Source organism: Lipophrys pholis, assembly GCF_963383615.2.
Source record: "Lipophrys pholis genome assembly, chromosome: 9".
NCBI classification, from domain to species: Eukaryota; Metazoa; Chordata; class Actinopteri; order Blenniiformes; family Blenniidae; genus Lipophrys; species Lipophrys pholis.
The window spans coordinates 10,018,177-10,162,355 of NC_137639.1; the positions used below are offsets into that span (position 1 = coordinate 10,018,177).

The following is a 144,179-nucleotide window of genomic DNA, read 5'->3' on the forward strand; positions in this document are numbered from 1 at the left end:
ATGTGTGTAATGAGGGAGAAAGAGAGAGGAGAGGGGAGGGGAGGGAGGTGATGATACACATCTGGGTCCGGGGGGAATGACCAGAGCACGATGCCAGAAACTGATCGCTTCTGTCAGTCACCGTGACGCGCGGCGGAATTCAGTCCACTGCTGCTGGCGTCTGCCATAAAATTACACCTGTTCCTCAAACTGTGGGAGGGAGGGAGACGGGGCGGGTGAGGAGACATGGGTGGGCTGCACACCTGACCTCTCTGTGAATGCTCGTGACGTTTGCTGTTCCACGTGGGTGGTGACCACTCACACACGTATGTATGCATATTTCACTCACGATTTTCAAAGAAGGAGGCAGCCTTACGAAGCACCTCATCCTCCCTCCCGCACCTCGGGTGTGGTCACAGCAGAACACCAGAACTACTTTTTATAAGTTTGACCCACTGACCAATTAAAAGTTTTATAAGCACCCTGCAGTCCCGTGCAGATCGTTGGCTCCGGTGTCTAAAGCTCTTGACTTGAGCACGGTCATGCTCGTGTTCGCAGTGCCACACAGAGACTGTGGAAAAACATTGTGTATAAGTGACATCACCAGCTGCTCTCTGAAGGGACTTTTTGAAGCTTAAGCTGGGTTCCCACTCGCCACAGTCTTACTCCAATTACTGAAGCCACAGTATCCAAATTATTTAGTTAATAGGTTGGGAGGAGCAGAGGCAGGATGAGTGCATTGGTTTTAAATCCTTAGGTATCATAGTGGAGAAATGACAAGACAGACAATTTATTTATTTTTTTATTTTTTACGCCCAAAAGTAGATTTTCCTTCTCGACACGGCTGATTCTGAGATTACTTTGCAGTCTGCAGAGGCGCTGCTTCTCACAGCCATAAGCCGGGTATTTGTAGTGTATTTTACAAGTATTGTGTCTTGAGTATATTTACACTGCTCATTTTATTCTGAATCTTCGGAGCTCACCCTTAACATAAATACAGAGTCCCCACTTGGCCCCGTCCATAGACACTCTCATTAAAGTTAATTCAAACAAGACGAGCGTGTCCTTCACAATGAGACAAAGATGGAAATCAAGCATTATATTCTATGCAGATGGAAAATAGGATGAAAAAAGGAAAAACAAGGAAATGTAGACTCTTGTGGAAAATACATTATTTTAGATATATTGCTGCTCTTTTATAGGAATAAATACAATAGCCACTTTTAACATTGTCGGTATAAGTTTCTGAATCATAAGCAGCATTTGTCAAAGCGTATGGCTAATATGTCATTTGATCATTTTAAACATTCATATTTCTTTATCCAACTTAGGGATTACATCCTGAAGAGGTAACCACTGCGGGTGCCTGAGCAAGACCCCAGGCACCACATCACGGCAGCCCACCTCTCCAAGTATGGATTTAATAAAGGTTAAATATAAACAGGATGGGTTAAATGCACAGAATTTCCCCAAGGGAATCGATAAAGTCTGCTTTATTGGGCTCGCCCTGTCAGGGTGAGGGGAATGATGATCAAAATGCAGATCAGGTTAGAATTAAAGATGAAGTGAACAGAAATCAGAGTGACAGAGAGACAACAGAAATCCATGGTGGCACTCCTTCAAGAGTATCTTTACAAAATCTAACACAGAGATTAAATAGAGGGACTCTTATGTGCACAGACGTAATGTGGACTTAAGAAAGTGCAGGTGGAAAGACTCAAGGACAGTAGAAAAGAAAAGAACCAGAAGTCAAAGTGTGCTGCATGGCTAATACTTATTATGCACAGGGCATACAGAGGATTGTAGTTGTGTTCCTGTAAGACACATGATGCAACAATGAATAAATATACACAGAATCATAAAATACAATGGTATTAAACATCTGAAAAATAACTCAAATGGCATAAAGAAACACATAATAAAGATGAAGGTTGGAGCAGCAAGGCGTCTGAGATGATGATGGAGAAATGTGTAACATGAGCTGGGAACAGACATGACAACATTCGAAACAACAAGATGAGACTTAGGACCAAAGCCACAAGGGACAAAAAAACCTAAACTGGAGGCACCATGAGGGAGTCAAACATTAAGAAAACACACTTTATGAGTTAAACAGTAATTAACTCAGCTTAATGTCACGGTTTTATTGTGAGATTGTACACAGACTTTGGAGTTTTGCCCATAAAACTGCTCCAACTGAAACAGTTCCTACATCTTGAAAATGCAGCCAATTGGGAAGTCAATTGGGAGGCTGAATATTAAAACAGTCGCTAAGACAAACTAAATAAACTTAGTCATCCACACAAAATCATTCAGAATTTTATTTGTGGTGACAATTCCAGGGTTACAGTCAGTTTCCTCAGACCTGCTGTTGGGTTGGATTTAATGATACGCATCGAGTGGTATGAAGCGGAGTAAGTATGACTATGAGTTTTTCTTCTATTTATAAAGGTGAGGTTACAACAGCAAGCTGTGCACACCAAGAGATTAAATATTTGCACACTTGAAATAGTTCACGAAACCATTCTGATATGTTCGGAGCAGTTTTTGGCATCAGCTCAATAAATGTCAAACAAAGGAGACGTTGAGAAAGAAAAAAAAACTCCCTTTTAAGAGGAAGAAACATTTGCTGAACCAGAAAGAGGTGGAGACTTTCTGCTCTTGGGGTTAATTCACTCCTGATCCTCGATGGCTGCATTCCTGCACGCTTTCAATGTACCCTCACTTTAACTGAACTGTTAGATTTCCCCACAGAGGCGTATAGAGAAACAGAGAAAGGGCAGAGAGAGAGGATATTAGGTATATATTGCTATATAATTGTGAAAGATTACTGTACGGAGAGTGACAAAGGAAAGAAGCTCGGTGAAGGTCTGCCAGCCGTCTTAACCTACAGCAGCTTCACTAGAAAATTACCCAGAGTGGCCTGAACCAGTCCAAAGTATCAGAGTATCACATGAGAGGAGCCTGATAGCTGAAAGCTCTACCTCACATAAGGAAACCTAACAACCTCCAATAAGCCAGCAGGGTGTGAACAAAGTGTTAACATGGGACTAACAGTTCCTTAAGATATGATGGAGCCTGACTGTTAGGAGCTTTATAAGTTTAAAAGAAGGATTTTAGATTTCATTCTAGACTTTGGAAGCCAATGAAGAGACTATGTATATTTGTAAGCACAAAAGAAAGACGATAGTGGATTTAAATGTGTAAACCAGCATTTTAGAGCGGTCTCATTTCTGAAATCCAAGTAAATACATTAGATCAGATTATTTTTATGATCATGTGAATGGGCTCATGTTTATTTTTTTTCTGACAGATTTAAGCAATTGGATGTCTGTGTCTGAGGTTTGGCCACTGAGGTGAATAATAAAATTGCCTAAACAGGTGAAATTCTATTTGTAAAGATGTTGTACAAGCATTAAAAGGCCAAGTTCACTCTGTTGCACCAGACAGCACTGTGACAATTTGAGAATTGTTGCAGAGGCCCAAAACAATCAAAAAAATCTGATGTCTGAGTAATACTTTCATGGGAACAATCGAACTGTCTGGGATCCATTAAATTCTGTGTTTAGAGTCTCTTTCTTTAGCAAAATGGCCTGTCAACAATAAATATAGCAGGTTTTCCTCTGTTCTTGTGGGAAGTGGGTGAGATACCCAGACAGGCATAGATCAATCATCTCCAATCAAAACCTCAGTTTCAAATCCATTTTCTCATTCCCCTTCATCACCACATTGCACCTGCATTCATTGTGCTCTGTTCAGTCTCCTTATCTTTGATGTCTAGACTTACCATCTACTCATCTTTCTGATCTTAACCCGCCTGCAGCCTCGCTCAGCTCCAGATCGCTCACTGAGTCACTCATCACTTCATGAACTCATCACCAATCTTCATCCGTGCTTTGACTCTCTGCCCACCTGCATTGAGTTACTCACCACTCCTCCACCCATTTCCAACTGACATAAACAAAGAAAGCTGGGAATGGACTCACCCATGTCTTAAAGTCTCAATAAATGACTGAATGGACACTACTGGCTCAATCTCATCTTACGTGTAAATGATCTTTTATCAATAATGGACATTGGGCCTCTGTGTGACACAACTCCAAGTGGGAAGACAAAGCAATGCAGTGTTTAACGCTATTAGGTGTGTAGTTCGGCTTCTTTTAGCGGACTAAAGTTAGAAACCCGCATTCTATATTTTTAAGTAACTTTTTGACTTCCACAACAATGATGTTACTAAGCTGAATGTGATCAGGATTGTTGTGATTGGTAATTTTGACCAGATGAGAAATTACAGTCATTCATAAAATATGTGAAGAATTAATAACAGCAGAGGGGACTCTTCCACTTTCACTTTGTATATAGAGAAGTCATTGGGCTGTGCTGTTCTTCCTTCAATAAAAACAAAAGAATACAGACCTCGTTGTTATTAGGCCTCTACTCTTGGCAGTAACTCGTTCATAACTGACTAATCATCCGTCTAACTTCTACACCGGCTGACTGTGGGTGAAGGCAGGATACACCCTGGACAGGTCACTAATTGATTACTTGAATTACTTGAAAACAGAGAAATTGACCAACCCAGACTTTAACTGGCGACCAGTTGCTGTGATGCAATTCTCTAATTCGTTATACAACTGCAATTAGACTCCTCATTACTTTTGTAGTAGACACTAGTTAAAAAGCGGTTCAGCTTCTGTCTCTCTTCGTCCAGCATGTTGAGTCAACAGTTAGCTTTACCATTTTCAAAAGCTCTTGGCCCTATAACTATTTGATAAAGCTTTTTAGGCACAGCAGTTAATGTGCTTCATTATTAGTTAGTAGTTAATCTATTGTCTATTTTTTTCTTCTTTTCATTCTTAAAATCATGCTTCCACATACCAGGCTACATTTTATTTACAGTCCCTTAAAAAGTGACTCCAGTTGGTTTTGAAAAAGTAACTAGGAACTGTATAATACACACAGTTCTGGTAATATTCTTGGTTTGGTGCATAAAAGTCTTGACGTGGAAGCAATTCCACCTAAACCACGCAGTTACACCAGAGTTCGTTTTAATGAGGCCAAAGCTGGCGTGAACACACTATCAAAACTAAACCAGAGGAGGTGGTGCTTCACAAGTTTATGTTGTTTTCAGAGGGAGCTACCGCTTATATATGTGTATTTGGCATCTTTCTCCGGTCCTCTCAGACGCTGCTTAGCACTGTAACTGTGGCCGCTGTTGTCACAATCTCAACTCGCGCAGATGTAGAAAAGTATTGAATGTGCCTGTTTTCAGTTGAGTTTGAGGTCGAAGGTCAATCGGGAGCAGTGAAACAACACACACAGAGGAGGTGGGAGGCCTGTGCCCCCTGCCCCTATGGTTTTCAAATAGAAAAGCAGTGAGTGATATTTCTGCTGCGCTGTGTGTATGTGGGTGTGTATAGAGGGGCTTTTGTGCTGGGCGACACACCCTCACGGGAAGTGCTCCCTTTGCGCTCCGGTCCCGCAGACAGACGCTGATTGGTGGAAGCAGAGGTTTGAGGAATTTCATTAGATGTGTTTGGGTGCACTGGATGACACCTGAAGATCCTTCTCAGCAGTAAACCAGCGACTGGACGGGGGTCTTCAAGGACTGCGCCAAGTTGTAGTGCGACTTTGATCCTCCAGCCGACATCTGCCCTCACTCAGGGGACGTTAACAGGCTGCCACTGTGCACCTCTCCAAAGTTATTTATTGTCTGGAGGAGACCAATTTAAGATGGCACAAACCTTTATTTCCTCCTCAGCCTCCCGAGACCCTCATTGCTCTTTTCCTTGCTGCATGCAGGCGTACACATTAAAGGCTACCGGCCTCTTTTGCACAGACCGCACTAATAAACCAACTCGCTGACCTGTAGTTGAAGTCCGCAGTTTTTATTTTGACAACTGAACGGTCTTTTAGCCCTGCTGCACGCTAAAACAGACCACCATTGATCTGATAGGATTCTCTAACGCACTGACTCTCAACCAAACATTAATACAGTATATATATAGGAAATGTGTATATATATAAACAGCAGATGGATGGATAGCTGAAGAATTCGCTTAGATCCACATTGAATTTATAAGCTTCTTTAATGGTAAATATTTGAGTAAATGGTTAGCATGCCAGTTTTCACAGACTAGACTGTACAGGATGAAAGGCCGACTGAAGTCAAACGTGCTGCTTTGATTCTCAAGCGCAGATGAACAGACGGCCACAGTCCTGCTGCTGAGACGCAGTTCACAGAAATGCCACTGATTAAAGAAAACAGCTTTACCTTCGCATGTTGTTGCTGCACAAGGATTTTGCAATGACACTGCATTGTGTTTAGTTTTTTTGTGTTTTTTTTGCAATTGGGTTCTACTCTTACTGAACATTTCACTGCTTTTGCCATCTCAACACACGTTACACGATCAGGCTGGACCCCCAACACAGTCCATCACGCACTCACTTATGGTTATGGCTCTCATATCCAATAAATTTGAAGTTCGCTGCCTAGCCCAAATCAGCCAAATCCCAGATAAAAAGATAACCTGGTCTATCAGCGTAGCCTCTGCATTCAGCTGGTGATTGTCTCATGAAGATCCAGAGCAAATTGAAGGTAGATTTCCAGTCAGTTGGATTGGTTATCCAAGCCTACTTACATGAAAACCTCAAATAGTTTGGAAATGTGATTGTGGTGATTCGTCTCCAACCAATCCCCGGATTTAGACCCATTTCAGCAGCTTTCAAGCATTGCTGAAGAAAGTTACAGTGAGCTGATGGACCTCCCCAGAAGTTGTGGAGATAACAATGTTATTGCACGGAGAACAGAAATCAAAGAAGTCATCAAATAGTGAAGAATTGTTGTGTAATACTTTAAACTGCTGGAGTACTGCAGAAATTTCTTATTTCATGCCAGAAAACAAGCCTCCAGACAATACATTCAGTTGCGTATGAGAATCTTTCAAGTTATACTAATCTCGACTTTTAAAGACAAAAAGTTGTCTCTTTACTGTGTCTGTTTACCTGCATGCACCTGAAGCATCTATCAATATTATCAAAAATGGGGAAATAAAGTAAGGTGACTTGCAAGCTTACTTTTTTTCAACAAATCCAGGGAAAATATTTGGATGCTTGAGGCTTCCAGTTGTGATTTATGATCTTGTAACCCCTGCTGCCGTACAGTAATCGTTAGTTCAGCAATGCAAGAGGGCTTGAAGGCAATGGTATTCAAGCTCTGTGTATCTTGTTGAAAAGGGGGGACCCAAAATAGGAGGTGCCCTTTCTCTGACCTTTCCGTCACATTCAGATTCTCTTGGACGACTGCTGCACATGCACGGCAGAGCCTGAATGCTCCTCCAAGCACCGGTGTGAAGGCTCAGTTTCATTTCCAATGAGAGAACAGCTCCTTCCCTCCTCATCAATCCTGATTATGTCAAAACAAGAAGCACGACTGAGATGTGTGGTTTTGAAAAAGAGGAAGCAAAACAAACTCCAGCCCTATCTCTTATCACCATCACAACATTTACACACCAGGCAGAGTCATGCTTCACACAAAAAAATCTGTTTCCACCACTAAGCAATGTTAGCAGAGATGTATATTTTGCAGATTATACAGCTGCTGTACATTAGCAAGGATTACTCAGTAACACTGGAGAAAGTGGAACCGACAATTCACGCTTGTTGTCGACATGAACAGAGCCATGGTTGGATATGCACTGAGAGGCTGTTTAGACACACTGAGACAAACAAGGCAAAATATGACATTCATCCCCAACAGGCCCCTTGTTTATAGTGGAGGTTTGGACAGAGAAGGTGTTTTCATTTCACTGCACTGTGCCAGGTCCTGAGACATTTGAGAGGAAGAAGGACACGTTCATTACTTCAAACATTTTTGTTTTTGTCCAGGGAAGCCATCACATTTGCTTTTCTTTAAATGGACAGAAAAATATAAAAACATATATTTGAAAAAATGCTCACAACCTTTCTTGCAATGACAAAGAAGCAAAGCAGAAAAGAGTTGATGTGTTTGCTTGTTGAATGAGACATACCCTAGGGGGGTCAAAAAGGTTAAACAAACACACTGTGTGACTTAGGTTAACACTCTAATCTCAGTCCCCTTTCCTGGAGAAGAAAGGGCTTTTTGTTGAAGTGCGATTGTGACGCCTCTCCGGCTCATTCTGCCGAATGCCATTTAACAACTTTGACTGGAGAAGTTCTCCTGTCTCCCTGGATCGCCTTCTGCTGGCTCACATTCAAAGCCATGTTCAACTCTGTTTGGGAAATCTCGACTATACTGCCGCACTGCTTTTTGTCTCCGGCTGCAGTCGTGCCAAGTGCAGTGGCACACCGTGTTGCATGGATACAGTCATTAATAAAAAGGCCAAGAGACTCAAACAAGTTGATGAAAGTAGAAAACTATGTGCCCTGGGTACACCATCAATGCTTTGTTAAACACCTAGTCTAAACGAGTGTTTGCTATGGAAAACATTAAAAACTCTGAGATATTACTGAATGGGTATATTTGTTGGGGTTTTCTGGATACTTCAAATAAATCAGCTTCAGTAAGTATCAAAAACATGATTTAGGGTAAAACTTTACAAAAATACCAAATGTAGATGGCAAGAACTTAACAAATGGCCATGATACTGGTATGAGGGCCGTGATGTGAGCATACTTGATACATTCATAAGGCTTAAAGGCGCAGTAGTACTTTCCTCAGGATGTGTTTTGTGCTTTTTTTTGACTCAACCTAGCCTATTATGATCAAGCTCCCTCTTGCAGTACACTCGCATCAACTCAGCTTGCTGTAATAATGCAAGACAGAAAAGCTGCAGCTTAAAGTTCTCTCTTTTTCCACCTCCCCAAATATCTGTGGGCTCCAACAGTGGGTCATTATGGAGGGTGATCAGTGAAAGAGCCCATTGATTTGGTGGGCTGAGGGAGGGTCATGTATGGACTGGAGAGAGAGAGAGAGAGAGAGAGAGAGAGAGAGAGAGAGAGAGAATGTGCAAAGGAGCGGGGGCGGTCATGTATGCATGGCACCAGATTTGGAAGTGCATACGTCCCCTCAGGAACCCCTCCAAAGCATCCACCCATTTCCTCCGCTGGCGCTGAGGGTACGCAGCAGGCCCAACGCCTCAGACCGCTTTTGTGTGAACGTGTCAGTCAAACAACAACAGTTGTGGCTTATTACAGGAGGAAACGTGGTTCTTGTTCAGATTTTCCTCTGCCAATGATCAAACGTTCACGCTGCCAGCTCCGAGAGGAGAAATGCTTTTGACAACCTATGGAATAGCAAACTGAGAGAGGGTGTTCTGTGCAGGAACAAATCACACAGACGTCATTGTAGTGTGATGGTCCAAGGTAGTGAGAATTAAAGAGGGTGAAAGGTCAAAAGTACTTTGGAGGCCGAGGCAGGTGAACACACACTCATACATGTGAGCCAACATGTGGGGCTTCACCTGAAGAACAATTTGACTTTTCTTCTCTTCACCTGCTGGCCAAAGCTTGTATGACCTCATTGACAGTACACATCTTGAAGCATATTTTGTGTGACGTTCTGGAAGGTTCTATGTAGAAACATTCTCCTTCAGTAAAAGGTTGGTCATAATTCAGGAGAAGCATTAAGAGTGAAGGTGCAGCCCAATCTGAAGCATTCATCAAAACGAGGACAGAGTGATGACATTGATTTTGCACTGAAACACTGGCCCACAACTGGAGACTCTGTCCTAGAATGCATTACTCTATAGTGACACAAAGTATACTCTAACTTTTGAGAGATAAAACTCCACGTGTGCTCCCATTTTAATCACTTTCTGCGCACAACTGGATCTTTCATGACCGCTCACATGCTTGGCGATATAATGGAAGGAATCCACTGGAGAGCATTCCAGAGGACTGAGGATATAAATATAGTCCCAAAGGTATTTAGCACCTCCAAAGGTATTTTCACTTTTTATTTTGGGATTTTTACACTGATAAACAAAACCTGATCATATTTTGGAATGTTGGTGATCTCCACTTTGATTAACAAGCTGAATTGTAAAGGCTGAACTAAATCAACAATTGAAATCAAAATGCAAATTTGAGTACAATCCTATCTCACAAAGTCTTTTTGCGAAACATACATTAGTGATTATATAAGTAGGTAAAACTCCAATTTGGAAAATCTGAGAGTTGTTTAGAGACATATTATGAATGCAATGATCTTTGTGTATGTGGACTATACTGTATTTGACTATTTTAGTCGAATAATATCCCCACCTTCCTTTCTAGTGTTGTTTAGACAATATTAATCACCACACTCAAAACTTTGAATCATAGCACTAATCCTGACCTATATACATATATATTCACTTTGTGTGGACAACATTCATTATTTCAAAGTATAAATCCCCCAAACTCTTAGATTCGTGATTACATGATGATGAACAGTTCTAGTAGGTTCATGCTTGATGCTATCACAGACTTCAGGATAAAAATATCATTTGTTCTACACAGATCCATTTGTCTTTTAATTTTTCACAGAATTTTTGCAGGTCACAATTGACATAAAGATTTCTGATCTCAGATCAGCTGTTCTGACAAGCATATTTATCCATGTGTATCAGAAATGCCACATAACTTCAACAACTACTGTCTTGATAGCAACTTGTCTCCGTCTCGTTTCCTTGCCTACACATCTCAAACACTGCTGTCCCTCCTCACACTCCCCCTGCACTCCACACTTGGTATGTAGTGCATCATTTGGATGTCTTGATTTAATTAGAGAGGAGGAAGACGACCAACACCAACCAACTTTTGGCACAACGTTCACTCTCCATGGAAGTCAACACAGGCACAAGTCAAGCAGTCTTTTGTCAATCCAACATATAATTGCATGCAAATACTGCAAGTCGTGTTCTCATAACAACAACTCTTGATTATAAACTACAACAGGTTTTATGCATAATGTGATGCAATTCTTGTTGGCTGTTCAGATTAAAACGCAATAAAAAGCATTTCTTTCTGCAACTGCGCACCCTCCTGTTACACTCAGGTTAGAAATCTCTCTAGATTTACATTCAGGACTGTATTTGTCAAACAATCCTTTCCATATAATCAGCTTGTCTTATCTGTGTTCAAACCACAGTGCTGTTTTTACAGCTCATTTAATTTATGTTCACATTAAAAGGATCTACTTTATAGCCTACAAACACTGTCTTTCATCTGTCAAATGACACATTAAAAAGCGTCATCCCCACACAGCTCAGAACTTGAGTGGAACCCTGTTCCCTATAGTTTATACAGTGACATTGCAATCAGGAGCTACTGTTTTCCCACCATACAACATGTCTGTAATTACATTTAATAACTACGTGTGTGAATCCTTTACCATCAGACACGGTGCAGGAAGTGCGGGCCAGGTGTTGCTGTCAGTGCGTGGCAGAATGATTGGCGGTAAGACAGAAAACCATGTGTTTGTGGGTGATTTCATTCTCAGTAATTGTATTTGTCTTTGTCTGCTGCCTCCTCCTCTTCCTGACCAGAAAAGCCTCACGGGGATAAACAAAAGCCAAAACACACAGGAAAAAAGAGGAGGCTGTTGTTTATGATGCAGACTGGATGGAGAATTCATGGAGAATGTATATTAAAGCGGCTCCTTTACACCTGTTATTAAGATGCCATAACAGGAGAGCAGACCTATAAAACATCTGGTTCAGTAAGGTCGTAAAAGGCAGAGTCTTGTTGCAAATTAAATTTTTGTTACACCATCAAAAGTCATTCTGTTAATAATACAACTAGTTATGACCGGAAGAGTTATATTAGATGTCATTACATCACAAGTAATATCTGTGTGTTATCATGCTGCTCATCAGAGCATTTCAGGGTGGAGCCGCTCACGTTGACATTAATCTTTGACACTCTGGCCTGGACTGACTCCCACATGAAGCTTTTTTATCATTGCTGAGGCTGTGATTTAAAGGAGAAATGCAATTTATTCTCACCTGGTGTATTCACCGCTGATCCTGTGACCCTAAATTGAATGCAGCAGGTATAGAAGATTGATGGATGAAAATTGTCATCAACATGGTTTTTGTATCTATATAAGTCATTCTACATAGATTTTCAGAAAATAAGGAATCCTGACAATGAATTGTGAATACAGTTACATTTAACGGGGCTCCAGGCAGCTTTTGGACAGTCTGACCAAAAATTTAACACAGATGTCATCTGTCGGGACAACAGTTTTGCAACAACATGCACATTTTTACCAATGCACAAGTGAGATAGTGACTTCCGGTGAAGTGAGTAAATCCGGTGCCAAACGACGCCACGGACCCTTCAGAATGTTTGCAAATTAGTCCAGATTGCGGGGCCATAATAAGCGTAAGCCAAGTCCACAAGCACAGACCTAAATCAAACTGAGGGGTGAGACTTGGGAGGATGGAATCAGAGGTGGAAAGACTGCATACCTTGACAAACTGGTGGAGCTCCATGTCTTAGTGTTCTGCTGCCAGTTAGTGAGGAAAGCTTTTAGCTACAGACAGAAGATCCTGTTGATGCCAGACTTCAAAAATCAGTATGTCCATTCAGGCTGTGGAATGAATGAATGCATCAACGGCTTCAACAGGCACTGATTTTAAAAAAAAACGTTGGTTTTTTTTGGTACATTCAACTCACCAGCTCTGGTGTTTCATTCACTTTGAAGCATTTCCACCAAAATTGCACGGTTTGGCATAAAAAAGTCACAGAAATCTGCAGACTGCCTTGACTTGCATAGATCATGATTTTCAAGTTCCGTAAGGTGGAAATGATGAATGATGGTGAAGAAAAAAACTGCATTTGAAAGGACCAAAATATATTGTGTTTGATATGTTGCTCAGGAGACTCAGGATTCTGGTCCATGGAAGCATTTTACGTGTGGTTTGCTTGAAAACTCTTCTCTGGATCTCAATTCCTGAGGGATAATGAGTCAGGGCATTCCCTGCACCAGAGAAGCAATCTGCAATAAACACGATGAAGACCGGGCCTGAACAGGTTGTCGAGTGACAGAGTCTGGATAGAGTTTATACTACATGGTGTTAAAATAACAAAACAGTTTGAATTTACATACGATTTTTTTCTTGGTTCACTTCCAAACACTTTACAGCCAATTGGACGACTTCCTCGACAACATCCAGCTGTTTGAACACTGTGATCACCTCCAGTGTGTGGGCTGGTGGTGCCTCTCAAGCTCTCATGCATTCCTCATGCCCTCCGTACTGCCAACTGGCAACCCGCCTAAACCTCCCAAATGACTTCCAGCTCCTGATAAACACATGGCAGATGTTTGTCGTCCAGATTAGTTATTCAAACACAGAATCAAAGCCTGCTAAACAAGGTGATCATGAGGCATTTACTTTTGTGCGGCTCACTTTCGGCTGGACACTGATGGGTATCAAACAGCGACTGCTTTGACGGAGCTGCTGGCAGTGTCACTCCTTTCTGCATTCCCCGTGGTCGACTTGAGTAGGGGATGTTGCTGCTGTTTTATCTCTGTCTGGGTTTAGCTAAGACACATTACACGTCTGAATAACAGCTGGTGGTTTATACTTTTCTAAACGGTCTGTCAAATGCAATACATATATGGTGCATCCTTTCAGGCACAAATGTAGGAAGTTACCACCAGGAAATGTACACTTCTGACGGATGTTTGACGGCGAGAAACAATTTCAGCCCCACAAAATGTGCAGATGAATCACAAACAAACTCAACACCTTCTATCTAAAGACTTAACTATACACATGGAAATACTGTGGACCAATAAAGGCTATTTTTTAAATTTTATTGGTAATAAGGTTGATTGATTATAGTCAGATGCAATTTCTCATATGGACAAATGCCTTAGATAAGTGACTTCAAATTACTTAAAGTTCTCTCAAGTTTTCCACTTACATTCTGAGATGTTCTCAGTTTGACAGTATGAGAACTTTCCCAATTTCCAGTTTCTCATAAACACGTCAATATATTGTTTCTATCACTGCTAAGGACATATTAGGAATTCAAAATCATATTTAGTATTAAGGCTTAACTAGTCTCCGCTGTGTGTTGTGGTGTGGTGGCGACAGGTTCAAGAGGCTTTGTGGGGCTTAGGGCTGGTAAAGTCGTGTCAATAATAGGCAGAGAGTTCAAGGCCTTGGCTGGGGTGAAGGGGTGTAGATTGGAAATGAACGCAGCACTCAATGGTGGTTTGACTGGCTGGTTATAGTTGACAGTGAGGAGGCCTGGAATGTTGAGATTGGGAGTGAGATTAAGGGATTGAGGATGTTGCGCAGTGTTTTAGATGAAAGGTTTGAGAATCTGTCTTGACATGGGTGGGCTCCGGTCGAGGCCTGACAGAGGCTGTCAAATGACAGGTCGGGGTGCCTGAGGTTTTATTATAATACATAACTGTTGTATGACCATTTTAGGGGGTGAAACAGACAGACAGGATCTCGTAACATACTGAATAGTAGATTGGGATATAGAAGAAACGATACAATTAAACAACAAACAGCTTTGCTTGTTCCCACTAGTTTTTCCAGACATAATTAATGTTTATGTGCCTGTGTGATATAAGTGGGTTTATGTGGGGTTATGAGTACATTTTTAAACGAACTGTGTCTATAAATGAGGATATAGCTGAACATGTCAATTCTTTTAAGGTCTACATGTCTGAAATAAATTATCACCACCATCAAACTCAACGTGTGTGATTAATAGCATGGCTGGAAAAACTAATCCACAACTCACAGCTCACCAGATTAAAATCACATCCACACAGTCTGGACCAGGTAAGTTGCATTTTAAGTTCTAAATTCCTTTGGTATTTGGAAGGAAGAGCTTTGTTTGGTTTACTTTGCCATAAATATTTATTATTCCAGACAAATACAAGTGAGTGGGATAGCAGAGCTCTGTCAGGTCTATCCATTTGGCAGCAAAACCTTGATGTTGACTTGGGGGTTTGAGGACAAAGTATTCCAGAGCTCGCTGCCAATGGGAACCGTGGCGTACAAACACTGTGTGATGTGACCCCATATGAACTTCAGCAGCTCATTGACGCTGTATTGGTGGCCTTTTTGCTTTAATACCACCAGATGAGTTATTGCAGAAAGGGGTTAATATAATAGAAATTCTGAATCAATAGAAATAAATGTTTGAGTGATGATGCAGTCCCTTGAATCTACATGTGGCCATGTACAGATACAGTAGATGGGCAAGCTGATGTTGATGGTAGTTACATGGTTGACGCAAATTCATACGAGCCGAACCCACAGAGTGAATTCACGTCACTTTGGAAAAGGAAATACATGTCAAATTGAAAAACATTGTAAAATCAGTAGAAGATAAAGGTTAAACAGTATCAGTAATGTTGAATTAACATATGCTGCTCTGAAATTGTTTAAAATTGCACAAGTTAAAGAAAACCCAAGCATTTTGCAATGAAGAGATGGAGGAAAACATAAGATTCCTCCACTCTGCTCTGCAGAAATGCTTAACTCTATCAGCCCGGCCATCTTTTTAACCTCAGGAGCAAACATAAGATATGCAACACACAGAGTTCACAAGGTTAACTCTCCTTTTTATCTCACCATTATGCACACTGCCTGTCAGACCGAAACTATTGCATAGGGCTGAGCTGCAATAGATACACTTTAATCGTTGTCACTATTTATACAACTATAAATTCAGTAAGTTATATAGTTTTGATAAGCTCGTGTACTCCCTGTGCATAACTTACACAAATATGTCTTTTAAAAAAACTCAATCTCAATTTCTTTTTTAATTATGACCCCACATTTTTCGATAGTTAGCACTGCTGGCCAAATAGCAAAGCTTACATACACTGAAAAATGAAACTGTAATCTTCAAAGTTCAATAAAAGCAGCTGCATTGCATTGATCTAATATAATAATTTACACTTATACCCAACTAAGGGTTATGGGTGTTGGAATTAGTTATTAAATTATTAGCTATTTTCAAATGCATGTTTTTGGACTGTGGGAGGAAACTGGAGTACTCAGACAAAACCCATGCACAGAAAGATATGCACATTTCTGCAAAGAGAGACTTAATCCTAGATATAATATTAGATTAGATCAAACTTTATTGATCCGTATGGGAAATGTCCATCAAGGAAATGAAAATTCCAGCAGCGATACAGTAGCAAAAACACAGTAACAGCACACATAAATAAATATATATATGAAGATATACAAGCTGACGATAAATATACAGATTTTTAATCATATATTTTCTTTATTGCATCTGTGTTTCTCACTGAAACGACATTATTAAATAATTTCTAACCTGCCAGCAGTAAAAAAAAACTTCCAGTCACAGACTTGCTTCTCTAACCACCAGTCCTAAAAAAAAAATGGTGCTCTGAGCAACATGCCATTCTTGTGAGTCTTTGAGGACACTTTGACTCACAAACAGGCTGAGTTGAGAGATGTAACCACTAACCTTTGGATTGGAGCACAACCCGCACTACCAACTGAGCCACGGCTGTCCTGATTATACTGCATTGTAAGCAATTACCTTGTCTATAGCTATCCACAGACAGAACGAAATTGTAAATTGTATTTTAATCAATACCCATGTCTGTGTCTTCATGACAAAGCAACAACAAAAAAAACAAAAACCAAAAAGACCCTGCTATGGTAGAAACCAATGACAAAACAGAAAGTTCTAAGTACTCAGTGAACCTGTGACAGTCACCCCGTCAGCTTGAGAGTTAAATAACCATTGTGTCGCTCCCAGACTGCCGGGGGTATTCCTCGCTATCAGACTTCACTGGTGCCTAACGTTGCATAACTCTCCCACCATAAGTATGTTAAAGGCTGGCGCTTGACCTTGGCCTCAGATATCCTCTCTGCTGCCGCAGCACTCAGATTCATCACGTCGTAAAACAAGCTTCACTTTATGCCTGCAACAGTAACCAAGACTCATCCTGACAGCCGCAGGATGACTGCTGGTTATTTTCTGTTTATTATCCCCTGTAAATGGCAATCATACTAGACACTAATAATCAATGTTAATATTATTATTTTACCAGCCTCAAACTATTAAAACGTTTTTGATAGATTTTGGTAAGCGAGTATATTTCAAATGCTTACTTTATTCATTAATTACTATCGTTGTTATGCAACTAAAGTTTATAAAACAGTCATTTACGCTATGAAAAAAAAGCTAAGTGGCTCAAGACAGTATAATTGATGACCGTACATGTTGGATCAGCTTTATTCTGTTTGTGACAATTTTACACACAGATATCTCAACTGTGCATATATTGTGACAACTACAAGGACGTAGCACCTGCTGACACAGAAGCGACCAGGTTAGTATTTGTTAACCCTATAGACACTAACGTTGGCAATTATTGTCATGTGATTGGGTGAATGTTGATTCAGAGTTATTTTCATGTTTTGACTGGCTCCGGCTCCTGCAGTCAAACCAATTTGAACCGTTCCAAGTATCAAAAATGTGCAGCTTGTTAATTCCATTCTTGCTATGCTGTAATTTGACTTGCATCTTTGATCTAGTACGTGTATTCTAGAAAAAATGCAGGCTTATGTACATATTGTTTGTCTGCGATACATGCCTTGATAGGCAAAAATTCAAACAGGTAAATTGAATAAGCCGGCCACGTTATGTTGTGAAACACCTAATGGTAGGTTAAAGGTTAAATAATACTGAATTTGGGATATCTTGTATTCTTATTTAAGTAGTTTTCCATGTATAATTTAAGCATTGCACAAAAGAGTACCTGTCTTATCTAATTTGTGTGAGTGAGGCAGTGAGTTCACCTCCTGCGGTGTCAAACTATCAGGAGGATTAAACCATGTGTTACTATTTGTGTTCTGGTGTTTTGCAACTGTTGCCAGGCCACAAACAAGACGTTGGGTAGATAACAATAAAAGCAGGCTTCCTGATAAAGAGGCAGCGGGACTTCTTAGCCCTCAGCTGAGACCTGCGGCCGGATCCTGCGCATCCACTTGTTGAGTTCACCACAGTTCACCGGAGCCGCTCTATTTAAAGCGGCGGCGGCGACATGGCGGCACGCGGGCTGGTCGGACGGGAGTCGGTGGACACCGAGATGCACAGGTCCGAGGAGAAGAACAAAAACTTCGTGTACACCAAGAAGAGGGGCTACGATGTCACCCGGAATCCCCTCCTCAACAAGGTAAGGTAAAGCCGGACACGTGCGCGCGCGTGCCGGGAGTTTGCGCTTCGTTTAGGTGAGCGAAGCCGTTAAACATGCGCTGCCTTCATGGGTCGTGGGAAATAACAATACTACACTGTGAGCGTCAATTTTCAAACCTCAAATTCAGTTCAACAAATGATGTTCATTTCAAGTCACGTGAATGTAGATATTTAACTTACTTTTAGCAGTTTTAAATGTCTTGAAGTCGTTACACATCAATATTTCCACTCTTGATACCATGTTCACATCAGGCCTGCTTTGAATTGGGCTCTTTTTGTATTGTTATTCCGCACATGAGCAGCATCAACTGCTGTGTTGGATAATTAGAGTGTTTAACAATGTAATCATCCAAGTGTTTATTGCTTATTTGTTATGTTAGGTGGAGTCAGGTGGAGGGGTAAGTGAATGCAACATTAGCCAGGAGGTTTAGGTATGAGCTTTAGACAAAGTTATATTTAGATTTAAAGAGACCAAACCTCTCCCTGTCTCTCTCTCTCTCTCTCTCTCTCTCTCTCTCTCTCTCTCTCTCTCTCTCTCTCTCTCTCTCTCTCTCTCTCTCTCTCTCTCTCTCTCTCTCTGTCATGTATCACTTTACAGGGACACAAACAGTATGATAGTAACACAATCAAAGCAACTCTGAGTTCCTTTTTCTGTAGATGCACTATGTTGTCACCGTTGTAATAAACCACGTATGATCATTCTACTCTAAGACAAAACTTAGTTGGACTGTATTTTCTTGTATTGAAAAAGACATAAAAGTAAATTGCCGATAGTTGCATAATGATCATGTTCTGACTGTGAATAATACTGATCATGAGACAAGCGGATGACTGTGCATGTTGTTGCTTGAGGGAATGCATGTCCTGCTAGAGCTGAAATGCATAACTTGAGCTAAACGTTTGGTGTTACATAAGAGTGAAATTGATTCCCAAACCTCGCTTCGATGCAAAACAATGAGCCTCTGGCAGCCCTTTTGAGCCTTTCTGGCTTTTTCTCCTGGTTTGTGTTGGTGGGACGGGCCCCCAGAGGTCAGGCAGTTGTGACAGCGTCTCTGTCCGTGGTGCTGACTGACCTTCAAAACAGCTCAGGGTCATTCCTATGTCAACTGTATCCTATAAACACAGAGGGAAGTCGGATTGCTATGTAAGTGTCAGGCTCATTCTGGAACAGGCTATTTTTACCCTCTGAACAAATTGTGTATAGAATCATTTCACAGTTGAAAGTTGCCTTAAAACCTGTAGGCCTATTTGCTTCATATGAGTATTCAAAATACACAATATGAGCTGTTTCATGCTGTTAATTATTGCAGTCAGTTTGGCGCGGTCGGCCTGGTCACTGATAAGTGAGATAGCAGAGTTCACACAGGCCAGTGTGTGTTCTGGTGAGAGAGGTGGAGAGCTGGTGGCAGGCAGCACAGAGACCTTTTTGTTAGGGTGAGTAAGAACTCTGGCCCTGAGAACACTGATTAAAGGACATCACCCCTGTGTGATTGTTTTCTTTTATGTGTGTAAGTGTGTGTGAGGTGTGGCAGAGTGAGATGAAGTATTGGGTGGAAACCTTGGAATGAAAGACTCGACGATGTTAGTTTAACTCGGTTCCATAAATTTACAGTTGCTTTAACTTATTTTATCAATGATTTAGAAGTGTATTTGATTAAAGAAGCTACATTGTCAGAGATAAATAATCTACTTATCCGCTGTGTTATACAAGCCAGGGAAATAGCGAAAGTAAAGAGTGAGGGGGAAGTTTGTTCTTGCACCATTAATACAGCCACTTCCTCTTAAATTCAGTAACGTGAGTATGATACTTCTACTCATGTGCTGCTATTAAGTAGTATCCTTGAGCACTTGAACTTATTCGAATACTTCTTTTTTGGCCGTTAATGACATAAATTCTTGAGCTCTAATACAATCTAGAACTCTGCCACATTCTGGAACGTTGACCCATTCTGCAACTCTCACATGATTCAAAAATCTCTCATGATCTAGAATTGTCACGTGTTCTAGGACTCATAAATTCTCAAGCTCTACTACAATCTAGAACTGGCACGTTCTAGAACTCTCTCATATCCTGGAACTCCGACACATTCTACACCTGTAACACATCCTGGAGCTCTGACGCTTTCTAGAATTTACACAAAAGGCTGAATTTCAAAAGCTCCCATCACAGTGTGTAACACATTGATGTCCACTGTCATTTTAAAACATCCAACAGTTAAAAAAGAACTAATCCTCCATTAGCACACGTTCTACTGTCATGTCAGTACGTTTAAATAACAGTACTTATTACATGTATTGTTTGTGTGTATTTTTCTTCTATACCAACAAGTAATAAGTGAAGTCTGAAAGAGCTCATTGTGGCAAGACTCCACAGTTTGCTTTTCAATGATACCTCCTGAAAAAAACGGAGCAGCATTTTCAGCTGCCACCGCAGCATAAACCAGCGTTACATAAGATGATATCAGGGATCTTCCTTTGTGATGTCTTAATCTTCTCTGCTTTGACTCTGCACAAGCAAGCCCTGCTTCCTCGTGTACGAGCTCTTCTTCGGGGTGTTAATTTGCTTCTCTGAAGAAGTCGTTCATGCTAAAGATTCCAATTTTTCTGTCTGTGATCTGTTCTTTGTGAGGCTGAAGAAAAGATTTGTACATCCCATCAGTTTTTTTTCTGGCCAGGCACGATTCCCTCCACGGATTTTCCCCAAAGTACTGTGTCTAATTAGGCTGTTTGACTTCTCAAGCAAATGTACCTGCCAAATCGTACATTTTTCCTTGAGACAATTGAGTATTAGGTTGAACGGAATGTGTTTATATCCATTGATTAAAGGTAGTTTTAGTCTCGCATGAAAACGGCTGGAGAAAATCCCAAAGATCTTGGAAGAGCTGATTAAATTCAAAACATTTGTTAATTTATCATTTGCTTAATTATGTCAATAGACTCAGTCATCTTCATTAGATTCTTTGCTTGGTTTATTACATCCGGCCTGCTGCTCCTGACAGAAGTTTACACTTTATAAATGAGACTGAATCGTCATATAATTAGCTTTAAATGGCAGACTGGCAATTTATCGGGAGAGGCTGAGAGCATTAATAGGAAGGCGTCAATGCTTATGTCGGCAATGGCAGTTTCATTCTGATCAGGATGGGGCTTCGGGTTTGAAATGTTGCGCTAAATATTATAAAAACCTGGTTCCTTCCTTCACACACAACACTTTTATTTATAGACAGAAGGATCACTGGCCATTATGTTTTCACAATGCGGGGAGATGTTGTTTGATGTTCATTGAGCCCAAAAACCACCTGTGAAAATAAATAAATGCTCTCTTCAATTCTCATGTCCTTACTGCTTAACAAATCAACAGATAGTTTGTAAATACCTACAGACTTTAGTCATCAAAGCAACAAATATAAGCATTTTAATTGTGCTGGTGGTTATTTACAGTTTGGTTTAGAGTAGGAAAAAAAACGGGATTTTTATCAAAACAGTTATGTTTTTGTATTTTATAAGTTACTAAAGAGTAAATGATCCATCCAGCTCAACTTTCCCCATTTGCAGATCCAAGAAGGCTGCAGCCCTTCATGTTTTTCATGTCTTCCTGCTAAAATACTTCAATCTGATTTAAAAAAAAATAAAAAAAAAGTAATGAAACTCAAAGACTCATAATAAAAGTTTATGTTGAAACCATGTTGGATTGTGTCCTTCCAGAGTCTAATTGTAATTGAATTCTGGCCGTCTCTGAGCAGACATAGGTTACTGTAATCCTGGACCCCAGCTTATGAACTGATGAACATCTTATGAAGAGTACACATCCATATAAGACAACAATTTTACAGTTTTCCTCAGTGCAGATTGATACATGTACTAAACAACCCAAAACACTCATTGGAGTATCTTATCCAAGTTTCATTCAACATTTTTTTTGTATATGTGGGACTAATGAGATTCATGACGACTTTCATCGGTCATGTCATTATTATTATATCCTCAAGAATTCACACTATATAAGCATTGTATTTTGTATGATCGCCCTTTTTTTCCATACATTTTCAAATGTGAGAACAACCTGTAATGTCTCATGTAAAAATCATTAACACATCAGCAGTGATCAAAGCATGTGAACATTTCTCTCTCCTGAAGTCCATAATAAAAAAAATAGAGAATGGCTTGATTTTTCAAACGTTTTTTTATTGTTGTGGGTCACGTGATAAACACAATGCAGTAACTGTACGAGTCGCTCTCTTTGCCACCTTGTTGAAAAGCTCTGTTGGTTTTTCTTTTTATGGAAATGTGACTCCCTTCTGATAAAATCTCCCTCACTGCTCTTGATTTGAAATAGTTTCTTTTTCTCTCCAGACTAAGAGGGTGACTGTTTGTGGTGGAGGTCAGTCTGGAGGCCTCCAGCTCCGGCACGGAGCCCTGGCCCAGTAAACTGTTTGTTTGCATCTCAATTTACACCCAAGGGGCTTTGAATGGACCCCAGTGTACAACGGGGCACTTAAAGAGGGGCTAGATATGGTGACCTAAATCCTTGTGGAAGAATGAGTGGTCTGCCACTCAGGATGTAACACAGTGTTTTGTCTCTTTTAATCAAGGTAACTTAGACTGGACTTCAAACATTTAAATGTTGGTCCTTCAAAAAAGTGTTACAGAAGTGCCTGTTTATTAAAACAAAGTCTCCTTCGTGTCGTCACTTATTGCATTTGGTGTGAAGCCTGAGCGCGACAAGCGCCACATTTATTTGTTCTACATTTTACAAGGTGGCTTTTCATTACACTTAAAAGCTGACCGTCCAGAATGAGCTCAGAGTTTGTGTTGTCTCGTTGTTCGAGAGGAATATTGTGTGATTTAATGAGATTTTTTTTTACGAAAAGAGGAACAAGCATTTTAGGAGACTGTGACTGACTTCACTCAGCACAAGCCACTGAACTGTTTTTTTATTCCTCTTGAATGTGTAACTTCTGCTACGTAAGACTTGAGCCCTACGTGTGTGAGGCTTAATGAAAAACCAAGGCATAAAACAGAACAAGTTCAAATGTATTCACAGCTGCAATATCTTTCATATAGGATGACTCTTTTGTCAGGGATGTAAAGTAACTGAAGCAGCACCACACGGGTTGTTGTAGATACTCATTTGTAATGGAAAGAGTGCCCCTGCTTGCTTGCACTGGTTTCGCATGTTTTCCATCCAGCTATTGTTCATCTTCACTGCTTTATCCACCAAGGCAAGGTACAAAACTGGACGCCAGTTCATCACTAGAGCAGTGGTGGGGAACAAGATTTCCCAAAAGGCCACAAATTAGCACTACTATTGAGGAGTTTTGCTCAATAGGAATTATGTCTTGATAAAAAAGCAGTTTATTACTCATATTTCCATGAGCTACTGTTGCTCTGCCTGTCTGGAAATCATGATTAGATTTCTCAAAATGTGAAGTTCAATATATAAGTAGATATATTCTTTTTTTTCCACAATGAAACACCAATTTTGTGACCTAACAATCTCTAACTTTGCTAGCCAAGGTATTAAACACAACCAATAATGTAATAGTGTCATTAATGTGAAAAATGTCACCATTTTAGATCGAACTGACCTTATGTGTTTTTGGAAAATAGGAGGAAACCAGAAAAAGAAAAACCTGCATGCAGATGAAGAACATGCAAACACCAAGCCCAGAATTAATCATCTGATTGTGTGGTGACAGGGCTGACCATTACACCACTGTGCAGCCCCATTTCAAATGTCCTCATTTGAGACTCTTTTGGGGGATGCTGTACTTGCTTCAACCAAGATTGGGTGTTGTGATTTGACCCCAGTCCAGCTGACCCATTCCAGAAACTCCATGCTGGCAAGGGTAGAACGTGCAGCCTCCACACAGAAAAGCAGAAAGGCACAGAAAGATTGATACCAAAAAGAGAATGCCCCCATTGTTTATTGATATATGAAAATGTTCATAAAGAAAAACGTCTGAAAAAAAAGACAATTGGGAAAAGAAATGCAAGAGGATTATGTCTCCAACCTTTTATCTCTGTTGGTTGATTTTTGTTAACTTAACCTTTGGTTGTGTGAAGTTTTCAGGGAGAAAAAAAAAAAAAGGACTTTGTTTTGCAGCCAGGTGAACCATCCAGTCTCAGTCCTGTACATAAACCGAGGGCAAGGAAATTGCTAGGAGAAGGTAGGAAATGACTGCTGAAGCATGTCAGCAGCCAGATATAGGCAGACTTCTGTGGTCGAGGCAGTGGCACTTTGTTGCCCTCAGTCTGATTTGAGCGAGCCCGTGGGGACGAGGTGTGTTTACCCCCCTCAGCTGGCCCACTTCACCTCTAACAGGAGCCAGTCAGAGCACAACCTACTAATTGATGCTGAGGGACGGGGCGCTGAAAGCAGCCTGTCCTCACATCGTCAGGCTTCGATTTCCTTCTAATCTCTCCACACATGCCCGCGAGCCTGCGCGGCAGATGTATGGACACACACATGAAGCCTCACCTTACTCTTTAGTTCCCCCCCCCCCCCCCCCCCCCCCCCCACCCTCACCCCTTCCAGAGGTGGAACCGGATATTATAGGTGTGTTTTGTACGCGCTCTCCGTGCAATAAAGAGATGGAGTGGGGGTCCGCTCGTGCAGAAAGGCCTCTCTGTGGTGCTGAAGAGAGTGCTGGCCACGCTCCACAGAAGTCCCTCTGTCTCCCTGCTTGATCACACCTTAATGAGGCATCTGTGTGAATCCCAGGGCCTCAGTACGTCCCTCTGACGCTGGTTCCGCCTGCCGCTGCTTTGAAAAACAAAAACAACAACAACAACCCCCTCAAACCCGCTCAGCACCCAATCAGGGATGCTGTTTCACCTCAAACACTGAACTGAGCTGCCGGTGTGTCGACGCTCAACAGATGACCATTTACCGAACCTGCACTGTGGGCAAAGGTGACGATAACAACCAGTCAGTAGAAAAAGGTTGAGCAGAACAAGAACGACTACTCCGCTTTATTTGTTGTTGTCATTCACAGTTTTAAAACACTGGCATACTTTGTTAGCATAAAAACATCAAAGACAGCAATGATGTATCGTACAATCCCCGTAAAGTCAGGACATTATGTAGGATGGGGATGAACATGTCATTGCTAAATTTCAGAACCAACTCCTGTAGTTTAGAATTCACGGTTTTTTTTTCTGCATTAAAGTGCAAAATGACACACATTATTGATTCATGAATTTGGAATATCAGGGATGTGTTCAACATTGTGCAAAATACTGGGAGGAGTTTATACTAATAGTTTAATGTAGAATGTATGATGTGTTTAGGAGGAGGTGCAAATCTCCTCAGTCTTCTGCAGAGATGCTGCTGCATTTTCTCAACGGTTGTACTTGCTTACTTTATTATTATTAAAATGATCATTATTATTATTATTATTATTACTTTTGTGACATACCGTATATTAAAAAGATATTTTCCGTGTTGTACCTCCTCTTCGGTCTTACAGTCTTTTCTGAATCTCGTCTGCTTTTTATGCCCTACAGGTTTGACTTTGCAACTGATCATGTCCAGTATTGTGATTTTCTTTGTCTTTTTTAAAATGTTTTGATATGTTATGCAATTCCTCTACTATCACTACCACGTCCAATTCATGTTCACACTTGTGGGGGATTTAGTGCTCCATCTGATCACTCCATGGATTCCACAAGTAATGACAGAAGCAAGACCATTTCCAGTAGATTATTCCCATGTAAGCAAAGCCGAATGCATGCAAACCCTCATTGTGAAAACAGTGGTGAAAGAAAGGAAGATAAACCATGATAGCATGGAGGCTGTGACAGGAGGGAAAACTGGCATATAATCAGTCCACAGGTTCAATACACAACCACATTTGTATATTAAGCTGCGACCATTGACTATTGCTGCAGACAGTCACACTCATACGACCCTCCTCCCCCCGTAAGACAATATAATGCAGCTCATCATGATAAACAACTTGTACGACATATTTCTGCTTAACTAATTTAAATAGAAAGGCTTCAAGAAGTTAAGAGAATAAGGACTACTGGACAGAACAAATTCTCTTGTACTTCAACCGCATACAAATCTGATATAGTTGCTAAAGAGTCTGACTAAAGGCATCAAAAGAGTTTTAATGTGTCCTATATATTTCAGAGACCGTGTTTGAAACTGTTGTATTTTAGAAGTGTTTTTTCATTGGTCAGTGCAGTGAGTTTCATGAGTTTTGTATTTGATGGTCTCTATCATGCATTAACTTCTCAAATTCCTGAATCCTTTATTGATATTATTCATCAGATATTGTAAAATCCCTCAGCATTTTTTTTTTAAAGATAATTCTTAAATCTTAATCTTAACCTTTTTGACTGCATCTCAATGTTCTTCTTATTTTCAGTCCTGTTGCCGACCCATTTTCAGTTTAGAAATTTTTTTTGTGAGATGTTCCCCCAGTTTTATTTACACAACACATCACTTTTGAACTCTTGAAATCTGCCTTAACTTTTTTTGATGTGTTCTAATTTTGTCAAATCTTTCTATTTGAACCTTTCATATGCTGTTTTTATAATAGATTGAATTTGTAAATGTGTCCTGTTTTTGTTTAAACTCTACAAAACATCCCCAATTCTCTGCATTCACTTGTTAACATGTTGTACACACTGCAGTTTAAAAAAAAAAGAAAAGGGGAGCAGGAGGGGGGGTGCTGTCATTCACACATTTGAGCTCTAAATCCCTGGAAAACTCACGCTGATCCCCTTGATTAAACAGTGAGGTTTTGTTTACTGGGGTCTGAGAAATTCACAAGCTGTACGCATCATTTGAGTCTGTGAAAGGCGAATTAAACAGAGCCCAAGGCCAGACTCTGTTGTAATCAAAAGCCCTATTTGTAACCACAGGCTCCATATATGACATTGTGAGATTGCTTTTCAGATGGAGAAATGAAGAATCTCTGTTGCTTTATAGCGATGAGCCAAAACGTGTCTGATTGCTCGCTGAGGATGTGCGGCGCTGCCAAATAGCCGGAGTTCTGATAACCCACTGTGACAACTGGCACTTATTAAGCTCCCACGTTGGATTTACTCTGGTTTGGCTGCAATACCCAGCACATTTTTCACCTCCAGAAATGATCTATTTCCACCACCAATTTTAGATTTTAGCTTGAACTGACCAAATTTAGCAACAGAGAAACAAATGGCCAAAAAATCCAGCTTGATGTTTTTATTTCGAAGCAGAAATGCTTCTGTTCTTTTGTGGCCCTAATTCTTCTGCTGTGTCGCCCGTGGCTCGTTTCTCAACAGTCAATGAGTTTTCCATGTGAGACATGATGTGATCAAGGCTTGATATGTATATATTTATTTATTTATTTTTTAATTGCTGGCACTTTAACAGAACTATATCATAGCATGGGAAGCCAGTGATGAAAATTTGTGATGAGCTGGCAGTAAATTCAACCATTGTAGTCTGGATTGTTGCTGAGTCATTGTGTCAGTTTGACACGAGTGCAGGGTTTCATTTCTCTTCGGCTTGAACTCATAAAAGCTTTGTGCTGACAGCTTTCTGTGTTAGTGAAGTATTGCAGCAACGTTCTGTTTGTGCTGTGAAGCAAAGTTCCCATGGACGTACAGCTTCAGCTCTTATCACTCTCCCAAGCGCTCTGGCTTTCTTCTGTTATCCAATCCAAGGGAAAAATGATTCTCTTACTGATAGCGTAGCGGGTTTGGACTTTAGTTTGACTTCACACAAATGCAGTGAAAGAATAATACTGCCCTTTCTTCCAAGTGTTTTTTTTTCTTCTTCTCCATAATACTTGTTCTTGAACTTCGGCAAACTATGGAAACGATCATGCCAGATTTCTTGCAGAGATTGAGATAATTGACACCACACTTGTGAAGAAAGTTGTGAGGGGTCGGCTATTTAGCTTAATGTTGACACTGAAAGAAGTGACAAGAAGTTGGCAGAAAAAAATGAAAGTTCCAGGAAATAAATTAGAGAGAAAAAATATTTTCAGCACACATTTTTTTGTCAAACTATCAAATCAACTGTTTTCCTGAGAGCCTCGGCTGTATTTTGTGTTTGGATTAAAGTAGCACGTGTTGGCTTTCACCAACTGAAATAGATGAGATATTTTCAGTCTAGTTTTGCTTTATTCAGATTTTGGGGTTTACATTCTACCAAAGCCAGCGCTATACACAGCTGAATGAAACCGTCTTTCATGCCACTCATTTCAGGAAAGAAGTTCATTTCTTTAAAATGTATTTAACCTTCATCCATATTCTGACAAATATTTTTTGAAATATTAACCACAACATTTTCATTTTCCATTACAACTTGATTTTACATCCAGACAAGTAGGAACCCTGGCTTACTTTCAGAACATCAAGTACAAAAAATAGGCCAACGCTTGCAGATAATTGTATGTGTATTACCTTTAAACATTTTGGGCATAACATAGTCCTATTCAGACATCATTGAAACATCATTATGAGTGACAAATATCATAGGACGTTGTAGCATTGATATTCATGTCCATTATGGCTATACAAGTTTATCATTTTCACAATATCAAGGTGCACAATATTCTTACTGAACTGCAATTGTGTTTACATGCACTGTACGTTCATGTTCTGCAAGTTCAAAATGACATCATTGTATGAGAAATGTGCGATGAATTGCATTTAGGTTACAAAAATTGTGTGATTATCTAAATGAAAAGTTGTAATTGATTGACAGCCCTAACTATTACATACCTGGCCAGTACAGGACAGAATTCCGTGGCACAAATGCACAAAAATAATGATAATAGCCCCAACACAAAATAAAAGGCAAAATAACAACAAAGTTCAACAACTGCTCCACTTCTGAGACCTGAGTATAAAAAATTTAATAGAATTTTTTTTTTTTAATTAAAGCACAAAGATATTAACGTCTACTTAATTTTCTATTTATTGTTAATTATATTATTATTGCCATGCTCAACAATATTTCATGTTTCAACCTAAATGGTGAAGCCCAAATCTCCCAGTTATATATTATATTAGGTTTGATCATATTTTTCACAGTATCTATCTACACGACTGTGCCTGTTTTAGTAAGTTACAACTAAAGGGCCACAGGCATTTTCTTCTTAGTTTTCCTCAAATTCCATTTCATTAATGCGATAACTGATGATTGCATGGGGGTAAATCATTTAAATACACGACTCACATCTTCACTCGCACTCACAGATGAACTGATGAGATTTTTGTGGCCAAAGATCATCGTTATTCACGAATTCGATGCAAAAATGTCGAGTTTTACATAAATGTTTACAAAGACGTAGGGAGGACCCAGTTCGTCGTTGTCATTGTGAGGAAATCAGTCAGTGATGATGACAGACTTCCACATGAACGTTCAAAGGGTCTGTCCGTGACGAGTTTGGCTTTGTGTGTTATAATGAGAGCTGCCCTGTGCATTTGTTAACAATCCTCGCAGCCTATCCCACCTGACTTTGGTCAGACGTGAGTGTTGAGTGCAGCTTTGTTCTTTAGCAGATGCAAACAAACTGTCTGGCAGGAAGTCAACATCATTTTCCTTCACTTTTGTTCCGCGCGTGCTGCAAAGGCAAAGCAAAGAGGATTCTGTCATTGGTTTACATTTTCTCCGGGCGGGTGCAAAGACCACGCTGAGACCTCAGTGGGTGTGTATTACCGGCTGTTTAGAGGTGGGAGCCGGTGGTTATGTGAGGTTGAACCCGATGATGTTGGCAGTCAGATTACAAGGCTTCGTTTAACTGAGCGGTGAAAATGGGACAAGCCTTTCTCTGTTCACTTTTAATGCAGAGCAACTGCACTTGTCAGGGCGCCTCACTAGGTGGACCACAGAGCTCCTTGGATAATTGTGTGTCATGTATTTTTGTGAGTGTGTGTGTGGGGGGGGGGCAGGTGTGGCCAGGTGCTTCAGTTTGACCTCGCGCATTGCCGGTGACCAGACATTCCTCTGATCGACTGGAGTGAATCGCCCAGACGAGGAGGAATTGCACCTCCGTTCCCCTCCGGCGACCACCCTGCTAACTTGAGCTTTTCGTACACACACTCGCACAATAACGCACATGCTCACGCACACATGTGCTGTTACCCCACTGCCCCCGTAAGTGCTTTTAGCAGTGTTTTCTTCTGGGCTGGCTCAAATAAAGTGAGTGTAATACGATCAGACTGTCAATTCAACTGTCTGCACACACACACATGGACTGCCGGCGCTGTGTTTATTCAGCAGCAGCTCCGTCCAAATCACAAAACCTCTTGAGCTCACTTTTGTGTTATTTTGTGAGCTTGGCCTTCATTCATGAGGGGACAAGAGGGAAGCCATTAGGTTGTCTGAGTCAGAAAGAGTGAGACTATCTGAGCCTCATCACCTTCCTATGGAGCTCGTCTCAAGCACCCCGCCTCTCTCGGCCTGTCGTTCTCCCCTCTTCTCCTCATCAATGCCGCTTTTGTCTGTTATATTAGAGTGGTGGAGGTCTTGTCATGCCTTAACAAATATGCGACAGAGAGAATGTAAAGGTAGTATTTTGTTACAGAATTCTCCAGCATGCAGACGTATGAGCAAATGTTTTTTTCCTTTTTTTTTTTGTCCCTGGTAGGGAAGATGGCAATCGTTATGAATGATCCTGTGCAGACTGACAGCTTCTGTGAGGTTCATGAACAAGGGGAAGGTTAATCCTAATGGACTTCAGCGGGCTTTTGAGTGATGAAATTGTCCAGCTAAATATATTCATTTCATTGGAAATCGTCAATTTACTTCAAGGTTGTATGTCCACTGGGCGAGACACTTCATATTTCTGCTATTAGTCAATGTAACTAACCTGCATTAATTTGTCCAGGTGGTATAATGAAGGAGCATTAGTTATCATTTTGCGAAAGAGTTTGCATGATCTCCATGTGCTGTCGTGAGTTCTTTCATGGCGTTCCAATTTTATTGCACAGTACAAAGACCTGCGTTTGATTGATTGGTATCTTTAAATTGGCTTTAGATATTTAGAATTTGTGCATTAATAGTTTCTTTTGATTCTTATGGTTCCTCTGACATAGAGTGGAAGCACATCAGTGGCAGAAAGTACCATTTTCCCAATGCCATCCTGGGATTATTCTGCAGTTAATTAACCAAATTAGTAAACTAGGAAATGAGGACTTTTCTCGCCTTGTTGAACTATTTGATGATGGACATAGTTCAGAGAGCTACATAGCAGGAGTAAAGAACAAATTGGCTTCAAAAGCTTGGAAATCACTGGGCAACTGGTGGCAGCCTTGCTCACAAGATACCATCAACTTCTGGAAGACGTTACACAAGTAGTGCAACAGGTTTGCCCTTTGAGATGGTTCTTGAACTTTGGTGGCCTGGAAACCTGTTGAAGGTGTAACCCGCTGAAGCAGCAGAATGTGCATTTAGTTATCAATGGTACACAGTGTATCGGGTGTCTATATATGGTGGAACTTTGCTTGGTTGGGCAGCTGTTTCACCCGGAAGGCGGAAAGACTGCTTTTTGCTTTTCTGGTCTCTGCATCTTTTTTTTGTTGTTCATAGTGCGTTTGTTATTGCTGCTGTTATGATGATGGCCTTATGTTCTTGTTAAACCAACTTTCAAACCATGCACGTCCAGAAGCATACAAAATGCTTTTTTCAGGAAACAAAACGTCGCAAAACTACTTCCCGTCACATTCAGACGCCTCTCGTCAATACCACATCTAGAAAAATGCAGCAGTTAAAAAACTGGCAAACTATCTCTTTTTTTAGGTGAGGAGCTGTGACTTTTATAATGCTTTACTTAACCAGTGTGACCGTGTTATGGGCTCGTTCCTGCTTTTTTAAGAGCATTCATGTTGGCTTAGTGAAGAGACAAGTTCCTTTCCGTTTTTTTTTCCTTTTACCGTCATGGTACATTCAGGGGGCCGGGTGCTGTGTAGGTGGCCATTCTGACTGCATAAACTTCTGTCATCACAGAAACCAGCAGTGACAACAGGAAAGCACATTTCAGTGGGGCCCAGAGTGTTTGCTCCACAGTTTAACATTCATTTAGCTGTACGTGAAGTGACAGAGGTGGAAGATGCAGGTTCACTGCTTCTTGACACCGTGCAGAAAGAAGACCAGTGAGAATGCTGCTGTTGAAACGTCCTCGTTTTTGTTTCTGGGCATCGACGACAGACTGAGACGGTTATTTTGAGGCAGCCTCCGAGATTGGATTGGCTTTCTGTTGGACCACAAAGAGATTAATCTGAGATTTCCTGTTAAAGGTAGCCAGGTCAGCTGGAGTACACTTCACTGTAAAAGAGGAGACATCAGCCTTATTGACGCAGCTTTTAGTTTGCATTTATATAAGCGAAAAGTAAAAGGTACTGTATATGTGAATGGTAACTAATAGATTCATGACTCCACTGTTCAGATTTTTCAGGTTTGACAAAGTCTTAAACACCTCTAACATCCTCTAACGTGGTCAATGAATGCTGAGGCACAATTTGCCCAAAAAGTGAATGTTTGGATCCCAAACTTCATGTAGTTTCTGATTCCTTAAGGGCCTTTGGAAGTTTTCCCAGCAACACTCAGGCTCCTAAGGGACCTGAACTGTGCAGCATGAAAAGAAGTTCTGCCTCCAGGGAGCCCGATGTGTTTGAAGAGTTCTACGGGTCTTCAACCCCCACCCACTTTAAGGCTGCCCTCCCTGTGTCAACAGCGGCTTGGTTTTCCCGGTGCTTCGACCAACAAGCGTGGCCCTACATTCACCAGTTGACACCTCTTGATTTAAGTAGCCCCGCGTTCGCATATTTGCTCAGGAAAAGGAATTTAAGAGCATCCTTTTTGGTGCGTCTTGAAGCTTCGAGCTGCTGCTAGGTGGAGATCGTGACTCACAGAAGTGAGACAGGAGGTCGTCTGCCCGCTAAGTGCAGATTTGGACTAGAGATGTGCTGCTCTTGTCAATTTTGAAGGCTTCATAAGACACTCTCCTGGAACTGATGCATACAGCTTCATACAGTAATTACAGCCTCTGTGTCCTATTTTTTATTTAATTTGGTTCAATTTTATTTTATATATAGAGTGCCAATAACAACCAAGCCAAATAATGGAAAATTTTCGGAGAAAAAAAAAAAAAAATTCCTATTCATGCCAAGATTACATTTTTTTCTCCCTTGTTTTCCACAAACTCCATTCCGAATATCTATTCAGATTATCTTCATTTAATCGCTTGAAGAGGAGAGAATAGATAGCTCTTGTGGCATTCACTGCAATAAACTTTTTTTTTTTGCCGATTTCTATCAGCACTACTTAGAATAAGCAAATGTCACATGAAAGAATTTTACGGGATGTTTTGTTTTTGTCCACAAGTGGCAGATTCCCCGTTTTCCCGTACAGCACACCACTTTTGCTGTCAGGACAATTTAGAGTGACCCAAGAAGAGAAAATGTGTTTCTGTTGAATTGTTGGCTGTTTCGTAATCTTTGGAAGGACTTCAAATAGGATCTCCGATGGCTGTACAATATTAATCAAACATGATATGCAAACACTTTGAAGAATATTGTAATTGTGATATGACGTTAATGGCTTTGTACTTTGGTCAAAAGTGAGTCCAAGAAGAAAAAGAGCAGGTAAAAATCCCAAGTTTTAACTGGGCCAATAACATTTTTCATCATTTTTTTTTCTCCTTTTGATCATGTGCGTGGCTGCAGTTTCTTCCAGCCTTTCAGAAGTTTTGGAGTTATTTACATTTTTTTTGTTTGTAGTCATTTTTACTCAATTTTCTGCATCTGTTCCTCTGACTTCAGGCTTTTTGCCACAACGTTTGATGTAACGTTGAAATAATGGAGTGAAACGCGATCTGTTGTGAGAATAATCTACTGCAGTAGCCCTCCTCTCCTACTTCTCCTGATCTGTTTATATGCAGATTGTATTGTTTGGCCAATCTTTTGCTAATGTTAATATTGCAACGCCAATAAATTGGACGTCTCGGCAGCACTTAGAGCAGCAAATTCATTCATTTTCTTTCAGTCAGCTTGGCGACTGTAACAGTGTCTAACGGGATTTTCCTGAAAATGCCTATTAGACAGCTGCAGCTAATTCAGAGCGCTGATGCTGGAGTCCTCACACACACCAAGAGAATCAACCACATTCGATTTTCCAGTGTGAGCTGGCTTCCTATTGCACAGAGGCAAAATATTAGTTCTGATCTCCAAAGCCCTAAATAGTGAAGTCCCAATATATTCCAAGTCTTCTGGTATGAGCCATCCAAATATCTAAAGGTCGCCTGGATATTACATTTATTTTTAACACCATTATGTTGACCTTTAAGTCTAAAACATAGTCATAGTATTGAAAAGTTAACATGAGACAATGAAGTATCTTTATCAGTCATTTATGTAAGAGTTAGCCAACGAGCGATGTGACATTGATTATGGACATTGTTGTTGATGTCAGCCAAAAAAAATGCTAAAGGACTAACAAATGGAACAAACATGGATGTCGTACTTCATCAAATGTCTAATTTCAGTTATACACCAGATGTCATAGTGCAGCTGCAGCCACTATACTGGACAGTTAGCGTATTTTCCATTATTAAACTCTTTTTTTTAAACAGCCAACAAGTTTGATATAAATCCTTTCCAATCAATCCTGAATTCAGCAAATAGTTTTTAGATATTGTGCCAATACTGAAAAATTGTGCCTTTGTTTACTTTATTTACGACTCAATGATTTCTGTCAGCTAGTAACATGGATGAATTTTTTTTCAGACGTCAAAAATAAGTGGATATATTTTCTCTCCTACAGAAAATGTAAAACACATAAATAAAAGATGTTCTCCAAAGCACAGAACCCCATTTCTGTCCTATTTTTTTTTCAGTGTGCTGAAAATACTGCTATCGCATCCAACAACTAACAGATGAAAGAAAACAGATGACTTGACACAGCACATTTATCAGGAGATATTTGTTGGGAATAGCTTAGTCAGGCTCCACGATTCTCAGTGGCGACGGACAGGAGCTGACGTGTGCTCTTTCTCTTCCTCCTGAGAGGAAGGGATGGATTTACAGAGCTTTTATTCTGAGTTCAATCCTCTTGAACCCTGCTATGTGTGCCATTTTAGCAGGAAACAGATTAGGGGGGGGGGGGGGGGGGGGGGGGGGTTAGCTTATTTTGAGAAAATCAACAGGGTTTGAATATGATAGAGAAACTGGCAATTCTATGACTTCTGTCTGAATGCAAAACATAGCGAAAAGCAAAAGCTTATGCCCCCCTCCCCCTCCCAAAAAACCCAAAACAACAACTAAAAAACACATCAGCTCTTAGCTTCATATTCACAGTCCCAGAAATCTCTGTCACAGCATTCATTGTAGTCCTAAACATTTGCTTGTGCACATCTTATAACATGCGACTTTTAGCTGGGAAGGTTAGATAATCTGGAACTACAGTATTTTTGTTATCAGCCCAGGAAGACAAACATTGGTTGAGCCCGCCGGCACATTTATCAGTCGCTGTACAATCCTAACATTCACACTCTGTTTCCGCTTTCTACAAATTATTAACAAGCCCTTTGTGTCGCGTATGACACATACACATGGCCTATACATTCCTGCTGGTTTTGCAAATACTGAATGTAATGATTAGACACGCACAATAACCTCTTACTGACCTGTAGCGAGCTACCGTATTTACAACCACTGAAAAAATAATGCTCAAAGCATAGACTCGTGATTTACTGCAGATTGAGGTGGAATTTCTTTTTTCAGCTCCAGATTTCCCTGAACGACAAAACTCTCAGTGTAAGTGCTCAGATTTCAGCAGCGATGATCATCAGTCTCAGTGTGGATGTCTCACGTCGTGCTCTGAATGACCCGTTTGTCAGGAGCCTCATACAGGTGGCCTGCCCTTTTTCCCGCTGGCAGGTTTATTGGGCTCTGTGTGCAGTCCAGTCTGTCACTGCTCATATACACTCACACAGGGAGGAGGAAGATGGGTGACACTGAGCTGTCTTATCTTCAAACCCTCTATAGCATACAGACATACAGTAGGCTGTATGTCATTATGGGATCAAGAGGAAAAAAAATTGCTTCCTCATTCCGATGACTGTTTTTATTTTTTAAGCCTAAAATTAAGTGTTGAGGTGTCTTTCAAATAACTCGTTATTATAAAGCAAAACAGACTTCAAATCCAATTTGAGGTTTGAGTGTTTGGACAGTTTATTTTAATGCTTTAATGGCTTTAATAAGAACATTTGCTTTTTCCCTTTTTGTTTTTGTAAAAACCAGTTTCAAGTCAGCACTGTGACAATAACTAACAGAGGTTCTCCATTCAAATACTGTATGGTCTCATATTCTACCAAGGCTGTAATTCAGGTATTAAAGCTACTCTACAAGAATCTAGACAGGAAAAATTTATAATTTACGTATTCAGTTTTTTGTTGACGTATATCTCTAATACAATGTTAATGTCTTTCTGAAGGACATATGTCTTTACACTCATACAAAAATGTATTTCCAGCATTTAAATTTTGCCAAACATACCCTGGGTTGTTGACGTCTTCGCATCACGGAAACTCCAGAAGATTTAAGAGACATTGTGCGGACAAGATCCCGTTTGTACACTGGATCTCGTAAGATCTCATTTCACACAGGAAAAAAAACGATTAACGATCAGTTTCAAAACACTTAAGACTATTCTTGTGGCTTGAATACTCTTTCTTTGAGAAAGTCTGACTTTTTTTCAGGCTCAATCGGTCAAATGTTGTTTTTTTCACCTGATGTGACGCGTGCTGGTTTCCCTAGATGACAGCAGCTAGTGAAACATAAACACAGACGGATGGCTACAAATCCTAGTTTGTTTGTAAACATATCGAATTTGGATCGATTTGGGTTGGAAAGTTGTGGAAAATGAGTGGTAATGGTCTTTTTTTTCATGTACAGTATTGGATTCCGTGTTTCCTTTTATGGGAAGTATATTTTAAAGATTTTTGCTGGTAGAGTAACTTTAACATTTCAACAACAACAACAAGCCAGCAGGCAATTTAGCATTTTCCATAAACAGTGACTCACAGATGGGATCATTGTTGTTTCAACATGTTTGTTTCTCAGGGTGCCCGTACGCTAAAATATGATAACACTGGGCTTTTCAAGATTGAGGCCCCGTTTACACAACAACGTTTTCATGTGAAAATCGAAAACCTTTGTTGCGTTCTGGGTGTGTGTTTACATGACAACAGTGCTTAGAGCCAATGAAAACGCCTCCCAAGGATAGAACTTTTCAAAAACTCTCCAACTCTGTCTGTGCGCATGCTCGAGTAAATGGGACAATAACAACAATAGTGTCATGACTCTCAGTCCACATTCTCTTAGGACTTGGTAGTTTTATAGTTGAGAGTCACCATGAATAGCAATCCGACTTCGGAATTTGTCCATACGGATTTCCATGTACTCGCAATTGTTAATGTAGCGTATTTTTGTCTATACGCATGTGTGGGTGGTTTCACTACAAAAATAAGCTACAGCACTCACTAGTGGCCCTACAGAAAAAAACTATGTCACTTTCAGCATTTCTGCCGTTTCGGTGTAAATGGATATCGTTTTCAAAACATATGCCACACCTGTGAGTGCTCACTAACACAGATTTAGACAAATCTGTCAACAATATTTGAGAGAAATAGGTCTTTTGCAAACACAGAAAAAGTCTCAGCTCATGAAAAATGGGAGCAAAAACAAAAGTGTTGCGTTCATATTGTTGTCCAGTGTATGAAGCTGGTGCAAAATCTATTTCCTGTTGAAGCAAATCCAAAAGCCCTTCGGGGATGCTCTTTAAAATCACTTTGAAACACAATTAAAAGTTATTTATCTACTTCAGATCCCTTATGCTTTTCGTTAACACTTTCAATAGAAGCCACACCTTTTCTGCAAAGCATTATCATGACAGAGAAAGACACTTTTAAATCTATACCTTTATCGAGCAGCCTTCACAATAAAAAACACAATATTTTACGAAATAACCAAGTCTGGTATTTTCTTCATAGAAACCTGAATCAAGCAGAAATAATTCAACAACATCACTTCACACTTTCATGTGGTCATCTTATTGGCTGATGTTTAGGTCACTCCAGTATTTTCATGGCTGTAACCGTGTGACATCGTACTTGAGGAAAAAGCTTTGACGCCACTAAAGGCACTTTTTGAGCTTTTCATCCCCTTAACATAAAACCTTCAACACATTAATACATGTAAAAGGCACACTGCAAGTAATTTACAGCAGGCTAGTGGGTTTCTTATTCATTTATATTGCATTTTGTTATTGCTTGACCCAGAAATAGAATTTAGACCCCATAAATAACCCTTTTACTTACTCTGTGTCTAATTAGGTCCATTTAGGAAATACTTCACTCTTAGTTGTCAGCAGGAGAAAACACTTTTACTGCTCCTCAAGGTGGCTTTTATGTCCTTGCCGCCGAGTTTGTGACAGTGTCATTTGTTATTTTTTAGGTCAGGTGCTCAGTCGTCACGATGGAAAACTGAGAAGGTTGCGGAGGAACTGGTTTGTAGGCAAAGACTCCCGACACCTGTCATGTGTTGAACAGAAAACCAGCCATACTTTTAGTGGCCATAGGCCAGGTAGTGCAGAGCATCTGGCCTGTGTGCGGCTCTGAAATGAAGACGTGTGTGAGGGAGAACCGGGGTCATTTAAAGACTGCGTGTCAGTGCTTCACCTCCATGGGAAATGAGCACAGACATCTCCGCCCTCACTCTCACATTGCTGTCTCACACTTTATTTGCTCTCTTGTTGCATTTTGGTCACTCATCATACCTGTTTCGCAGAATTTTCTATGGGGCTATCCAACCAAATGGAGTTTTTACGCAACGTGTGTTCTCTATGCAGCTCTTTTCCTGTGCGTGTGATTTAGTGCTTCGGCAAAACATACAGAGGAAGTTCAATTCTGTCAGTGAGACATGACTTGACTCTTTTCATTCCCACTGGACCTCAGTATCGCTGATTTGTCCCCCTTTTGTTTACGCTGACAGATCTTGGTTTGTTCTATCTTCTACTCCATGTAACGATAAAGAAAAAGTCCATATCAACCTATCATACACTGAGGTCTGTTTAGAATCAACAGCATGGTTTTTTTTGAGGCTCATTGGAGCGGCTCTGCAGTCACCGCAGAGCGACTCAATTCCAAAGAGGTATGGCCTTCTAATATTGCTGCCATTTCCACTTGATTGCTGGTGCCTGTAGGATTGATATAGAGTTGGGGGACTGCCACATCCATTTGGAACAATGAGTGCAGTGATGCCATTAGCACTGCTTCCTCGAAATTAGGAAATGCATTCCTGTGAAGTGTGGGCCCAATATGTAGCTGGTTTAGGTTTACAATGAGTCCTGCAGAAGTTCCTTTTTTTGAAACCCAAGAACATTTGCAGGCCGCCTCTATATGGCTGCACAATTTTAATGATTGACACAGACACTGATCCAGGGATCTGACCCCCCCCACACACCCCCACACCCCCGATAGCATGAGGGATACACCAAGACCAGACCGAACACACACAAACACACACACACACACACACACACACACACACACACACACACACACACACACACACACACACACACACACACACACACACACACACACAGTTTTACTGTTGAAGTCGTTCCTAGAAATGAAAGAGCGATGGATGAAAGACCTGAGAGGATTTATGAGAGAGGAGGACAAATATTTCTGAGGAGCCTGGAGAGAGTTAAGGGGGGACGGGTCATTAGTTTGACTATGAGGGTCACTATTTGTGTTGGACTGGAACCAGTCCGGTGCTCGCCGCCTGCCAGATTCATGGCTGCCGCATGTTTTGCAATCAAACGTGGAGAGTGGGCACGAAGCCCCAATGAATGAATGCTTTCTTTTTACCGCTCGTTCCCTTTTATCACTCATCCAACACACACTTACCCGCTTACTCTAATTTGAGATGTAAGGAAACACGTGTGAACTCATCGGACGTCACCGAGCTGAGTCGTTGGGCTGAGGCTGCTGTGCCCCGGAAAGCACTAAAGAGCGGGCTACAGAGGTTTAACACCTGTTTTCAGTCACTCATTTTCCATCTCCATAGTCTACCAGTATGGAGACTAAAGGTTACACCTTAAATAAAAGCTACAACCGTCCAAATCTACCCAAGACACTTGTGTCATCTAAGAGTCAGCCAGTTTCACTCGTGGTTTTTAACTGTTGATGTCTGTGGCTTTAAGGCATAAAAATGTATTTCTAAAGATTCCCTGTATAATATAGTTCAATGAAAATAATACATTAATCTCAGAAATATTAAGTATCGAACAAAGAAGGTTGTTTTGGCACTTTTTGTTCATGCAAAAGTTATTTAGTAACAAAATATTAATAAATCTGCATTTGAAAGAACTGAAGAATCTATGCTGTCATGGTTCCAGCTTGTATTTTCTTACTCTTTATTAGGTGTGACTACAGGGAACTTTATCTGCTTCTGTATTTTTTCACAATTAGATCTGCACATGTTAAAGAACAAATATAATACAACACTTAGACGGGCTCCAGGATACAAACAAACCACAGTTTTAATATTTATCCACATATTCACAATACCTGTATAGTTTCTCTTTTTCCTACGTCTTCTTTTGATTTTAACGTCTTACTTTGTCACCAATCCTTTCTCTCTTTCCCATCCGCGCTCTCTTAACCCACTTCTGTCACTCGCAGAGCCATGCTGCCTCACTCCGTCTCCTCTCACAAAGCTGCTGTGCAATAAAAGAAACTCATGTTTCATTGTAATCTGCCGACATCGCTCTCCACACCGTACTGCTCCGGGTGAAAACATGGATGCAGCAGGTATCTGCTAAGCTGGAGCGTCATTCTTACATACCAGATAAAACACAAGCAGGATCTGGTTGGTTTCAAGTCTCTGGTAAAACTCTCACAGTCGTCTATCAAGAACCACTCCCGAGGGGAGTTCTCTGATTATGCTCACAAGTCTTCTCATTTTTTTGATTTGATTGCTAACACAAACCAGAAAGGGGAAACTTGCTGTACTTGCACTAAAAAAAGGCAAGGCCGTGTAGTTTATACAAGGTGAAAATGTTGCTATGTTTAGGTGTTAGTTTCACAATGTTTATCTCGTTTTAATTCATTATTTTCATTTTCACACTTTCCAATCATAAAAAGTCATGGAACTTAATTCCTTATTTTTTAGTCACACGTAATATTCTGATGTTGGGTCTTTGTTTAGAACTCAGCTAAAAAGTCCAAAAACTGGGTGAATTGTGTGTTTAGGTTATTCTTTTTTTACAAGGAAAGCTGAGGGTGGTTCCAATAACATGATCAGCCTGAGAAGGTTGTCATTGATTTTAGTTGCATGTCGTCATGGTGAGGCTGGTGTCAAATTACAAAACACTTGTTCCAGAACATGCCCCAGCTTCCTATTTGTCTCATGTTATTGTGTCATGTTGTTTCACTATTATACTAATTCCACAATTGGTGAAACGTTGGCTTGGCTTGAATATGGTCGTCCAGTTATGGTCGTCCAGTTGGTTTCCTCAGTTTTGTAGCTGTTTAAGGATGATGACTGTTTGATCTGTCTGACGTGTTGACCTGTCCAGTATGTACCCTGCCTTCACCCAGTGTTAGCTGGGATTGACTCCACAAAGAGCTCAGAAACAGTGTAGAAGATGGAGGGGTGGAATTCAGGCACAATGGAAGCAGACCTGCATCTGCTGTTGTATGTCACATGTTTAGCTCTGCAATGAGGATGGAGGGACTGTGAAAACTCAGTCATTATTGATGAATATACCACGCTTTGGCTGGAGTGTTTGCAGGACATTTATTGATTCATTGCTCCCTCTGTTTTGGAAAGATTCCTCACTGATGACCTCCTTCCTCTGAGTTCAAACTGTATTCCAGTGCTTTTCTTGTAAATTCCAATGTACAAGAAGCGATAAGACCGAGGCTCCATTAAGATTTTGATGTAGATTTCTGTTGTAGATGAAATGATTCTTGTCTGTGTAGCTCTGATAGACTGCAGTGCTGAACGTTTTGTCCTCCTCTCTTTTTCTCGACGTGGCAGCATCACATGGAGGCTGAGCTCAGTGTGGTGAATGGTGAGTGGTTTGGTAGAGCTGCAGTTATATAACGACCCTGGCCAGTTGGCTGATCACAGACGTAAAGAGCTGTGAATACTGGCCAGGTCACCCCACCAACCACTATCCAGACGCTAATGGCCCAGTCAGCTTGTCTCCGACCTCATGAAGTACGACCCTGCCTCCTAGATTCTGTCTTATTTCCTCTTTCCCGCTCTTTTCTGTGTTTTTGTCACTCTACTGCTCGCCATTTTTTTCATCTTTGGATTCCATCCTCTGATCCCTGCTATGATAACTGCGGGATAAATCTGTCATACCACAGGCATATCCACTCTCTTACCCCCACCAGCTGTTGTTACAGCGTCTAGACACACATACCGCTATTGATCAAACAAAAGGAGAGAGCGGTGCGCTGCCGGACAATGAGGACGTCGTGGAGTGTGGTTCCTCTCCTGCGGCAGGATTAAATACACTCACCGCTAGCATTTTGGCGGTTTGGATCAGGGTTTAACGCAGCGTTGTGTATAGCTCGTGTGTGTGTGTGTGTTGGTGAAGCGTCACATAGTGAACATACTTCTGTGCACATGGTCTGCCTGCCTGCATAAGCAAACGGCTGTGTTTGTCTTTGAGGAATTCAATTAAACCTGCATTAATATCACAACATTTGGTATGTGTGTGTGTGTGTGTGTGTGTGTGTGTGTGTGTGTGTGTGTGTGTGTGTGTGTCTGTGTGTGTTTTTAAACATCCCAGTGGCAATAGAAGCAGGCGTATGACTCAGTCTTTCCTCCAGCTGTTGGCGCGAGTCTCTCCCGGTGCAGGTCACCGTAGGCCAGCCCAGCGAACTCACCGGGAGGCTTCCTGTGATAGCGACTTTCTAATTCAGGTTCATGCTGACTCCGTGTATTTGCCAGCCTCATGCATGTGCTTTGGTTTACAAATGCGCTTACTTTGCACGTCTGCGGCGCATGTCGTGTTCAAGGTTAAGACGGGAGACGGTAACGTGGGGAATGTCTGAACCCTCAAGGCCTTGAGACCTCTTTGCTTTCAAGCCAAGTCCAAATCCCGGTCTTCTTGTTTTTTTTTTGTCTGTTTGCTGCCCAGCTGCTTTCTTTCTTCACTGACTGCATGAGGTTCAACGATCAGCTGAGGTGTTACTGTACGCTGCACATCTCTGGGTAGCAGACCCGACCTGCAGCGCTTCGGGAGAACACGTGGCAGTAATGACGGGGTAGAGTGGATGGAGCTGATGCTGCTGTTTATGGGACCGGCCTCAGCGGTCCTCCGTTCCCTGTTTGGTCAGCTGCAGAGAGCCTGTTGGTGGAGGAGCTGTGACATCACCAGTAGAAGTGGATCCAGATATCCTGGCCTGTGGCGGAACGACGGTGTGGGCGAACGTAACCGCTAAAGACGACTTTCTCACAGTCCACCTAAATGTCATGCAAATGTTAGCCTCCCCACAGCTTTAGTTTAGGTTTAGTCAAAGTCAACTTTGGTTTTGGAAACCATCTACAAATGCTTTCTTTCTTTCTTTCTTTCTTTCTTTCTTTCTTTCTTTCTTTCTTTCTTTCTTTCTTTCTTTCTTTCTTTCTTTCTTTCTTTCTTTCTTTCTTTCTTTCAAGTCATGTTATGTGTGGTACATATCTTTGCACATTTCTAATGGTCAGAAAAGTAGTGTCTAAAAACATCTTTGTAGTGTGAGAACTATTTATAAAGCAAAAACTCCTATTTAATAAAGCAAATATAAGAATCTGGTAAGGAGGTTTTTGACTCGAAGTGGTTAGCATCGTCTCCCAGTGGGTTTATCCTGTGAGTGTGTGTGTGTGTGTGTGTGTGTGTGTGTGTGTGTGTGTGTGTGCGTGCGTGCGTGCGTGCGTGCGTGCGTGCGTGCGCGTGTGTGTGCGTGCGTGCGTGCGTGTGTGTGTGTTCAGGGTACACCCTGGCTTTGCACATAGTCAGCTGGGTTCAACTGCAGCAACCTGTGATCCTCAGTTGCATTGCAATGGAAAATCACTAAATTAATAGATCACAATAGAACTTACTTGTCACTCTGTAGCAATGTTATTACACAGTGCGAGCAGCAGTGAAATGTCGTTACAGTGAACTCAGAGTCAGCAATTTGCACAAAGATGAAATATTAAATATTAGGAACCAAGACTGAAACGAGAATATACGATGACGTGGCCTAAAAGCTAAGTTTTTACTGTTCTGTTCAGCTCCGTCCTAAAAGACTTTTATAGGTTGTCAGTGTCACTGATGTGGCTGCTCTCACTATATTGTGTATTTTGCCCATATATGTATAGCTTTGTTCTTTTCCATCCCCTGAAACCCTCCAACATGCTTTGTCTTAACATGCCTCATGAATACTGTTGACGCAGCGTGAATCGTGAAGTTCAGCAGTCAAAGACAACATTTCTCAAGAGATGCAATCTGAACGCAGCAACAGATAAATGAGGGGACTCGGGGTTACGATGGCTATCACTATACATCACTTTCATCAAGTGGTTTAACTGATAAACAAGTTGTACAAGAAAGCCATATTGTCTAGAGGCCCGGTGCTCCCTCCTCTGAAAAGGGAGCTCTCCCTCTCCCACACAGCTTTGAATAGAGAAGTGCTCTGTGGCCACACACGTCTCTGCCAGGTCGTATCTCAGTGCCAAACATTTGAGCCCTCTCCCTGTTGAAGGCCTGCAGGCTTTTGTCTCTGTGTCTGATCTGCGACTGCGGTTGAGCGAGGCTCAATGGGGGGAAAGGCCTCCCTATCGTGTTAGGCTCAGGTCGCTCTCAATAGAGGCTGTTTCTCCCAGAGCAGAGGGTCTTTCCATTCAAATTCAAGCAACAAGGGAGGGACGAGATGTAGTGAGGCGGCGTTCAACGTTTTTATTGTTTTGCTTGTTTGATTTTGTTGGGATTAAGTGTTTTCTCCTTTTATCTGTGAATTTCAAAGCTAAATCAATCATGGCTTTGCTGTGGGATTACATCATTCTCAAGTTTTCCCAGGAAAATGTAAGAGTTTTAAGGTTTCAAAGTTTTGCTTCAGGTTTTCCTTTGTCACCACGATGACAACATTGTGGATGTTGACCAGTTGCTTATTCTTATAGTGAAACCACAAGCCACGTGTTTGCTTAAAAAAGGATAAACTATTAAAGCAACACACAATTTCATGTAATCCCATTGGAAGGCTGCTCTATATTTTGTTGCCACAATTATCATGTTATTTTCCCGATTTATTTTTATGGTACATTTTTAGTTGAGGATGTAAATACATTGGGAAATTATACACTGACAGGGTTGTGAACATTTGAGAGACATTGTAGAATAAGGTTTTACTCGGCTTATCTTACCATCAGTCACACAGAGAAAACACAACAGATAAGACAAAAAGCTATTCTAAAATCTTCCACCGGTCCATCTTATAAACCAGTTTATTTAATTCAGGACAGCAGTCGTCTCTCTCTGTCGTTGAAGGCAGGCTACTCTCTACAGATCATCTGTCCAATACACGGTAAATACACTGTGGCGGTCAGTCACATCAACGACTTCACTAATCACCTTCAAAAGCACGTTGTTGGACAGTTGGAGCTATCTAGAATACCTTAAAAAACGTGAAAACTCCACATTGAACTCCTCAAACCGACAACCTCATTGTGACAAAGCAAGTGTGCAAGCCACTTTAAATATGAAACTAAATTAAAGTAAGAATGGATATTTCAATAAGTTATTGTATTTCTGTAAAATTAGGGTTGTCCTTTTTTCTGTTTTTGCCTTCTGCTATTTTCTAGCACCCTCTAGTGGCTATAGTCACAATGAGAGAAACAAAGAAGGAATTGAAAGCTCCTGTAAAGAGATTGTTTCTATGAATGGAGCAACCTAACATGACAATCTAATAACATGAAGCGCATGTTTATTATTTATTATGTACATCAAGGGTGACATATTTTGGGTTTATTTTGTCAGGAGGATTGGAGTAAAACCGTTAGCCTGATGTTTTGTTAAAATAGTTCAAACAACTTTTAGCATGTGTCATAGAAGAACCCAATACCTTTTGGAGGGGATCTCAATCACGAGACAAATCACAAATAGTGATTTCCTTTATGACAAAGGGTATTTGGCCCATTTAGTCCGACACCTATTGAAATGCGGTAAGCCGCTGTCATGTTCATTTGTGGCAAAAAAGAAAACTCTAGAATTATGACAGCTCAGTAACACAATCTGCATTTCCAGGCTTCAGTGAGGAACAAGTATAAACAGTGCTCCACAACTGTTTCCATAATAGACTTCACCAGTGAAATTATAGCGAATGTAACCCAGTACATTTAGCTGTATGAATAGATACATGCACAGCCGCTGTGTGTGCTGCAGAAAATCTGTGTTTTTTTACATGGATTTTGTTTTCTCCACAAAGCTGGCTCACACAGATGACACAGATAAAAAAAGAGAAGTTAAAATTGAATTGGCTGGAGCAAGATTTTGTTCCTGCTGTGGTTCAAAAGAATAACCACATCATTTCCCATAGTATAACCTGATGCTATCTTTGTATCCTGGGGTTTATGTTCGACATTTGAGTCTGCAGGCTGAGCTCAGTTAACCTCGCTGTCCTCGTTAGGGGTTAATTTCTCCAGCTTCTCCAGGACCCTCAGAAGACATGGCTCTTTTCATAGTTCAACGAGGAGACTCGGCTTTATTGCACTTTAACGTCGGACTCCATGTCTGGTAAAGATCACTGCCTTTTTTCAGTCTCCTGTCAGATTGGAAGTTTGTTTCACTCGCGTTTATAAAGTAACGGAATTTCCTTCAAATTCCCTTCAAATTCCCTTCACACAGAGGGTGAAATATGACTCGACACATGATGGGAGGGTTGTGTGTGAGAACGCTTCGAGAACATTATTTTTCAGATAAGGAGCTCTCTTCTCCAGTGGCAGTAAGGAATTTGTAGATGAGGGTGAACCTAGAATGTAATGAAGGGAGCGGCTTGCCTGTCAGCTCACTGTTAGACAGAGCTCTATGTGCTTCTGCTAGGGGGGAAATTAAAAGCTTGTGGTAAAAAAGTGTTTAGGTTTCTCAAGCTTCATGCTGAAAAGCTGCAACAAACCCACCCTTTGAACTCCCTGGCAAGAACTGAAAGGCATTTTATCAGTTTAAAAGAGCTCGCACTTTCATCTTTCTTGTTTGGCTCATCTGGTTTACTAATTAGCTGTTTCCTCTCCCCGCTGGATGTTTTGGGGTGGGCATGGCAGCAGTCCGAGGTTAGGGGCTGGCACTGCCCAATGGGGAGATTACAGGTTTAGGTGGTTACCACGGCTTCTGGAACATGAAGCTGCGGGCGTCACATGTGTTGGCACTGGGTGAGGGCACTTCTGATGTGGTCGGGGGCCATGTGGAAGCTTTCTAGGGTTTGTGCTGCCCGGCCCAGCTCAGGACTCCCGGAGGAAAGAGGGAGAGCAGGCAGGGTGGCGGGAGTCAAACACTGCGTAACCTGTATTCAGACAAACAAACACAGGCAGGCTTGTGGGTGTGTGTGTGTGGGTGTGTGTGTGTGTGTGTGTGTGTGTGTGTGTGTGTGTGTGTGTGTGTGTGTGTGTGTGCCCACTATATATATATATATATATATATATATATATATATATATATATATATATAAGGGTTTTTTTATTTGCAATTTTTCTTTATTCGATCAGCTCCATGTAAACCAAGAGTCATTCACAGGATAAACCATTAGTCAGGACTTTGTATGGATGAGAGACAAACAGAGTTTAGCAAGATTAAGCAAACTTGCATTATTTTCTTCATTTATTGTTTCACTGTTTTTGAGCCTGTTCAGTCTTACTTGTGCATTATATAAGTTCACATTTGATACAAGATTCAAAATCTTGCTCATCTGGTGACACATCATCTGCAACTAAATCATTGAGTTTCATGGAAACAGTATTTACACTTTATTTGTTGTTGTTTGCTGTTAATTCGAAGTAAATGGAAACTCCTGCAACATCTTGAGTCACCATTTTCTCAGTAGTTCTACCCTGGCCTGAGTTGAGAGAACATCCTTCTTCACTCTTGAGCAAATCACCTAACAGGGATGTTGACTGAAAGACAAACAGACTCCAGAAGAAAATAACATTGGCAGCTTGATTTAAACGCAGAGGATAAGGGCGTTGCAAAGCCAATATTCAAGTCAAGAGTCAAACAGATGTCAAAAGTCAGAAAGACTTCAAGTTGGCATTAATGGTTCCCACGCTTTCCTGGCCAAGCTCTATGAACCGTGCACTGCTAATCTTCCTCGCAATGAATCTGCTCCTCCCTCTGTTCTCCCTCCATCTCTGATGGCCACCGCTGACCCAACCAGCCATAACGTCAATCACAAAGTCACTCCACAGCGCAGGGTTTCCCCGTTTGGATGGCCAAATTGCTCAACCCTTTGTTGATGATGGTAATTGGTCATTTTGGGTTGGATTCAATGGATGGTGTCTGTTTCAGATATGACACTGGCAGCCTTTGAGCTGTGTTGGTAATTATTCTTAATGAGGCATGGTTCACTTTCATGCACTTTGAAGGGCTGTGACATTATCATGCAGCCCATATTAAACTTTTAATTTATTGTCTCTTTTTCTTCTCTGGGCCACTGTGAACACAAATGTTTGATGCTTGTTCTGTGAGGCATTTGGATGCTTTTTGAAAAACTATGAACAATTTATTAAAATGTATAAATCCATATTTTTCTGACTTGGAGGCCTGACAAGTGAAAAGGGGAACTTCTGTTGCATTTTGGGTCACCATTTACATGGCAACAGTGCTGGGAGCCACAGAAAATGCAACTTTTTGACATTGGCGCCCACTCTGAAATTTTTTTAAAAAGCTCAGTGTTCGTGGAAAAATGGGGGAAACACAACTTTTTTTTCGAAACGCTGCTACTGTGCATGTGAACCACTGCTATAGTAGGTGTACCATGTGTAATGCCCATGTGCAGGTAGATGGACAATGATAACAATGGTAACCTCCACAGTGTCATGGTTGTTGGTTGTTTTATAGTTGAGAGTCACCCGCAATAACAATCCAACGCCATCGTCGTCTGTCCATACGGATGGCCGTGTGTGTACTTACCATTGTAAATGTTTATAGTATAAACATCTGCAAGCATGTGTGTGTGGTTTCATGACAAAAACAAACACTAATGCCACTTCATGGCCTGGCCTTTTCTGCCATTTGCGTGTAAATGCGACATTGTTTTCAAAATGTTACTGTGTGAACACAAACTTTTTCTGAAATGAAAAGGCAAAAACAACATCTTTTCACCAGAAACGTTGTTGTGTAAACAGGGCTGTAGTTGGAATGCTTATAGCTGTTTGTGTCTTCAGTTTCTTGAAAACGCTTTCATTTTCATGTATATCATTGGAATGAAGTTTCTGTAAACGTGTTTTCAAGCTTTATGCTGCTGATGCCAAATACTTCAATAACGTTTTGTTAAGTCACATTAAAACTCATCGAAAACTGTTTTATTAACATAAAATACACTTAAAAAAAGTAAAGAACCCTGATCTCCTGGTTTTTATAAAATTCACATGTGGTAAGCGTGCTAACTACTGCTCCACTGTGTGTTTCTCTGGAAGGTTTATTTCTTTACTTGAGTCAATAAGTATGTTTAAATCGGCACATATTTAAAATGTATGCAGCGTTTATGAAAACCTCTCCTGCAAATAAAACTTAAAAACAACGATAAAAACCACTGCTACATGAGCACAGTTAAAACTCCCAAAATAAAGTGCAGAGTAAGCAGAAAAGTGCATGCGTCATTCATAGCGCTGCATGTGTGTGAATCTGCTGAGTTAAATCTGTGCAACTGGTGTAAAGAAGACTGTTTGTCCAACAGGAAATGCAAGAGTCTGTTTATGTGGGTGTAAATGTTTGTCACAGGCAGCTATACACTGAATGTCACTGTGCAGTCAGTTACCGCTGAGTGTGTGATTCTCGGCTAATGAAAGAGCAGTGTTAGGAACGAATCTCGTTTTATAGCTCCATATAAAACTCAGTTTGCCTGGCGTATTTTAAGACTTCTCTGCCCGATGCATCCCGCACGGTCAGCTGCTACAGACGAGCGGAGAGGCGGCACATCGTGGGGCCAGCTGCTGCTGCTCCAGTCTGCCGGGAACAGCTGGCTCTGGGAAATATAGAAAATGTTTTTTTGATAATTGAAGGAAGGTTGTAATTCAAAGTTGCTTCTGTCTATTTGAAGTCCGCTAAACACAGACTGCATCGAGCCACGGCTAACGACGGGCCAACCGGGACGCGCTTTATAGTCCCATCAATTGCCAATTCTTTTCCCGTCGCGTCTGGATTCACTGGTGTCAATGTGCCCAGGCTGCTTGTGCCAGTTGTTCTTTACATGCTGTTAACTTGTTGGATGACACACAGTATTCTCTACAGACTGAAGACGGTAAAAAAAAAACAAGACAAAATTAATTTCTTTCTGATGTCCTGCCAGAAGGGAAATGGCTTGTTTTTGCTCCAGTCACAAGATAATGCGATTAAATCTGAAAGCAACAGTGTCGGGGTCTCAGCATTTTTTCATCTGTTAAAGGAACTCTAACAAGATCTGGACGTGCGTCTGCGGTCGGCGCTGCTGCCTCGTCTGACCGCAGGCTCACCAAATTCCACGTGCCTGATGCTGAGTCGTATGCTTTTCTACTTCTATTAACCCTTTATGTTGTAACTTAATCATATCTTCTTGTGTTTTATAACCAGCATGCCAGATTCTATCTTTTTATTTGAACATAATAAAGAAAAAGTAAAAAAAATAAATAAATTACACCATGCTTGGTCCAAGCAACAGAAAGTGATTGGGTGTCAGCCTTCTAGAGTCTATTGTGCCAAGTAGACTCATGGATGCTGCTGTTGCAGGTAACTCATCATAGTTACGTTTAAGTTAAAAGTAGCACTTACTGGTTTATAGACTGTGACAAACAAATCCTTCCTGAAATAAAGGAGAAAAATGTCTCATTTGCTGAATGATTTAATCTGTAAATGGTGCCTGATTTTGGTCTGTTTCACGTCACACAACATTTTCATAGCAAATAAATACCACATATTAGGTGATTTTAATATATAATCACAAAAACAGGAAATGAAGTGTTGAAACATCCTTCAATATGTGCACGTGCTTCAGTGAATGCCCTGTCAAAGGTTAATGTGCAGTGTGAACAACTACACTTTATTGCAACCTCTGCAAGTGTTTTAAATCGACCATATACACAGGAAGTGCCAACGGAGGCGCTGAAAGGGCCACAGATGGCAGCGGCCCAGGGGCCGAGCAGGCGTGGATGGGATCCCAAACATTTACACTCGGTCTTAATAACCAGCAACAGTAGCTGGCATGTGGAGGCTGGGGTTTCACCGGGTCGCTGCACGTCCACGACTAGAAAAAAGGGTTGAGAGTACCCGCCGTGTCATGCCTCACTTGCAGAGAACAGTGGAGAATGTCGCCTCGGTTTGCGACCTGGACTTGACGCTCGCTCCGGGTGCTTTGGGGACACACACACCCCCCCTTTCACATCAAAAGAGATGTGCTGTGGCTGCTGCCTCGCTCTTGTGTCACTTTGAGGTGAAACATCTCCTCTGAGTCAAATCATTGTCTCCTCTTGAGAATGACCCTTCCAGTCAGAGGTCAGGCTCCTCTGGGTTTCAACCTTGACACTGCACGTGTGCACATTTTTTTCTGGATTCAAAGTCTCAGGTCAGAGGTGAGCGAGATGAAAGTGTAAGCAGAGGTCAAAGGGAAACTGGTTATTAGTCTAGGCCTTGTGGTGCGAGTTTTTGAGGTTGTGCGTTGGTGACAGCGGACATCACAGCACAATGTGAGCCGGCTGCGGCCTCTCTGAAGGCCGAGCGGCTGACAGGGAGCCCCTCGGAGAGCAAACACTCCCACAACACGTCTGACAGGCCACCGCTCATCACATAGGAATGTAAGACCACAGAGGACTGTTCAGTATTTTCTTTTAATATTCGCTCGTTTCCAACAAAATGCCAAGATAAACCGTATTTGCAAAGGAAACAAAATATTTTTCATGCTGGAGGTTTCACTCCTATTTTGAACATAATTTGAACATTGTTTTAAATCACTATACATCCCGATTGTCTTTTTAGAGGTCACAACGTGTCTGAATAGAGGGAGAGATATCTTCCAATAACCAGAGATAACTGAATCTTTCTGTTGTAAAAACTTTGAAATCTACAATTCAGAGGTGTGAGGCTACACTGTTCTCACAGCTCCACTGAGATTCATTAAGAGAATTCCACACTGTTGTGTTATTTTGACCTGTCAGCCACCGGGAGTCAGATGTCAAAAACCCAGAAAAGCTGTTCAGCATCTGCAGTGAATGTTTTTTTTTTTTCTCCTATGTTTATTCCAGCTTTTTACTTGCCACAGAAAAATGTGATTATGAATGAATATCTAGAGTATTGGTCTTTATAGCGCGGACATATAGATTTCAATCGTTGAGATATTAACACTTGGTTGGTGCTTTTCAAAAAGTTGGTATACTCATGAGTTTATATCTATTTTAACATATTATTGGTTTTTTTTTTCAAAGGGAAGTTTCTTTCTATTTTTTGATGCTGTTGCTTGGAAAAAAAACACTAAAAACTCCCCAAGTTCCTTGGGACAAGCATTGTGCATCTGAACTTATTAGAAAATTGACTATTTAAGTTTATATAATCCACACTAATATTTCTAGTGAGACAGACCTTTTAGATGGGCGCTGAGCATCTCATTGCAGAAATGTTTGAATCAAATTTATATGTCGACCTGGATGTCTGTTCAACCCTCCTTTCCCAGCTGTTGGTGCTAATGGATTCCTGAAGATATGCTTCTACCTTATTTTGCATCCCCACCTACCTAATTAGGTTAACCAATAATTTCATTACAAAAGACAGATTTTTATTTATTCATTACTCCAGGAGTAAACACATTCCTACTAGTGTGGCTATATGACGTAACAGATAAATATAAATGTATTCCACCTCCCCCCCCCAGACACCAGCACGGACACAATGATTGGTCGAATGACTCTTGTAGTTACCGTTCTGAACAATGCGCTCTTAAGTGTAACATGTAGCTTTTGCTCAGTCTGGACTTTAGCGTCAGTGTTATTCTGATTGAGATTAAATGTCCATGATGTCTGGTGTGTGTTTGTAGGGCCTGGCTTTCACCCTGGAGGAGCGTCTGCAGCTGGGGATCCATGGACTCCTGCCTCCATGTTTCGTCAGCCAGGAAGTCCAGCTGCTCCGAGTGCTCAAGAACTATGACATGAAGACAGACAGTCTGGACAGGTGAGACTCACATTTTCACAATCTATTTACAATGACTGAACACCTCCTTCCTGTCTGCAGCCACTGGAAAAAGTGAGTTTCTGCTGATGCCCAAGAGAATCTCTCAACCTCTTTTCATTGTGCATCTTGAGATGCTGGGAGCTTTTCTATTGGGTTTCGAGGTGTTGGTGCCAATAATATAGACACCCAGGCTTTGCTTGTTGACTCATATCCACTGTATTAAATCTTCTCATACAAGGACAAGGAGAGTATTAGTAACCATTAGTAAAGTTGTATTTCTTACTCCAGGGATTGTGAGGGCATGTAGCCCCTCTTTATGACACGGCCTCCCATGGCCTCACAGCATGCTGCGGGATCTTGCATATAGACGACCTCCAAACAAAATAAAAAGAGTAGCACTTAGGCCTCTCATCTCCTAACATAATAGATTCTACTTAATAAACCTCCACACACATTTCTGTTGCTTTTCCTTCCATTTGTCCTTCTCACATCTTCTTCTTCTTGTTTTCATAACCTCCACAGCAACCAGCCAGACTTCACACTCCATTAAAACTTCAGTTAGTATAATGAAGCAAATATACCACCTGCTAACATTTAAACTGGCGTTTTGTAATCAGGTGCAATGACTGTTCTGAATTATATTCACTGAACTATGTTCAGTAATATTTGTTTGCGATATCGCACCTTTAGCCGTTCCATCGGCTGTCAAATCTTTCTGTCAAGGATGAGCGAGTTACGCCTGTGAGTCAGTGTTCAGGGTCAACCAGGTCCAGCAAGTTTCTTCCACCATAGCAAAGTAACAGCACTGCTATCTAAAAACAGTCATCGCAGCTTGTTGTTGACATTCCCATGCCCTGTCAGTGTCATTTTCGGTCCGTCTCTGGAGACTGGAGTGCGCCCGAGCTTCAGTCTCGTGTCCTCATAACTGCTGTTTCCCTGCCGCTGCTCGGCCCGGGTGTGTTTACATACAGTCTGCTGCTCAACTCACAGCCCCTTCTTTGGTATTCACTGCAAGACGCTTGTTGTTTATTATATTTTCTAGACATAATTCAAAACTTACACAACTTCTCATTCTACTTTTAATGAGCTTTCTGGACTCTCGCTTTTTTTTATGTCCGTGGAGTCTGTCCTGGTTTTTAGCTTTTCGCGACCAAGTGAGAAGCAACGCACATGATGGAGTGACTTGCGTACCCGCTGCGACTGTGCCGTCAACGGAGGAAATGGATGTTCAGAGGCTAAGCCAAATAAAATACTGCACTTATAAGCTGGAGGGAAACGGCCACATCCATTGAGGTTACTAGAAGTCAGTGACAAGCTTGAATTGAATGTTTCGAAGGGAAAACTGCTTGATCACTCATGTGAAGATAGATTAAGACTGAGACAGATCGAGTTCTCGACTTTAAAGGAAGTAGTGCACTCAGTTAGTCAGCAGGGATACTGCTTTAGAAAGCCATGTGTACTGTAAATATTCCTGTTTCCTGGGCGTGGGCAGCAGTGTTCACGCCTTTTACGGTGAAAAATGGAGAGAGAACTCTTTACTGTTTGCAGGCAGGAAGTCAGGAAACAGTACATCGCTGTCATGTGCAAGGATTCATCTTTAAATTTGGTCTGCTGACTGATAATAAAGCCATCAAAATGTAATTTGTAGATCTATCCTAAAGCCAGCTGGCAACACAATGACTCAGTGTTTAATTTATTTCCTTAGTTTTCCATTATTAAAGTTTCACTTGACCAATTTTAGACAGGAAGATCGGTTTACTTGTCAAAACACAAGTTCACTCTGCCTGTGAAAGGATGTTGTGCAAAGGTCTCTGATGAGGAAGTATTCCTGATGAGATCATCCGTTCTCACTTACAGTTTATCTCCATTGTAATCAGAATATAAAAACATATTAAAGAAGAGAGAATCTAGTATTTCAATTTGAAAATTTTTATTCTTGCACGATAAATTGGTTTATTTTTGGGGCTTTTCTCAAGTCTCCCATTACTTCATTAAATTTGCTTACTGTGTGTCAATTGAAATACCTTTTAAAAGATGTTACGTTGTGTATGTGGTGAACATGCTTTTGCTATCTGACAATCAACCCTTCATATCTAGATCAGCAGCAGCTCCTTTCTCATAGAGCCATGTTTGTACAGTATCCTTGAACAAACCAAAGTCTTGCTTTTAGAGAAGCGATTTGTCTCCCTGGAAGGCAGCAGACATTAGGATATGTCCCACCCTGCATTACCTGGACTAACACACAGGCATCCTTTCTCCAGATCACACCAGTCAATCCTCTCAGGGGAGGAAAAATGTCTTGTCACCCACTTGTACCGCAACGACGAAGAGTGTGGTAATCAGTTGATTGTAGTCTGCCGTCTCACCACTAGATGCCACAAAATTATCTATACTGCACTCACTTAATTGCACTTTCCTTGTTAAAGTAAATGTAATATTAATGCAATTTTAGTGTTTCTATAAATTTATATACCAAACACTGATTTGTGTTGGGGCACATCAAAGCTGATGTGTGATTTCACTAAATCCAACATGCGTGTATCAAAGAGGAATATTTATTGTTTTTTTCTGATAGTTCAGAATCCTGTGCTTTACTCACACTGTTTTGTTTTCATAGAATTTCCAAAATCTTGACTCAAAGTCACGCAAGCTGTGTGTTTGTGGCTTACGTTTGTCTCTGTGACCTCCTGGAGGAGGTTAACATCCTCGGATCAAATTGCACAGCAGAATATTTCCTGTTTTTTGTTTCCCCTTCAACATCCATGTTTTAAATAAAAAGTTGCCACACATTTCTTACGCTGTAAACACCCATTCAGCCAAATTATATGTTTAGTTTAGTTTCCCCTGATCCAAATAAATGAGGTTTCATGACCCTTACATGACCATGATCTTTAAAGTATCGTTCACACATACACTGTAGTGTAGTAGTTGGAACCTTTTCTCACTGAGTTTGTAAAGCTTTTTTTTTTTTTTTTTTAAGTTTACATTTTGTATTGACACCCGCTCAGCATTCTGGCATTGATTCATGAAATGGGCATAGACCTTGTTTTCCTTTGCCGATAGAGTTTTTACATGCACCATCAAAGTAGGCACAGATTAATCACATCTCCGTGTCTTAAGCAGTTTTCCATATAACTAAAAGGAGTCCAGGAAAAGGGTTGTAAGAGAACCTTAAGCCGAGAAAAATAAACACTTTGGAGTCGAAAGCAAAGAATGGATCCAATGCTAAATTAATTTCACCTGCACACTGAAGCCCCTCTTGTGATACATTGCATGTGGCAGATGGTAATAGCTTCTCTAAAGTGAAAGCAGCTCTCTTGGAGAACTTCTGCCACTTCCCTGTATTGTGCAGCTGTTGTGTCCTAACCTATAGCAGAGAGGCCTGCACGCTTTTATCCCCTCAACAAGAAGCACCTTGTGCTTTTGGCTTTATGGAAACTTCTCTGATTACGAATAGAACTCTTTTTGGCTAAACTTGCATAATTTGCGTAATGCGCAAACCTTAAGTTTTGCGGGTGATCCCCGGTCAGAACAAAGACCGTGTGTAGGCTATCTGGGAGTTGATTTGTTTTCAGTGTATTTTCTCAGTCATTTGGAAATGTCTTTATGAATTATCATTGTATATCAAAGAGGAGTTATTTTCTTCTTCTTCTTCTTTCCATGTTATTTGAAGCATGCTCCTGTACTCAGTTGACCTTGTGGTATTTATCCATATCTTGCCGTATTTTTATAGACACACACTCAATTCCATGGGTGTCCTGGGTACATCTCTCACACAAACACCCGGAATTTAACATCTAATTTCAATCATCCATTCTTTTGTTCAGCAGGTATCGGTCCTCAATATGGTAAAGATTAACATGCTGTGCTTCCCTGCCTGATCCTCCTTGTCACTCCCAGATATGTGTTCCTGATGGGGCTCCAGGATCGCAATGAGAAGCTCTTCTACCGGCTGCTGATGTCAGACATTGAAAGGTTCATGCCTATCATTTACACCCCCACCGTGGGCCTGGCCTGCCAGCAGTACGGCCTCATATTCAGGAGACCAAGGTGAGTAATATTTTTCTTCCCTCTTGAACTAAGAAATGTTGCTTTTCCCAAGCGAATAAACCCAGTTACAGTTTCATCATACAAAAGAAAGCTGATCTGGTTTTCCCCTCTCTGGTTTTTGGTTAATCACACACCAGCACTCAGTTATTGGGATGTTTATAGAATCGGTTGTTTTATTAGTTTTGTTGCTGCGCTTAGTGTCTGCCAAATTTGCTTTTCTCACATTGACTCAACTGGAACAAAATATCCAGTAACAGGTGTGTGCCAGTAGGTCAAAATATCTCACAGACTTATTTTTAGGCTTATTTGAGAAAGTTTGGGAATGTTGATTACAAAATGCAGATGTGATGAGGTTTGATGAACTCCATAAACCATGACCTATTATTTTCCGGATAAAGTCATCAGCTGTGATAACGTCATCTATTTTTTAAGAGGCGATGCTGTAGGTCAACAATCAGAAAACCGGAATAGAAATCAGTTTGCACTTCTTTAAATGTTTGCATAGAACTTTTCAGAGCAGACCCATTTGTATGTCAGAATATTTTACAATTCGACATGCAATCTACCTGCACTGCCAATGCTCTCCACAGGTAGATCAATATTGATGAGTTGACCACCCACTGGTGTACAGAATGCACATGAAGTCAATGTTCAATGGAGACATGAACCAATTTAATCAGGCAGACTTGAGTCTAGTATTTTGAGTCTTATCCATACGTGTGATAATCCTTTCTTTCATTTATCTTCTGGAAACTTTTCATTCAGGGGTTTAGAAGAGCTTTGGCTTCCACCAGCTCACACTTTGCAAAAGGATAGGTTGGACCCTGAACAGGTCACCAGTGCACCAGGCTAGACAGACAGATGATTACTCAAGCACACACTCGTACCAATTCAGAGTCACCAATTAACAAGCACGATTATGGGAGGAAGCTAAAGCATCACGCAATCCAACCCAGATCTTTGGTTCTAAACCACAAAGCATGCTGCCAGAAAACTGAAAGTAAATGGGGTTTTTTTGTTTGTTTTTTTAATTCTCCAATATCAGTGCTGTAATCTGCCATTTGTAAGGTTTTATAAGAAAGACACAAGAACTTCCCAGGCATCATGGTCAAAGTAGGATCTTGATGATACATTGTAATGGAGGGAGGGTTCCGTAGACACCTTGTGTGCACAATCTGTCCACTTGTTTAGTTCATTGTTGCACCTGTGTTGCATACTGCTCTATTTTCAGATTGGTTTCAGAATAGCTATAGGTCTGACAGCATCTCAGTGCATATAACTGCTGTAAGTGGCAAAAGTGTTCCCTGTTCTTCCATATCTGTGTGCAGAACATGCAGTCTTTAAATTAAAAATGCTGATGAAGGCTATACTCTGTCATCCTTCAGATTTCTCTTTTTTTTTTTTTTGTTGCTATGAATCATCTGTACCTGTGCTTTGTCATTATCATCACAGACCTGTGCTTCACATCATTTTCAAAAAGGCCTTGCAAGGCTAAGTGGTGTTCGAACTGGTTACATCAAGTTAAGAATTCTTTTAAAGAGTATACTGAACAGAGACAGAGCCAAAAATGCTTTTCTTGGTTAGTCCAGTTTTTATTTTTCCGACTTAAATATAATGTACATTGTAGCCACTGTTGCTCCTAAGGCTGTGTTTATCTGGTAAACATAACCATGTAGATCTTCAAGCATGTCAGCCTCATAGTGTCAAATGATCAGATATATTGTGAGAAAACCAGACGCTCAGGGACTCCTAAAGCAAGTTTATGCTGCACTGGAACTGGTGATGCCGTAAAATGTGAACCAAAGTCAGGTTGTGGTCACCCTCTGAGCAGCAGTTTGGTTTAACAAGGCAAACCACTCTAAGCTGCTGAATTCAGTTCAGGGTTCACCTTGAGTGAATCTGGCTCTGCTCCGGGCACACACACATTCACTGGTCTCATTTCTCATCTCTGACCGTAAACACACTTTCACTCTCCTTCACACACGCACCTCTACTATTATCTGGTTTCCCTCAAAGAGCTTCATGAGGTCTTTCGCTATCTGACAGTAAAACTCCATGAACAGTCTCTAATAAACGTTGACTTTGCCTTGTTGCTCTGTGCTTCGTTCAGGGCTGTGTTCTGTTTTACTTGGATCGCAGATCTGGCATTTAACCTTTTTCAGGTGGTTATAGGAGTTGGGTTTGTTTTCACTCCACTAAAAATGATGAGAGAGAGAGAGAGAGAGAGAGAGAGAAAGAGAGAGAGAGAGAGAGAGAGAGAGAAAGAGAGACCACCCTGGTCAAACTGTCCTTCGTGGGCTCTTAAGCTCCTTTACTGCTGTTACAACTATAATTACTGACTCCTTTAAAAACTAAATGGATACGTGTAATCCAGTAATCTGCTCTAACCAGCTTACATCAATGAGCTATTGTGGGTACACAACAGACATGTTCGCAACAGAGTTTGTCTTTTTTTGTTCTTTGCAGTCGCTGTATTCAGTTTACTTTTACACACCTCAGTAGCCAACTATTCTTACATATTTTGGTGTCAGGCTTTGCCAGAAAGTGCCTAGAAATCCCAACAATATAGCCAAATTCCAGCAGTTAATAGCGTGGTTCAATGAGGAAATGCAGCTTCAAAAATCCTTTCAATTGCATCTGCCGGATAAAGATACCAATCAGAAATAGAAATGGAGTTTTATACTCCCTTTCATGTGTCTGTAGTCAAGCCTCAGTTTTGCTTTACTCGGGGATGGCTTCATTTATTCTACCTCCTCTGATGCTTTCGATTAGCTGTGAAACCACAGCTATCATAATTGTGTCCAAACAGTTTTTTATTACAAATGACTATCATTTTAGATGCTTGGAAACCAAAATTCTCCCAGGCGTATACCTCTGTTACCCAACCAAGTCTCCACTTTCCCATCCCTGCACAACTATGTCGGAAAATATTCCTAGCATGCTTCCCTTCTTCTCACACTGAGCTGGTTAGAGGAGTCATTTCATACACTCCTTATGCCTCCCATTACTCCGGCCTCGCTCCTGGATCCCCTTGTGTTGGTAGTTGGGCCTCTATATAATGTGCATCAGGATAGTTGGTAGAAAAAAACTGCATCAAAAACTGACCGTTTCAACATTTGTGGTAATGAATAAATCTGCATTGACTGCATTTTTAGACTGTCTTTATGCTGAGTCGGGCTAATGATACGGTGCCTGTGTTTGAGTTGTTGGCCAAACATTTTGATCTAGAGTGAAGTCATGTTTGGAGGAAATGCCAAAAAATTAACTGCATATCACAATTTTTTGGGAGAATGAAGGGAAGACATTCATCTAGCTCAACAATGAGCTGGTAATTTTTGTTTTTAGTTGAGGATTCCCACAGTTCGGAGATGATGATGGAGCTGATTGTATACAGATGTCAGTTCAGGGGCATTTAGCACAGAAAAACCAAAACAGCCACAGAGATGTATTACTGCACATTATGGAAAGTAATGCTTCAGTCGTGTTACCCCAAAGTACATAAGTCACGTTTACTAAATAGAGGAATCAAAGAACATGTGGTGGTACTGCCAAATAAGAGAGCCGCTCTACTCATGTGAGAATAACAAGGGTTAAAATTGAGTAGTAGCAGGAGGGAGAAATTTTATTCTGTACTTCATTTTAACTGCACTTTCGCATGAAGCTGTTATGGAACATTAACTATTCTTATAATCTCTTCTGAATTTGAAATGCATATCCATTGACCCAGATTTTATTTAAAACATTTTGTGTTTGATTTATTGAATTTTGAAAATGCTCAGTTTCCTCTCAAGACTTTTGTTTAGTATTCCAGACTCCCTCGTTTTACACGGTATCTTTTAGGCGATACATATTTTTATGCCAGGATGACATAAATATCACGTTTGTGATTTCAAAATTGACTTTGGGATCAATCACAAGTTCCCGAATGCAATGATTATGACGTGTGAAGAGCCTTACTGGGTGTTCAGAGAGAAAGCAAAGCTAAGCTTTACTTTTCACTAGACTCTGTTTATTGCTCGCAGGTCTTACCAGCTATTTACCAGCTAGCTCCACTGTGTGTGGTAGTGTGTGCCTGTATATTATACCTGTGTATTTTGGCAATTTACGAAGTCACAGTAGAATTTGATTGTATACTTCAACTTCATTTTTTCTAACGTTTTATTCATTTACAACGATCGGTTCATACCTGCAAATCTGCTATGTGTAAAAGTCTGACATGTTAGTTTTTATACTATTTACAAACAGGCATTGTCAGTAGCATTTCTCAAAATGGATCAGCACTGCCACTGTGCGTGCAATTGTGCTTGCTCTAGCTCTTGCAGGACCACCATAGCAGCAGATTAGGTCTCTAATCACTGGCTCTCAGGTATAAAGCACGTCTGTGTGGAAACTGCAGCAGCGTCTCCTTGTTTTGCCTGACTTTTTTTTTACCTCCTAATCTGCCTCACTGAGACTAAACACTTGGACACTGGACTCTGTTGCAGAGGCCAAAGGTTGAGAGCCATTAAGCGTCCAAACACGGCTGATTTACAGATCGTCGGATGGGGAAAAAGCAGGAAGGAGAGCCAGATAAAGGAACACATTCACATCTTTAGAAGATTAGTGGACATGCTGACTTGTGGTGTTTTGTGAGTTTTTAAGTGGATAGAGCATTCAGAGAAGCTTATTCTGTCTTCATTACACAAAATCAGTTTTCACTGTAAATATTGGTCATCTCTTTAGAAATCACTCACTGGTCATAAGTGGTTTTGTTTTGTTGCAGTAAAATAAACTCAACTGTAGCATTCAACGTTGTTAAATGAAGCTCAGTCAATTCCAGTGTCACCATGATCTCTGTGGGACACTGGTATTGAAAGTCTAAATAAACTCCTCATAGACCCTTTTAGAGCATGCGTCAAGGGCCTCTTGTGGTAAGTGACAAGGCCCAATCAATCATGCTGAAGGAGATGGATGATCATTGGTAGCCCATTAGTGGACTCCAGGTTGAGCGTGAACGTTTTGGAAATTCGATGCAGAAACAGCTGCCTGTCTGGAGCTGGAGAGTGAGATGCAGGCATTCTCAAACTCCCAGGAGATAAACTATAGGAAAGACTAATGAATGCCTTTTCTTTTGCCACAGCTGCCGTTAAAGCATCGGATCCTTTCGCTGTGTGAATTCAGATCAAACAGATCTTCCTTTTCCTGTTTGGTGCTGTCAATAATGATATATGAGACCTGCTGTCATATTTTAAGTGCATCCAAGTGGAAGTGAGTGAGTTATCATAATAGTAAGCGTTTGTGGACAGTACTGTACAAGGCTGGAATTTTTGGCTGCACAGGCATTAGTTTTTAGTCAGAATTTATGCAATAAATAATGACAATTCTGACTGAATACTGTTCAGTGTCCTAAAGCAATGTATCAGCATGGAATATAAAATGTCCTCAGATGTCATTGAATTGTTAGGTTTTACACTTCACCTTCTACGCCACTGTATGAGTGGCTTTACAACCTTTACAACCATATATCCACCTTTTTTCTCCTATCCGTCGATCCGTCCTTCACGATTGCTGCAGACAATCTTGGAGGACGTTGGATGAAGCCCAGGGCCCACTCTATACATGCCAATTTGCCTCAACAAACTCCCACCCGCAGTCTCACAGTTATGTAGAGTCACGCAATCAATCAAACAAGCGTGATCGCCCAGCAAAGGACGGTAAGAAAATCCACAACGGCCCAGGAACAACATGGAGACTGCACAGTCAGACAGAGAATGAAAGACTGGTTGGTCTCACTATAAGGTGTCACCTTCAACAGGTGATACAACACTCCAAACTATCATTGGTTTCATTGAAAAAGTCAGGTAACGATTCAGCCTTTTTGTCTTAAGCTTAAGTTGATGAGATTCAACATCTCAAAGAAGCTTGAATCTTAAAATCTTAATGTATCTGCAGTGAAGATATAACTCAAATTTCACTAAATTCTTCTCTCACTCAACTTCATCTTACGGCCTTCAATGACTGGGTGGTTGTTTCATGAAGCTTTAACTGCCTTTACTTGCTGATGTCCTCTTTGATTAAACCAGCAGGCGAGCTGCAGGACGGTTGTACGACGGCGTAATGACAGGGGTCAGCTGAAGGCTACTCCTCACCTCTAAAGGGACGTGTGCTGGATGCTGAAGTCTTCCAACTTTACTGATTAGGGGCTTCTGAGCTGTGATTTCACACTATTCTAGCACACACACAGTGTTGCAGTTTACTGGAAACACTATTTTACTTGGATTGATCAGCGTGCAGGATAAGCAGAAACAACCCTCTCCTTCTGGATCATTAATTCAAGCTCCATTATTGAACAATGATGACCAACTTACAGCCACAATTCTGAAACAACCACTCTCTCTACATGAGTTCAAGGAGAATTTCTTTCCTGATTATGACTAATTGCATGCCTTTTTCCCAATTGTTTGCTGCATTTTTACTCTTTGGTCAACCGTAAGAGAAGTTAGAAATATGCTTTGTTTGAATGGAGCCAGTTGTGGAGAAGAGGAGAGGAGAGAAATGGTTTGCAATTATGCTGACCTCACAAAGAACGTGGCAAACATTTGGGAATGATTCCTCTCTGGATTCGTGTTTACAATACAGAGCTCATGTCTAAAGAAGTCTTGGGCCAGTGAAAGCAAAAAAAAAAAGATCAGCACAGTAGAATCCCTTAGGATAATAAAATAGATACTATTCAATGTCCTACATACATCTGCAAAGGTATTACAAAATACAGGGTGAACATCCAGAACAATCAGACTCAAAACCTGTTTAGAATAAATATCTGCACAACTGAGACTAGCTGAATCATCTGAGACCTGCAGTACCAGACCATTACAGTTCAAGCAGCCATAACTTTCCGTGACTGCGTGCTGCAGCCCGCCTGGAGAATCAGGTAGGTGGTTCTGGCTACAAGAGAGGAAATCTCACTTATTCCATTGTGTCTCTAAGAAACAACCTTAAAATTATTGCAACATATACCAATATAGAGTTCTGGTTTAGGCTAACAGCTGCCAGCCAGAGGCCAGCTTCTGTCCACATCTTCCCCTCTAACTTCTGACAGGCTTGGCTTCAGTCACATTCTGTTGTTGTTCAGGAGCCGTCAGACTTTGTAAACTTGCCGGCTGGCAGTTCCAGCTTTACCGAATAGTCTGTGAGGAAAGACGCGCGACTTTGCTGTGAGCATTTTTGGAACATTATCTACGACAACCACACATGGTATTGAAGCGATAGTGTCTTGTGTAGTAACCTGTGAATGCAGATCTTTAACGAGGCAACATCAAATAGCATTTTGTTTGCTGTTCATCTGTTTGAAGGTTGAAGTTGCCAGGTCCCAGAAAGCCTGTCTTTTCACAAAGTCAGTCAGTCAGCCACAGTGCAACTTGTAGTGCTGGTAATTTGACACCTGACTCACCCCTCCTGTTATGTCTTGAAAGCGCAGTGTTTAAAGTAAGATGGATATTCAAAAAAATTCATAATCAAATTAAATTTGCTCAGGATGTTACTGAGACTTGCTTTAGGTTATATCTGATATATTTCAGTATAGTAGTCATGATTAATAGGAAAAGCTAATTTCACATTTGATATAGAAAATATTGAAACCCAAGTTGGTCCTTTTTGAAAACTCGTGTTTCAGAAGGTGTTGATGCAGCTTTGTGTATCCTGCAATGTGTTTATTGTCTCTCTGTGTCAACTTATAAACATAGTTTTAATAATTGATAAATGTTTTCACACAATGTTTATGCTGTTTTTAAATGAACAGTGAGATGTAATGTTGTTAGGAGCTGAAAAACCTGAACGTTTCATTTAAAATAATAACAGAGACAAAGAAAAAGAAGAAAGTAGTTGATTGTATGGTTCATTGCAGTGGTTTTTCAAAGATTATTATCAGAAAAGTTGTTGAATTCAGTGTGCAGTTTGATTATGTCAGGGCAAAATACAGAGAAAGGTTGAACTTGAGGTTATGTTGATATCATAAATACTCAATATTAAATGTTTGTTGGGTGCACCTTGCCAACTTCAGCAGATTTGTGTTGTCTAAGTTTTCCACCAATCTACACGATTGCATTTTTTTTTCCGTTTATTTGAATCTGTCATGTCAAGCAAGTCTAGTGAAAATCCTGACTTATGTACTGATTTACAATTGTTGTGTGTATTTTCTACAGTATTTATCTTCCTCGGAGACCGGCCTGTACTTTTCTGAAGAATTAATCAGCTTCTTGCTGTGTGCCACTTTGGGTAATATACCTATAACAGATATCTTTGTAGGAAAATCATTGAAACTATGTGGAATTAAATCAGGAGCGTGGCATTAAGCAATGGTTTGCTGACCAGGAGTTTGAATAGGTTATTTAGCTGCTGATGGAATTTTACCCCATCTGCTTTTCACCCTAACTGGCCATCTGGTCCCCCCATCTCCGCTCAGTGCTGTGGGCGACCCCTGGCCGTGTAGGTCATAGCAATCCGTCTATCAAACGGCTTCGCTTGTGTTCTGCGTGCCAATCCATTCAATCTAAACACCAGCCTGCAGATGCATGTAAATGACATCAAAGAAAACTATTTCAGTATTTCCCAAACACGTTTTCATCGAATAAGTCTTTAATGATTTTTCTGTTGGACATCGGGTGTAGAGGTACTGAAAAAGGCATTAACACAAGATTTCTCCAACAAACCTTCAGAGAACAGTTCTGTTTTCTGTATTGTCACCCCTCGTCGCACTTTTGTTGTACAGCAGAAATATTTCATCAGCCCACGCCGGAAAATTCAACTCGCTTGGATTATCCCATGAAGTTTATCTGGTACAGCCCTAACTTCAATTTGCAGTTTCAAAGCAAACCAAAGCAAAGCAAGAAATAGAAAATTTATTCAGCATATGTCTCACAAATTGTCAGAGACTTTCTATGCTCTCTAATGGCTTCAGCATAAACCTGACATGGCAATCGGACAAAATGGAAAAGGTATTGAAATAAAGTTAATGACATTGTTTCAAATGAATTAAACACAAATGCAGTCAGCATAACTATTAGGTACGGTTGAAATACCAGAACTGCCAGCGCTATGAACTGTCATATTTGCGCTCAATCGATGCGCCTTTCGCCTTCCTGCCTTCCTGCCTTCAGAAAATCTGACATATACAGCTTTGAAGCTGGTGTGGTTGGTGAGTTAAATATGAGCCTGGTGGAATAAAGGTGGAAACGTTGGCGGCTTCCACCTCCTGATACTTATGGGCTCCGTATGTTTTAACTGTGTTATCTTTACGCCAAAGTTACAGCTGCAGGGCTCTTATAACCCAAGAAAGCGACTGCAAATTGAAACAAAACTATATCATTTCTTTATTATGCCTGTCAGAGCTGAAGTGTGTGCGCGAGTTCCTCAGATGCTGAAACAGATGTCGGCGGTGACGTTCCCAGAGCTACAGTAGGAGTGTTGGAAAGTCCTCAGCAGGGTTGTTTCACGCCGCTGACCTATGCTGGCCTCATTCCTGTGTGACCAGGAACAGCCAGGTGGTATGTGTGATACATATGCATGTTGCAACCAGAGAGTCATTCATGCTGTCACAAGGTGGGGATTGGTCATGTTTGGAGAGATTTATGAAAACAAGTGGGATCCCTGGATCAGTATGATTTCCTAACTCTGGAGGTGAAAGTGAGGGTGTGTGCGTGTGTGTGTGTGTGTGTGTGTGTGTGTGTGTGTGTGTGTGTGTGTGTGTGTGTGTGTGTGTGTGTGTGTTGGAGGTGGGTAGGGGTGGGGGGTCCAATGCAGGGGTGCAATTTTCCTTCTACATTCTTATTCAAGTGCAGCGTCCCACAGGCAGTTTCACAAATGACAGTAATTTTCAACAACCATCATATAGTTATGTAGCACCAGCTTTCAGCCTGAAATACTATATTTTGTAGTGAAAATGTGGAATTGCTGTATGTAGAGTAAGGACAGCGAAAGTCAGCCTTTGAGAAACTGTGGCTTTGATGCAAAAATGTTGACTTTATTTGTAACTCACTTGTTTTGGTATAAAACCGTCCTCAAGCCGGCCACTTGCAAAGACGTGTGTTTTATCATCTCCTGGTGAAGTAGCATTAGTCACGATTAGGATAAAGTTTTTCCCTTTCTAAAATTAGACGTCGCTTCAGCAAAAGGAACAATATGCATGTGCAGGGAAATCTTTTCATGTCCCCAAGGAAAATTGCACCCTGGGTACAAAACTTGGGATAAATTGCTGTCTTGTCAGAACATTTTCTAAAGTTCCCATATGAAACACGAGGGTTTTTCTGACACATCACTGTTGCACTTGAATATATTCCATTATGACCTAAAGGACTCTGCCCACATAGAAGTGTCAACTGTGGGTGTTGCATTTCAAGTGTCAGACTTACAAACCATAACCGCCATACATGGAAAAGTATCCAAATGGTGTGCTGAATCCAGCTTTGTTTCTCACTACATAAAGTGGAAATTCCTAACCAAACGTTCCCAGAGTCACGGCCCAACCTCACTGGCTCGCTGCCTCCTAGAATCTCTGGTGTTTCAATTCTGCTGTAAAACTCACACCGTGGTCTGATGGAATGATGCAAATATTGTGAAACAACCTCATTAGGATGTAAACTTGATGGAACAGTGTGTCTTCAGTAATGTGCCTGGTGAAGATGTTTAGACAGTGTGGATTAGTGAAGACGATGAGGCCTGATAGTTTGTGGTGTTTGATCCCCTCACTTATGATGTCTGTTTTTCCAGGTGTTAGCAGCGTTTCATTTACAGTACATGTGCGACCGCATATTTTCTGTTTGCGTCAACGACAGTGGGAGCAAAGGAGTAACTGAGGGACACTTCACACGTCATAGACACACAATTGACTGCAGTGGAAAAATGACTTTTTGTTGGACTGAATTGAGCCAAAATGACTTGGAAGATTTAATTATCTTTGTTTGTACATGTCTTCATTTTCATTGCTCATGTTTAATAAAGGTCCAGTGTGGCTAGTAAAACATCCAGGGTACAATAAAAAGGATTACAATAGTCAGATTTATTTAGATTATATGGCTGTTTACTTTTTAGAAAATGCAATGTGCAGTGCCTACGCCACTTTTTCTAATTTCACTTGCTGAAAATGTCTGACGTGCTGGTTGTCTGTGATAGCACGGTTGTCTTATAAAAATCCAAGCCTAATGTTTCTGTCTTGGAGTGATGAGAGGTATATGCCATATCCCAGTCAGTGGTGACAGGAGAGGAATACAAGGGGGATGGTAGTTACAGTACATACATCATGTGCTTGACAAATAATCAATATATACTGAAAATATTTTTAATTTGTTTATTGAGGGTGTGAATTTGCAACAAATGTTGATTAAAAGTTCAGATAAGTGAGCAGGAAGTCAATACTCAACATCACCCAGTCATATTATTTGTGTCCTTCTTATCCAACAAAACAAAGTAAGAACTTGTGGCACATTATACTTTATGAGGTATAGAAATAGAAAAATCCTTTAGTACCACATATTTTGATATTGCTAAAAAAAGTTGTTGGCTCTAACAGTGTGTATGCACAAGTTCCTAACATATTTAAAGATGTCTGTGAAGACGTCTTTCAAGCATACTAGTGCTGTTTCGGAGGGAGTAGGAACTCAACTTCTGTGATGTTTTTATTTGCAGTGCAAAAGCTGAGCACATATAACAGTTTTGTATTTTTCTTTTCACTGCTATGTGTTTGCATTCTGTGTGAAAGTAGAAAATGATTCCTTCAACAACATGTCTGCTGGGTAAACGTCTTTGGATCTGTGGGTTTGGAAAAAGTAGGATATTATGAAAGATAGGCTTTGTGATTGTTTTCAGAAGATGGCATACGTCATAAAAAGTGATCATTTACCGTGGTGTTTCGTCTCCATGGCGCTTCATCCAAAACATTTATGATTCTCATACAACTGACTACACACCTCTAAATAACCACAATGATTTACATTTCCATTTTTTAATACGGAGAAAACTGGGTCAGCCTCATGTTGACATAAAACACTCCCCTATGGTGATAAGAGCTGAGACAACAGATCACTCATTAATCACACTTAAATATCTGCTTTCAGATAAGATTGTTTGGACACGCAAGATCTCACAGTGTCCAGCGTGTAGATCTTTTTACCGTTCTTTCTGTCCCATGTCACTTTAACAGTTTCCTCTATTTTGTGAATGAATGTGGTGAGAAACAACCAAAAGTTCTCTGTTTTGACATTTCCATCAGCTTTAAGCTTGGCTTGGCTCTGAACTGTTGACATCCTGTCAGACGTTCGGCCTAATGTTTGGCACTGCGAACCTGAAGAAATCCATCTGCACTTCTGGGTCGTACGAGTTGTCAAATCAGTCAAAACATGAAGTAATCAAGACGTGTGGTTTGATGTTGAGAGACTGTCTATGTTTCAGAATATAAGAGACCTGGATGTTGTCATGCTATAAACTCTAAGGGCCTGATTTAGTATGTAGAAGTCATGCTAAATTCCATGCTCACTGAATAGATTGTTGCTGATTTACTGACCGTGAGTGACATCATGCAGAAACAGGAGGATATTATGCATATTTTACACCCTGTTTACACGAGAACAATCTGCTGGGAAAGTATTGCTTCTATGTTGGTTTGCTTGTGGTGCAGTGATTGGCTACAGTGCCGAGCTCCCTCCCAAACACAAATGTGAAGTTGGATCATTCGAAGGACGAAATGATAAATTTCTCTTGCCAATATTTTGGAGTTGCCCTACAGCATATATATTGAAATGTAGATTGGAGATGATTGATTACAATATCATAATTTCTCGTACAGCACAGGAAATATCTTATAATAGAGTTAACAAATGAAAGTCACGGTGAGCCAGCTGTGGAAATGCCTCACACAACAATAACAGCTGGATCTCTGCTAAAAGCTGAGTCAGTTTGCAATACCTTGAGATGGGTGGTTGAAAGACAGAGGCAGTAAATCACTTTGCATGTTGTACATTAATTAACAATTACATACTACTCCCAGTATTTTCCATCATCTGGGAGGCATGCTTGATATTTCATCTCTGTAAAGGCAAATGTGCTGAATGGATAGTGTGTGGTATATTGTGCATTTATCAAACTTATTTCTCAGTGCATCTATTTCGTTGGCTGTAAACCCTCCCGTTGTTGTTTACATACACCTTTGAGCACGCTGGTTGTTTTGTTAAGTCGGTTTATTGAAATGTCAGTGCGCTCCACAGCACCGCGGTGCAGACGCTCCTCTCAGTCACAGGAGAGGAGGAGATTGAGCAGGAGCTGGATGCTGCTGTTCACAATGACAATTTTTTTGCTGTGTCAGGGAGAAAGGAGGCGCAAGGCTTTTACTCGGATGGCCATCCACTGCCAGGCCGCTTCCGCTTTTTTTTGCCCGGCACACACCCGCGTCGTTAACAGCCCTGCCTACTTCTTAACCGTTGGAGTCCCGCAAGTAGCAAGGACCCGTTCAAGGCTGCTTGCAGCTTTTTTTTTTTTTTTTATGTAAACACACAGCGGGAGCTTTAACTGGAAAATTGTGCTTCTTCCTACAAACGGTTGCTATGGCATGGCTCTTGTCTTTGAGGACATCACGTACAAAAGTTTACAAGCAGAAGCCGGTTCACTTCACAACTCTGTTATTGACACTTGCAACATACCGAACAACTCTCTGCTAAACCCAAAAGAAAAAATAGAACTCCACACATAAGGTTTTCCAAACTTGTCTAACAGTCGGGTTAGCAGATTTTCTTTCAAAGGAAATTTTTACGTTTAACCATCTGGCAGAAGAAAACCGTCGCCATGGAAGAACCGTGTACTTCGGCTTGGTTGAAGATTGAGGAACTCATTGATAAAAAATCTATGCAGTTACTAAAATCTTTCCCTGATTGGATAACTTGGAATAATTCTGTGGGCTGGATGTGTTGCCGTATTGCCTTTGAAACTCCCTGGAGAAACATAAAACAGTATGACCACCAAATTTTCCATTCAGTCCACCAGCCTCTGCCTGAGAATCTCTGAGACGATATCAAGGAGGAAGACATCCAGCCCAAAGGCTTTAAAGCCATCAGCAGGGCCGCTTTCAAACCTTTGAGAAAGATGTAGACTTCTCTGCGGATACACTTCCCAATTCAAAAAACACATCCCAATCCAAAAAACACTTCCAAAAAGAGAAAACACTTCCAAATTCAAAAAACACTTCCCAATTCACCACAACACAATGGAAATGTGTGGTACCTGCTGACCACAGGGTCGTCATTGGTTGAATTGCTGCCAATGACTCGTTATTATTGTACCCACAACAAACCATACAATCATTTAGTGTAGTTAAACAGGAACACACATGTTAACTCAAATCCAAAACAATCTATGATCCCATTAACAACACGTCTCCATTGCACTTACTTTTATTGACCACTAGACGTCCTCCTCGACCACTGTGTGTCACTGACGCCTCGAATAATGAAGCATGTTTAAAATGAACTATCAAAGCTTCAATAAAACCTCGACCAGCCGTCAGAACCTGGAGGCCGCAATGTGGACAAAATATATTGTCTCTTAACTATGGAAGACAGTCTTTTAGCAATGGACCGTGCTTCAGCGAGCAGGAATGACTTTCTGTTACAGAGGCGGACTGTACTTCTGCCCAATCAGTGGTGAGTGTGTCATTGGCAGCGCGTCCAATCAGTGATGACCCAGCTGTCAGCAGGTACCACACGTTTCCGTTGTGTTGTGGTGAATTGGGAAGTGTTTTTTTAGATTTGGAAGTGTTTTCTGAAGTTTGTAGTGCTCTGCACTTCCAGGCCACCGTATCAAAGTGCTTCTGGTCAGAAGCACCTTGTTCTACCCACACACATAATGCCATGCCATGTGCTGTTGGAGTTCAAAGTTCTGGGCCTGCATTACTAATTTGATCATTAACAGGCATGCAAATGTTTAATTTAAATCCAATTTGAAAGGATTAGACGACTATTAGTATATCCCGTAACATGAGCCTAATTGACATAAACCCTACTCGGCCTACAAGAACAAAATTCACTTGCACCATATTAATTGCTAATCCAATAGGATTTTTATAAGAGTGCTCAAAAAACTACTGTGCAATGAACCTAAAACACATAACAAGCTAGTTAATACGTACTTATTTTTACGTGTGCAATGGAAGTGCTTCAGCAAATCAGCTTCAATCTGCTGATACCTGTTGGAATTTGGCCTTTTTTCACATCACAGAAAAGAAAAATACAATAACATTTTTATTATCTTGCTAAAACCCGTGTAATTTCAGTCAAATGTGCTCCAATATTGCAATGTTTTGCATATTATAATTGTACGTGACATGTAAATGATTCTGGCAGAGCTGGCAGAGTGTGCAATGTGACATTCAGGACCTTCCTGCAGTGCCAAATGTTTGTAGTTTACACTGAAGGAAATTATGACGTGATAGCGTTTATAGTTTAACTCTGCTAGTGATCTCAACAGGAGTGCTGGCTTTCATTCTGTTTCAAGGACACGTGACAATTCATGACGTGGCACTTTGACCTCCTGCTTCTCACATATGATCTCACTCTGAAACTTGTGTTAGAAATGCAGACTGAGTCTGCAGCACCTTGTTTGACCTCTACAGGAATGGGCTTTGACCCCAAGCAGTCATTTTTTCACCCCCCCTTGATCCCATTTCATTATTTGAGACTTGACCTTTCCCCCCAGCACCCTGGACATTCACTCTGATTTAGAGCTCAGCGTTACATGAACAAGAGCCGCAGCGTGCTTGTTAGAGAGCTGAAAGATACTTCTGCAGGTTAACAAGGTGCTCATTTACTTTAAAGAACAATTTACAATATCACCCAAAGTCTTCTTTAAAATCCAATCAAATCAACATTTTGCAGAGATATCACAATAACATTTAGTATCCATTTGGACAAATATTCACTTAGACTCAATGATAGACTGATGCAAAGAATGTTTTTCGAATTTAAAGTCACGATGACCTCACAAAAGGCATCACGGGACCATGAATTTCCACTTTAGGCACTAATTATGACATGATCTCACATGACGGGGACTAAAGGCTTTTCAACTTTTATTTATGATGACTGTGATTTAGAGCTTTGATGGTGAAACTCTCCGCCAGGCCTTTTCACTCCTCTGTAATAACACTCTCTAAGAGTAAACATCTTTTCCACTGGAACTCACTCACTGGAGCGAGGTGGTGGTTTCCATTTTACCATAACATACCATCTATTTCTTAGATGAAGTAAGTTTCGTAACCATCCTCATTATATATACATGTATATTGTGTTGGGTGTCAACAAAGTCTGGAAAAGAAACTATTTAGGTGGCCAGCCTATGATTGTTATTATTGCACCAGACAAAGAAGCACAACTACCCTTTTGCCAAAAGTAGAATTAACTGTTTGTGACAATAAGGCTAACCATACCTTCTGAAATATTATTATTTGGAAAGATGACACTGGATTCTGGTGGCTGGAAGTCAAAGGTTCAGGGTCTTCTTATAAACCACAGTACCAGAGTTAATTTGCTTAAATTTGATACATTGAAGATGTGAAACTGGCCTGTTTATAATATAACGTCTCACCTTCTGACCACCTTTTTTACATTCATCAACAGTTTCTTCTACAGATCCAGTAGATTGTTATACACATGTTGTTCCTAATTTATGACAGTTTTGCAATGTGGCAGATGTTTATATGTCATAATAATAATTCTACAGTGAGTAGAAGAGTTTTGGAAGCCACATACATCCAGTATAATTCTGCTAATTGCAGTATCAAATCAGAAACCCTATGTGGTGTACATGAGTGTAATGAACTCCTTAAGAACTTTAAAGCTACTTCAGGACACTGCCAAATATCATATTTAGTTTATTCAGTCAGGTTTAGTTTGTAAGCCACTCATTGTAAATTATACAGTCCAGGACCATCTCGTAGTCATCTTCAATTCCTTTCACACGATAAATACATTGGTCTAATCAAATTTGCCAATGATGTATAGTAAAATAGAATAGTTTTAACTTCTTGAGCATAGTGTACTGCTTGAATTACTTCCTCAGCTTCAAGCCATGCAGACCTAGAAGCACTTTCCCATCTGTTTTTATCGCGACATTCATGGATTCAGACATCTGTGAGTGTCAATGATAAACACAATTAGTGATAAATTACCATCAACTGTCCAACCTCAACCTATTTTGACAACATTCTCATAGTGCATCTCCCGTTTTCAAGTGAGCTGTCTGAGTGTTCATGAGAAGAGTTTTCCTAGTCGAATTTGAGATGATTGTAGTTTTCCTGTAAGCGCATCATGTTGTGGAAGTCTCACCCACTGTTGCTAACACAAAGCAGCGCCTGCACATAAACATGGCGCGGCGTGACCAGCTTGAGCAAAGTAAAGCCAACTGCTTTTGAACGGGAGTTTGCATCCCACGCACAAACACCACTGACATGCCTCAAATGTCAGGACGAGTGTGAAAAGGCGAGGGAATGGAAACCTGGCTGCACTGAGGGGGACTAAGGCTCATCTAATAGCAGACAGGGTTCGTTGGGGCTGCGCTTCTGATCCCTTTAGCAGGGCCTTTGAGCTGGAATGAGACTTCTCCTGCTGTTACTTGCCCCCTTGAGTTATGTAAGGTCGAGAGAGAGAGAGACAAACTGGACGTTCACAGCAGTGGCACTGGACTCCTGAGCACCTCTCCTGCACTCAGACTGCTACAGTAGGCAACGAGCCGGGAATAACCCAGTGCACTCTCAATGTCTGGTTGTTGTTTTCATCACCTGCAGGCCAGCTTGTGTCAAACATTCTGTGTCCTTTTGTGTTTAGTCTCAGCATGTTCCCCCAAAGTGATGAAAGGCCGATCAGATTGACTAAACTGTGTTCATTTTGGAACGGACGTTCTCCAGAGCCCCCGCTGCCTCGCTCGCACTCCTGCTGGAACCAATCCACCAGGGAAGATTGGTTGTTGTGTGGAGGCTGTGGCTCCAGTGACTTCAGTGGGATGCAGTGGAATGAGAAGGGGGCGAGGTATGCCTTCCTGACGCCAGCAGCTAGGGCTTTTACTAGCGATAAAAAAACTGAGAGGATGGGAGTGATTCAATACTTGTACGGCTGTGATGGAACCCTCTCAGAGTCTGAGCGTGCCATGGAGGGTGGGAAGCAGAAAAAAAGGAGGAAGGAGAAGAAGAGTGCATTGTCTTTTGAGAGTTGCATTGCATCGAGAGAAGAGGGTGTGAAGAGAAAGAGGAAAAAATGACTGGAAAGAGAATCCCTGCCATCACAAAGAATGAGTGGACATCTGCGTTGACTAACAATGGCCTTTTACAGTTTTCTTACTAATAAAATCCAAGAGGAAACACAAACAGAACACTCCTCTCGCATGTTGAGCAAAAGCTTTTTTCCTGTCTGAAGCACCATGCCGGGAAAGCTTACATGTGCTCAGACAGAGATTAGATCTTTTTTGATGCAAGATTATTCTCCTGTAATCTGGGTCTGCGCGTTGTGAATTCTACATCTTTTTATTTAGAATTTAAGAAGCATTGTTGGCTTCTCCCCGCTCTCTTTTGCATAAATATGTTCACTATTGATCATGATTTCCATTGCACTTACTTCTTTTTATACTGGGCAGAGTTTAAATGGAGCTGTTGACTGGCAATGCCAGACTTCTGCGCTCAGAGGCTTTTCTCCGTCTGATCTATTGGTTCAGTCAGTCACTTGGCTGTTTCATGTGTTGTAGCCTGACTGTGTCACTTGTCATGGTGACAGTTTTGCTCCTTTGTGGTTTTGAGTACCAAATTGCCTCGGAGACGGCCAACATGAACCAAATCAGCAATACAAGCTGAGCTGTAAAGATCAAATCTGCTCTTCTTTATGTTATATTGATATTTACAGCAGAAAAAAAAATTTCCTCATAAAGTATAATGGCTGAGAATAATATAATCTAGAGGGGAAAAATACAAACTGCTTCTTTTTTTCCATGGAAAGTCATTCGCTTATTAAATACCTTTCAGCAAAGGAGGCAAGAAAGTTGAAACCAGCAGCCTCATTGCTTAAATATTGTGCTGTCAGTTCTTTTCTAAAGTGTGTGGTTGGATACCACATCCACTCATGATTTTGTCTCCGTATAAGTGCTCTGCAAGTCTGAGTGCAAGTAGGATGACTGACTCAGAGGTGTGTTCAACCTGAGCTGATGTCTGACATAAGAAATCAAATTAAAAACATTCAGCAAAAATAGTTTATCCTCCAAATCAAAGCAGCGTTTGCTTTAAGCTCCCCAGATACGCTACAAAGACAGGACTCCTCTGTGGCCTTTGAGGAGCTGCAAACCCAAGTCCCTTCATGTCTTTGACTTCTCTTGTTGTTGGGAAATCAAGGTGTAATAAACGCGTTGGCAGTGGTTCTGCATTGGATTAAATGCAGACGCCCAGCATCTTTCACAACAAATACAAATAAAGCCAAATTATGGCACTAGAAAGGCTTGGCTTTGTGTGGAACAGCTTTACGAATAGGAAACTACAATAAGTGCAACCACAGGATAGACCTTCATCATGTTGGATGAAGTCTACCGAGTGTTCCTGTACCATGTTTGCTTTTTTATTGGTTATTTAAATGTCATGAACTATTGCAGTGCCAAATTAGATGCAGTTTGGGTGTTGTCCCCAGGATGACTTGTGGTGATCCCTCCACTTGTTACTTCTACCTTACGTCACCGGGGTTTCCAGAAGAAAGGTTGCTCAGGCCTGGCAGCCACGTGTCTTTGCATGCACATTGCAAAGTTGTGCTGGTTATCTGAATTGCTGTAGGCGTGAGCATGTTAGCAGCATTTTGTGCATTTGTGTGATCAGCTGTTCAAGGTGTGACCTGCCCTGATACACTCCTGCTATCCCAATTTTGATCAAGCAGTTTTGGAAAATGAAGGCATTGAATATGCCCTTATGGCTTCTCTGAGCGTTTTCTTTTTGCATTAGAGTCATTTAGGAAGAATAAATGTGTACTCGTCATGTACGGTATCATCTACAAAAGGTAAAGCCTGTACAGGCATTCAGAGCCACAAAGAACGGTAATTATGACTTTTCCTTGTTTCTTAGAACTCTTACATCAGCTTTTGGTAATTTTCCATCCAAGTAAGCATTTTGACCAATCTCCAAGCGGGATCAAAATGTTGGTTTTGTGGCTTGTGTGTGTGTGTGTGTGTGTGTGTGTGTGTGTGTGTGTGTGTGTGTGTGTGTGTGTGTGTGTGTGTGTGTGTGCGCGCATCATAGTCATGTCATTCAACTCATATGGAATTGATTGTTACATAGATGTACTGCGGTCTGGCTATTACGTGTCTGACCTTGCCATTTCCCTCTAGAACGACTGGCTTCCAAAAAGACAGACTAAAAGTGTAAATATGACAATAAAGTTGTTTTCTTTCATTCTTTTTTTAAACTTGTCTTAATCTGTAACTGTGTCTGTAACAATATGTGTGTCTGTGTTGAAGGAATCTAGTTAAGCAAAATAGCTAGTTGGTATATTTTGATTGGGTTGGTAAAGTGGGACCAAATCTTACCTGAGAACCCACACATTGTTGCTCTGTCAAATAAACATACAGGTAACTTGTTTGGTCAAGGCTATATTCTATAAAGCAGCGTGATCAGACTTACAACTTGTTGATATTAAGACTTTCTCATTAACAACATTGCTTCAGGCAAATGTGAGGCCAAAATAGTTTTCCGTTCAACATGCCATGGGTTAGTTTAGTCGTGTGTGATTGAGCCGTTGGGATGCGGATGGCTGCAGGAGGCGACTGTGAACTTTCTGTTTGTGGAAGATAATGCTCATCCTCTCATGTGCAGATCTGTGTCAACCAGTGGACCAACATGGTACCGAGGTCTTGAGGTGGCCTCTGTTTTCCAACAAAGCGTGGGTTAGGCAGTAATAGATCAATTGGTATACCAGATAATCTTCCAATTATAAATGTTGTTGGTTTGATCACAAAGTGTGCTGATGCTGCTGAAGTGGTAAATAGAAGCTATAAAGGTAAAGTCTGTAAAGCCTGTAATGATATGTTGAGTAACCCTCCCTAAATGTGAGCAGCTCTTTTAAGAGGATGTGGTGCAGGGGTTTGATACATGTACTGGAACAAGAAGTACGTACAAGGTCGCTTCAGATTCCTCTAGTGTGTTGGTGAGGGACGTTAATTTTATTGATATTGAAATGAAAATTTGTTCAGAATTTGAAGTATTGATAACAACTATTGTGCCAATCAATGTTGTAATGATACTGAGTGTGACCTTCATGAATGGAACTTTGGTGGTGTGTTATTAAAGTCCATCGACATAATTAATAATCTTTTCTGGGACTGGAGGATTGTCACATTTATGACAAAACTCATGATAGGTGCTTACAAAATAATACCCTCTGGGTGCTGTTCCAAGAGTTTAAAATGCTGAATATTTCCAATATGCAATTGTGTCTTATTCAGTTTCATCCTTCTGTTTTTACCTTTTTGGATTTCTTTGTGACCATATGAACCCTTAAAACATGCCAGGTGATTCATCCTTAGATATTATTCTCTTGTTGGATGTTTTTGTTTCTGTGGGGGTCTGTTGAACTTCCCAGATTTAATAAAATGATACCTCAAATATCCCAGCAGCTGGTCTGGCAGACGAATCCAATGTGTTAATTTTGGAGGGATGACCATGTCTGAAGCTATTTTGAAAAGCCGCAGGCCTCCAAGAGGAGGTCTCCTCTTAAATAAATGCATATGTGTTACTGTCAAAATGCAGACTGTATTTTGGCGATCTCTCTGCTTTTCTATAGCATCAGTTAACAATTCGTGTTCACAACAATTAAGTCCGAAGCATGTTCCCAGCTTCATAGGACCGATTTCAGTGAGGCATACCGTTGCTAATTGAGTGCATGTGTCGCACCACTGCAGCAGCGACGGTGACACAGACCTAAGCATGTCTTACGGTCTCTGTGTGTGAGCCTGCTGGTGTACAGTGACTGCAGTCATGGGGCTTCACATGGCTTGCATAACTTTCCAGATTGCATAACCCTTTAGATTCACCGTGCGAGCCAAATTGGGGCGTAAATGAGAAAGTAATTAGTGAAACAGCAAGAGTTCTCTGGACCCGATGGCCGCTCCATCTGGCTGATAGCTGGAACAGATATAAGGATGGATAAACCATACGTCCCGGGACTATTTTGTGCCCGGTGCTACATCACTTCCCAGTTCATTACTCAGTTTATGAGGCATTGCGTACAAGCGCGGGTTAAATAGGAACAACCATATAATTTATCTTGTTAAATTTTACACCCATTGGACAATTTAGCTTTTAAGAGATTTTGCACTGAGTGAATCTTGTAAACTATAACTCCTATTTATACACAGCAAAACAATTCGCACTACCAATTTTGAACGTGACCTACTATGTACTATCAAAATAAACAATGTTAACCTTGCATGTTATGATTTCTCAAGCTGGGCATTAAAGGATTGTCAGTATAGAGGTTTTCCTGCATTTCCCTACTTTGTCTTTTGATCTTCACATGGAAGTTGCTGTCGTGGCTATCTTCACCCACAATTACCTACATGTGGAAGAAGATCTTTTTTTTTGACACGCTCTAAATGACTCTACTCAATAGTGTCGTGTCAATGAGTGAAACACCGGAGAAAGGCAATGATACCACCCATGATTGCAAATAAACACACAGAAAACAGAAACAGAAATTCTACCAATGGGTGAATCCCCTTCGATATTTGGTTTTGATCATGCGAGGGTAATACAGAAACATGTAGGTTTTATGCAACCCACTGTTTTCCAGCCTTGGCTTTCCACAATTAGACTTGCTCTCTGTCCAAAAGATATTTCTGAAGACACAATCTCAGACGTTTATTTTCGGTGGAAAAAAAAGCTCTTGCCACAAAATCGCCTCCCTCTGAGTCCCACTCCGAGATGTTGGCTCTGCTCAGCTCGAACAAGGCCCGGTCAAACAAAAGTAGAAACTCCTCTGTCATAATGTTCCTCATGGGACTCCAGCCAACTGTAAAGACTTGTCTGTCGTGGCAGATTCAGCGTTTGATTAGTTGGAGAAATGTTATATTGCGTGACGCTGACCTTTAACACTGTTTTCACACTCTCCTCTCAGTGATTTGTGCCTATTGTGTCAGTTGAACCGTATGTGGCCTGCTGACTGAGGTCGTCCTGCACCAGCAGGATTAAGGCTCTGTGGCTGGCGTGCAGGGCGGCGACTGGTGGTGTTTTGTGTGTGCACGGGTCATTGAACGGAGGCTGCTTTTCTTGTGGGACTCAGAGTGTGTTTTGGGGTCATAGTGTGGAAAGCGGGGCTTCCTCCCTCCAGCCTACAGCAGCCTTTCTGCAGCCCATGGGGGGGGGGGGGGGGCGGCTGCAGGTCAGCGGTTGTGCTGTTTCAGGCCATCAGGTTGTTTTCTTTACCCTCAGTGTTCTCGCCACACTCTCTTACAGGAGGAGCCAGACATGGCAGCTCAACGCTTTGTGGTCCTCATCTCAACTAGAAAACAAGGCGTCTGTATTGACACATGCACGCACACAAACGCGTGTGCATTTTAACTGCCCGACGCAATAAATCAAAGAGAAAGCATCGTTCTGATCCAGAGGCATTTGTGCCCTCCGGTTTGTTGCTTTGGCTCAGTAAATGTGAAACGTTTGAGATATACGAATGAAACAGTGACTCTACAACACTTCCGAGAATGAAGAAAAACCAAAAAAATGGTAGAAAATCTGTCAAAAGAAGGTTGAAAATAACGATCGTAAGTTAAAAGCAAGAGCAGCTATTCGCAATGTTGGCTAAATGTGAATTTCTTTTCCAAAACTGTTATTATTATATATAATATTATGCTGAAAGGAGTATTAATAAAAAAAACAGATGAGCCTTTCAAATAGCTTTCTGTATAAATAATGATGGAAATGATAAGCTTAAAGTCAAAATAACTCTCCAAGTGCAACTAAAATGCTCCCTAAAAATGGATTGCTGAAGGTAAGAGGAGCAGTTCAACTAATTGGCTAAACTGAGAAGCGTAAAGCGAAAGCTAAAAGCGGAGCTATGGTTAATTTAGTAAGGTAAAAAACATTTTTCAATACTGAGCTAAACATACTCAAATATGTAACGTAAATGTTTTATCGTCATCCAACTAGAATACCAAACTAATGAATATGTAAAATGATCCTTTCTAATACACCTTTTAATAATTAGTAGATATAGTTATAATGTATTCGGATAAATTACATAGTAGTAGTTTAAAAAATAATAATAATAATAATAATAATAAGTTTAATAAAATAAAAACCCTTAATAAAATTTGCGAAATTTGGTTCAAAATAAGTAACATAAATAGTTGTTAAAATATCACGATATGTATATGACGGATGATTGTTGGATATGTGTTAAAGCCAGATATCTGAGTCATATATGTATCACAAAGTTTGAATTGATGTGTCAAATAGTTGCAAGACATATGAGGTGAACAGCAGAGAAGATGAAATATATAGCTCAAAGCACTGAATAAGTTGTAGTTTTAATAGTCAATAAAAGTGTCGAGTAAACATGCACGTATTTTGTTTGTATTCACAAAGATGTATAAGTTGATCTGAAAAGTGTGTGTATGACCTTCTGACTGTCATGAAGCTGTTAGACTCCTTTGTTGAAAACAGAGATTGACCCAAATAGTCAATGACTGAGGATGAGACAAAGTGGATATATATAAAACTTAAGTTTTATTTAGTCTCAGCACAAAAATTATCTGCAAAGCACAAAAGAGCACGAGAAGGTTCACAAACAATGTGGGGCAGGAAGGTATGAAGCAGTTGTGTCAAATGAATGAAAATAAGGCTCCGTTTAAGCAATAGCTTTCAAGTGAAATCAGAAAACTTTTGTTTGTCCGTTTACACGACAACATACTACAGTTGTTGTCAAGAGTTCTGTGCATGCACGAGAAAGATTAATTCAGAAAAAATTAATTAATGTGTGCTTTTCACACTTAAATTTACAGTGTAAAGGAGCTTTAATATTTCCCATACAATGCTCTCTGTGTGCACGCATAAATAGTTTTATTACATAAAAACAGCACGCACTAGTGGCCCCACATGAAAACTACAGTATTTTAATGGTTGTTGCCATTTTCGTGTAAAAGAATATCAGTGACAAAAGGCTGCCATCTAAGCTTTTCCAAAATAAAACAAAAACTCAAAATCGGTGAGCTTTCCACTTGACTCAATAGATGTTATGTAAACAGGGCCTAATATAACAAACAGCCTCAACTAATTAAAGAAAGAACTGAAGAGAACCCCTAGCCCAGCGATCCAAAACTCAAAATACAAATGGTAGCCCAAACATGCCTAATCCAGAACATCCCTTCACCAGACTTTTATTTTTAACAAGACAATAAATGTCATGAAGAAGCTAACAGTCCACCACGATCTGGTGGACTGAACTTGGCTGTATGCTTTGGAAGACGTTTCGTCTCTTATACAAGTGGTTTCATTAGTTCATGTCGTTCCCTTGATGAGGCTGGCTCGTCTCTACATGTTCTCATCTGTGCAGGTAGGCTTGCCAGCCTCACACTCGCCAGCCTCGTCAAGCACACAAACAGCATGAACTGATAAAGCGGCTTGAATGAGGATAGAAACGTCCTCCAAGGCATATGGCCAAGTCCGGTTGACCTGATTCAACTGATTTCAGAAGCACATGTTCTGGTTTTTATTTTTGCTGTTAGCTCAACAAATCTGAACGTGCTGCAGAAATTATGTCTTTTAAAGCCAAAACCCAAATCATGACCACAAACTGGCAACAGTCTCCAGATAAAAGTTTCACAAAAGGATTTCATTTTTGCAACTTTCTCACACAAATATGTCAGACACCCACTTCTTTTCCATTTCACTTGCTCTCTCCAGCACACACACACACACACACACACACACACACACACACACACACACACACACACACACACACGCTGTCCTAAGCGTTCATGTCATACGCCTCACCCTTATACTGTCAGTGATCCATTAAGCAATTTATTTATTTTTGCCATTACAAAATCTGCTCTGAAAATGATTATCTTAAACAGAGTGATGATGGATTTAAACCAGCATGGGTCCTGACATCATTCAATTCTGTATATTATTTCTTTGCTGGTCTGGGACTGCAGCCCCACCTTCAGCTGTGAGGAGAGCTCCGGGGTCAAAGGTCTCAAGCTCGACAGAGTGGCAGAAAATCAGAATTACAGGAGGAGAGGTACACTGGGAAGGTGAAGCTGAAATGTTTTGGGTGACCTTCATGTTGACAGACATCAGGAGCCACTGCCAGCCTGCCTGTCTGGTTTGATCCATCATAGAAAGTTGTTTTCCAACATTCATATTGTGGGGGTCAGCCTCTCAGCTGCAGCACCGCTGTTTTGCCCCAGAATTCCCTCATAACAGTACTACAGCACCTAGGCTGGTGTCCTCCTGGCTTCAGATAAACACACAGCTGCATTAGAGCCAGCACTTACGTATCATTATGTATTATCGTGTTTGTTTCATTAAAAGTGACATCTGTGGTGCACTGACCTTCGTCTGACCTGCAGAGGTCTTTGCATTGGGGCGGAGGCCATGTTACCTCTCAAGGCTTTACAACAGTCAGTGTCACAGGTCACGCTTTGTTTCCAGGTCTCCTTTACTTTCTTCTCTTATCTTATTCTTTTATAGGTTTGTAGCAAAGGGTTACTTTAATCATCAAGACCTTTATACACCTTCTGACCATCTTTTTCAACGCTGTTTAATGGATTTCATTTATAGTATATAGCACATGTTCATCTAGTCAAAAGGCTTGGTCTCGTGTTTCCATTCATGTGTACACCGTCACACACCAATGGGGGCAGTTGCCATGCACGTTGATCCACCTCCAACCACCTACTCTCAGATAAGAAGACATACCGCTCCAACCATTAAAGGAGACATATCATGCTTTTAAATCCTTCCTTTTTACATATAAATCATACAGTTGTGGTCTATATAAAGCGGAACTGCAATGCTTGGGTCTGAATTCCTCATTATTAGAGCTCCACAGGCCCCTTTTCTACCCCTTTTCTGATGTGCTTCTGAGAGCAACTCGTTTTGGGGCAGTCTCTTCATACCCCGCCTCCTCTCCAGGTTGCAGAGGTGATACTCGGTTCAACGTCACCCTGTTCGGCCATCTTTGTAGTTTGATAGAACAGATACAATTATCTAGCGGCGCAGAAACTTTATATTCACACATTATTTACAAAATGTCAACAACGGAAGATTTGTCCATCCAGCCATACATGTTGGAGCCAGAGTCGGACCCGGCGGAGCGAGATGAAAATGACGATGATGCATCTGAAGAACAACGTCTTCATATGGATGTAACGCAATGGTGTGTTACTATATTTACACTAACTTCTCCATCCATGCCCACTACTACAATACTGCCTGTATTACAACGACTATTTAACACAGAAGTTACATTATAATCTAAAACGAGCACACAGCGCTAACATATGAAGACGGTGCAACTGCTAATGCTAACAAAACAATGACAGGGACGTCTTATCATCACACTTTTTAGCGTTATATACAGCTTACCGAAGTGCTCTGTTCGTCGTCTCCATAGATAGAAGGAACTGACCGCTCAATCAGACCAAGTCTTTCGGCAAATCCTTCTTTATACTGGCGGAGGTTGTTGAAGCAGTCATTCTTAAAGTGCTTCGCGCACACAAAAATGACCTTACCCACAGATGTGGGTACATTTCTGTGAAAAATAAAACTCAACCAGGCACTTCGAAAAGGTTCTGATGCTGGGAGACGGTGTAACGAAGCTTGTGGGTTACTACATCCAACAACCGAACATTTCGACTTATCCTCTCGTAACTTCGGCACCCTTAGGTTGGACTACAAAATCGCAGCGAGAAACAAAAATGGCGGATTGCTCGAAGTGTCGATGTCCTAATTTGGCAGTTCCGCTGAGAATACTGTGACGTCATTGTTCAAAAAACGTAATAGAGAATAGAAAAATCGAAACGGATCGCAAAATATGACCAAAACAGAATATAAAGATATCAACGGAGCACCTGAAGAGACTACTTTGAACTTTTCTGTACTTCTAAACACTCTAAATATACAACAAAATGCATTTAAGGGCTAAAAAAGTGGATTTAGCATGATATGTCCCCTTTAAGCAAATGGTGAAAATGGGACATTTTCAACGGGAATCCAGCAAATACCAAGAACTGTAAACAAAGTTATATCCTGAAGCTACAACTTCAAATGAGCTCTCTTTGTGTAAGCAGACTACAATAGTTTTCTCCCACAGTCCAAAAACATACTTCTAGCGTTAAATTGGGACTCTAAATTGCCTTTAGGTGTCTGTAGTCTGTCTCTCTCTCTCTGTCCTATGATGGACTGGCATCGTCTTCAGGGTGTAACCTGCCTTCTTCCATGGTAACCTGGATCTGCTCCAGTGCCATAAGAGCAGAGCATTCTGCAAATAACTAATATTTTATTGAATATCACTCACAAATGTACATTGTTTCTTGTATAAAAGGGCATAAGAAGCAAAGACAGAGCACATGATGTGATTTTTAAGTGATCACCTCACATACTGGCTGCCAATAACGAGTAAATCAATTTGTCTGGTATTTTCTAATAATTAAAGAAAAAAGACAGTATGTTATACTACTAATTTAAGTTTTAAAACGGAGCTTCTAAAAAAACTAGACTTAACATTTTTTCCTTCTATTTAAAGAACTTGCCTATCCATTCAGCCGTGGAGGTTTGGCTGTTTGCTGTTAGTCAAAAAAAGAGTAGCCCCATTCCACAGAATTTCAAAGTGCAGCCCCCAGCATTAAGCCTTTGCATGAAAAGCATGCACACAATCAGGTTGGAAAAGACGGGGGGCTTCGCGGTGTGAGCCCGTTCTCATCAATGACAGATTAGGGAGGACACCGAGTTTACCTTGGAGAGCAAACAGGCCGAGCCCCGGGGCCACTGACATCAGTTACCATGTGTTATTTAACAGGAGCCATGTGGAGGTGGCACTGACTGATCAGCTGAGCCCCTCACACACACATCCACACTCCCCAGAGAGGAAAACAGAGTACAGGGTTAATGGTCAAAATTTGTCAAGCAGGAAAGGGAAATCACTCTTGAATAAGGATGTTTTCAAGCTGCGAACTGTCAACTCTTCCCAGGTCTCTGCAATTGTTCCTTCTAAATGTTCCACTTAGGAAAGGGATACTTAAGGTTGTTCTTCCTGCAGACATGTGGGATTTCTACTGCGCTCGCCCATGTTAAAGTGAAACCCATGTTGACAGTGCATCTTTGCACTCTCAAGACTCGTGAAAGCGTTTTTATGTGACACTTTTATGTCCTCCTTTACTATATCACCTTACTCTTCTCTTACATTTAACAGCATCTGATACTATTCGCATTTGACATTTCCTCCACCAGCATTCGACCTGAGACAAATTTTCTTACTTTTATGAGCAGATTCTTACAAACAGTGATGTTTTTACTGTCGTTGGCACATGAAGTAGATGTTGCCCCTTTTATACTATAACCAGATGGGTGCGTTGGGTAGGAAAGACGCTTCAGCTGGACCCCACATATTGAGATGATCTCTTCATCCCGGGATTGTCCTGGAGCGAAGGACAGCGATGCCAGCAAGCAAGGAAAAGGAAGAGAAGAGGGGTGGCGGAAGGAGGGGTGATACGGAGATGAATGAATATTTGGGGAGCCTCGGGGCTCCACAGCGAAGCTCCTGCAGAATCTTTGGGCTCGACATTAAAGACCCAGGTGGCACCATTATTCAATAAAGTTTGGTTCAGACGGAAGAAAGACAGTAAAGAAACAGCAGCTTAACATCAAACAGTCTCTGAGATGGAGCTTAAAGCTGTTTTATCTTCAAATCTGACAAAACAGTTTAAGCGTAGAGTGGTGAAGTGTTGACCTTGTTTTTCCAGTTTATTTCGCCAAAGCTTTTCATGACACTGAATAAAAGTGCTTTCGGAGTTAAAAGTGTCTAATTTATAAACACCTCAGATTTGTCTCTTTCTCTGTGTTTCAGGGGACTGTTTATCACTATTCATGACCGAGGCCACATCGCTGAAATACTTCAAAACTGGCCTGAAAAGGACATCAAGGTAAATCAGATCTTTCTGTTTTGTTGCACTGATACTACATTATACAGTGCTAAAAGCTCAGTTAGTTTTTGTATGACTCTCTCAGTATCATAACAGGTATTCATTCAAAATGCTTATAACTGTCAGTTGGTTTGTGCTTCGTTCAACATTGGCTCAGTGATAAGATCATACATGAATCATGGCTCTATCAGTCAGTGGCGGTTCATCCACGATAATAAACTCATAATATTTGATCACAAATGTGCCCCACAACCACGCTAAACTGCTGCAGCTCACAGTGAGGCCCTACTGGCAGCTCCGCTAATATCAGACCGACTATTTAAAAACATGGCAAAGCTTTGTAGCAATATCTATGTACTGGAAATCAAAGTCACGCTCACTCGCATCACCTTTCATGTGTCTGTGTTGGCTGAGAAAAATTAAATACAAGCATATGAGGGTGGTTGATCAACTTGTAGGTCACTGGTTATAAGCTACACTGTTGCTGTGACACCACTAATATGGCCAGTAAAGTGCCAGTGACTGATAACAGAAGAATCAGATTAAGTGAACTCGCCTTACTTGAGTTTCAGTGGGTGTTACTAACCAATGTTTACTGGAGGTTGCTTGATCAATCCTGAACTCAACTTTTTCTCCTGACAGCAGCATGTGGGATGACTAGTGTGTGTCCTATGTCGCTGTGATGCATTTCTAAAATGCATTTACATAAAGAAAAGTCCACAATTTGATTTACTTTAATAGGTGATGACGTTCAGATTGTCCAGCATTTTCCTCAAACTTCAGCTCAAATTAATTTTATAATCTTATATGTTTCATTAGACTGAACCATAGACCAGTAATAGGTTCAGTTAGAAAGCGACAGCAGCAGTAAAATAACACATGTAGGCATTATTAGGACGTGTCTAATTTCGGACGCCACAAGAGTTGCGTTGCCAGGTAACAACTGTTTCTGTATTTTTATTCTTCTCCTTTTTATTCGGTTGAGAATTAATTTCCTCACACTGTGGAGAAGTGTGAGTGCCAGTTTAATGTGGTGTTTTGAAATATGGAGCAGGTGAAGCCAGCAGGAACGAGGAAGAGGGCCAAAGCAAAGTGTGGGGGGGACTGCCCACCTTGTTATAATGTTTCCTCAAGCCTGCCCCAGTTAGCCCTCCCAGGTGTAGATGCAGAACCTCAACACCCAAATAGTTCCTTTTTAAGTGCTGCAAGTTGTATTTACTAATTACTATAATTGTTGATTATGGGTTATCAGTAACCTGAACAATACTGCTAAAAACACCCTGCTTTATAGCAAATGTTTATTATGAATTAGTCTTGATGGGGGGCGTCAAACACATTCTAGTAAAGCGGCCACTAAAAGCCCAACTCCATCTTTGAGGTTTTTAATTGTTGTGGTGCAGAGTATACATGCTGACAACGTCTATATTTTCACAAAAACAAACAATTACTACCAAAAATGGAACATAATGCTAATTTTAATGAAAACTTGTTACGCAAAATACAGTGAAATGTATACAAAAAAAAACCTTCTCTTACAGCTGTTGCAATATACATGTTTTTTACAAACTCACTCTAACAACATGGCGTTGAGGCTTGTAATGCTAGTTTGCTAGCTTTCATGGTATCATCACCGATGTCTCATCTCAGGTCTCAGTCTTGTGTTGTGTCCACTACTTAAATTTGTTTAAAAAGATCCTTATTTTCTTTGAAACTTTTACAGTTTGCTTTGAGGTTTGGCGGGCCGGATTGGAGCCTCTTTTAGGCCGTGTTTGTGTTTGACATCCCTGATCTAGAGGCTGGGAAATGACAGTCTTGTGGAAATAGAAGAATAGCAGTAGATTATGAACACCTGCATTAATGGTTTTAGTCTTTTCATTGTGACTGGATTAAGTAATGCAGTCATTTTTATTGTAATTGTTTTAATTTTACTAATTGCTTTTGAATATCGTATAAGTTATAATCACTGACCGTATTATGGCAAGTCCTGGAAGCATGCACAATAAACTGATCACGTTTATCATGTTAAAGATTTTGGTGTTGAATCTTTTGTCCCGCTGTATTGGCCAATTTCCCAAGACGCCAAAGTATTCCTTTCATCTTCAGCTATGTGCAGGTCATAATGGAGCCATGTTTGAAATGACGACACCAGCAGGCATTTCTGGCATGTGAAATATACCTGCGGAGTCGGCCACCTGTTCGCTGCTGTCAACAGCAGGGCATTTACCTCAGCGCTGACATGCTGCTTCTCATTGCCAGGGTGGTCTTATCGTGAACTCACCTAATGTGCCCTACTTTTAAAAAGAGGGCAACCGAGAGCCAAGGCAGCCACCCGCTGATGAGCCTTGGCAGCTTTTATGTCACATATTAGCAAGTGATAGAGAGAATATGAGCTGCTGATGGTTCTTTAGTATGACCTTAATGCATTTTAAAGATTGAAGGGGGACACGTAAATGGCACTTTAAACATGTTGGGATGTGGGAGATCCGGGGCTGGTAAATCTTTGTGCCAGCGTTTTCTGCGTCACACCAGTGGTGGAAAAAGGAAACACCCAATAAATAGGAATGTTTTTGGATTAAACACGGATACTATTTCCTTTATGAATGGAAAGGAATCAACCCACAGCAGGAAGTTCTCTGTGAATACCTAAAGCGGTTTGTGAATGGAAAGCCATGATGTTGGAGGAGTTCCTGGCTTACACTGAGCGGAAAAAAAACCTGTTTCTTGGTAGCAAGGCAAACAGATTTAAATGATAAAGCCAAATTTGGAATGTTGCTTTTTTGTAATCAAGCCTAATCTCATTATTCAAAAAGTGTTTATATGTAATGTCCTCTCTCCGCCATGTAGCAGAACCACAAACAGATTGTCCATAAGCAGATTTGAAATGGCTCCTGTGGCTACTGTACCTAATGGTTGACGACTGTCTCTTCTCAGGCTGTGTGTGTGACAGATGGAGAGAGGATCCTGGGGCTGGGAGACCTGGGCTGCCATGGCATGGGTATCCCGGTTGGCAAGCTGGCCCTGTACACTGCATGTGGAGGTGTGCCGCCACAGCAGTGCCTGCCTGTCATGCTGGATGTTGGCACAGACACTGAGGTAAGAGGTTACACTATATGTATTAGATATGGGAATTATTAAGGCTTCATATGATATGATTTTGTTCTTTCGATAGTACTTGTATTGAACTTTTTATATTGCTGCTGAAGCACCAGCCCAACATAGGTTGTGTTCAAGCGGGTTCAAGGCCTGAGCTTTGAGCAATCTGTGCCCTTATATTTATATTGAACTCAACGTGGACCGTAAGTGGGTATACCAATGTGCGAGTTGGTGATGATTGGGCATCTACAGCCATTGTCATGATTGGTAACTTTGGACTAGAGTGGCAAGTGAAGGTGGTCGCCAGTCATCTAGCTTGAGTTAGTTAGCCATGAAATAAGTTCACAGGTTAATAACCTGCCAGCAAAAGGATAACTATCACGTTCAGCATGATAATAGTGCAGTGCCATTTTAAAACTTGCTGTTTGGCTTAAATAGAACATACAGTATATTAAATACAAATCAGTTGTCTACCTCTATTTCCACTTGGGGTGAAATTATAAAAATAACTAACAAGGTTTCTTCAGCCGGCATTATTCTGCATTTCTGAAGCATCTTAAGATGCAGGTTGTTCCACTTTATGTGCCCCGTTCTTCTCCGTTCTAATTGGCTAATAACCATTGTGTCACCAATGACTACAAAACTGTAGCACCTTGAGAAAACATGCAAACTGTGCACATAACAATGTCGACACCACTTTGCTCTGGACTGGAGTGTGACATGAGAGTTATGGTGTTAGCTGATGACGGCTCTTTAATATGAATGATGCGATCACGTTTCATGTTGCAAGTGTTCTTATTTCCTTTACAGTTCTCTACTCCACAAAGTGAGACAGAAAACAGGTACAATGGGAGGAGTGCACAGAGTACACATGTAGTGCTTATTTGACCTGCTTTACGTTGTATTGAGTGGTTGTTTGCGGTGAAGAAGCCTTTGTTTGATCAGATGATCAAGGAGCTGATCTCCTGTTTTTGTCAAAGTAGCTCAGGCGTGCACGCCTACAAGAAGTGTCCACTTCCGGTTTTACACTAGTAGTACTAGTAGGTTGTGTGTACTGTATTCTTTTGTCTAATTAATCCAGTTTTGACTATTTTTGTTTTTTCTGTGATTTTTTTCTATGTTAAAAAAAACTATTTTTAACTCATTTTATTGGAATAATAAGTTGAATGATTCAGACCCTAATAATTTCTCTGACTGATTATTTTCTGGAAAAATAAGATTTAGTCTTTCAAAGGTCCTGAAGATCCTGGCTTCCCAAAAATCTGGATGTAGCACAATAGAGTCTGCTGCACTTCCTTCCTCAGTAAGATGCAGATTAATCTGTTTGCCTTTTTGTGGCTTCATGTTGAATTATTAAAGCTCTGTGAAAAACAAACTGCAGCAATCTATAATTTACTGAGTCACTCTCGCCATGACTCTGCCACATTAAGGTTGTGCAATGACGTTAATCATCAAGCCACTCAGCAACGACATAGCGGGTTCATTTTATGAGTGACAGGTACAGCTTCATACGTTTTGTGATCTTCCATCTCTCAGGCGGTCTGGAAGAAGAAGCTTGAGGTCCAATCAGAATAGTTGTAGGAAGGTGCAAGTGTCATAGATGTATGGTTTTGTTGCTCTCCTTGATTAAAAGAACTCATGTGGACTAAGCAGGAAAGGGGATGAATAGATGGATATTGTCGAAGGCAAAGCAAACTTGCCCAGGCTGTGTTTTCATCATACAGGCAGTATCTTTACCCCATTGTGAAGACAGCTGCTGTAAGAGCTTGACATGTTCAACAAGTACAACTTTCAGTAGCCTTTATGAAAGTCATTGTCTGTGCCACTCGACTGAATCCATTTTTGATCATCCTTTATTTTTTTTCCAAACAAATCAAGCTGTCTTGGTCCTTTTAAATAAAGGATTATTACAATAACCCCTTTTAAGAACCAATGTTGAAGTAGTTAGTGAGATTGAGTTTGTTAAAAAGTAGCCTGTTTTTGTGACATTGCCACAAGAATAAATACAGTTCGAAGGTAAAAAAAATTAAATTAAATAAAAAATATGTTTGTAGTTTGATCAAAGTGACTATTATGTGCATAAATGTAAAATGTATTTTGATAGCTAAAACATGCAAGGCGGTTTAACTGAGTTAATTTCTACCATAGATTTGGTTTTGATTGAATTTTTCATTAAAAATCACCTCATGTTGGAGTTCCTCACATTTCCCTCTGGGCATCAAAGTTCTCCCCTGTCTACCAATCATGGCATGTTTTTTCAGGCCGAAACTAAAATGCCCAAAAGCTGAAGTGTTTAATTCACCATAGCTCAGAAGGTCTCGCCTCAGAAATTAGCCAAGAAAAAGAAAAAAAAGATGTCAGTCTTCACACCGAGGAAACACCCTCCACATGAGGTAAGCAGCTCAGTTGATGGATGCCAGTTGGGAAAGCACCACGCCGCTCTGCCAGCCTGTGAGAGAAACAGCCAGCAGAGCTGCATTCATCCACCTGTGGTCTCTGTTCTCCATCAGCTCACCCAAACCGTGCAGGGCAGCACGTGCTTATGCACTCCTGAACAGCCTAAGAATAGACGGTGTGGATTTCTATATATACAGAACTCCTGGCCTCTGCTGAGGGCGTGGCAGCCTCAGATGCAGCTCATCTGTCTTCCAACGACTCAGTCCTTGACGTTTCATTCCCCACAGATGTCTCAGGCAGATTAAGGATGAGTGATGTGTCATGTGATGAGCCTGCAAGTTAAATTGAATGTGAAAAATTAGGTCGTAGGAAGATGATGGAAGACTGGACAGGGACCAAGAACAAGACAAACTTCAAGGTCGATGCAAACGATGAGTTCATTAAAGTCTTCGCCTCAACTCTGAGTTCCCGTACATTACAACGACAGAGAAAATCCCATTTTCCCAGAAAAACCCAACGGATGTGACATGGCAGCATTAAGTCCTTTTCTTGCCATTGGAAGCGCATTAAGCAAAACCGTTTCTTTTTATCTCAGCGCTTTATCTTCATAAGCTGAGTGAGTGTAGCTCTACCTTTTGACCGCTTCCTGCACTGGTATATCCAAGCATTCAGAGTTTCCACACTGGGTTTCCTCTTTAAATAAGGTGGATTTTGGGGCGGTAATGCCGTCTGCAGATTCTTGGGTCCACAGCAGCACTTTTACACATTTATGGGGATCACAACACAACTTTTACAAGCTCTTTGATCCACTTTTCACTTAATCCCTGCTTGGTGTCTTCCTGCTAAAGTAAAAGGAGACCAACTTGATTTATGGGCGATCAGATTGTCTTGCCCGCAGTAGCACAAACCCTAGATTTAACTTTAACTTCAAGTTGTTCAGATGTGAAAAAGGCTTCTTCTTCCCAACAGTGAGACGAGAAGATTGGAAACGTGTTTCCAATGTTTGTGTGTTAAGTGCAGAACTGGAACCACGAATCATTAAACTTAGCATGACGAGTGAAAACAGACGGATTCTGTCCAAACCGGACCGGTTTGAAAGCATCATGAGTAGCGAGATGACATGTTATTGGACTTGAAACAGTTATACCACCTAACAATTCACAAGCCCGGCATAGTTTTGCATTTCTGTTTGAACAAATGAGAGAAACGTTTATTGGTTACGAGTGGTTCTAATGCATCGGAATTGATCCGTATTCATCACCTCGTTTGCAGATCAGCACACAAATTTATCCATAGCCTCATTTTACCCCTTTGTAAATTGAGAGAGTATGAAATCAGGATGAAGTTTAACATCAAATCCAGTGACGTTTTGAACTCGTCTATCTTTACTGCTGATCTGAAAAACAATCCAGTCTTTGTTACTCCATTAGTTCCCCTTCCACTACACGTAGGCCTTTGAATCTTGCAGCTCGCTGACTGTTTCCTCCAGCCTTCAATATTTTCTCAGCTGGATCAGATGAAAAAAAAAAAAAAAAAAGACTAATTGGCTCACTGATGAGATTCAGGCAGTAGCGTCTCACTCACTATGGAATAATGTCAAGGACAACAGTTGCAAGTATTTACAGATTTTGGATTGTTGATGTCTCGGTTTAGTGGACACACTAAAAACAAGCAATGTGCCACACAGCACCTCGAAAAGTGTCCTATGTTGATTCTCCTCAGTCGGCTGTTTGACGGAATCTGATCGACGGTGTCAGTTTGACTTTGGTTGGGATTAGTGCAATAACCATGTGACAATCATCTCCTACAGTGTTTTATCTAAATGAAGGTCATGGTGTGTCACAACGACACCCACACACACACACACACACACACACACACACACACACACACACACACACACACACACACACACACACACACACACACACACACACACACACACACACACACACACACACACACACACACACACACACACACCTACAATGTAGAATCAACTTTTGACCTCAAATGCAGGTTTCTGAACTGAGAGGGGAAACTGGACTACCCAGAAAAAAGAAAAAGTACTTACTTACACACAGGGAAAACATGCAAACTCTTCACCATATGAGGCTAGAGTGCAAACCGCTACTTAATTGTGCAGCTCCTAAGTAGCAATTCAATCATCTATCCATCCGACTACACTATACTGCCTTATCCATTTCATGGTTGTGGGGGTTCTGGAGCCTATCCCAACACACGCACATACACGTGCATGCTGGAGCAATTGAAAATCACTGATCGCCCTCAAATGCATGTTTTTGGATTGTGGAAGGGAGGAAATCTAAGTACCTGCACATTGCATTGGCAGAGCATGCAAACTCCACATTTAAAGACCCAGTCTAGACTGGAATCTATCGCATTCTTGCTTTGAGTGCTAAACAGTACCCCACTGCCACTGTGTGGCCCTAAGTAACATTCATGTTTTGAATATTGGTGATTAATTCTGGATTCATTCTTATTTATTTATTTATTTATTTATTTATTTATTTATTTATTTATTTATTTATTTATTTATTTATTTATTTATTTATTAGGGTGTTTTTTGGCTTGATCAAAATGTTGTTTTTTATTATTAACTTTAAAATGCAGCTTTGAGGACTCCCAAGAAAAAAATGGTTTCAGAATTTTATGAAAGACCAAAAAATCCCAAACCCTTTTTGTTTGGTTGTCGCTCCAATCATTGCATCTCCCCATGGCACTTTCTGACCGCTGTGACAAGTTGACTCGCTGTTTTTCAAACTGTTGGTTCAATATTTTACAGGAGGATTCTAACAGCATTCCTAAATCTTGCAAAGAAAGCCAATACGCTCATTTTCCAAAACCATGTCTATAATCATGTGAAATTACAGGCAACCATTACTATACACAAACTCTGCTGCAGTGTCTCACACCCCCCCCCCCCCCCCCCCCCCCCCCCCCACACACACACACACACGTACATTGCTGCACATGCAAATTGTAAATACCCTTAAAGGAAGTCATACTGCAGTAAGCCTGGCTGTGGCGGATTTTTCCATTTTTCTTTTATTCTAAAGAGATGACAGGCTAAATGCGATGTAATGGGATAAATGGATGTGCTGTGTGTGTGTGTGTGTGTGTGTGTGTGTGTGTGTGTGTGTGTGTGTGTGTGTGTGTGTGTGTGTGTGTGTGTGTGTGTGTGTGTGTGTGTGTGTGTGTGTGTGTGTGTGGTTCTGCTGGACCAGCTTCATCTGGAACGCCGTCCCGCCCGCTGCCCCCGGTAACCCACTTCACTCCGTGCTTCTGAAAGGCATGATGGGAGCAGATGGGGGTCGGAGGATATGAGGTAGTAGTAGCTCCGGCTAATTATTAAAATGACTGTTATTATGGGATTATATTTGTCCTTGAGTGGGAGTGGGTGTAGAGAAAGGTGGGCAGGCATTCAAATAGTCCGGGCCCCTCCACCAAGCCTACCTTTGTTTTCTTTTCTTCTTTAAATCAACAGTTTTCAGACATCTGCTTGTTCACTTACCAAGACCCAGGTATGAAAATGGATTCCTCTCGCTATGGTACGATTGCTCTTAAGTAAACAGTTAGTTAGTTTAGCACTCCCAGAACAGAAGTTACATTGTACTGTATTAACCATACACACATGACCTTATCCCACCTTTCACATGGAGAAAGTAAATGGGAATATCTCCAGAAATGTGAAATATTCCTTTGGTCTTTTTTTATCAGATCGTGAGCAGACTCTGTAGGGTGGCGTTTGTTTTTTTTTTCCACCCAAGAAAGTGGTAACCGTGTAATCTCATGTGAGAACCAGCAATAAAACCTCTCTCTCTCTCTCTCCCTCTCTCCCTCTCTCCCTCCCTCTCTTTCTCTCATAATCATATCTGTATGGGGAGAAGTGTAGAAACATGCACACATCCTGCAAAACACTGCATGTTTTGGATTTTGGGGGGGTTTTTGCGGAGTTTTTGCTCTTATCATCCTGGATTATGTTCATGTGTGTATCCCTGTAGCTGACGTCCCCCGGTGTAACCTCTGCTCACTCGAGCTCCTGCTGAAATCAGAGCGTGATGTCAGCGTTGACAATGTTTGTGTGTGTCGTGGGTGGGCTATCAACAGGTTCTCTCACACCTGGTGACTCGTGCCTCGATCAGTGACCTCTTGCCTGCCGTCTTCAAAAGTGCATTTTTATCCACAAAGCAAAAGTTCTCAATGTTACCGCCCAGTATTACACCAAGAAGTCGAATATAGTTTTATATTATAGTCCTGCTGTCCAAAAGTCTCCCGTTTGGAAAAAGTTGCAAACATATCTCTGCGTCTGTGGCGAGCAGGGACTGTGAAGCCATACACGAGGACTAATCCCTCGTGAGAGGAGAAAAGCTGGACGACACAAAGAACAGCTCAGCCTCAGAACAGTGGATAATCTGGGACAGAAAGACGGCTCCTGTCAACAGTTCAGGGTGTCAGGTCAGGCCATTTGAAAATCACACTGGACTCATTTTTCTCCTTCTCATGCACAGTTACAGTTTAAAAAAAAAATTATACAAAGATTAAGCACTGTTTAACATATTCAAGAATACCATTACGTGCAAACCATTTAAACGTTAACTATATTCAGTGTAAATGATGAACTCACATTTTCAATTTTAGGAGATGAATTTCGAAAATAGTACAACAAAGCAACAAAAGACTGAAAGGGTTGTGTATGCCTACGAAAAGCTTGTGAAATATCTTCAAACTATATAGATGTTAGTGGAGTGGTACCAGCGTCCCAGAAGTTTCTCCCAACTGTGAAAGTAAAATGGGCAAAAAGTGTAACAGTTGTACACATTTTATAAGCTTTATAAGCCACATAGGCTTTTCCAAAAATGCAGAGCTGAATGTGTATATGAGCTGCACGCTGGTGTAGCGGTTCGCAGGAATGTCCCAGGACTGACTCTGTACATGTAAGATTTTCTCCAGCTTCCTCCGACCATCCAAAAAGTTGCATTCAAGATTAATTGATGACTCTCAGTTGCATAAAGTTGTGATTATGAGTGTTTCTTTTTCCGTGTCTGTCCTGGGATGGCCAGGTCTCCCGTCCAAGGAGTTTCCTGCATGCACCCATGGTAAGCCGAGATATGTTTGAGCACCCTAACATGGAGAAAGCATTAAAAAAAACAGATAGTAGATGTCTGTGCTTAAAGATGGTTGAACGAGTTGGATGGCTCTGCTCTCCAAACCCTCATTCAGCAATGCAGTACAAAACAAGCATGCAAAAGAAGAAACCAGATATAAACAGCTGTGGCGATGCTGCGCTTTTCTCTGGGTCCAAGTCACCTAAGTGAGTAGAGAAATGTTTTGTCGTCTAAATATTTGAAAAAAATAAATGATGTGCTTCCTACTAAAAAGTAAAGCTGCCATTCAGATTTTTAAGGTGCACAGATTGAATAGCAACATCTAAAAGGGAGCCTTCAGAAGTTTCTTATTACTCAACAATACAGGCATGTTTTTGGATGAAGTTGTGTTACAAAACTTGTGTTTCGGAGAATCAAAACCACATTCTGCATGTTTTACAGCAGCATGTCTCTGCTGTGAAAGAGTCAGGGTGCTGAACTGTAACACCTTCCATATATTACATACTGAACAAACCAAATATAAAGCATATACTGGAAAAACCTTTATTTAAATTCAGTTTTAACACTACAGCAGTTGATATCTAAAGTTGTTGAAGAAAATATGAGTCAAGGTTTGACTCAAACACACAACAGACACATATTAACACATATTTATACATAAAAGTAGTTAAGTCACAATCACAAGAGGCAAGTAAAAGCAACAATATATCCTAGTCATATGCATGTGCACATGCATATGACTAGGAAACTATATGTACAGAACATATTTGATCTAACTTTCTTCCTTTTTCCTGTTTTTTAACGCCCGAGCCAAGATTATATTTTGTATCTCAAAGACCCAAGTGATCATTTTGTTGTCCTTTTTAAATACAATATGTACAAAATGACCAAACCTAACTATACTATATGCTTAAGAACACAACACTAATATGGTGTGAGTGTGTGTAGACCATGGAGAGGCAGGACACAACGAGACCAAGAAGGAATGGAAATACATGCAGCACCAAATATGTAGAGAGAAGGGCTGTAGTGAAAGAGTGAAAGGCAGCACAGAGACATCATAAATGATAAATCTCCACTGATAACAAGTGGTCTAGCAGTGAGGAACTGAAACTGTGTGGATCAGCAGCGTGTAATATTTGAAGACAGACAGCCTGCCAGTCCTTTATACTGCTTTGTGTCACACTGGAAACTCTCACCAGGGCCCAAGAAATGATCAAATCAGGGTTTTTATATATTTGAAAATACATATAAAATGAAACATTTTCAGTGGTGCATGTCGTGTTTCTGGACCATCTCTGATCTTTCTCCTTGCAAGCTGTTGCAACATTTTCTGACTTTACGTCCAGAATCTTCCGCCGGTATCAGCCGGCTCTCCTGAGAGATCACACACTGCTCAGTAATGTTTTGCTTGTTTTGGTTACAGTTGAACTTGGTCACCTCCTGCTTATTACCATCCATTAAAGCCTTGCCAGGAAATGACTTGTCAACTTCAAATAAATATTGCCTTAAATAAGCTTTTTGAGCTGTTCTTGGAGCTTCTCCGCTTCTCCAAGCCGCCCTCACAGTGGCACTCTCTAATTATCCATCGCCAGACGTTAGCTTCGTCAGCCCCAGCGAGGCACGGCAACGCTGTGGATCAGCTCCAAACGCTCAGGGATCAAAATTCTCCGAAATATTTATAGAGAAAACACATTTAGCCATACCCAGCACTGTAATGGTCGTTGTATGCTACGGCTGTGTATGTTGCGTGTGGCAGGTGCACCATGCCAGGGTCAGATAATATACTATATTCCTCAAAGCAAAATCTGTGAGTAATCTATGGCTGCCACATCTAATACATCACAGTCTCATTCTCTTTCCCCTCTTTTTCTTTTTTTTTGGGTTCTACAGCTCTCTGTCACATGCGCGGTTTCTCTTTTACTTCTGCTCCTCGTTTTCTCGCTTTGGTGCCTTATTCCTCTCATCCTTCAAAATGCAGTGGTGCAGAGGTTAAAGGTGGCCCCTTCATCTCCTCACGCTGAAGTTTGCCTTTGAAGCACTGTTAGCTGATGTAAATTTGAAAAAACGCCTTGTTTCCCCATGTCCTGACACGTTTTAAGGTTGTGGTCATACATCTGAATTACCATCGACTCATTCCTTAATTACAGCTGATAGTGATGAAGTAATAGAAGATGAGATTGTGCAATGATCATGATGATCACCGTTATTATCCAGGGCTTGGTATAAAAAGAAATCACGAGCACATTGATTTATCTGCAGTTCTCTAAGTCTGTGGGTTGGTGTGAAATGACACGAGAGTTTCTCAGCGCTGCAGGACAACCCATGGCTCACATTAAAGCAGGTGTGCGTGTTCATGTATGTGCATGCGCATGTACCATGTCGGGTTTTACATTTTCTACATGTGTGTCCTCTGTACTTTTGATTTAATGGTTTTCCCATGAAATGTTTTCATGCAATAAGCAGTTGCTTCTTTTCTTTGTCTCTTTGTGTTTTTGTTGTTGCTGAGAAGTGATGAATAATGCATTAACATTTATTGAGGGAAGGTAAAACTGAGGACAAGGACAGCTGAACTTCCTGAAAAATGTCAATGAAGTCATTTTAAAAAGGAAGACGGAAAAACTTTTTCGCGATTCGTCTAGTTTTATTTAGTTCTGTGTAGCCGGATGCCAAGAAATTAGTGACTGGTGGTGAAAGATAAATGTAAGAAAATATTATTGGGTCAGGGCTGCGGCTAAGAACTCAATTAAATTCAATTAAATTCAGACAAAAAGACACTTTTACACATCTTCTTTTTATGCTTTGGGGTCAGCTGAATAAATGGTGGTGAATGCATTATGTGGAATAAATGTACGATATACTATTCGTTCATATGCTTTTAGCTGACCTACCATAGAAATATTCTGCATTTATTCACATAATTGAAAAGGCTTTTATTTGCATAGTGTAGGCAGACACAGATTTTAAACATTTGTTTATTTATTTATTTTTATTATACAACTATGTGAAAAAAATAAAAAGGTTTGGTACCTTGTGATTTTTCAAGGACTTTTTTTTATAATACTCACTGCATTTTTTGTTGTTGTTGGACTGGACATATTTTGGTAGGGTGTATGGTACAAAATTATAGTAATTAGGCTTGCTGGAGGTTAATGTGGTATAAATTAAAAAGTAATTATCTCATTATAATAACATAATAATAACAATCACAAATCATACTATTATAACATTGATTGATAAACAACATAGATAGTAGCTGTGGAATAGAATTACATTCCTAACAATAAAAAAGTGATATTCATACCTTCAGCATCCCTACAGTATATATTCACACATACATATTTAAATAGACAGATGCGCATTTATCTTTCAATGATTCTATATATTTAAAAGTTTTTTTTTGTTTTTTGTGTTTTTTTAGTTTATTTCAGACATTTGGGAACATAACAAAAGAAAGATAAACTAACACAAACATAACAGAGCAAAGCAAAGAAAAGGAAACAAAGTAAGATAACTAAATAAATAATGGCCCAACAAGCCAAACTACATGCATTTACACATAAACACACATGTCCACCTGAGATAATTCTTTCTGTGTATTATTATATATTAAGGCAGAATTTTGGTAACCTCTCACATGAATGAAAAGCTTCATTTTGGATCATTCCAGTTGGTTCAACGCTTCATGCTCACCTTCTGCTCCAATCTCTGCTCCCATGTGTTTTGCAGGCGCTCCTGAAGGACCCTCTGTACATCGGGCTGAGGCATAAACGAGTGCGAGGCCAGGCCTACGACGACCTGCTGGATGAATTTATGAAGGCCGTTTCAGACAGGTACAATCGAGCCGGCCTTCGATTTATCATTTGTCCACTTCCTTTCATGCAGCCTGCTATTGTCATTTCGGTCCAGACAGCACATGGCGCTCTTAAAAGAAATATGTTTAGGAGTGACGGAGCCACATTTCGGAGGTCTGGAACTCAAGTCACCACTGATTCAGTTTCAACATTGTTGAATTCCTTTGAAGTTTTGGTAGCAAAGAAATATGAATGTAAACGATGCTGACGGCCCGAACGGCAACATTTGGATTATTGAAAAGTTATCAGACAAGCCGTGGTATAACTCCATCTCAGTGGTTTTCTTCAGAGGTTTGCTAAGCAGCTATTTGGAGACTAAATGAAATATCAGTCGGCGTTCTGAGAGTCCATTCTTGTTTGTGGTTGTCATGATGTTTGGACATCTGAATGTGCATTTTACTGAATGTTTGGGAATTATTACACAACAAGTAAATGGCAATCTTGGAAACCTCGGGTTTGTGGGGAAACTGTGTTTACCCCAGCATTCCAGTGGAGAGAAAGCATTCGGTCCCATCATATTCAATTAAAGAAAATGCATAATTCGAGCATGGGATGTGATGCAGACTTGCTTGATTTTGTTAGCAGTTTGCAGCGACTTCTTCTCGGGTCTTGGCAGAACAGAAACTGAACTTTGTTGAACTTCTTATTTTGGTATGGGAAGAAATGTGAATTAAAACTCTGCTGTCTGTCTGAGCGGCAGCAATTAGCTGATTAGAAAGCTTGGGCAAAATCGTAGTGCTGCTGAGTTCCTCTCAGTGGTTTCCTTCAGCAGACGCCGAGTGACGTAGCTCAACAGCTATTTGGAGAGTGAATGAATAATGGTTCCGCATTATAATGTGAATTTCTCATGAAGCTGAAATAGAGATGAAGGGGCTTTGTGGAATAGTGTGTTTACAGTAGTAACCCAGTGGAGAGAAATTATCTGGTCAAATCATGGCCACTTGGAGAGGCTGCCTGATGAGACTGTGTTTTGTCATGTCGCCATGCTAAACTCTGTAAGCGGTTAGGTATGGTTTCTTCTACTTCTACTGTTTACACAGCAGCGTTTCAAGTGAAAACACATAGCGCCTTTGTTCAAGGAATGTTGAGCTTGCACATGGCAAAGTTTGGAAACGATGTCAGTTTGCACAGAAACAGCAGAAATGCTGAAAACGATGTCGTTTTTAGTTTGAGCAACTAGTGCGTGGTGTTGATTGTTATTATAATGAGACCACACACACATGCGCACAGAGAACAATACGCTTTAAACCGAACAATGGGAGTACGCGGACATTATTACGGACAGACGACCAAGTTGGATTGTTTTTATGGGTGACTGTCAACTATAAAACTACCAAGTCCCAGGAGAATATGGACTGGGAGTCATGACATTCCAGAGGCCACCATTGTTGTTATTGTCCATCTACTCGAGTGTGCGCAGAAGAACTCATTACTACGGCCGTGGTGCACATGTGGGGTAGCAGGGTTTTCCCCATCTACATGGAGACGGGGGCATTTGTGAAAAGTTCCATTCTCGGCTACGGCATAATGCTTCTTCCTGGACCTGGATCTCGCTGTGTTTGTTGAAGTATTGACATTCATCGAGACTTCAGATACATTTGCTCTGCACACATGCCGACACGTGTGTCTCTGTATGTCACAAAGTGACACGTAGGACTGGTTAGGCCTCATCCTCACCGAGAGAGATCACCGTCCAAAGGCAGAAGTCTGGTTCTGGGGCCACTCCAGCTGGCAACAGGAAGCTACGACTCTAATAACCGGGTAGCTTCCCAACTACAGGGAACAGCACTGCTTTTTTTTCCCCAAAGGAGCCAGATTGGCGGAAAATGAATAATTATGGGCTCAGAGATTCAATGAATGATTACAGCTCTGCAGTCCTTTAAGTAATATTCATGTTCAGTTTTCGAAGAAACTCACCAACTAAAATACTCCAAATTGACTCATCATCAATAAGCAGAAGCCAGCAGGGATGTTTAAGGACACCGTTCAAAAATACTTTTTAGCTGAAGGCGAATGGTTAGTGATGCAACCCGGGCGTTTGATTTGAGGCCAGACTCCCATCTCCAGAAAAGCATCCAGCTCTGGGTGAACAACCAACTCTGCTTTTGTCTTCAGGCAGTAAAGATCTCGTAATCTCCTGGCTCCTGCACACACCCAAAGCACTTTTAGAGGAATCAAGTGAGACTCGTCTGTGGGTTTGAAACGTTGAGCTGTTTTCTCTCCTCCTTAAGCGCAACCTTAAAGGTTTGAGCCCCGATGCCGGAATGTAAACCAGAATGTCTCAAGATGTGCTTTCAAAGACTGAACATATGAAATAACTAGTTTGAACCTGGAAGGAAATTTCATATGATTGTCCTATAATTGTTTTGTGAAAGTTAATACAAATTTTAGACCTACCTTACTCTTTGTATCCTTCATTCAAACTCTCTTTACGACGTAGCCGAACCCTAAATTAAAATAAAAAACATAAAATCCGAGACGTTATGGTATCAAATTTGACAACTTCAGCATTCTAAATGTGCTTTTACATTCAGCCACACACTTCCAATTACACCGTCACACTGCAGGGATGGACGTTGACATGCAAAGTGGAATTATTTATTGACTTTCATTGCTTGTATGATGAATCTAGGATAGTGGTGACCTAAAAAATAAGGAAGGAAGCTTGTAACTCAAAGTTTTGTGCTTTAAATGTATGTTTATGGGTCACTGCTGTGGGTATTTCCGAGAAAACTACTCAAGCTGTATTAGGGAAGATCATCCAGCATAAAAATGATGCTAAGATTATCATGCAGATCACATGATCCACTGTGGCATTCCTGGACTAGAGCAGAGAAAAAGACTAAGAAGAGGATTGCCTGCATGATTAATTTCATTTGAACCAGCAGAGCCAATTTATTAAAGTTAAACCAAATAAATTTGATCTATGAAAAGGTTTAAAGCTCACCAAACAAACTCCCGAAATACTTTCCACTAGTTACTCAAACACATGCCAACAAAGTGCCTTTGGTGCTTTTTTTTAAATGGATCAATCATGCTAGTGTTGCTTTGTTTAGGCTCCAGCTTGAAACTGCTGCAAACTTTTAGTTTGGACAAGTTGACGTCAGCTCTCCGCAGACTTCTTCCACTGCAGACACACCAGCCAGCAATGCAGTAGTGCTGGAGTCAAATTACAAGCGCCTAATGCTCTGTGGCTCCTTTACAAGGCAAGGGAAAGGAGAGATTTGTTGATGAAGATGCTGAAACAGGTTGTTTGAAACGGTTTGTGAAACAGATGATGTATCACTTGCAAGGTTAGGGACAAAAAACACCTTTAAATTACCTCTGCAAGGTTTTGTAAATCATGTAATCCGATTACTCTAACCTCCTCTTTTGGGGTATTCATACAGGGTATGTCTCTTCCTTAGACATGGCTAAGTATCAGACTGTTATACCTTACAGTCCATTGAAGGTACACAACCCGTCTGACGTGTTGATTTGGACCTCTGACAGAAACCTTTGGGTAATCTGAGTATTTTCAAATACTCAGCACATTTTCATCTAATGCAAAAAGTTTCAATCCAATCCTCAAGTCTCAGGGTGTCATACCAACTCATCTGCATGGTGTGAAATACCTAAAGGAACTGTTTTAAGCTTATGGAGTAAGAAGGCGTCAGACAGACCAGTCGATGGATGAATGGATGAAAGTAGCAACAGAGTCGAGGAGAAAGAATGCAGAAGGAGTCTTTCTTTAATGACGGCTCGGGGATTTGAGAAATAATGTGTGCTGAGAGATGCTGGCTCTCTGGAGAGTGAGCGGGAGGGCTGGGAATTTATTAAGGACTCGGCCACAAAGCCCCCGCAGGGACGGAGGTAACAGACAGCCTGTGTGTGTGCGTGCGTGCGTGTGTGTGTGTGTGTGTGTGTGTGTGTGTGTGTGTGTGTGTGTGTGTGTGTGTACACAAACACACATGTGTGCACACAGGTTGGACAGCTGTGTTTGGACAGAGCACCCTTGTCTGTGACCTTCTCGTGCTGAGGTGCTTGCTGGCTCTCTGCAGCCCTCATGAATCCACTGCAGCTATAAAAGAATCAGCTCTCCTGTAAGTCTCCCCCTCAGCACCGGAAATATGTATATGCCATCCACCTACGTCCTTTCAGCTGGAGATTCAGCCTTCACCGAGCCTCGCATGAAACCAGATTGAGTTACCCGAAAGGAGGCAGGTCACTCGCTCAATCTGTGCTCCTAAAGACACCAAGAGCCGGAGTGATTCCCCAGATGGCTCATGGCTCACCCTGTATTTCCACTCCTATCAATCTTCTATAATAATGTCACAAGCTTTCGCTTTCAGTGTCTCTGGCTGGGCTTTGCAGTAGGTGCAAAGAAACTTTGTCGAGACTTCCTAAGAAAACAGAGTTTGACAGTGTATTCTTTTGTTCTGGTAGGACTATTATTGTAGAAAGTCATAAATCACAGCTAAATAATAGATCTCAGCACAAAGAAGGCCTGTGTTGTTCTGGTCGAGTGGCTCCGATGGCTTCAGCAGCTCTCTGACAGGAAAGGTTAGCCTGCAGCCTTGTCTGGCTGTTTTGTGTGTGTGGAAGTCTCCAGCGGTCAAACTGCTCCAAACACCTGCTTTCATATGATAATCTATATTGTGCAAGTGAATGAGGAGTAATCAGATTACGGGCAAAGTGAGCGGTAATACGGAGCCTTCACATCGGATCTGAAAAGTGATTTTCTGAAACGGGCGCCATGGTAATTCCTAATGTGTTGGCCATGGAAATTCCTAATGTGTTGTCCCTGGGCTGCGTTTGCAAATTCAGAGCTTTCAACTCATCAAAGGACACAATAGTCAAGTCATTCTGTTTGCTTCTATCGGCCTGATCGACTGAAAGTTTGCATGTATAAAATGAGTGCAAACTTGCAGATAAGCATACATTTTTGCACGCACGATGCAGGAGCTTGGTAAATGAGACTCTGTGTGTTTTGCTATAGGCATTTGTACTGAAGTTAGCGAGATAACTCACGAACCCTAACCCTGCCCAGTCTTGTAAATCCACCATCCAATCCTCAGTTCCAAAACATAAATGGTGCATTGAATTGAAAATATAACATAGGCTGGAGCTCTTGGTAAATCCATCCATCCATCCATCAATCTGCTGTACTGCTATATCTCATTCGTGGTCCCGTCCTGCTGCAGCATAAATGATTACTTGCTAAAAAAACAAACTACCAAGACTGACAGAGATTCAAAAGCTATGCTGAAGACTCACGACAGCCACTTAAGGCACTAAGATGGCTTTAATCAAGCTTTACGCACTGTACCTTTAAATGGAAACTACACACAGTCATCTAGAAAGACCTTTAGCAGCCTACTGGAGACACGTATCAGAGGACAAGCGGTGTTAAATGTGGATGATTTGTTATATGTGTGACTATGAATAGCTTTGCTTATCTGGTGTACAGAACTTAAAATTACAGACGCTCAATGATTCATAATTACTTTTCACTTTGTGTTTCGTGGTATTGCTTCACATTCAACTCAAATTTAGGACATATAACACATCAGTCGTGTTGTACAAATTAGTGAAATTAACTATATTTCTCTGAAAATTGGTGAGTCTTCTTAGGTGTGTCTTGCAAATAGATGGTTTAATGGGTTAATTACTGGATGATGGATGATGAATAGACGTATTCATTCATCTCCAGTTGTCCTTTATAAGTAATAAAAACAGTTGTGGTTAGAAAGCAAACAAATATGTATATCAGGCACGGACTGTTACCAGCAGTTTGGGTGTCCAATACTTTGACATGATTTTATTGGTTTAATACAATTTAAATATCACCTACATTGTGAGTTATAAACTTTATAGAATGATCTATTAAATGTTTGTAAATCCATTACGACCTGAGAAACAGGTTTCATAGGTTTCCAGGGCATACATCTGTTTTCTGTTCTTTGCAATTACGATCCAGTGCAATTTCTGCACCTTCCTCCTCTGCTGGCACAATTTTCACAGCACAGTCAGGAATATGCTGTGTGCTTTTCATCTGTTGGGAGTGCCTTGGCTTCCTCTGGTTACGACCTTTGATATTTTAGGAAAGACACACGAGCAAATACTTCTTATCCCAATGGCCTTTTTTTGATTTTAGCTGAACAGGGAAGTGCAGATTTTGGTCTTCCATTCACAGGGTTGTCAAAAGGGAGACGACTAAACGTTGCTTATATATTGTCAAAACACTTCTCTGTGTAGCTACAACCAATCATAACCGTAGTTTCTGATCAGTTTATGATCACATGCAGGTTGTATGTCTCTCTGAAGATCCTCCGAGGACTGTCTGACTGTATCGTGAGGATAAAGAATAGCAGCATGTGAGTTTCATCTCTCAGATGACTAAACTTTCCAAATCTCTGGGCTGCTTGGTTCTGTGTGAACTGGTGTGACCTCTGCAGGAACAAGTAGCACCAGACTGTACCAGAGGGCGCTGTGCTGGCGTATTGGGCGAAGCCCACACCTACCCTCGCCCGTCGCCTGTCTCTGTCTCCTCAAGCCCAAACACAATGAAAAGTTTATAGCTCCCTTCTCGGCCTCATTATTCCTCCTCTTCACACAGACCCTCGGTGCTTTAGTGCCGCTCACTGCTTGATAGAAAACACATTTCTGTCCTCGGCAGTGCTGCAGCGTTGGCAGGAAGTCAGCCACGCTGTCAGGCTCTGCATGAGGCATCCGAGTCGTCCAGCGGCAGAGGGAAGTATGAACACTGACCCGGCGATGCCACTCTCTCATCGGGGCATTACATTTTGTTACAGCTGAACTCATCCTGTGGTTTTCTTGCCCACCTCGCGTCCGCAGTTGTAGTGTACAAGAGCAACACGGACAAGGATTTTTTTACTTGTGAAATGGGATTTATATACTTAAATTCGTGAAAACTGAGTGTATGAAGAAGGATTTGAAAGTTCCCTCGCTGCTGTTCAGTGAGCTGACAGGGCTGCAGGTGTTGGAGGCGACTCGCTCCGTTTGCTTGGCCTGTCCCCCAAATTCATCCATCAGCTCACTCCCTGTAACTGGAGCGCTGCAGCTTTTAAATACAGCAGCCAGAAGACCTCGCCTTTTCCTCCCATTGTCTGGAGCTGTGAAATAAAACTTTTGAGAAAGTCATATTGCATCTGTGCCTAATGTTGACCCAAACTAAAATGGTGCAATAATAAGTTTTGTAAATTACTATCAGGCCAGAGGATGTAAACAATACACTACCTGAAAGTGCTGTGCAGGGCTGAAGCCAATGCAGGGATTAGTGTGGTGGAGTTGTCATCAGCTTAGAGGTCACCAACAGGTGAAAACGTGTATGAAGGAGCAGAAATTCCTCTTTTGCACACACCAACATCAACAAAGAAGAATAAGACAGGTGCTGTGAAACCTGTCGTATCCTGTATTTGGAGCATTCAGAGGTCGTACGGGCTCTGCAATCAGGTTTAAGGTCAACTATCTCAAAGTTTGTTTCCAAAATGAATAAAATCTGCTCTCCAAACTATGAATTATTTATTCCCATGATGCCTCTGTGTATTTTCACGATGACGCCAGAAATCACTGCCATTTATCACAGATTTATTGGAATTGACTCACTAGCTGGATTACATATAAATTATTAAATTAAATGCTAATCTGATTATGGATGGATGGATGGATGGATGGATGGATGGATGGATGGATGGATGGATGGATGGATGGATCTATTAGATTGGCTCTACCCAGCTAAAATTACTATCAGTTTATAAAGTACCCTGTTCATAATCCAATTACTTTCTGCAACGATTGTCAGAGAATCCATGTATGTTAAAAAGGGCTGCCATGTCTTGTGAAAGAAGTCTAAGGAACTTTTCAAAGAGAACCTAATCCTCTCCAGAGTAACACATCGCAATATCTCCTGAATCTACATTTATGAGTAGGTGGGGTGGAATGAGACCACCTCAGGAGGAACAGTTGTTTGTCATTTAGAGATCCCAACCCTTCTCATAAATGACTTTATTTAAAAAAAAAAAAAGTATTTATGTGGCAGTTGTTTTCTAAACTAAAACGAATGGTTATTATTTGTTGTTCAAAAAGGCAAATCAATTAAAAAAGGTGATCCATTAATCATAATTACTCTACAAATCCAAAACCAGCCTGTTGCCACCATCAAATTATCTGGAAATGTTCATAAAACAGTAAAAAAAAATTATATTCAACATCTGATGTTTTGCATTTGTGTTGATTTGAGGCTAGAATTTGACATTGCAAATCACCGCATCTTGTTTTTAATCTTCTATCTACAATTTGTCTCAATGATTTCAAGAGTTGGGTAAAATTTACTTACTTAGAATTCCACCCATTCAGAAAAAAGCTTAAATTCTTGACCTTTCACTGTTTTATCCTGATTGGGTTTATAGAACTTTGCAGGCGAGCAACCTTCACTAAACTTCCTGCTGAGATGGCACGTAAACATTTTGTAACCTCCATTAAACAATCTATAAAAAGTTTACAAAGAAATCTTGCACAATGAAATATAAGAATGCTCCGAGGTCAACATTAGCAACTATAACCGTTATCGAACCTGCTATTTTAAACCTTTGCGAGTGCCAACACATTTCAGTTATTTGTGTGACAGACAGAACAACAGCACCATTAAAAGGAGTCGTGAAGCCGTTAATCTTTATTGGGGATTAGCTGCGAATTAGATCTTAATATTGAAAAAACCGATTGACTGAGGCAGGCAGCTTGCAGTGGCGCCCATTGTAAAAAAATCTCCAGTATTTTTCCCTGCACACCTTCAACAGACAAGTCTGTTCTTTGCAAAAAGCAGGAAAGCTGCCTTTCATCTGGCGACGGAGCAGCAGCAGCTCTGCAAACATCCAGTAAATTCCCAAACAAAGTGTTCCATCTGCCGAAAGGCGTGGAAACTCGGGGATTCCTCTTTGTCGCTGCTAAATCCAATTTACAGACTCATAACTCCGGACTTATTTTTGTTGTATGATGTTTTTGTAGGAGCTTATTGGTGCGGATGCCTGTGTCGCTGCAGTGGCTGCACGCCATAGGTGGTCCCAGCAGCGTCTTGTAAAATTGCAACACTGCTGCTTTACTAGGTGGACTCTTTGTACGTTCCCCGTCAAATTTGCGATTTTGCTTCTTTATTAGATGTTTGACCTCCCTCATTGAGTCCCATTGTTGAGTCACTGTTGTAAAGTTGGGCACACAGGTGTTGGCTTATCATACACACTTTTAAAAGCAATTGGTGCAGCGAAGTTCTGTTGCTGTGTTTAGTTGTTTGAAACAATGGTCTCTGAACTTTTCAAAAACCTGCTTTTCCCTGTTGAGACTTTGTGCTCTCAGAAGCCTCAATGTTCCTCTTTTCAGGCTGTGTGGTGCAGAAGGTGCCGAGGGAGAGCACCCTCCTCTGGACTGACATCATGTTTATAAAAGTTGTGCATCTGTTAAACACATTGACTAATTAACCTTTTTATTTATCGCTTCACAGATATGGAATGGAATGTCTCATTCAGTTTGAGGACTTTGCAAATGTGAACGCTTTCCGACTGCTGAGCAAGTACAGAAACCAGTACTGCACTTTCAACGACGATATCCAAGGTGACACACACACACACACAAGTCAATGTTTATTTGGGGCCGGAGCACCTTAAACGAGCAGCTGTTGTAACTGTATGACCTTGTCAAAAAGTGCAGTGTAAAAGTGAACCAAACCAAATGAAGGTGTGAAAGTATTTAGCCGGACCAAACTGAACCGAGTCCCCAGACTATCCGCAGACTATCCTGGCGAGGAACCCCCATGCTCTCCTGAAACACACAAAGCAAACTCCTTTGTCCATGAGGGCTGGCACGTCCTAACTTTAGCGTTTTTAGCAGTTAACATTGCCGTCCGATGTGGTCTCTGTGGCACAGTGCAGCCGGGAAGTGTTCACAGCGCATCACTTTTTCCACATTTTTGTTGAGCAGTTGTTTGCGCCAGGTGTCAGGAAGTTTAGGTACGCATGCCTTCCTTGACACATTGGCAGAGACCATCTCGGTGTACAAACGGTTTGAAATCAGGCGTCATGGATGGAAGTGGATTTGTACGATCAGTCACAGATGGAATACATATGTTTGAGTGACAGTAGAATCCCCTGCTGCCCTTTAGTATTTTCCACATTTTGTTATGTTACAATCCTTTTCCAATCGTTAATGACAATGTGAACAGAACATTATGTGTCCTGCCTGTGACTGATCGTGCCACGCTGCTTCCATCTATAAATATATATACACATCCACGCGATCACCCACTCTTCAATTCAACTTGTTCTTCAACATTCCTGGATGTTTGATATCAACCAAACCAATAATTTGGGTGAGGCTCTTAATATTTCAGGAGAGACAACTCAGTGGCATGCAGACTAAATGATATGATTTCCACAACACTGTTGTTTTCCTGTTGTTGTGAAGATTGCCATCTGCTCCTGGAATGTAGGTGCCTCCTTTGACCTTTAACCCCGTGCATATGCGCACATGCATTACATACTCGACAGCAGGTGGATTTAGTAATCACTTTGAAAACAAAATATGAAGTTAAATGCACTCTTCCATTGTACATCTTGATATTAATGAGCCTCAAATCAACAAGTAGGTTTTCATTTTTAAAAAATGAAACGAGTTGTCTTGGTCTTTTGTTTGTGCGTTGAATAGCAGAGCTGCTTTTAGACACAGATTTACAGGGATCTCTGTGACAGACAACACCCACAGTGCAAACAAAACTAATGAAAAGCTCAGCAGCAGATCTACACCCACGCATTAGTCTGGTGCAACATAAAAAAAAAAATCTTCTCTTGTGTTTACTCATCATTCAAATCTATAAATATTCTCTTTTAATTCATTTCACCAGACATTAAGTATCAAACCGTTTTAATAACAACGGTCCAGATGAATAGAGTTGCTGATATTAATTATAGTTTCATCTCTGACTTCGTTCAGCACTTAAACATTAATATCTGTTATTACAGGGTCAACACTCCATCATATGACCTACTTTGCACTCGTGATATAAACCCTACAGAGAATGTCAGTATATGAGTGCTGATGTGCATCTGTCATGTTCCTCAGGCACTGCTGCAGTGGCAGTAGCTGGACTCCTGGCTGCTCTTCGCCTCACCAAAAGCAAAATGTGTGATCACACCGTTGTTTTCCAAGGGGCGGGAGAGGTAGGTGCAGCATGAACCGTGCATGGCGACGATACACATAAGCACTCAGCATTTTGAACTGTTTTCTAGTGTTTCCTCTTTACTAAAATGAGAAACTTAGAATTTTCGAGGAGCAGCTCCAAAGTTATTGCTCACTTTTCGTCTTGCCCCAGGCCGCCATGGGGATAGCTGAGCTGATCACCATGGCCATGGAGAAGGAGGGACTACCCAAAGAACAGGCATTGAAAAAAATCTGGATGGTGGACTCCAAGGGTCTTATTGTCAAGGTTGTGTTTTGAATAAACACACACACACACACATATTGTGTTCATTCGCAGGCCAAAATACAGTTCTTCATTGTAATCTAACCACTGCAGATGACCACAATGAGACCTCTGGTATTGTTTTACTGTCTGTTTACACTGGTTGATTGTTTGTCTTTGTTTATGCCCCCCCCGGACCTTTAGGGTCGGGACAATCTGACTCATGAGAAGGAGAGATTCGCTCACGAGCACGCGCAAATGAAGAAACTGGAGGATGTGGTGCAAGAACTGAAACCAACTGCTATTATCGGTAAGACAACGGGCATCATTGCAATGCTCTATTGAAGAGAAAGAACAGGAGTATTCAAGAATGTAGTGATGGAGGACATTGAGATGGTTGGTAACATGGTTGGTATAGGAGGAGATAGAGGCTGATCATCCGATGTGGCGACTCCCAAAAGGGGGTAAACATGGTAGACAGGAGCCTCAAAAAAAAGTAAATAACTTAAAAGATTGTAGTTGAATAAAATATGTTGCACAGTAACATTACCTCTTCTCAGGCGTGGCAGCTGTTGCTGGAGCCTTCACCGAGCAGATCATCAGGGACATGGCTTCCTTCAATGAACGCCCGATTATCTTCGCCCTCAGCAACCCGACCAGCAAAGCCGAGTGTACCGCTGAGCAGTGTTACACTCTCACAGAGGTGCTCACATCTTCATAAGACTCTCACATGGTCAACATGTATAGATTTCTGCTTTATCAAACCGCTCCCTGTTGCAGGGACGGGGTATTTTTGCCAGCGGGAGTCCGTTCGACCCCGTCACCCTGCCTGACGGGAGGAAGTTCTACCCCGGGCAGGGGAACAACGCCTACATCTTCCCTGGTGTGGGCTTGGGTGTGATCGCTTGTTCCCTGCGACACATTACAGAGGAAATCTTCCTCACTTCAGCCGAGGTAACACACTGACACATGCAGTGTAAAGTCAGCCTTTAATGTCATTTGCACCATTTCTATCAGAGAATTGATGATTTTGAGTAAAATTATGGAGAAACTAGCATACATGTCATTGTACAACAAAACAATTGAATCAGGTAATCTGGACTTGTCCGTTGACGCAAGATGCATCTTACATGGACAAATAAGAAGACGCACCGAGCTCTGTCACTGTCACTGCTCTTTTATGTTTCAAAATACATATTTTGATGTTTTCCAGGCTCTTGCTGATCTGGTGACAGAAAAGGACCTGGCTGAGGGGAGACTGTATCCTCCTCTCAACTCCATCAGGGACGTCTCACTCAAACTTGCAGCCAAGGTGAGAGTTCAGTTTATTCTCAGTCCACAGTTAGAATTACTAGTCAAATCTTATCAATCACATGGATCCAGATGCAGACTTCAGAATCTTTCAGGAGACAGGAGGATTGAGTTGGGCCAGACTTAACAAAATGTCAATGAAATTGTAGCAAAGCTACTCCAGAGTGGAGACAAGAGCTTTGATAGTGCTCATGCTAGTGCTTTGTCAGCAGATCAGAAAGAGAGTGCAGCTCACAAGTTTTTAGGTTTTTTTTCATACTAAGAAAAGTAACAGTAAGATGAACTTCTTCAAAAAATTTAACAGTGTTGGCTCTTCTAGTAAACAGCCGGTTAGTGAAATAGTAAGTGAACTTCTCCGCTGAAGCTAACAGTTGATTCATAAGCAACAGCATCAGTCGCTGTACCAAGCAGTGAAAAGGCATTCCAGCAACGATTCGATTTATGATGGATTTCTCACAATTCTGTTGGATTAAGACACATGGTGAAACTTTCCTCTCCTGACCGCTGTGCCTCACAGATCATGGAGCACGCCTACAAGCACAATATGGCCACACTTCGCCCGGAGCCGTCCGATAAAGAGGCGCACGTGCGTTCCCTCGCCTACGGCACCGACTATGACGAGTTCGCGGTGGACTCGTACCGCTGGCCGGAGGACAGCATGGCCATGCAGTCATGCAAGCTTTAACACTCCCACAGCGAGCCCTGCGAAGTCAGAATAACTACTGATGTGCAATACCGTCACAAGAAGTGATGCCGTGCTGAAGGAAGCTGTGTGCAGGAGTATTACTGTGAAATAAATGGTTACAACACATACACGGTCATGTCCATCAAACAGTGTGAATGATTGTTAGGAAATTAACTTTCGGATCATTTGTGTTTGTTATCTCATTATTTCACACTAATATGTCAGGGAAACCTTCACATGTTCTTTAAATCAAACTGTAGTAGGCAGTAATGACGATAATCCGCTAAGATTAGCAAGCTACAATAGTTTTGATTTCTGACCTACATTCGTGATTGTAAAGATACAAAGCATCAGCGTTTGAAAAAGGTGCTTTAACGTAGCCATCAACCTTCATCTCATGAACAGACACGCCGTCTTCCTGTAATCATCAGTGCAGCACAGAATGTATAGTCATGTATAAAGTGATTCACCCTTTATGTGACATGACTTGCCTTGATCTATGTTGAATTTGATCTCTCGTTGTGCTTTTTGTGACTGACTTGAGAAAGCTATAGCAGGGTGTCTCTGAGAACGTACGTAATGGTGCTCTAGTTCCCTCTAGAGGCCTGATTTTGTCATTGCAATGCACAGTTCTGATGAGGCTTCTGGATAAACTCCATGTGTGTGAGCTGATTCTCCATCGTGATGAGCACAGTGTCCCACGCGTCCAGTCTGAGCTGTGTGCGCGTGTGGGAGCCTCAATAAAAGTGGCAGGTGAATCGACCTGCGTTCTGACCCAGCCGTGTGTTCTCTGTCTGTCTGACTCAAACCGAGGATGACTTCACATGAATTAATTGATCAATCAGTACCCAGACAGTCAGTACCAGAGGCTCTGACTGGCCCACAGCCCGTCCCAGTCTGAAATCAATAGAGAAGCAAGCAGACCAGTCAGCGTCCAGTGTTGAGCGTCCCGCCCGGGGCAAATTTCTGCCAGGCAATCATTTGTCTCCCTCACTTTCCCTGCTTTGCTCTCAGTTCAAATCCTCCAAATCCGCCTCGGGCGACCTCTGCTCTGACCTGATGATCAATATGTCTCAATGTCAACACCATCCTGTTTTCTGTTTGGCTGCGCAGGACACATGTTTCTAACAGATAGGTTACCATACAGTGCAAGGAACTGTAAAGATGGCCCCACTATGTGCAGCATCGTTCATCAAATGTCAAGATATATGAATTATCTTTTTCTGCTGTATCGGACAAACAAAAGGGGAACTCAAACGTTAAGATGAGAATCGAGAAAAACACTGATGAACCCGACAGGAAAACCCTACAGTCTTTCTACATCCTTTATAAGATCACTAAATCATTGACTAGACATTTATTTTGATAAGGTATCAGCACTATCAGCCACATTTCAGATGCATTTATTTCAACTGATTTAAAACGGGACACCTTGTAATGCTTTTGACTTTTTTAATGGGTAGAAATGTGAAAACCACAGATAGGTCTCGACCGTCCAAACGATAGTAGTTTCACTCTTTGTTTGAGTTCTAAATATTTGTGGATAAAACTATACAATTGTTTTAATTTCTTATTATATTGCATTACTGGGTCACTATATTTTTAAAAGACAGCTACAGCACAATTACTGTTACTTTTAGCTCAATATTTTAGTTCTCCCCTTTTTTTTACTAACTACTTCAAACAATTGTTACTTTTGGTTTACAATTTCGAATTTTTGCACATGTTTAAATTCTCAACTTGCTTATATTTTTACTTTTAGCCAACTCCATTTGAAGGCCTACTATAAGCTAGTTTGTGATAGTATCTATAGCGTATAGTAGGCTTTTTCCATGACTTGCTTTTCAGCATTTTCATTATTACATAACAGGTGCTTACATGTATTTTATACACACATCCGGACAGACATAAGTCATTCAGTTATTTTTCTTACAGATTAATTCAGACTGTAATATCTTCTACTGTTAATTGTATATTATAATGTATCACCTTGCTGGACACAGCCAGGCCATGTGACTGGCAGCTGTGACCTGACCTTGCTTTGACCGTCATCCCAGTTTCACATTAAATGACACCTTGCTAAGACCTTTTTGGTCACAACCGATCAGTAAACTCTCCCTCGGGGGAAAGTTGTCAGTCTGAGTCCGTTGGTCCATCTATTCCTGCCACCAGCCTGTCTGACAATCTGCACAGCACATAACAAATGTAAGTGTTCCTTTCTGACATACGTACTGCAGTTCTTTGAAAAGATCAAGTATTTTATTCAGAATTTCAAGCTCTTCTTTTTCCGTGCAATAACGTGCAGGTCAGATATTTCAAAGGCCAGTAGAGGGCGCTGTGATATATTGTTTTAACAGCAGTGCAACATTATTGAATCCGCTCATCAGCAGCACATTACATTGTAATGTATGTCTCCTGTCCCTAATGCATCCATATAATGACTCCACATAATGAAGGCTTTGACTGCAGTAATGACCCAGCCTTTAAATCGCTGCATTTACTTTTGGACTAATTTCACCAGTTACGTCTTCATGTATGTACAGGGGAATTAACTTGTGTCATTGTTGCTGTTCAATGATTATGGGCTATAGCTTGTATTACAGACCATAATGGTAAAATTGAGTAGGTAATGTCATTGTCAGTAATTGCACAAATGGGAAACATGTTAATATAATTACTAACCTGTGGCTCTTAGGAAATCTTTATTACTCCCAGCCAGCTAGTCTGTCACCACACTGTAAGTGTGAGCAGTGCAGTGTGTTCATGGGATGGTTTTTCAGTTGAAGTTAATCTTGTCATCAAAAGTTAATTAAATCCTGGATGAACATCCTACATCTGCACGAACCTGGATGTGATTTTAAGAAGCAACCTGTTCCTGTTTGATCTTATTGAGTTTATAATGTGGCTGAAAACCCTAAATCCAAATTAAATAACCCCCCCCCCAAAATTTAGTACAAGTACAAAACATCCCACAGAGAAACGCTACCGTTTACAATTGTAGAAAGTATGAATGTGTTTCTTTAAAATCGGTTATTCAGATCATTTATGATCTGAAGTGTGAAACAATCAGCCTATCAGCTTAACATGAAGGATTTTACAGGCACCAGTAGGATGCTTTCTGTTCCCTCTCATAAAGAGCAATACGTATCTCTGCTGAAGAATGGCAAGTTGAAATATAGTGACGGCAAAGTGCAATAAAGCAATACTAGTAATTGCTGCATATTTAAGGCATTTTACAACGGTCCTATCAGTGATGGCGACAAGTCACAACAACTTCATAGAAACACATAAAAAACACAATCTCGTTCGTCCAAAATGTTTCCTCCAATTTCATTTGTTCCTTTATGTAATTATTTCTTAATTTATTTTTATGTTTGTTTGATAAAATTCTAAGTAGCACAGTGGTTTGCGGGGTAGAGTATTAGATAAACAGACACATGCATCTTGGTGGCTGTGTTTCGCAGTGCCGTTACTCACAGAATGTTCCTCTTTGCTCTCAGTGAGGCTGGAGCAGTGGTATAGAGTCCGCCTCACACATCCACACATTCAGGTTTGTCCTCTGCTGCTGCATGCAGAGCGAGATCAGAAAACAGATACGCAGACGCTAAGCACAGCACAAGATAGTAAGTTTTAACCATTGTCTCGGAAATTTCACAAATGCACAGTTTTGTAGAGTTTTATTTGTGGTCTGATTCCATGAATAATTGTACTTTTCGTCGATTGTGTGCACTTTTCCTGTATCTACCATATTTTTTCTAAATGCAGAAGATTCAACCAGCCTCCTCTGACATGGTACACATTTTGTTTTTTGCTATTCGTGGTATTTTGAGATTGAGTCTCTCTATTTCAGGCTCCTTGACCTCCCCTCCTTGTGCCTGATTGCTGTTCCCTGATGTCTTTCACCTGTGCCTCAGTGTGTGATTGTCTTCACCTGGTGGCTTTGGTATATATTGGGAGTCTTCTGTGTGCTCTGGTCGTTGGTTTGTCTCTGTCTCTGTGTGTCTGCACTTTCCCAGTGTTTCATCTTTAGCGCCCATAATCTCAAAGACTTTCTGATTTTGGTTGCTTTGGCTCTTTGTTTTTTATGTTCACCCAATAAAAAATAGAGTTTACATCAGAGGGGTGTCATACATACAGCTCATGGGCCAAAACATCCCACCAGGGTTGGATCTGGCTCAATCTGTGACACTGTATGGTCTAAAAAAAAAGAAAGAGAATAATTTATTGTGCAATAGTAGTAACTGCGAATATTCTCCGGGTTGCACTGTTCAGCGCAGACCTAATAGAAACAGACACCTCGAACTGAACTGCTGATTACAGCGAGATGCAACGGTAAAAAAACGATAAAAGTCAGTGACCTTTACATTAGCCTCATGGTTCTTGGTGAACACATGAGCTGAAGGTTGTAGAAATTGTGCAGCTTGAGAAGAAACAAGCTTTTTTATTTTTACATAAGTCAAAAGAAGAAAAAAGATTGTAGTGGATTGAATGTGAAGATTTCCATCGTGTGGCCAAGCTCCATAGAGATCAAACTGCTCTGAGACTCATTAGTAATCAATGAGGTTTCACCTGAACGACTTTGCTGAAGTGCACCTGATCGTGGTTACCTGAGCACAAAGTGACTCAGTGCAGTCCAAGCTGAGAGCAAATGAGTAAAGGGAAGTCTTGGTTCTATTTATGGTGCCAGACAACACAAGTTGCTACACAGATTGACCTTATTTTCTCAGCAAATTCGAAGCCCCTGCCCGGCTGGTGGTCGACTCAATGAGGACCGCAATCATGAAAAGCGTCCCTTCTCAGCAGCTTCGCACCGTTCCCGCCGTCCTCGTGAACGATTCTGTGAATAATCCGGAGAGACGTCTGTTGTTCCGGACACCGTTTTGTGAGGCCCTCGCGTCGCACAGGTTTTAGCCCGGGAGGCAGTGGTGGGGGCAGGTTTCCGACAGCCTGTTGTTTCTCGGGCGGGTGCCACGCGCCGATACCAAGCGGGAGCGCCAACGCCTTGACAACTTTTCCTTAATTAGATGAGGCCTGGCGCTCAGAGTGCGGGATTCCTGCGTCGAGATCCGACATGACATGTGTGATCACGACCCAAAGTCGTGTTCAATTAATTTTGGGTTGCAACGCAGGGCGTGCAGACATCATTCCCCGCAGCACTCACCACTGAACAACACAGCTTTCTACTAAAATAGGCCACTTTGGCACATTTTTACAGAGATTGCGTGCATGCTTGCTTAACAGAGCCTGTGTTTTACACTAAAGTCAACAAGTGACAGGTGCAGATCTTTGATTGTTGGGACGAGAATTCTATTCTATCTCTACATTCAAATCTCAGGAAAATTACCATGTTTTAACCCAGTTTAGTTCGGCTTTTCGACATGCCAAATGTTGCCTTTAGCTGCTGAGCATCTCCTTGCCGCCTTTTGAATGTCGGCACATGCTGGCCGGGCTTGTGCTTATTATTCTGCTGCAAGCTCCAGATGGATCAACACATGCTGAAAACATTACAAGCAAGACATTTGCATGTGACCTAAATCACTCACTTCTGCTCCGTGATGCAAACACGTCCATCCAAAGACATTATTTAACATAATTTAAATAAAGGTAGAACAAAGTGTAGTTCAAGACGAGCTAATTTTGGTGGAAATGTAAAGATCTGTTGCACTTCGATTGGAAATGAAAGCCCTGGTGACACTCTCTCGTGTAGCTATTGGTGTGTTTTTCTCATGCTCATTAAGCTTGATGTAAGCATCCGGTCACCTACACTGTTTATGCAGACTGGACAAGATAGAAATCGCGCGTCCACAATGGATGCTTTGTACCATTCACATGCTTTGTTTTTAAGTTCGCAATTTACCTTCTATGCAGACTCGCTCCAAAATAAATCCGACTGGGTGACAAAGAAAAGTGAGCCCACCGTCGCACTTGACGCACTCATGACCAGTAAGAGATCATTGATAGCCGGCCCGGACAGACTTTGCGCCACACTATTGGCTGGGATTACATTTACCATGCATGCAATTTAAGATATTACCATGCATGCGTTTGGAACAATAGCCCTGACCATTGTTTTCTCTATCTTCATTAATTCTGTAATTGTTTGCTGCCAGTGATTTACTGCCAAGTTTTGTGAACATCAAAGCATTTCCAGCCTTTTTTTCCGAAACCAGACATAACCCATTAAATTAACATGCATATTGCATCTTGAGCTCAATAAGTTGCCTAATTAATTGTGAGAGGCAACAACAGCTTCTGGTTGTTGTGGGTATAGAAAGTAGTTTGTGCCTCTTAGCTTGTGCAGTCATTGTTCGCAGCCTGCACATGTATGTTCAGTGCATGTGTGTGTGTATATTTGTGTGTGTGTGTGTTTACTGATTATAAATGAGGACAGCAAGGTGTATGTGATGGTAATGCAGCCCCTGGTCCTCTCCTTGCCCATTATTAACCAGGTTCTCTTTGATGTGGCCACTACGAGCGAGGTGGCCTCCTTTTTTGCATCACTTGCGGCATGTAAATCCCGCTGCTGTGTTATCTCCTTAACTGCTCAAGGGTCCACCTGAGTTTGTCCACCTGATGGATAGATTAAAGAACCACCAAAGGCTGTATTTTTTCTTTTTGATCATGTGTCTGTGTGCTGTGGCTCTCTCTGTTCTCACAGCACAGTGGGAGGTCGGAGATTGCTCGGATATTAGCTCCAGTCTGTTTTAAAGGACTCTGAATGACCAGTTTGTCTCTTTTGAAAGTGATTCCATGTTAAAGTGTAACAGTTTCAGCATCCAAATCTATCAGTAGTAGTACTCAACTGTCAAACTTACCACTGTTTGAACCCCTTCTATAACAGTTGCCTGATTAGCATTTTAAACAGATATACACAAGCCAAACATTTCAGACAGATGGACAACATTTACAACAACAAACTTTTTTAGATTCTGGGGTCAAGACTGTGTTAATTTACTCCACGGAGCAACGTCACAGCTTTTCTTATTTTGTTGGATAGTTTAAGTGAAAAGGCTTATGTGGTGTTGTTCAAGTGTCCCACTTCAATCTAGAACCGTAACACAAAGACGCAACTAGCAACTGGCTCGGAAACATTTAATGCCCGCTACACACTGTGCCATTTTAACAATCTTATAAGTTCACAACTAGACACACTGGACGGCATGAATCTTTGGGCACGACATGAGTTTCCTGTGCGCAGATTGCTCGATGAAACGCAAGCGGAATCGCAGCCTACAATGTATGTGAGTCAACAAACTGAATGGAGCCCTCACCCTTGTGGTATTCATGTGTTTGGAGGGAGTTTCTAAAAAAGCTTTTTGTTTACATTCCACATACGTTTGTTTCCTTGTTTGTAGCATCTATTTAGATGTAGCGCCAGTGTTGCGCTGATATGTGTATACACAGATATTATCGCCACAATTCTCTCACGATTGCTATCATTCACCTGGGATGTCTGAAAGTGTGTTGAGAACATTGGAGCTTAAGATTGGAGTCCAACACAATGCTAGACAGTGGCTTGATTATGTTTGCGATTATGTCTCTGCACAGTAAATTCCTTGAGCGTATTCTTCAAACATACCGCCCCCAGTTATTAAGTTTTCATGGCTTTTTTCATTCCCTAAAGCCAATGAAGATAGTCATATGTTATGCTGGTCATTGCATGTCTCATACGCCCAGTTAAGAGCACCTGATTAAGCTCTTGACCTCGCGCTGAATAGCTCCTGTGTACTTTCTTCCACTCCATATCCAAGTTTACGCTCGGAGAAAGTAGCTCGGGTCAAATAATTTCAAGGCAGAAAAATGAACGCGGGTGTGGATCAATCAGTGAAAGCATTGGACACCACTGGCTGAGTTGTGTGTGTGTGTGTGTGTGTGTGTGTGTGTGTGTGTGTGTGTGTGTGTGTGTGTGTGTGTGTGTGTGTGTGTGTGTGTGTGTGTGTGTGTGTGTGTGTGTGTGTGTGTGTGTGTGTGTGTGTGTGTGTGTGTGTGTGTGTGTGTGTGTGTGTGTGTGTGTGTGTGCGCGTGCGTGTGCGTGTGTGTGTGTGTGTGCATCCATCTTCTGCTCGCTGCATATGGATGGATAAGCTCATTATCTATTGTCGACGGGCACAATGAGCCGAAGGCCAGGCTACACTGGCCCAGCGGTCCCCGAACACAATACCTGTAAACAGCTAGTAACTAATTGAAAACACGGTCTATCATGACCATGTTGTCTCACAATGACAAACCCGGTGAATAGGGAGGTGGACATTTAAAAGGAAAAGCTTTGTCCACTGAAAGGTGGGAGTATGTTCTAGTCGTGAATGGTTGCAGCAGCGGAGGTATCGCGTGTAACCTCAAACCTGTCTCTCTTTTTTTTTCCTCTCTCTCCTCCCATCGCTCTCGACTGGTTGCCAGACTGCTGGTTCTCTTATCAATGCAGTTTTCTAAGTAGATGTATCGACGCCATTAACTTTGAATAACTGTTACATTCACGATCAGATAATGAACTTCTCTAACCTGAAACGCAGAATTGATTTACGAGCTTTTAAAATGTCATGCTTCAGCTCACTAATGCATTTAGCTCCCATGTTTGATTAACCAATGTGGCCTTAATATGAGCCTCTGGGCAGTGAAATCTCAACGCTGTATGTTCCAGATGAGGCCTCTAAGTGTGTGGAAATGTTCGTCAAATAGGTCAGCGAGTCTACATCTATCCATCACCTCCACCCACTGAGCTCTTAAACCACAGCAATCTGAAAAAGAAAAAAAAGAGGGAGAAAGATTCTCCCTCGTGCTTCATTGCGTGTGGGCTAAGTAACAGTAATCCAATCAGATATAAGACTAGTCAACATACAAGTTTTGCTGGATATTTCAGCCGCTGCGCGCCCACCACAGATTCACTAGTTCCCTGTCAAGCCGCCAGCTCCTGTTACTCTGAGCTCTGACACTCTGGACCGAATTCTTTTGACGTTGTCTTTAAGTGAGTTTTGCGATTAGCCTCGGATATGTGCCTCTGTTCCGTCTCATGCGCAATAAAGACCCTCAGCCTCATTTCACTCTCCCTCCTTGTTTCTGTACTCTGTTAATATGTCTATTTCTCTCTCTCTCTCTCTCTCTCTCTATCTCTCTCTCTCTACCTCGCCAAGTGGCTTCTGCATTTGTTCTGGTTCGTCCTTGTTTGTACAGTGAGCCTATTCAGAACCATAGGCTGGATATTGTGGGAACACATATCTGGTGGCGAGTGAGCTTTGCAAAAGAGCCTGTCCTTAATGCGACGAAGAGGACAACAGATGCTCGGAAGAAAAAAAAAAAAAAACTGACGCAGAGGTAAAAAATAATAAATAAGTTCATCACTGCAGTGAAATCAAGCCCTCCTCTGTACAAGCAGCAAGTATCTGGCCATGAACAGCATGAAGCGGAATGGAAGACGGCTACCAGGGTGTCTGTGGCCACGGTATTTAAAGTGGTGGAATACATGTACAGGCCCAGACGAAGCGTATCACCAGTCATCCTCATAAAAGATATCTCGGCTTCATAAAATCACACATTGTAGGTGTCATTCAGATGAATTAATTTAATACAAAATGCTTCAAATCCATGAACAGCTCACTCTTGGCATTGGTTTGAATTATGTATAGTTCTATTTTCTTATTGCCCCTGGAGGCCAACAGCCATGAAAAGTAATATCTATCATGTGATGAAGATCAGAGAATCCAACATTCAACAGGAGTGGAACATAATGTGATTTAAACTATATGAGGTGGCGCTGAAGTAAATAATTCTACATTCAGTTGAGCTATTGGACTCTACAGTGGGCTGGAAAAGTCTCTGTACTGTACTTTAATGTAAATGTATTCTACCTTTGCTATTCTTCTCTTGTCCGTCCCACATTTACGGTAGTAACAGAGGGGGTTTTTGGTGATACTGAACAAAGTGTGACTTATAGTCAAGAAAATACAGCTTTATTACCTTCATAGCAATTTTCTTTTTCAGTATTTACCCACTGGTAAAGCATTGAGAAGAAAAGTTAAGAAATACTACTTTCTTTTGAATATCACTTTTTGTTTGGTTTATTTTAATCCTTTTCTCCCCCCATAGTGTTGTGGTGGCTGTGATTGATTTGGAAGCTGTTTTTGTTTTAATACTTCTCTCTCTTTACAAATGTATGCATTTCGTATGAAGCAATGTTATGTTTTTGAAATGATGAGTAGCGACTCGTGATGCAAATATGGTTCATAATTGTCCTACCAATGACAGGAATGCAACACTTTTCTCTCAATCAGACCCATTATTACATTATGATCAAAACCAGTAAGATTATCAATGAAAAAACTACTGGCATTATTATATAATGTTAGATAAAACACTTGTGCTATCGTATTATGCAGATCTCATGTTTGTACATGGCAGCACTGTTGATTCTGGTTTGTAAAAAGAAGGTAATGAAATGAAAGGGAATTATCTTTCTGGTAGCATGTTGGTTGTTTAGTTTAGTTTTGTTTTGTCATTGAATGTGTGTGTGGGTGTGTGTGTGTGTGTGCGTGTGTGTGTGTGTGCGTGTGTGTGTGCGTGTGTGTGTGTGTGCGTGTGTGCGTGTGTGTGTGTGTGTGTGTGTGTGTGTGTGTGTGTGTGTGTGTGTGTGTGTGTGTGTGTTATCATGCTGTGGTATCCAGTTCTACAATCTCAGGCTAAAGCTATTTGAAACATTAGAATAGTTGAGAAAGATTTGAAAAGTTTCCTCGATTTGAGTAGCGGTTTGTTATTGAGGGATGCTCGTGATTCACAAAGCCAGACCGGTTGAAAACCGCTGATGTAGGATGCAAGAAGTCCTGGAAATATGAAGCAATGAAGAAGCAACCAGCAGGAAAAACAACAAATATAGAAACAGCAAGCCAGCAAGCCACAGCTTGCAATTGTTTCATTGATTGCTAAAAAATAGAAGAAAAACAATACAAGTGATCTCAGGGACCAGAAGTCAAACGCTAATATACACTGATCTTGAAATTTTGACAAGATGTTGAATGCTGTGTTGTTCAAACCAGCACCAACAGCTGGACTGAACTGGACCTCTGAAGGTGTGCAGTGGGATCGAGCACCAAGAGATCCACGGCAGGTTGTTTGACTCCTGGAAGTTGCGAGTTGAGACCCCCCATGGGAACACATGCATCAACGAGGCTTGGCCTGTCATGACCCCGAGGCCAGTTCACCACTGTTCCTTCCTCTGACCTCTTCTGAAAGCAGCAGACAGTGAACGCCCTGCAAGAGCTGCGGTTTTGGAGATGCTCTGACTCAGTCGTTTCATCACAGTTTGGCTCTTGTCAGACTCACTCGAAGCATTAGTTGTCTTTTTGTTTGTGTGTGTTTTCACTTTTGCTTCGAACACATTGACTTTAAGGACAAAATGTTCATGTCCTGCTTAATACAGCACAACAGGTGATAAAGACAAAATCTGTATATTTCACTGGCACCTTTAAGGACTCATGATGTAGATTTCTATTATCAAAACTTCTTTAAACTTTACAGGAAGTAGATAGCTGGGTATTTTTTGATTGAAGATTACCTGCAGCAGTTACTTGACCGTCATCATCAACGCTAAACATCTTGTTTGTCAGACTTTAGTTACATTTTCACAAGAATCAGGAGAAAATCTACATTGGATTTAAAGAGTTACCATTATAATTCCAAAGTTTCCTGTTTGCATAATAAAAACGTAATTATTTCTTATATTGCATGAAATGATGCCCGATGTTCCTGCCACAAAAATCTGCAATACTGTGTTGTTCCCATTCATGCATCTTTCAAAAGATGTAGAGAGAATAAAGCAGGCAGATAGGTTATCCAAAGCACAACATGAGTTCAGTTGTTGATTTTTTTATTAGTGATGTTAAAAGTGATGTTAAAATAGAAAATGTTCATACTGATGTACAGTATATAAACTCAAACAAAACTAACAAGCATGATATTGCAGTTTAGTCCCACACACACACACATACACTGCTCGAGGCGACACCTTCCAGATGTTCTTCCACCCACTAGAAAACCAGGAAGGGTCATCATGTGACCATCATGTGTCTGACCGTTCTGGTCTTTCTAGGTCGGTCATCTTCCTTCTCTCCCTTCCTGCCTGTGCTCTATCACTTCCCTGAGGCCGTCCAGGCCTGGTCAGCAGAGCCACTCCACCCGGGGCTATGGTTAAACTCAGGCAGGTCTTGGGCCCAGAGGTGCCGCCTCAGATTTGCAGCAAGTCGTTGTGAAGGGCCTCTGTGATGGGCCTGGATGTGATCGAATCCGAGTAGCACTAATCCACTGGGCTGGTTGGGGCGGGTTGGTATTCTGGTGTCCCATTAAGTTTAGCCTGGAGGATCATAAGGTTGCAATTTCAAGAGTCTGGACCCGCCTTGGGTAATGCGAGCCGAAGGTCCACAGTGCCGAGGTTCTTCAGACTAACGGAGAGAAGAAGAGTTATTAGACTATCAGAGTGACAGACAGGAGACGAGAGGGCTTTAAGAGTGACCGGACTCCTCCGAAAATCATTCGTACAGCCTCTGCTTTGGCTGGAACAATGAGGGCTCATGGCTCCATTAGCATTGTTCTGTTTACATTGTGGGTTTGAGTTTCATACAGTTTTCCATCGAGTGTTAATTCTTGTGTTTAACCCCTTTATAAGGCGCCCATATAAATACTGAATTTTGGGGTTTTACCAAAGGACAATTCAAGTTTAGATTATTGTAACTCATTAAAGTATGAAAAGAAAAATGCTAAGATTTAATGATAAATCAGTTTATTTATAGCTAGAGATAGATTTTAGACATTAACATTCAGCAAGAAATGCATTGCTTCTTTGGCAAAAAGATAAACTTGTAATGACTTAATAAATATATGAATTGTATTTAGCATCACAATGCACAGTGTCAAACATTGTGTTGTTGTAATCAACGTTTTTATATCCTAAGGTATGTAAATAATCTTAGTTCAGGGGCAACAGGCAGCCCAATTTCATCTTGAGTTGGGCAAAACTGCTAAAATAATGTCAAAATAACTGTTAAATTTAAACTTTACAGTTTTTTCTCTTGTGGTGCAGAGTATATGAGATGGAACTGTCTAAATCTTCACAAAACCAAACAATGACTTCTCAAAGTGACTACAATCTCAAAATAAAGTCAAATTTAATGAAATATTCTGTTGCGAAATACAGTGAAACTTCCTCTATAGCTGTTGCCTTATGAATGTTTTAACAAACTCACCCTGACAACTTGACTGAGCAACAAGGTGGCTTTAACTAGCCTTCATGCCAATATCTCAACTTGGGTCTCAGTGTCCAACACTTATGTCATTTCATTTAAAAAAAATGTATTACAATTGGCTTGGTGGTTGGCGAGTCGGCCAGGACTCTTTTATGGCCCAGTTTTGGCCCACAGGCCTTATGTATGACACCCCAGATCCAAGACGTCCTTGTTCAAAGAACAGACCCAAACTAATGTGAGAGAAGTTTAAAGCATAGGTGCCATAAATTACCAAAATTATTATACATTCTTAAAACCTTTCCTAAGTTGCATCCGTTTCAGTGTATGGCAACACTTTTTAATCAGTGATTGGTCCAAGTTCCTACTGCTAGTTTTCGGAAATGTGAAGTATTAAGGAAGCTTCACATAGGCTGAAATATGACTATGAGGGAAATAAGTACGTACTAGTATTCAGCCCTGTACTGATGTCCATCACCATCTGAGTGGACACACATACACTGTTATATACTTCAACGTTTTATTTCTGAAGCAGTTATTTCATAATTTCAAGTAGAAATATGTTTATTTTGATCACCTCTTATTGAGTTTAAACTTTATGTGAAATGCTTACTAATATTTACATAACCCTTACCAACATCAACATGTGAGCGTAAATAATGAATGGTAAATGAAAGATCCACACGCCCCTGGAAGCAGAAATTGGAAGATTTAAACAAAACAAATAATTCAAGTATAATTGGTTAAATGTGTCCTTTGAAATGTGGGTCAAGTAAATATCCTTTCGTTCCTGTAGCATTTTTCTTCTCTTGACATTTACAGGTGTGATTTGGGATCAGAAAATATCTTGAGTAGTTCAGCCATTTTTCTCAGTTTAAGTCCCCGGAGACAAACTCATACCCCGCAGCCGTCATTCCTCAAATTAAAGCTGATGTAATCACACTCGATTATGTCCCGGGGAAATGTCCCTGTTAGCTAATTCTTTTTGTTTCTCTGCTGTTTGGGAGTTCAGCTACATGATATTAATTGGCTCCCCTCGCTGCTCACTTTATTGAACGTGACACGCGAAACAGGCCTCGTCTTTAGATCTCACAGAGTGGAGCCAAACGGGGGAATTGGGAGGTGAAGAGAGAGGGGAGAAAAAAAAAAAAAAAACAACGTAATAATTAAAATGGGATTACTGACCAGTTAATTTGGTGATGGTGGTAAATGAGCCGGCTCGTGGAGAGGTGTGAAGAGGGTAGCAGGCCCCGGTATACAAATGAGCATTGTGACACTGTGACCCGTTTCAGCCTTTAGGCAGGATCACACACACACACACACACACACACACACACACACACACACACACACACACACACACACACACACACACACACACACACACACACACACACACACACACACACAGGGTAACAGCTAACAAGCGCCAACACTTTCATACGAGGTCAGACGTGTTTATCACAGAGGCTGAGTTCAACATTATGTAAACCTGGAACATAGACATTAATTACCGAATAACATTAGAATACCTACGATAGCAGTGTCAATCTTTGTTTTGCTGAAATAAATAAAAAGCCAAAGACATCTATGGTTCAAAGACTGCGGGGAGGCAAGATGTATGCCGCTAGTTGCATTTGCTCCCCATTTTATTATTTTTTTCCGTTATTTACGCTTGTTTTCATCCGTTTTTTTGTTTTTTTTCTTCCTAGTGTGTTGGTGAGCTTTTCTCTGCTCGATCCAACTTGCTTTTTTTGAATCGTTCTTAATGGTAACTGCACCATTTTTTTTTTTTTTTAAAGAATTTAGAAGTATTTTCTATTCTATTCTATTCTATATACAGAACACTACTGATTTGTGTAGTGCCCTTCCAGCTAGGTACATACAAGAAGGTGACATATCTTTATGTTCCTAAGACGTACAAATCCAAGAGGTTTTGGTGACGCCCTGACTCCGTCTCTTGAATGTTTCTTAATAATACATCAGGCACTTTGGAGAGGTGTTCTCTTTATGGATGAATTCCAGTTTTCACTGTACGGGGCATCAGCGTCATGTGGATGAGCAGGTTGCTGATGTCAACGTTGTGCATGGAGTGGCCTATGGTGGCGGTGGGGTTTTGGTATGGCCAGACTTCCAGTATATTATTGGACAACTATCACAGGTGCCTTTTATTGATGGCATTTTGAAAGCACAGAGATGGCGTGACGAGATCGAGGCCTGTTGTTGTGGCATTCATCCACGACCATCACCTCATGTTGCAGCGTGATAATGCACGGCCCCATGCGGCAAACATCCGTACACAATTCCTGGAAGCTGAAAACATATCTGTTCTTACACGGCCAGCATACTCACTGGGCACGTCACTCACTGAGCATGTTTGGAATGCTCTGGATCGGTGTACACAACAGCGTGTTCCAGTTCCTGCCTATATCCAGCTACTTGGCGCCGCCATTGAAGAGGAGTGGACCAACATTCCACAGGCCACAATCAACAACCTGATCAGCTCTATGTGAAGATGTGTTGGACAGCAAATGGTGGTCACACCAGATACTGACTGGTATTCTGGCGCCCCCCTAGATAGTTTCATAGATTATCATAGTTACAGTTTGCTGCAGCTCAATGTGAACGCTCTCCAGAGTGTCAGTTCAAAGAAATAAAGTCATTCTGCTTCTCTTGTACTTCAACTGATATTTCGTCCGGATGCATCTTTTGCTCCATTTGTAGACACATTTAGTGTTTCTGTACACCCTGGTCCATTAACGGAGTTTTTAGTTCTCTTTCCACTCCTGCATTTTTATGACTCTTAGGCTCTATTAACACAACTTTCCCTAGGTTTTTGCTTTCACACGATGAACAGGACTTTTTAAAAACGGCACACAGAGCGTAACTCCAAAGCACCATCTAAGTGCGAACAGGGGAAACACAACACACGTGCACTACTGTTGCAGTCTATGGTGTTTTTGCACATGCACATCTTCAGCCACCAAATACTTAGAAACATTCCACATCTTTTGGCAGTCACTCTTTATCATATATTATTCCCACTGTGTGCGTGTGGTTGCATTACAAGGGTCACCCATCAAATTGAGGTTTTTCATGTTCTCATTAATTATCCCATTAAATTATCAAAATGATCCAGTCTGAATGTGAAACTTTTCACAAACACAATCACAAAAACAATGCAGTTTGTTCTCACATACATATAGTTAACATCTTCTTGTGTTTCAACATTGCTTTAATCATGATTCAAAGGCTCATACACATTTCTCAGTACTGGATGTTGTCATACTGGACACGAAAAGCAGATATGTCATTTTACTCAAAATGTTAAATCGACAAGCTTTAGTTGAAATCGGTGTCTGGTAAAGTCCTTGTGTTATTTCTTTCCGCTGAGAGGCCGAGTCAAACAACCTGCCGTGACAGAGCATAGTGGCACTCGTGCTGTGCTCTGTTGCAAACATAACAGCTTTCGTATGGCTCAGAGGTTATTGAAGGGATGAACATTATATGCTTCAGTTACCACCAGTAATAAGCAATGTTAAATAGGCACAGACAAGCCGATGATCCAAATGAAAGTCTGGATCAGGGAAAAAAAAGTTTAAAAAAAAAAAAAAAAACGGGCGGCGCATTAATTCCTGCTGGTGATTTTGTTCTTTTGTACGTCTGAGTATTCCTTGCTGGCATGTTTCTTCCTCACATACCAAAAGAATGAGCAGACAGACGAGATGAGGTCTCCTCAAAGCAAATAAACTCTGCCTACTTCCGCTTAAGTGAAGAAGACCTGATAGGAAATAAGTCAGCCTTAACTATTTGTCTTGTTTGGATCCAGCCAGCGAGATCTGAGGCAACAGGGACGTTAAGTGTGGCACCAGCAGAGAAGATAAAGCCTTTTTTTTTTTTTTTTATATGCTGGTGACTTTTGTTCTTCTGTTTACACCAGTTGCAGCTTTCCCTCTGACCTCGAAAATTTTGGGGATGCATGGTATATAAACTGAAGATCCCCGCGAGTCCCCTGGATGTACAGCATATTGGAAGTGCACGTCTGGGACAATATTTAAAGATGATGTCAGAGAGGCTACTTGCAAACGAATACCAAACCCTCCACTGTCCACATCAAGCGCATACACACTGCACTGGCATAGCTCACCTTTCTGATGCCGACAGCCTACATTTGCAGGAAGTGTTGCCAGCTTAATTGCTAAAATCTTCAGCTGTGGTCAGAAGTATCTCAATTTGCCCTTGTTGTAGTTTCCACTGGAAATTTTGTTGCGGAGCAAACCTTGAAGCGGTGGTGCGCTTTATTTGCAGCTAGATAAAAGAAGACTTGTATCCCAAGACCACAGGATGACCTCCTTCATCGCTTGTGAATTGATTTTATTCAGAAGTGGAGAATTAGCAAGGCCAGTAGATTTCAATTGTTGAAAAAAAAAAAAGTTCTTTGAAAGAGCAGAAAAATAATAAAAATAGCCTATTTACCTTACAATTTCTTACTTCTTAAGGCAATTTTTGTCCGTGCCACTATACAGATCTGTCGGCCTCAATGGGGATGAATGTGTTCACATGATTCCGAGTGCTCCTGAGGTCATTTGCATTACTTGGAGCCGATCCTGCCTGTTTGCACTTCAGTCAGCCTCTGTATTTCTTTTGACAAGTCATTCGATATCCCTGCAGTGGAGGGATTTCTTATCGGTGAGCCGTCAGATTTTTCCTCACGCGAGGTGTGAATGAGTGCATGGATTGCGATGACGGATGCATCTCACAACAACCCCACCCCCCCTCCCCCTCCCCAAATAGCGAGCAACATTATGCGGCCTTCGTCTCCTGACCCTTCGTCACCTTCAAACTGGGCCGCGGCGTTCATGAGCCACTATTCTGCATGGCCCAGAGGCAAACTGCAGCAACACTTGAGTGTTGACACGGTACACAACAGCAGCTTGTTATTGAAAGGATCACAATATTTAGATGATATTTGACTTTTTGATGCCAGACAGTCACTGCCATTGTGTGAAAATATAAGATTTGTTTATTTATGGTATAAATGGCATTAGATTAGTCTGCTACTAATATGGCTGTTTTACTTAACTGCAATGCAACATAATAAAGTCAAACTGTCTTGGTATTTGATAAAAAATAAATTCTCTGTTAAACTTAAAAATGTCAAAACCAGGAATAGTATTTACAGCTTAGATGTAATTTCATAGCTCATTTAATAGATTTATCACATGGAGAGAAAAAAAGGATATCTCTGCAATTTTCAGAACATAAAGTCAACCAAATTCCAACTAGAGGGCTACAGGTGCAAATATTTTGAGATCTTGAATTCAAATATCTAAAAAAAAAAAAACAGAAAATAAACTAATAAAAAACAAGGTCTTCAGAAGGTTTTTGAGCTTTCTCACTTTACAAAAATCACAAATATGTACATCATCATATGTAGATTTGATCAAATCAGGCTACTTATCCAGAACTCACTATCCAAACAAATTCAGGTAAACATCAAGTGTTTGATGCAAAATTAAGTCTTCATGCTTTAAAAATGATATGACAAGATCAGAAAAAACTGTTGACAAATATAAACATAATGCAAAAAAAAAATATATATATATAGTGTATGTAGTGTAAATAAAGTGTGTATGTAGGAGTTTACTTTGATTTTAATTAAGCTAATGTGTTAATTATAGATAGATAGATAGATAGATAGATTGATAGATAGATAGATTGATAGATTGATAGAATGCTATTTCCTTATGTAACTGTATTGTTTTTGGTGTAAAATTATGATATCAAGAAGATTTAATTCCAAAATCAGATTGTATTAGCTTTCAACCTCCTCAGAAACAAAAGACATTGTATTTTGTCTAATCTTTAAATCCTGGAAGAATGGAGAATTAATCCAATTATGAGGAAATGTGTGCCGATCGTCTACCTTGATTTAACGTCGGGGAATCACTGTCGTCCAGTCCGGTCAACCAAAGGGCCAATTAGAGTGATGACACACAGGTTGCAAAGCAGGTTAAAGGTTGTGTTTGAATTGTGAAGAAATGTTGAGTTTTAAGAGTCCTGCGAGCAGAAAAAGAAGCAGGAGAACCAATTATGATAACAAGAATACTTCCTCAGGAATTCAAAGGAAATAATGACAGCAAGGCTCCGCGTAGCTCCGTTCTGCTTGATTTAGTTGGTTTGCCGAGGCCGAGACATTCAAAAACAGCGTTTATAGCCTTAAGCAGCATTATTAACTCATAATATAAAAGAGAGGGAGAGAACAGAGAATGCATGGCAGGAGGAAGACATTTCCTTGAACATGCACTTGAATCCAGTCCGATGCGCTTTTTTGCACAACGCGGCATGCCTGTCTGAGTTCACGAGCCATTCCTTCCCCCCCTCCAGGTTTGTAAACCGCACTGGCCTCTTGCAGACCCCAGGGCAAGGCATTCGTACAGCGGGGCGCGCTGCACATTAGACACATATGGTGCCGAAACAGATTTGAGAAATAAGCTGTCATCAAATAATCAAATCATTCATGTTTCAGAGAGCAATAATGGGAGGTATATGAGCAGATATGTCCGGGACCTTTCCTAGTGGGATGCCTTCATGTGTGCTTGGTGTGCCTGTGGACAAAAGGCTTGTTACTGCCTCTCCTCCTCGTCTCTCCGTCACGGCCACGCATAAAAAAAACATGCAAACCAGGGAATGATCGGGAAATTACTGTCTCCGAGACAGACTTTGATAATTGGGGCGATTGAAGGGATTTAGATCAGTTTGTACCCAGATTAGCTCATTTTCAGAGTCGTCAGAGGACAGTTGGAGAACTCAAAAGTTACGAGCAGATGCATGCATCTATTTCCGTTGCCACAATCCCGAAGGTCAGGGGGTCTTGCGGCGGCAGAGATGCTTCGACACAGTCTTCAGACCCAGAAACTTCGGCTTCTACTTAATATATCTCTCTTATTTGGGTTGTATCAGTATTTTATTGTAAAATCATTTGTGGTAGATGTGGTTTTGATCTTCTCTCCACAAGAGAGGAACACTTTGAAATTTGTGACCGATGTCACAATGTTAGTAGGTGGAAGCCGCACAGGAAGGAGGCTGCATGGGTTCTTTGGAAAAACAGATAATTGCTCTTGAGAAAGCTTTAAATATATTCCCCACAATATTGACAAGAGATTTTCACCCTTTTAATGCGTTCGCTGCAAAAGGCAGCCCTAGCATTGGAGATGAAAGAGTGCTTTTCTTGCAGTAACAGTAGCAGCTGACTCTTATCCTCCGAATAAGTTGACTGCTGATCAATTCCCACTGGTCCAAACAGGCTCTCGGATTAATTAATTAGCGGCTGAGGCTCGAGCGGCGGCAGGACATGATGCACACTATGCAAGCACTAGAAAAGACAAGCCGCTCTCCCTGTGTCCTGTCTGCACTCATCGCATCAACGTCAACAGATCGCAGCATCCCAGTGGAGAAAACAAGCCGGGGATGGGAGGAGGGAAAAAAAAAGCTGAAAAAGAAATGGGAGGAAAAAAAAAAAAACCACAACATGCACCACTCCGCCCACCAAACCCCAGGCTCTGCTTTTTTTATCTCCTCGCTTCAGCCCCGCCTGCCTCGCCTGCTCCATCACCCCGCCCTCCACCACCACCACCACCACCACCACCTCGCCCCTCCGCCATCGCCCACCCTCCACTTGCAACCCAAGGCCATGCGTCCAGGCTGTGCATGACAGCTCACAACCACCCCTCCTCCTTTTTTCCTCCCTCTGCCACAAATATTTTCCCAAAGCATCCACTTTCGTGACCCCCATCCAGCAGATAAAATCCTTCCCCACAAACCCTCCGATGCCTCTTTCACTTTTTTTTCTCCCTGTTGTGAATGTGTCAACAATTTCTGGCTGGCTGGCCAGACACCACGTCCTGGCAATGTGTGTAAGTGTGTGTGTATCCATGTAGTTGAGTATATTTGAATATATTTATGTCTCTTTGTGTGTATGTGTGTGTGTGTGGGTGTGTGTGTGCGTGTGTTTTAGTGTATTTTCCTACATGGAACAGAGGGAAAAAGGCCATGTCATTCTTCCACAACATAATCAGGAGCTACACACAGGAGAAGGCCGCGGCAGCACGGACCTCCCTGATCATGTTAATGAGGTCCCCTGGCTATGCAGTCATTGAAGTATAATTGACTTGTTCGTCTCTTATCTCCCTAATAGACACTCTGACCCAGAGCACGTTTATTTCGCTATGAGAAATGTCAAGAAGGATTGGAAGTTTCCTCAGCGTGCCCATTAAAACTGAAGGCATGCCACCCTGTCTCCAGCCGGCCGGGACTGCCATTGGCTCCCTGCCTCATTATGCAGATGCCAAACGTAAATAAATGATTTGCAGATCACTGCTGCTCCCCACCGTCATTCCCCCACATTTCTCCAAACTGTGAGCCTCTTTTTTTTCTTGGGCTGGAAAGAAGAACAAGAAGGGAAAGATGGAACAACAGAGAGGAACGGAGGAGTGGAAGACATGCAAGCATCCAGGAGGCACCATGACAATTTGTCTCTCTGGAGCAGAATAAATAATACATAGGTAGTAATTATACCAAGACATGTCCCTGACTTGAAAACCTGGCGAAGCGCATTGATGTTGTTACGGCCACGTATGTCTCCTGGCCTTCAGGAGCCATCAGAATCAAACACGGGGGCTCGGAGTGTGTGTGTGTGTGTGTGTGTGTGTGTGTGTGTGTGTGTGTGTGTGTGTGTGTGTGTGTGTGTGTGTGTGTGTGTGTGTGTGTGTGTGTGTGTGTGTGTGTGTGTGTGTGTGTGTGTGCGCATTTGGAGCGACCAAGGAGCAAGGCGATGTGCACATCGAAGGCGAACCAGTGAGTGTGGTCACACGCTTGTAGATTATGAGGGGGAACATCTGTGTGCATCAGCAGCCTACCGTCCCCGGCGTGTCCACCACGTCGTCTCGAGCCAGTCGCACAGGCTCAGAGAGAATTGCTTTTTGGTTCCAAAACATTGTTTGTAAGGAGGAAATCTTGTTTTGTGCATGCTGCAGCGTCTCAACTTTCCCCCACTACCTTGAATTCCTTATCTCGCACTCGTGCTTTTTGTCTAACTGATGCATTTGTCAAAAATAGGTATCTAAACAATCTATCTGTAATCTATTCCGCTTCATCCAGTTCAAGGAAAAGGAGATGATCCAAGCTGACTGTGGTGAATGAACAGCACACACACACTGTTCAGGCAGAAGAAAAACTTGGATCATCACTAAATGTATTCGTTTTTCTGAGACAAATTTGAGAAATTGCCCATTCTGAGAAACAGCAGAGAGATACTAAATAAGATTGAGGAGCAATAATGAACTGAAAATGCTCCTATGGCAATGTTACCACTAAATCCAACATTTTTGACCCAGTATAGGTATTACATTGAGTAAATATGCTGTTTTCACCATCTTCATCTTCTGTACCAGTTCATCCAAGTTAAAGGTGGGTTGAAGCTGAGCCCAGCAAGACAACAAAGTAACACAATAACAATCAAATATAGGGGTAATTAGAGCCATGATGAACTTTTAATATTTTTAGGACCGTCAGAAGGGAAACAGAGAACATTGTACACTCCATATTGGGAGGCCTCCACAGTCTGGACTTGAACCAGGGCTATACCATCAATAAAGAGTTAAAAGTAAGATGTTAGAGGGTTGTTTGTGTTAATTTTCTTTTATTGGTTCAAATTATAACAGAATTTAAACGATCCACGATGAACAATATAAATTGCAAGTTGTTAGAGGAGAATATGTTGCTCAGTGTCGATGTCTCAACCAAATTCATCTGAATCACTAGTTTCTGCTTGTTTCGTTTCCTCTTTTCCAATATGAAAGCTCTGCCTGTCCCACACCTTTTGCCTGTTATATTTAAGCGTATTAATTACATTTCTGCCTGCATTCACGTGTAGATTCTGTCTAACAGCGATCAAGAAAAGAATGCCGAAGTGAAAGACATATGATGATTTTGAAAGTCTTCAAAACTCTGAATTTGTAACGGAACGGAGGACCTGCGTGTGAGCAGCACTGTACAAACATTCATCTGTTAATTATAGTCTGTAACCTGCAGGACACAATCCCAGCTCTGCTGTCTGCCTCCCTTCATGTCTGCGGAGGGCCGAGCAGCATCTTTCTGTCATTTCTCCTTATTAGCAGGCATTAATGAGTCGGCTGCGGCGGCCTTGTGTGCCCTCTGAAATTGAGATTTTCCTGATCAGCTTCTGTGTGATCGCGGCACTGGCTCTGCCCTGACTTGGAGACATCATTATAGTAATTACCACAAGCTCTAGTAGTTGCAGGCAAATAATTCTGCCGTGTTTTTTTCCTTTTTTGCAGCAGCAGCAGCAGCAGCAGCAGCAGCAGCAGCTTCACAGAGGAGGGGAAATTACATTTTTCACCAAGCCTCTCTTGTTGTCTGTATTGTGACAGCGGTCATACTCCATCACGTAGCCCCCCCCCCCCCCCCCCCCCCCCCCCCCCTCTCTGCTACGAGCATCCCACAATCGGAGTAATGGTGAAAAAGAAAATCAGAGCACAGCAAACAGCCTATTTACTGCGCAGTGCCCCGCCACCTTTAGTGAATAGAAGAATGGGTTCAGTTGAATGTCTACCTTTCATTTGTATTCATCTCAGTGGTGGCTTGATGATCATTTTTAATTAAATGTATCTGGATTGAGGGAATCCAATTAATCTTTTTGCTGCTTTGGTGTTGCCACAAGGTGATAGATCCTTCCTCAATTTGTCCTATCAAGACAAATCCTCAATCTTTTATTTGGGGATTTTAACATTTAGTAATGCAGAAGCTTCAAGCTCTCACATGTGGTTTGGACGGCTGGTGTCCAGTTGTACTCTGACCCCACCAGAGATAGATGGAAAAAAGCACAACTGATTCTATAAAGTCTTCAAAATGGTCATATTTTTCTATAATTATGTATTATATATATTATTATATATAATTTTATGTGAAGCAGAATTCGCCAAGCCTTGGATTGTTCACCCACTAATAGGGAACGTGAGCTGGGTTCAGACCGTCTTGAGACAGGTTAGTTTTACCCTACTGATGATGTGTTGTTGCAATATATATATATATATATATATATATATATATATATATATATATATTATATTAGTATATCTATTATTAATGTGCCGTTTTCAGACTGGCACAAGACACACAGGGGGATTGTTTCCCAGCATGCCAAGGAATCATAAAAAACAGGTGTCAGTAGTGTTTCAAACTCATATTTAATTTAATTTTCAGAAAATAAGTGTAATAATGATGTCATGAAGATTAATTTACCTGATAAAATCAGCAAAAGTGTGCTACCATAAGTGTAATCGGTATGACATTGGGAGGATATAGCACGCATGTGGAAGCAGATCTACAGGACATACGAGGATCGGGTCAGAATAACTCACACTGCTGAGAGGTCCTCGTGAATATGGAATAACAGGCATGTGTATCGTGTTGGTACATATCAGCTCAGCCATTATGGAAAGGCTGCGATTCTGGTCAGAGGAATTCTCTCAGTTGATTCCCCTTTTATTTGTAAACTTTAAGTGAAGATATTTTCTGTGTTGTTCAGGTTTTGCATTTGTTTCCTGAATCTGTTTGTCCCAAAGCTTTGACTTAAGTCTTTTCAGCAAAATCTACAAAAATTTGCGGTGAGACAACCTGTACCTGGCCGGTTATTTAAAGAATCAGAATCTGCTGTGTCTTTGTGAGCTGGACTGGCTCCACCCACACATGCCCATCTTGGGAAGAGGAGGAAGTACTTCCTCTCGTGGTGCCATGTGCCAGAGCCGAGCTGCCTAATTGTGGGAGGGTCAAAGGGAGGGCCTAACTTGATTGGGATTGGCTAAACCCCTGATGACACTGCATTGGGTTTAATGTCTCATTCACTCGTTCGGGCAACACACTTTTTAAAAATTGAAACAAGCCAGGGAGAGAGATGACAGACTTTCTTCACTTCTGGGGCGTCATTCCCAGGTATAGGGACACATATTACTGTTGGAAAACAATAAGAAAGTGAATCTGGCATAATATGACCCCTATAAGGGCAAGTCCAAAATAACTGCATCCCAATTCTTTCATGGTGAATTTACATACCTGTAAATCTCTTAAAAGAATCTTTAACAAATGGAATGAACATCTTGATTTTAGCAAAAAAATAAAAAAATAAAAAAGGTAAACACCCCCTTTTCTATAACCTTATTATCTCTACATTCCTCATCATTAATCATTAAACTATCTTTGAGAGTTTTTTTTTTGTCAACTTATTTCTGACTCTATAAGAGTTCTCACAAAGGCTCCTTGTGCTCTTGAAGGTACATTTCATCTAGATTGTGATGCCATGAGTTCTTGACTTCTTGAGTTGGAAGCATTACGACATTGACTTATTTCTTGAATAAGATTCTTTTCTTCTTCTTCTAATCTTATATTTAACAAATTCCCATTTATTAATATCTTCCATTGAGGTATCATTTTCAACGTATCTCTTAATTTGTCTCTTACAATACCACAATAGTCTACAATAGTCAAAGATTGTCAAAGGTGCTATGGAAACCCAAAATTGTGACGTAGACCCTGAAACACTATCACTAACCAAACAAAAATCCAACCTTGATGTGTATTCTCCATTAGGTTATATCCATGAATACCTTATCAAACCCGGATGTAGTGTTCTCCATATATCTGTTAAATTGTTATCAGACATAAAACCATCAATCATGCCATTATGCTGTTGTTTTCCAAATCCTAGTTGTGCCATCTATCCGGCCATTCATTTTGTGTCACGTTCCAATCACCTGCAACAAGATTAGAATCTGTCGGATACAGATACATTTTGTTAAGTCTGTCCCATTAGATATTATTGAACCCATAAACATTAATCATCATGAGAAATAATTGATCAATTTCGGTGACCACAGTAATCCAATGTCCATCTGTGTCAGACCTGTGAGTCGCAACTTCTGGAAAGTTGTTAAAACATATCGCCACACCTCCGGATCAATTTGATTGAAATGGGCTGCATCTGCTTCTGTCCAACAAACCCAAAACAATTTTTTCACTTAACATCCTTGGAAAAAACTGAAAAAAACAAAAAACCAAAAAGGAATACAAAAAGAACCGCTAAACACACCAACAACAACCAAGTCAGTAGTTTTTAGACCCTTGAGGTAGAGTCATGCACTTCACATATTTTCACCCTATCAAACTCTTTCACCCATCAAATCCAATCCTGAGACCTTCGATATATCCAAACAGGCCACATTTCCAGGTTTTCTTGCTCAGTTTGAAGCTACAGTCATTGCCTTTCCTGCCAGTTCTCTTTTAGTAATATCTCTGCAAAGACACATCTCTTTTTCTTTTTTTTTTGTCCATCTTTCTTCCCAAACTGCACATCAATTGCATCCTTTAATTGTGTGCTCATGTCAGGGACAGTCTGTTCAAAGATTTGAATAACTCGTTTCTTTAAAGCCTTTAATACGGAGACTCCACCTCATCCTGTGTCGCTCTTGTTCTCCAATTCTCATCTTAAACTCAATGTTGTCTTTACTTATTTGCCTGCTTTTGTATCTCCATTGCTTTAACTTTGTCTTTGCACTCTTTTACTTCTTCCACATTTAAACCACAGTCTTCCAATAGCTTAGCATCCATCATTTCTTGCTTTTCTTCTATTATTCTGACATGAATCCTTTTTTTTTTCTAGATTTTGCAGTTGCTTCTATTCCATCCTATATATATATATATATATATATATATATATATATATATATATATATGTATATACTCTTGAATGGCACTCTTGAATTGATTTGACCCTTACAACATATCGTTCTCATGTAAACAATTATCAACCCTGATTTCAGTACTTTGTTATTCATAGTAAATTGCTTGCAAGAGACATTGTTTTGGTGTTTTCATTTCAGGAAAATATCACTTTTACATGGCGAGGTTTTGAAAATCTTGTCGTCAGCATGCCAGGGCACGAGTTGGCGCAGTTGGTTGAACAATACGCTATAATATTGATGGCAGTACACGGACCGACTAGGTTTGATTATTATTACAGGTGACTCTCAACTATAAAACTACCAGGAGAATATGGACCGAGAGTCATGACATTCTGGAGGACGCCATTGTTGTTATTATCCAACAACACTGCCGTGGTGCACGTCCACAGGAGCAGTGTTTCAGAAAAATTGCATTTTTAGCAGCTCTAAGAAACATTGTCCTGTAAACGGACACCCAAAACACATCCAAAGTGTTTAGTGTTCACCTGAAAACATCGTGTGAACAGATAGGACCCTCTGTGAAGCGTCTCTGTGCCACGAGGTGTCTGACCTTCGGTAAGCGGAAAAGTTTGGTGAGTTTGAAAAAGCCTCTTGTTTTTCACTCCTTATTATATAACCCAGTTGTCACCCTCATCAAGACTTCCTGTAGACCTGGAATAAAAACATGGCGACTGACACTGCTGCAGTCTGCAGGGAATTTAAATCCACAGCTCACTTTTATTTCCTTCCTCAAGTGCTCTGCTCTCATTGAACTCTAGCATTTTTTTTTCCAGCGACCAGCATGTCTAAAAACAATTGTTGAGCATGTAACAACAAACATCATTAACATATCTTTTATTTTTAAAATGATTTTTGATTAAGCACATAAATAACGCACTTTATCGCCCTGCTGAAGTGTGCTCGAGTTTTAGCTTGTGTGCAACATTTCACAAGTGCTATTGTCCGTCCTCGCGTGTTGTGCGCCACGCTAATTCTCTATTTAACAGAAGAACAATTAAGAGAGATGCAATTAATGCAAAATAGATCAAGAACTGGTGAGAAGAAAGGCATAAAGAAAACCGGGACAATGGCGGGTTAATATTGGTTTGAGAAACATTATATGGAGCTGAATATCAGAAACCACTTCACACACACACACACACACACACACACACACACACACACACACACACACACACACACACACACACACACACACACACACACACACACACACACACACACACACACACACACACACACACACAGATACATGAGCACTAGAGGGACTGAAGTGTTATATCAGCTGCATAAAATATACACACTGATCAGATCGTGTGGTCAAGGTGACTGTCTGTTTCTTCCTTCTTCAGCTGTAATTTTAGTTGAGGGCATGGGATAATTTTTCCACTGTGTAATTAGGTATTCAAGCCAAGGCCACGCTGGTCCCCGTCTACATGT

At 41.1% G+C, this 144,179-nt stretch overlaps 1 protein-coding gene across 1 annotated transcript; it reads left to right on the forward strand.

Annotated features, from left to right (window-relative positions):
- Positions 1–17,858: 17,858 nt before the first annotated feature.
- On the forward strand, positions 17,859–116,479 carry me1 (malic enzyme 1, NADP(+)-dependent, cytosolic). The gene is made up of 14 exons (XM_080471652.1): positions 17,859–18,148; positions 53,424–53,557; positions 57,458–57,607; positions 87,706–87,781; positions 90,713–90,874; positions 102,130–102,233; positions 111,751–111,860; positions 113,364–113,461; positions 113,614–113,727; positions 113,908–114,013; positions 114,264–114,406; positions 114,484–114,657; positions 114,917–115,015; positions 115,532–116,479. The coding sequence occupies exons 1-14, from the start codon at positions 18,017–18,019 to the stop codon at positions 115,697–115,699; spliced, it is 1,770 nt and encodes a 589-aa protein (XP_080327778.1). The 5' UTR covers positions 17,859–18,016; the 3' UTR covers positions 115,700–116,479.
- Positions 116,480–144,179: the final 27,700 nt, after the last annotated feature.

Bases quoted from the DNA above. Each gene is read 5' to 3' on its own strand.
- me1 (XM_080471652.1), top strand. From the start codon at position 18,017: ATGGCGGCACGCGGGCTGGTCGGACGGGAGTCGGTGGACACCGAGATG. The intron at 18,149-53,423 runs GTAAGGTAAAGC...GTGTGTTTGTAG, and splicing joins GGAATCCCCTCCTCAACAAG to GGCCTGGCTTTCACCCTGGA. The intron at 115,016-115,531 runs GTGAGAGTTCAG...TGTGCCTCACAG, and splicing joins CACTCAAACTTGCAGCCAAG to ATCATGGAGCACGCCTACAA.